This window comes from Ammospiza caudacuta, chromosome 3, assembly GCF_027887145.1.
Source record: "Ammospiza caudacuta isolate bAmmCau1 chromosome 3, bAmmCau1.pri, whole genome shotgun sequence".
NCBI lineage: Eukaryota > Metazoa > Chordata > Aves > Passeriformes > Passerellidae > Ammospiza > Ammospiza caudacuta.
The window spans coordinates 113,114,009-113,256,108 of NC_080595.1; the positions used below are offsets into that span (position 1 = coordinate 113,114,009).

The 142,100-nt window shown below is 43.3% G+C and overlaps 6 protein-coding genes across 11 annotated transcripts; 2 read left to right on the plus strand and 4 right to left on the minus strand.

The window, feature by feature from the left end:
• Positions 1-41,696: 41,696 nt before the first annotated feature.
• CDC5L (cell division cycle 5 like) lies at positions 41,697-73,583 on the minus strand. Its single transcript, XM_058801793.1, has 16 exons — positions 73,346-73,583; positions 70,364-70,467; positions 69,385-69,546; positions 68,441-68,568; positions 67,528-67,627; positions 67,226-67,444; positions 65,942-66,086; positions 65,630-65,818; positions 64,147-64,295; positions 62,316-62,478; positions 61,119-61,283; positions 59,433-59,513; positions 58,868-59,113; positions 55,906-56,103; positions 44,423-44,635; positions 41,697-42,334 (listed from the first exon to the last, which is right to left on the minus strand). The coding sequence occupies exons 1-16, from the start codon at positions 73,388-73,390 to the stop codon at positions 42,230-42,232; spliced, it is 2,412 nt and encodes an 803-aa protein (XP_058657776.1). The 5' UTR covers positions 73,391-73,583; the 3' UTR covers positions 41,697-42,229.
• Positions 73,584-75,149: 1,566 nt separating this feature from the next.
• Positions 75,150-81,432, minus strand: LOC131555786 (zinc finger protein 845-like). Its single transcript, XM_058802023.1, has 3 exons — positions 81,301-81,432; positions 80,473-81,075; positions 75,150-79,835 (listed from the first exon to the last, which is right to left on the minus strand). The coding sequence occupies exons 1-3, from the start codon at positions 81,365-81,367 to the stop codon at positions 77,194-77,196; spliced, it is 3,312 nt and encodes a 1,103-aa protein (XP_058658006.1). The 5' UTR covers positions 81,368-81,432; the 3' UTR covers positions 75,150-77,193.
• Positions 81,433-100,329: 18,897 nt separating this feature from the next.
• On the plus strand, positions 100,330-107,981 carry LOC131556276 (opsin-5-like). Its single transcript, XM_058802752.1, has 4 exons — positions 100,330-100,561; positions 104,322-104,615; positions 105,840-106,168; positions 107,634-107,981. Exons 1-4 carry the CDS (start codon positions 100,456-100,458, stop codon positions 107,979-107,981), a joined length of 1,077 nt encoding a protein of 358 aa, XP_058658735.1. The 5' UTR covers positions 100,330-100,455.
• A 2,407-nt stretch (positions 107,982-110,388) lies between these two features.
• Positions 110,389-125,698, minus strand: MMUT (methylmalonyl-CoA mutase). Of its 3 annotated transcripts, none has more exons than XM_058801145.1 (13): positions 125,683-125,698; positions 123,158-123,537; positions 121,890-122,257; positions 121,057-121,214; positions 120,666-120,837; positions 119,107-119,355; positions 118,672-118,783; positions 117,283-117,398; positions 116,653-116,768; positions 114,398-114,529; positions 112,712-112,859; positions 112,419-112,586; positions 110,389-110,803 (listed from the first exon to the last, which is right to left on the minus strand). In XM_058801145.1, the coding sequence occupies exons 2-13, from the start codon at positions 123,510-123,512 to the stop codon at positions 110,675-110,677; spliced, it is 2,223 nt and encodes a 740-aa protein (XP_058657128.1). In that variant the 5' UTR covers positions 123,513-123,537; positions 125,683-125,698; the 3' UTR covers positions 110,389-110,674. The 3 variants fall into 3 exon arrangements, with proteins under 3 accessions (XP_058657128.1, XP_058657127.1, XP_058657129.1); XM_058801144.1 differs by lacking the exon at positions 125,683-125,698 and adding an exon at positions 125,444-125,483; XM_058801146.1 differs by lacking the exon at positions 125,683-125,698 and adding an exon at positions 123,898-123,919.
• On the plus strand, positions 125,667-129,952 carry CENPQ (centromere protein Q). 4 transcript variants are annotated; one of them, XM_058801147.1, is made up of 9 exons: positions 125,667-125,845; positions 126,710-126,865; positions 127,146-127,203; positions 127,336-127,450; positions 127,606-127,674; positions 128,250-128,379; positions 128,597-128,716; positions 129,009-129,086; positions 129,676-129,952. In XM_058801147.1, exons 2-9 carry the CDS (start codon positions 126,713-126,715, stop codon positions 129,802-129,804), a joined length of 852 nt encoding a protein of 283 aa, XP_058657130.1. In that variant the 5' UTR covers positions 125,667-125,845; positions 126,710-126,712; the 3' UTR covers positions 129,805-129,952. The 4 variants fall into 4 exon arrangements, with proteins under 4 accessions (XP_058657130.1, XP_058657133.1, XP_058657132.1 ...); XM_058801150.1 differs by having other exon boundaries at positions 128,597-128,671; XM_058801149.1 differs by having other exon boundaries at positions 127,149-127,203.
• A 1,996-nt stretch (positions 129,953-131,948) lies between these two features.
• Positions 131,949-140,799, minus strand: LOC131555072 (cytochrome P450 2K6-like). Its single transcript, XM_058800753.1, has 9 exons — positions 140,399-140,799; positions 138,657-138,819; positions 137,375-137,524; positions 136,122-136,282; positions 135,309-135,482; positions 134,586-134,727; positions 133,708-133,892; positions 133,482-133,623; positions 131,949-132,184 (listed from the first exon to the last, which is right to left on the minus strand). The coding sequence occupies exons 1-9, from the start codon at positions 140,654-140,656 to the stop codon at positions 131,997-131,999; spliced, it is 1,563 nt and encodes a 520-aa protein (XP_058656736.1). The 5' UTR covers positions 140,657-140,799; the 3' UTR covers positions 131,949-131,996.
• Positions 140,800-142,100: the final 1,301 nt, after the last annotated feature.

The window sequence follows — 142,100 nt, forward strand, 5'->3', positions numbered from 1 at the left end:
TCCGACACAGCTTGGCACTGATTGGCCAATGAGTCAAAATAATTCACACCAGAAACCAAAAAAACAATCATCTGTGGTAAACAATCTCCAAACACATTCCACATGAGCAAAACAGAGGAGAAGCAAATGAGATAATTATTGTTTTCATTTTTCTCTGAGGCTTCTCAGCTTCCCAGGAGAAAAATCCTGGGTGAAGGGATTTTTCAGAGAATGTGAATGCCACACTGTTTAATAAACAGGTTTTGGTAAGATTATCTTGATCTGCAAAATTATGTTCTTGAAAATTACATCTGAGTCTTACTGCACTGTGCTATCAGAGTCCAAGTAGATTGTTCTCCAGTGGTGCTGAGGTATTTTATGCACATATTCTGATAAAAACCATCAAACAAGTCTCATTGTAAATTAACATTTCCAGTGTACCATACAGAATTCAGCCTTCTGGATTATTCCATTTTCCAGTGAAGTACAGATTGTAATACAGAATGTGTTCAGTTTTTAAAGCAATTATGCTTAAATATACTTGTTCTTCTGTTTAATTTTCCTTCTGAAAGCACAGCAGTCGTCTTCTATCAACAAATCCATTCCAGAATGTTTTGCTAGCAACTGTTACTAGGGCTTTTTCCATCCAATTGGAAGCTTGAGAGGGATATGATCAAATCTTGAGCATGGCTAGAGACGTTTGCCAGTAGCTAAAATACTGAGTGAGCAAAATATCTGTTCTTGGATGTTTTTAAAACAAGGAAAAGCCATCATAGCTTTAGGACATGAACTTCATCTGCTTGTCATCCTGGAAAAGCAGGAGCCATTCTAGTCTAGCAATGCTTTCAGACAGGAAGGAGCAGCTCTCTGGTCCAAGCAGTCAATGACCATAGGATAAGAATGACTGGAAGAAAACCTCACCATTGGCATTATGTGACAGAACCATGATGTGGACTCCATGTGGACTCCAAAAATGTAATTATAGAAGGTTTCTTCACAAAACAGAGGTCTACTCTTCTTGTCTTCTCCTGCATCCCACTGCTGCCCTGTCAGATATGACCTGGGGCCAGTTTGGCTGTGGGTGCCATGTAGCCCTGGCTCTGCACTCAGAAACAAAAGCAAACTGTGTAGGAAAATGGCAAAGCAGACACCTAGCCCCATGACTAGCCCCTAATGTTGAGGCAATGCACCATTTTGTTTTGATTTAATTGTTTTACCTTTAATTGTTTTACCAGTCACTGGAGAACTCTTGCTTTTTCCATTCTCTCTTTTGGTCCCCTTTTTATCCTCATCCCATTGCAGGGGGTCAAGCAGAGCAAACAAGCCTGTGCACAGCTGGTTGCCAAGATTTTGGGTTTGTCACCCAATCAGTGGATGACACACAAGTCCCTGTTTCTTAACTAGTTAAAACCAATAAGGATTGTTACTAAGTCAGCATTTTAGCATGGCCGATTCTCTCTGTGCACACATTTCTTGGTGATTCATGAGGTCTGGATTGCTTCTGAGGTCTGCTCCAAGAGCTGTTTCAGGTGGCTCTGATGTTATCAGGAGTAGCTGGAGAAACAAAGGCCTTTCTACAGAAAAATTGGCAGGTAAGGAAATAAGGAAATTATTTCCAACTCATTTGTTTTAAGGCATATTTATCACACTCAAATCTAAACATATTGATTTATATTATGGCTTTGGCATCATAAACATTTGATAGGATTATTTATTAACATTGAGCTGTTCTTTTTTGGCTTTCCAAAACAAACTTCTGAGGAAATATTTAAACACACACACACTGCACAATTGCCTGACTGCAGCTCACCTCCTCAGCACAACTGGATTGAATGAATATCCACATCTTCCATAAAGCATTCCAGCAGTCAGGGGTGCAGACAGATCACAGAAGCAGGCTTCTGAGCTAAAGCTAAAAAAGGACCTGAGTGCTACTTCCAGCTTGGTATTTTACAGGGATCCTCCAAATTCCTGTGGCCGAGGGCTATGAACATTCCCATTAGCGCTGGCAAAGCCCCGCGGGCCTCAAGTCTCCACCAGAGAAACTGCACCAGCCTTGAAGCTGTCGTCCTGCTGAGCCCCCTGTGCCACATCTGAGGCAAAGCAGAGCTCCTTCCTCGAGGACCTGTTCCTGGGAACGCTGTATTTGAGCACAGTTATTGTACTTCTCTGGGCACAGATGTTTTTCTTTGGCTTTTCCCCAAGCAGAAGGTGGTAATGGAACTTTCTGGTGCTGCCACATGTGCCCCACCATACCCCACAGGCCAGTAACTGAGCTGGACAGGTTTCCTACTCATTTGCCTACCCCAGTGAAGAGATGCTCAAAAAACTATCCCAAAAGTCAAGTTGGGTTTAAGTTCCTCAAAGAATGGCTGAGAAGACAACTCTCCACAGTCCTCTTTCACTGTTAAAAACCAGTTCATTGTCCTGATTTCCATAAAACTGGGCTAGGGTGACACATGTACCTAATCTAGAAAAAGATTCAGAGCTGCAAATCCCAGCTAAAGACTCCCAGACAGCCATAGAATCACAGAATCATTAAGGCTGGAAAAGACCTCCAATGTCAGCAAATCCAACCTTCAACCAAATCCCACCAGGACCACTAAACCATATTGCAAAATGCCACACCTAATTGTTTTTGGTTTTGTTTTTAAATTTTAATACTTAGCTTTTGAACACCATATCTTCCTTCATCAAGGACCAGGAATCTCAGAGCCCTGAATCTTGCCCATCTTTCTATTTTCTACCAGTTTCCCCAGGTAATTTTAAGCTCTTCTTTCTGTTTTGGGCTTATCCTATCCATTCATGTAATCTGCTCACAGAGATCCTGAGTGTCTGATGCCTGGGACAGCCTGAGTCTGCACACAGATCCAGTTTTAAGTGACTTTTCCAAGAGCAGGAAAAAAGTGAGTGCAAGAGCCAGGAATGGAAGCCAAGTTTCTTGTTTCATAAACTCCTGCGTTAACCACTTCTGCTCATAGGAATCAAACACAAAAGAACACAACAAAGGGGAGTGGGAAGGAAAGCTTTCAAAGCACCAAACCCAACATCACCCATTCAGATTTCTTGAATGTCTTGTGTTGCCAAACATTTATAGCTTTGAGCGCTGCTAGAATTCTCTAAGCTGGTGGATAATTTTCCCCACAAATTTTATTACTGTAGAATTTGATTTTGTTGCCATTATGCATCTTGGTCAGCCCCACTTTTAGCCCCCAAGGCTGAAAAGAGCCCTTAAGCTTTAAGGGGACAGAAGGCTGCCAAGTGCAGAAACTTTTATTTAGTTTCCTTTTCCTTGAAAATAAAAGGAAATGAGCAGATGAAATGCACATTACTCCCTCAGTTTTCTCTTTTTAATGAAATTTTCCTTCCCTTGTGATTCTCACTTTTCCCTGCTGTACTACCCAGGACAACACTGACTGTGAACCAGATCAAGTGAGAAATTCTCCCCTCAGATCGTTTTCCTGTAGAAAAGGCAGGTTTGCTCCTATCTGAATGGTTCCTGGGGGTCCTTTGGTTTTGGCAAATCTTGCAGGAGACCTAAACAAAAAGTTGCACTTGAAATTTGTATATTTTCTCTTGGCTCAGAAGGATGCTTCTGACTTTACAGCTACAGATTTAAGAAGGCTGGATGAGGACTGTGGTGCTCAGTGACCACAGTCTGTGGGTTTTTCAGAAAGGAAATCTGGTGGCAAATAGGACTGGGTCTATATTTGATGAGGTAAAAAAGGAAAATTAGAGGATACCAAGATGAGCTTTTTCCCCAATTTAATATGCATGAAAATAATTTCCACAGTTGCTACAATGATAGTCTACACATTTTTAAACAACTCTACTTCTTGGGGAAGGAAAAGTACCTAAATGAATAAACCCAACAGCAGTGAAGAAGTATACATCTAGCTTCTGATCAGAAAATGGAAAAAGAGATACATAAAAAAAGGTGGCTCCTGTAGAACATAGGGGAGAAGGAAACTCCAGTAAACAAGACAAAACAGACCTAATTGGAAACAGGCCCCCTCAGCAGCATTCTGGATTGGAAGGCAAGTGGAGAGAAGGGAAGAACTGCAGAGAAGATTGGAAGAACTGAAAAACTCAAAGAAAACCAAGGGGAATTGAATAAAAACAACAGTCTGCTTATAAAAGTAAACAGAGGGGGCAGGGAGAGCATGCAAAGGGAAAACAGATGCACAGTGAGATGGTGCTCAAGAGACAGAGAGACATGAAAGCTGTCTAAAACAAGAGGGGAACTCAGAGGGGAAAAAGAGGAACAACCAAACAATCCAGCAGAAATATTGGTAGCACTGCCTTGGTGACCTGCACACAGCAAGATGCCTCTGTTTGTACAGGCCCTGGGGAGGCTGGGGACATTTTATTGTCACAGAAGGGTTTACCATGAGGAGCACACTGAGGAACTGAAAATACAGTAATGTTGTCTTACTCAGGATTGGTTTTAAAGTCCTCTCCCTTCTTTGTCTCAGTCTTATAGATCTGAGATGGAACAGACAAGGAGAAACTCTGAAATTGGGTCAGGATACCCCTCTGAGGTCTGGCTTCCACCTAGAGGATCCAAAGAGGGTCCCATCCACCATCAGAAGCTGAGCATCCTCGTTCAGTGGGCTCTGGGTGCACAAAAATCCCATGGGCTTGAAGCCTACAAAATCACAATTTCCACACATAGGTTAGGTTATTTGTGGGAGTGTGTCCTTTCTGCTAAATAGATGCACAAAAATAACATCTCATGAAAAAATCTGCTCTCTGGCTTCTGTGGAACCTGTTGGAAACCCACAGTGGTTCTGAGTACTGCAAACAAGAGCAGAAGGTATTCTGATGTGAGAAGTTACTCTGAGCTTCAAATCAAAAGGATTAGAGTATTGTAAGCTTATTCTGGGAAGCTGTGCGAGGAAGTTTAAAATATTGCTCTTCCAGCTGTCTGTCCTTGTTCTCAGGCAGCTCATTTTGGTGAGTCAGTGCGAACTGACTCACTTTTACTCAGATTGTATAGGACATGGGGGAATGGCTTTAAAGTAAAAGAGGAGAGATTTAGATTAAATGTTAGGAAGAAATTGTTCCCTGTGAGGGTGGTGAGGCCCTGTTGCTGTTGAGTCAGGGATGGAAAGAAAGACTCCAATTTTCAGAAGGTGAGCAGGTGTTTAATGGAAAGTAGGGCATCTTTTATAACCTGACTCACTGAGGTGGGACATGGCTGGTCTTAAAGTGAAAACCTCTCACACTATGGGTGAACTATGAATAGCACACTCTGGAGAGCCACATCTATAAACAACAGGTGCAGAAAGAGAGATAATATTAGTTTTAATTCTTTTCTCTAAGTTTCCCAAGCTCAGCCTGGCAGAAATGATCTCTGTTCTTTCTTTGACTGAACTGAGAATATCCACCAGGACTTGGCACAGGCTGCCCAGAAAAGCTGTGGCTGCCCCATCCCTGGAAGTGTCCAAGGCCAGGTTGGACAGGGCTTGAAGCAACCTGGGATAGTGGAAGGTGTCCCTGACCATGGCAGGGGGTGGAATGAGATGATCTTTCAGGTCCCTTCCAGCTGAAGCCATTCCATGATTCTATGATTCCATGTCTCCATGATTCCATGGATCTGTGATTCCATGTCTCCATGATTCCATGGATCTGTGATTCCATGGCTCCATGATTCCATGATTCCATGGCTCTGTGATCATAACAAGACATAGTAGGCAGAAAGGGTCTCTTTTGCCAGACTCCGTGGCATGTGTTTAACTTGCTCCCTTTCAGAATTTAGGGATTTCCAGAGTTTTGGATGAGTCCCACTGACAGCATTGGCAAAAGAGAGCAAATGACTGAGTCTGGGAGCCAGAGGGAAAACTCAATATCTTGCTCAGAATTATGATTTTGGGTTAGTGCTATAGCATTAAGTGATGCTGCTGAATTATTCCCATGTAGTAAAAAAGCAGAGGATTTATAGATCAGACTTTTATCTTCTTCCAGCCTTCATCTCTCCAGTTTGTCTCATTGACCTCAAAGGTTATGTCTCTATCAATAAAACAAGCACTGCCAGGATTCATTCCTGTGCTTGGAAACTGACACTCTGGTTACCTCCACCCTATTAAACTCTGTCAGCTTTAAAACTGCATCCAGCCGTCTCTTGGAAGTGGCCCAGGAGTGTGCCTGTTCCTGCACCATCCTTGGGAGCAGTGGGAGAGACAGCAGCCTGGCAAGGGCCACTCTCACAGGGAACACCACCAGGGACACCTGCCCAAGGACCTGGCTGTCCCTGATGAGACCAAGACAAAGAGCAAACTGCCCTGTGACCGCTCATCTCTCTCCATTAGTCCTCACTCTGCTGATATCAAAACCAATAGGGAATGTCTGTACCTGTCAGAAATACACCCCAACCCTGGTACAATTTCCTTCATTAAATAAATAAATAAATAAATAAATAAATAAATACTTTTAAGACAAATCTCCAGAGACATATATAATTTCCTCACCTTGTAAAATTTCACTGGTTTGCCCTGAACTGTGATGTTTGCCCGGAGAATTTTGGAATAAAATGAGATCTCTGTCCAAAAAAGGGGTAAAATTCCAATTTCTCTTTTCTGTTTTGCTTAGAGAGAGTAATGAGATTTTTTTCTCAGAAACAAATTTCCTCAAATCCTGTCTCCTAGAAAAAAACTTTTTCATCACTTTTGTTAAAAGGAACAAACTTTACATCCAACAACTTTTGGATTTAGGACATAGGTGTGGGCCTATTAACAAGTTAGGAATGCACATGATGCTAGGTTGAAGATCCAGCCTTGCCCAAATGTTCAGGGAGTGATCAGATCTGTGGTTTTGGTTCAGCTCCATCCCTGGTTTGGAGGAGGGGAAGCAGTTTGGACTTGGCTGATAAAAGAAACTCGCACTTGCATCATTTTATATTGGTGATATGCTAAATACACCGCAGCAGATTCATAGGGCAAAGAAGCATTTCAAGCATTGCAGTGAGTTAACTGAAAGGAACCATAGGAAATATATACCAGAAGTTAATTTTTTCCAGTTCTTTTCCAGCTCTGCACCCTGCCTGCGTTAGTTCTTGTGCCGGCTGGCTTATTTTCACTCAGAGCTGGTTTGGAATCATTATAAAACACAACTGGTGTGCCACAAGGACGTGGGGAGTCTCTCGGCTTATACTTTGCAGATGTCCATGATTTAACTGGACCAGCAGGTGACCAAGATTCCAAAGCCACCTTATGATGGTGATCAGCTCATGAACATGGGCAGGTCACAGCAACACATCGAGCCCTGCCCTCGGCCGCTTGCCATCAAGCCTGCCATGCATATAAGATGTTCTCTGCCTGAAATCTGTCTCTTGAGGCTGAAGTTCAAAATATAATAGTGCCTCCTGGCCCTAAAAATATGTGTCAATCCATCTAGGCGGTGGTTTTGCTTAAAGGTAAAGCAATCCAGGGAGTTTTCAGGTCTGGATGGAACAATTGGCGATTATGGATTTATCTCGACATTTATTAGTTGTTAATGGCAGTGCTTCCAGAGAGCTAAGCACATTCCAGGCAGCCACACAGCATCCTTGGGCTGCACCAGCTGGTAGTTTAAGAACATGCAAATACCAAACAGCATCAATAAAAAGGTGCTTTTAGAGTTGGGGGTTTTCCCTTTGTCATTAAAGCACATTTGAGTCCTTGCTTGTCCAAGGGTGGCAGTTTCTCAGAGGTGGAAATATCCATAGGGAAGGGAGCTGCAGGATGACCTAGATGGGCATGGTGAGGTCAGTTGGGGCCTGGGCTTGACCCTTTGCAGGCTTAGGGAGTCCCATAACCAACAAGGATTTTTCTATAATCTGGGCAAAAACCCTACTGCTTGGACAAAGAGGCTTGGTGACAGTGACAGAAGTTGTGACCAAGAAGGACCAACATCAGTGCTGCTGGGACCATCTGTGATGGCTGATGATCCTGAAACCATGGGAATTCAGCAGCTTTTTCCCATTAGAATCCCAAATCCAGAAAGGCTGACATCCTTTTGGGCACTCCTGCCCATCAGGGTCTGGTGCTGTCCTGGAAGCAAGGTTTCGGATAGAGGAAGGGTTTGGATGTCCCTTGGCCCTGCGCAGTCTGATAAATCACAGAAACACAGAATCCTAAATGTCTTGGGCTGGAAGAGACCATAGAGATCATCTCATTCCAGACCCCTGGCCAGGGACACCTTCCACTAGACCAGATTCCTCAAGTTGCATCCAACCTGAATCCCAAATGACATCCTGAGACAAATGAGCATTACATGGCAAAGTCACTGAAACTCATTTTTGGCTTCTCCAGCATGGACTGAGTCATTTCTGAGCAGAGTTTTTCACTCACCAAGCTATTCTTTAGCCTATTTCCTTGGGGGCTGCCATGTGGCAGGACAAAGCTTTTTCTCATCTTCCAGAATAAAAGTTTCTTGCAGCAGATAAAATTCTCATTGCAGTGACTCTCTATGGCAGAGACACAGTGAGGTGGATGGCATGAGGTGGATCAGTCAGCTAAAAACATCACTTTAGTCTTTCAATACATACTTCTTGATTTGGGGGGATCCTCCTAAGTCCAGAACCTGAAATTCAGCTCTGAACTCTTATCTACCTGATTTGGGTGGGCCTTTTAACCTGTCAGGGCTTTTCCATTTGGAAAATATCAGTAACAATACCAGGTAGCTTCAGTAAATGCAGAGAATGCCTCCCTGAAGTAATGTGCAGATCAGAGAGAACAGCATATCGATGTCCAGAGATTGCAAAGGACTGTGCAGGAATGGTTTTAAATTATGATGCATTACTTTCTTGGGGTAATCCCATATTTCAGAGTTATCTCACACCACACCCTGTGTCTCTTCAGAATAAAGCAGTGACAACAAAACCCAGATCAGATCCTGATACACAGGTCTCTGCCATTTCCAATAAACTTTAAAAGTTATTTTAATTATTTATACACATTTATTTGCAATAAAGCAGACTGCTACCAGTGCACATTCTCTAACAGACCCCCAAACATAGACAAACTCCTCTTAAGGAAATTTATGATAACTACATAGGGCTAACCACCTGTGGCTGCTCTGAGTGCAGGTGTGCTGAAAGGGGCCCTGGATAAGCTCTTCTCCAAAGATGAACCTCTCTGCTTCCCTGGATGCAGGCACAGCCACTGCTGTCAGAACCACTGCTCCAGGCTGCTCCCAAGCTGCCAAAGGCATCGGTTATGTCTCTCTGTGCTCCTTCTGTTTGCAGCCATAAAGAGCAGGAGATAATCACAGCTGTGTCAGCCCGGATCCAACATCACCTTTTGGGTCCTAAATCCAGTCTGTTAAAAAGGCAGGGACCTAAAGAGGCTGCTGAGTCTGGGTTGGGGCACTCCCACTGAACAGCGCAGCAGCCCCAGAAGGGTGGAAATGGCTCAGCTTGAAAGCTTCACAAGTGCTTGGGAGGAATGAGGGCTTGTGAGAGCCAGACAAGATGCCTGGGAGCTTAAAAATGTTGAGTGTGGCTCCAAAAGCACTCCCTGTGGACAGCCCATCCTTTCAGCACAGCCAGAGGTTGCCCACACGTCCTCAGAGCCGTTGTTGCACTGAGCGTGCACAGCAGCTGAGAGCTGAACAAATACACAAATACACATCCAGCCACTGCTTTGCTGGATGGGGGAACATCCTGGTGCTCCTGTGGCATTCCTTGTCAAGTTTTCAGGCTCAAATGGATCCCACATGGAGGGAGTGCATGGGGCTCTGTTGGCAGGAGGGAGGTTTGGAGGCTGCAGCACTCCCCATCTCCTGCTCGTGGAAACAAAGCATCTTTTATGTCTCCTTGCAAACCAGGACAAGGGGCTGGAATAAATAATGAAGTGACCCAGCCACTCCCCTGCTATTATAGCAAGCAGCTGGAGGGCCACCAAACCGGGCACCGTGCTCGTCAAACAGGCGCTTTCCTGCCTGCCTTTTATTGGGATCCACTGGTGGCACTCTGGGGGTTTGTCGCTTCTTTCTTTGCCTCCTACTGTCCAGAGACACTACCAGTAAAACCCCAAGGCAATATTAAAAAGGGGAGGCTGGGCTGGCAGCCAGCTGTTGCTACCAGATGTGCCTGTGAGCATCGCAGAAAAAGCCAATTTAGCTGACACAGCCTCCTCGCAAAGTGGAGCCCATTGTTCCATGGGGCACAGCAAGCAACTGCAGGAGGTTAAATAAATCTCAGGGCACAACTGTTTCAGGCTGGGAAAAGCTTCCAGAAAGGTGCTTATTGCTGCAAAGAGAGGCTGGGGAGCTCTCCAAGCGAATAGTAGGTGCTCAAACACAGGCACTATGGCAACAAAAATAAACCTTTGTATTTTTAAGGTCACTTGGAAGATAATGGGAGTGAAAAGTGCATTTAAGGGTTCAAAGTGAAGTTGCCCATGTATCCAGGCTGGATGGAGTTGACAGAAAAATCATAGAGTCATAGAATGTTTTGGGTTGGACGGGACATTTAAAGATCATCTAGTCCAATCTCCTGCAATGAGCAGGGACATTTTCAATGAGATCAGGTTTCTCAGAGCCCCGTCCAACCTGGCCTTGAATGTTTCTGGGGATGGGGCAACTGCCCCCCCTCCAGTGCCAGGACTTACACAGCCTTGAAGATGAAGCAGGGTGGAGTCAAAGGTAGATGCCCAAGCCTTTTGCTGATGTTTCAAATCCCCTTCCCTCCATCCTTCCTTCATCTGGAGTCTGTGCTGCCCTCACAGAGGTGATGCCACTGCAGCCCACAGGGACTCTTCTGTCTCGAGCCACAGCCCCAAGGAACAGTGTCACAGACATCTTTTATGAAAAATCTCTTCTTTAGGATTTTTCCTCCTGAGAAGCTGAAAGGCCTCAGGAAAAAAATGTAAACATTGATTATCTGCTGCTGTGGAATGCAACAGGTGCATCTGTGATTGGCCCATGTTGGTTGTTTGTAATTAACGGCCAATCACAGTTAACTGGCTCGGACACAAGCCTTTCTTATGATTCTTTCTTTTTCTATTCTTAGCCAGCCTTCTGATGAAATACTTTCTTCTATTCTTTTAGTATAGTTTTAATATAATATATATAATAAAATAATAAATCAAGCCTTCTGAAACATGGAGTAAGATCCTCATCTCTTCCCTCATCCTCAGACCCCTGCGAACACGGTCACAGAGCAGCAAAGAGATGAATTTGGTGATGCCCTGTGACCCAGCTGCCTTTCTGGGCCTGCTGCCTCTTCTCCTGAAAAAGGAGAGGCACAGCTGGGGGGAGGAGGCTCCAGCTGGGAAGGTGGGGAGGGTGAGAGGAAAACCATGAGGGAAGTGCCTGAGCAATTTCACAGCAGAGGCAGCGTATGAAGTTGCCTCGGTTCGTGGTCTGCACTCTGGGGTCTGTCTGTGGGAAGCCTGCAGGGGTGTTGCAACCTGCCAGTGCCAATAAACATCACCACAAGACCAGAGGAGCTCAGGGCCTGCAATATGAAAGGCAAAGAGAGGAAAATTAGAAGCAAAAAATATGAAGTTAATAAAAACATTTTATCCAATCAGACTCCAAAGAGAGCACAGCCATAGGCTGGAAGGAGCAGCCGAGAGCTCCGAGCCCTCACTTTGCTTAATTACCTAATAGCTTGCAGAGCTGCTCCAGCTTTATGAGTTGCACATTTATGTGCAGCTGTCCTGCCTTGCAGGAGCCGGGGTAGCTGCTGGGGGGTGTCTCTGCCCGTGCCCCCTGCCTGCATGCAGGGCAATGGGGCTCCACGGCCCAGATGCTCCACATCTCAAGGTTTGAAATAGGTAAATCCCTTTAGGTAAATAATCTGTCTTATAAACTATATAATTTGCCTGCTAAGGGGGAGCAATTCCCCCTCCCTGCTGTGTGCACAGCAGTTCCTCTGGGCGGTTTATCTGAGCCCCTATTCCCAGGACACGGGGTTGATGATTTCATGAAGACCAGGAATTGTGCCTGTGGCTTGCTGGGGGCTGGCACAGGCCCTGCTTTGGTTTTCCTGCTGCAAGAAAGCCCCTTCCCAGCTCCTGGCTCCTGCTGGGAGCAGCTCCCAGAGCAGGAGTGAGTGGGATGCTGGCATGGGGCTCTGAGCAGCCTGGCCCAGCTGAACACATCCCCACTCACTGCAGGGGTTGGACTGGGTGACATTTAAAAGTCCCTTCCAACCCAAACCATTCTCTGGTTCTCTGATTTTATGTTGGAAAATTTTCTCCCAGTGAGGAGTGCACTTTGCAGGAGTGGAGGACAAGCACAAGTGGGAACAGATATTCCCAGGATGAGGGCAGCACCCTGGATCATGATAAATAATAGGTTTGGGCACAGTAACTGTTTTATTCAGTTCTAGGTGAGGCTGAGGCAGATCTGGTGAAGTTTTTCTCCAGGTTGGGCTACTGAGGACTGCTGAGGTGTGTTGTCTTCCCTGTGTTGTGGGACCCCTGCTGCCTCCTGGGCATTTTGTCTGCAGGCTCCATCCCAGCATCCCAGTCTTGCCAGAGCAATCCCCCTGTGTCCCCTGAGCTGCATTTCAGGACTCTTGTGCTGACAGCCTGGTGGCCAGGACAGCTCTGTGCAGCACTGAAAGCCAAGCTCTGCCTTCAGCAGATGGTGAGGAGAATTCCCTGTGCTGAGAAAGGACTGCTTGGTACCTGCTGTCTCTGCATTCCCAGGGATAAGCAGTGGATGAAGATGTCTCTGATCAACAAGAAATTCTTTGCCAGATGCCCATGACTGCAGCACCTGGGCTTTGGTTAACACCTCACTTAACAGGGCAAAACATAAAGGAACCACATGCAGCAGTGCTTGTCCAGAAGTCATTACCTCTGTTCCCGGGGCAGGATGTCTACCCAGGCTGCCATGGAAAACCCTGATGGCTTTTTCAGGGCTCTGAAACCCAGAGGCCAGAAGTTACATGCATGGTTGGCATGCAGGGATGAACACTGACCATCTAAAAGGAGCTGGGGTTTACTGCTGCAGGTGAGCACCATTAACCCCACCTGGCCATTAATCCCCAGGAAATTGAGTCATATCACAGACCTGGAGGATAAATGGGCTGAGGGGAGCTCGTGGGATCATCTCATCTGACCCTCTGCCATGTGGCAACACCAGAGAGTCTTTGTTCCAACACCTTCTGGTGTTGCAAGCTGAAAATGAGGAAGGAGAGGGAAAGGAGGAGAAAATATAAAGTGCTTAACAAGAGCTGCAGTGATACTGACTGAGTGCATGCCCAGCTGTTGTTCCCTCTCAGATGGCAGTCAGGTGAAGGAATAACACAAATGTGGGCCAGGAAAATGCTCCAAGGGTTGGAGTTTCTCTGCTCTGGAGACAGGCTGGGAGAGCCAGGGGAGAAAAGAAGGCTCTGGGAGACCTTAGAGCACCTTCAGTGCCTAAATGTGCTACAGACAAATGGAAAAGGAATTTTATCAAAGGCATGGGGTGGCAGGACAAGGGGAAAGGGTTTCAAACTAAATGAGAAGATATTTAGATTTGGTATTAGGGAGGGATTCTTCTCTGTGAGGGTGGTGAGACACTGACCCAGGTTTCCCAGAGAACCTGCAGATGCCCCATCCCTGGAAGTGTCCAAGGACAGGTTGGACAGGGCTTGGAGCAATCTGGGATAGTGGAAGGTGTCTCTGCCCATAGAAGGATGTGGAATGATCTTTTAGGCTCCTTCCAATGCAAATCATGCATTATTCATTCTGTGACATCTGAAGGGGGAATGTTTCTTATGGCACAAATCATCTCAGTGAAACATTTGTGTTGAACATCTAACTTATTCCTTAGAAAGATCTTTCTGCTTTCTTGTTCTACTTGAAAAAAATACAGCAAAAGTCCAAATCAATATTGTGCCTTTAGTGGGTGTGTGACAAAAGTTCACGCAGATGTGTCTTTTTCTGCATTTTGCAGCTCTGTTTTCCAAATCTGGCTTACTGAGAAATCATTTTATCACACCTGGAAAATATAAGTAAAATAAACATTTTTTTCATACTCACTGATATTTTTGAAATAGAACCTCAAAGGCTTCCATTAATTCCCAGTCAGTTTTAAAAGTAAAGTAGATAAGTAAAAAATAACATGTTCAGGATTCAGAAGAAAATTTCATATCTCTTGAGAATAAAATAAAATAAAATAAATTTTCCATTCTGTAAATATTAAACAGAGAGAAAAACTATCTTGTTTCTCCCAAACTCTGTGTAGGAAACAATGTCACGATGTCAGGGAAGAAAAGACTGTCCTTAGCTTTTTGTGTTGCAGAAGACGAAGATGGTAGATATTTCCTTAATTGAAAATATGAAAATATATTAATAATTTCTTCGTAGAAAGACTTTTTATTAAGTCCAAATGTAAAATCTCAGGCTGCAACTGATAAAGGATGTGTAAATCTGGATTTTCACACCCTAAGTTCATGTTTTGATTCTTATTCCCCTTTTCCAAAATATCTCAAAGTCCCACGCTGGGGTCTTCTGAAAATCTGCCCATTGTCTGAGTGGCCTCCCCTCAGCAACTGAGCTCTTTTGAAAGCAGAACTTCAGCTGGGAGAGCTGACCACATCTGTAAATCCAGAACAGCTTTTCAAAGAGAATTAGATGTCAAGTTTCAAAAACACTGGTAGGCATTTAAATACCAGGATAGAAACAAATATTTGTATATTTGACCTGTCTCAGTGGCTCATCAGCCTCTGAGTAAAGAATTTCTTCCTAATATCTAATCTAACCCTGCCCTCTGTCACTTTGAAACCTTTCACCGTTTTTCTGTCTCTCCATCCCTTGTCCCCAGTCCCTCTCCAATTCTCCTGGAGCTCCTTTGGGCACTGGAGAGGCTCCAAGGTCTCCCTGGATCATTCTCCTCTCCAGGCTGAACAATCCCAGCTCTCCCAGCCTGGCTCCACAGGAGAGGAGCTCCTCTCCTGATGAACTTAGCGGCCTCCTCTGGACTTGTTCCAACAGTTCCATTCCTTTCTGGATTTGGGGGCCCCAGACCTGGATGCAGAACTGCAGGGGGGGCTTAGAGGACATGGTTTAGTTGTGTTTGGCAGTTCTGGGTTAATGTTGAATTTGATGATCCTAAGTGTCTCTTCCCACTAAAATGCTTCTATAATTCCCTGGTTCTATAAACTGACTTTTGATCTTTCTCAGGGTCTTTCTGGGTCACTGCAACCCCAAGAATGTTAAAAGTCTCTTTTCCCAGCCCAGCACTTGAAGAATGAGTCGGAGCTCTTCATTTCTCAGTCTCAAGGTTGTTTATTGTATCTTATCTATAAAAAATTTTTTCTCCTGCCCTGCTGAGGTCCATCCAGCAGGACAGTTCCAGGCACTCTGCCTGCCCCCAGGGCAGTGTCATGTCTTTATACAAAAAACTATGTGTACAATATTTGTAATTACTTTCCAATACCTATCACCTGTGTTAGACAGTGAGCTTCTACTCTAAACCAACCTAAAAGTGCCAACATCACAGCAGAAGATGGAGGCCAAGAAGAAAAAAGAGAAAGGCTGGACATGCCCAGTTCCCTCCATCTTGCCTCCTGAACCCCCATATCAAAAACCACAAAATCTACTTTTCCACCCCAGTGATAACTTCACTGTTATTCTACCTAAACTGTTGTGGCTTGTTGGTCTTCCTATAAGGCTGGTAATTTGCTCCATGGGCCATAATCAAAACCACAGGTGTTTTGGGCTCCATGCCAGGGCTTCTGAGCCCCCTGGGTGGGGTCTTGGCCATCCTGGACAGCCAGAGGGATATTCTGGGTTCCCACAGATCCTAATTTGCCTTATTATCCTGTTTTTAAGGTTTTATTTCAGGCAATCAGGCAGCTGGTATAACCTGTGGTCACTGCTCAGAGTAAGCAAAACTTGCAAACTTGCAGAGTGAATTTGGTGTGAGCTTGGTGGTCACACAGTCTGAAACCAGCCTTAATACCAGATCTGATCCTCGTGGCTTCAGTGGAGATGCATGGACGAGCAACAGTATTGAATATTTGCTTATTTGCTCTTCCTGCATCTCAGCCCCTACACCCATCCTGCCAGCATGTGCTGCAGTGAGTGCTGGGTCTGGCTCCTCCATGAGCTCATCACACGTGAGGATTTCTGGAGACAGGGGGGATTTGTGAGCCCCAGACGCTCCTCGGTGGCTGCAGAGGGCTGCTCCATCTGCTGCCTGGTGTTCCCTTACGTGGAGCCAGAGGAGCTGGCTGCCAGCTCCCAGCAGACAGATCAAACCAGCATAAAAAGGGATTAGGATCTGAAGACCGGATGGAATTCCCTGACGTTTCCCCTTAAAAGTTTCAGGTGGGGGGATAAAGAAAAATCTTGTAACCCGAAACCTTCTGATGTCCAAATTGTTATGTTACATAGGAAATCTCCTTCTTTCTCACAGCCCCCGGTGGACTTTCACTGATGAGTGAGGGGGCCATCTGTTTAATTTCACCATTAACGTGTGTGTCGTGCACTTACAAACCCTCTCCTCCCAGTGCTGTCCTGCTGCCCATATCTGAATTGTGGCTGATCTTGGTCCAAAACCCACAGCAGGGCATGTAATTAATGAGGGTAAAGTTGTGATATGAGAAGTGCTGCAGTGTAGTGTGTGGTTGGGCCCATTGTTAACCCCAGAGCTGTTAATTTCAGAGCAATGGTTTAAGCTGATTTACATGGGACATAAGCAAATTCATCTGTATTACAGCAATTAAACTATTTAGCACTTATCCAGCTGGAGATCTTAAAGCAATTTGTAAACATTAATGAATTAGACTCCGTGTTAATCAAGCTTACAGTCCTACAGCCCCATTTCTAGAAAGAAATCCAGAAGAGTGGGAGTGAAATCCCCGTTTTACCAGCCCAAACTGAGAGGAACTGCCCCCAGTTTTTATTAGAAGTTATAAAAGGCCTATTGTGTGCCTCTGTCCTTACACCTGGGACAAAACTCCCTTTAACTTTGATGTCCATTCAATGCTAGGTTTCCCCTTACAGCTTAATAGTGAAATATCCCTTTACCAAGATGGTGTTCAAAACATACCACTGATAAATGAAGGAGGAGTGGGTGAGTTTTCCTGTGGTGTTCTGATCTATACTAGAAAAAAATGTCTTTTATGCCCTATCTGTGTATTCTCTGTCTCTACTCAAAAACAAAATAAGAAGGGTCTACATTTTTCAGCAGTCAGCTGGGGGCTGTTCCCAGCTCTGTGCAATCAGTTTAAAGAGTCCTCGTGCTTTGCAGTGCTCCAGCTCAGACCCTGAGGATAAATCCTCCTCTTTTTAGTTAAAGTCAGGTAGCTCTGCAGTAAGCTGGCCAAACTCACTGAGTGAGCTGAGGATGTTTTAGCTGCCCAACAAAAAAGCCCTCATTAATTAAACAGGACTTGTTTCCAGAGGTTTGCAGGATGCAGCTGTGCCCTGCGGGCATCATCCCGTGTGGGATGGGGAGTCCTGGGTAAGGCAGCTGAAATGGCTGCTGCAGGGGTTCACAGCAGGAATACAGGCTCGGCTGGATGTGATCCTGATTGCTTGTGCCAGGCATTTACTGCTCAGTTGAAAGAGTAAACAGAGACTTCAAAGCCTCATCAACCTGCAAATCAGATATTTCCACAGCTGGAGAGAGGCTGTGCACAGCAGAGGATGGGAGGAGATGGGCAACATCAACCTGAGCATGGGTCTGAGAAGGAGGAGGAGCTGGAAAGGGGCTGAGCCTGGAGAAAAGGAGGCTCAGGGGGGATATTCTGGCTCTGCACAGCTCCTGACAGGAGGGGACAGCCATGGGGGTTCAGGCTCTGCTCCCAGGGAACAGGGACAGGATGAAATGGCCTCAAGTTGTGCCAGGCAAGATTTAGACTGGATATCAGGAACAATTTCTTCACTGGAAGGCTGTTTAGGCATTGGTACAGACCCTCCAGGGAAGTGGTGGAATCCCCATCCCTGGAAACTTGGATGTGGCACCAGGGACATGATTTAATGGTGGGCTTGGCAGTGCTGGACTTGATGATCCTAAAGGTCTTTTCCGACCTTAATGATCCAATAATTCTGTGATTCTAAAAGAAGAGCTGTGAGCATCCCCCCTCTGCACATGGGTAAAGGGTCGGAGGAACATCCAGCCAGGTTTGCAATGAGCTCCACAGCCAGCACCAGGGGCACACACCCTTTAGGTGTTCCCATAAGTGGCCATGTTTTCTGAAGCCTTGGTGACCCGAGGTGACCATCAATGTCTCAGAATGGCCACAAGTGTCACAAAAAGATGATTCTCAGGTGCTCTGCCCACACTTACAAATCAGAGCAGGGTCATGGTCTCCATTTTGACTCAATGATCTTTGAGGTCTTTTCCAATTTTAATGATTCTGTGTTTTCACTCCTAGCAAGCTCTGAGGACAGGTCCTGCTGAGTGGGGCATCCTATTGTTGTTGTTTGAGATTCTTGTGGGCATCCCCAGCGATCTGCAGTGTTACAGTGAGATTTGCAGTTTTGTGTCAGAAAAAAAGTGTGAGATGCCTCCAGCTGCAGTTTTTAATTGCTGGTGTCACCAAAAAGAATGTCTTCTGGGTCTTTGTAAATTTTGTAAAGCCTAGGCAGAGACAGAGACCCACAGGGAAGAGGAAAGGTGCATTTATCTAGTTGGCATTCCCTGATGTATGAGCTGGGACACTCATCGTAAGCGCTTTGCTCACAGACAGAAAATAATCACTAACAGGAACTTTTCCCCTTCAGCTCATCTGAAAAAAAAAAAAAAAAAAAAAAAAGTGTGCCAAGAAAACTCCTATCCAGGGCCTCCTAGACACTTTCCAGTGCCAGAGGATGATCTTTGAACATCTGTTACAGCTCTGCACATGAAAGGCTCACAGGCACATTCATTTGCATGTCCAGCCATCCTATCTCCAAGGGGGATGCGCTCCTGGCTGACGGAGCTGCCTGCAGGATGGGATTGCTCATGCTGCACCCAGGTACTTGGCAAGCGAGGGGGGTGATGAAGTTCTTGGCATCACACCTGCCCCGTGTGCTGAGCCACGGATGGGCGGGATTTCCGCATCCCTGTCTCCCCTGCCCAGGATCACAGCTGGAGCTGGCCGAGCCCAGCAGCTCAGAAGGGAGGGTTTTTGTCTCTCCTTTCAAGGCAGAGCTGTGAAAAGAGTTGCACTTGATGGGTTTTTCCTCTTCAGCGAGACTGAAGGTGCTCAGTGAACTTGGTGCTCTTTGGTCTTTGCTACGGCTTCTGATGTTCTTTAGGTGAAGCATTCTTCTTCCCTTGGGGTGACTTGCAGGAAGTAACACAGCACCCTGACCCCTAAAATGCAGCTGGAGCTTTCCTGTTGGTTTCAGAGCAGCCCCAAAATCACCAAGGCACTGTCAGGAGCTGGCCCAGCTGTTCTCAGTTCCTGTTTGTTTGCTGTGACTACAAAACCCACCTTCACCAGAGCAGCATCCTCGCCTCCCTGTCTGCCAGCAGGACACCAGTTTAGATTGCTGTGAGTTTTACAACCCTGATTTTATGCCAAATTGGCTAGAAATCACCCCAGAAGGGTCAGCTGTCTGGAATGCTTTGTGCTCCTTGTGATTTTCCCAGCCAGAGCTGCTCAGTAAGCAATGCTCCCCAGGGCAGCTCTTCCAGGTGAGTCAGGCAGGGTCATGATGCTTTTGTCTCTGCTTTTCTCTCTTATCTCTTCTAAATATCTATTTCAAATAAAGTGTTTGGGCTGTTCTTAGGGCAAAGTTCAGTCCCCTGCTATATCTTAGAGTCACAGACTCATTAAGGTTGGAAAAGTCGGCAAGACCACTGAGTCCAAGCATTACCCCAGCACTGCCACTGTCCCCACTAAACCACGTCCTCAGGTGCCACATCCACATGTGTTTTGAACAATTCCAGGGACGGAGATTCCACCACTTCTCAGGGCAGCCTCCTCTGCAGTGCCTGAGCACCCTTTCAGTGAAGAAATTTTTCCTAATATCCAATCTTAACCTCCCCTGGTACAACTTGAGGCTGTTTCCTCTTTTCCTATCACTGGTTACCTGGAATGATCCAGCAGTGTATCCATCTTATACTTGGATTTAAGATTTTTTACATGGTGTAAGCAAGACAGAGAACAACACCTGGTTTCACACATGGCACCAGGCCAATGCCACACCAGTGACAGCTTTTGGTCACCAGTGGTAAGGGCTGGGGTTCCATCTCATTGCTGGGAGATAAAACATTTTTTCTTTGGCCAAATGCTGATCTGTGTGGTTGTGGGACTGCCTTCATCAGAACAAGGAAACACAGAGATGGGGCAAAACTTCATCCTAAGCAGAGGATGCAGAGCATCCTACCAGATCCTACCAGAACATCAGTCTCTCTCTCTCTCTTTTTCTCAGTCTCACCCCATTTAATTCAACTCTTACTTTCCAATTTGCAACAGTGTGTTATTTTTGTCTCTGCAGACACAAATCCAAATCCTGATCTTATTAATGTTTGTGGCAAAACTTCCAATAACTTCAACTGCACCAGGACTTGGCTCACTGTGAAGAAAATGTTGTTCTGAAGGCAACATGTACTGCCACAAGGCTTCAGGCACCTATAAATCCATCAGGCCAATGAGTATTTCCATCTGCCATCCAGCATTTGGAGTCGTGTGTGTTAACAATATGAGCTAGAGAGTGAAAGTTACCAGCAAATGCATTTCTGCAACCATTTCTCCCCCCCTTACTGATGAGGCTTTTGCATTTACTGGCAGAAGGATAAGGAACAGCTTCCAGAGCACAGTAGTTTCTGTGTAGGTTGGCTTTTGGATGGCAGTGTGATGGACACCTTGAAAATGTTGTAGTAAGACCTGAAAAGGTTGGTTTGGTTCTAAGAAAGCTGAGCTTATTTCTCAGCTCTGCCACCAACCTCCTGTGTGTCCCAGGGCAAAAAATTTGATCTCACTGTGCCTCAGTCCCTTTGCTACATCATTTCTAACTCCTGTCCTTTGCCTATGCAAAATTACAGGCAAGGCTGTAATACAAATACTACTACTACTACTACTACTACTACAATTAATAATAATAATAATAATAGTGATGATGATGATGATGATGATGATGATGATGATGATGAAAATCTGGTTTATACACTGCATCAAATCTCAGCCACCTGCACCAGGCCAGCTACATCCTGGCAGGACTCTCACAGCTGAGCAGCACACACGGGAATCCTTTAGCTGGGGAAAAAAAAAATCTTTCCCTTTCCTGGTGAATAATTTTAGGACTAGACTGGTAGCAAAGCCAGAGTGCAACCTGGAGGCAATTTCACTGGCATTCTGAAATGAGTTTTATTTAAGTCCATAAATGTTTTTGAAAAGTCTGTTTTAACAGAGGCCAAGGTGCCCTGGGGTGACTCTCTTTAAAGAGCTTTGTTTGGTTAATAATGGTTCATAAATGCTATCTGCTGGAAGTGGAAGTGCTGCTGCCACTGTCTTGGAGAAGCCTCTTCTGGGGAACACAGGTACCCTGTGTTTGCTGAGGTGTTTTCCTTGTGTTTGCTGAGGTGTTTGAGTGTTTTCCTTTCCAAAAACACCTGTCAGTGCCCAACCCTGTGTGGCCACAGTGGAACAATGCCCAGCTCAATGGCCATGGATGTGCTGCATCCACACACCCATTTCTTTGGTGGCCCGTGGGATGTCACCATGGGGAGCAGATGGCATTGCCCTGAGATTTGGGGAGCTGAACACCTTGGAGAACTCACTAGATTGTTTCTGAGCAAGGACAGGCCCTGGCAGATCCCTGCTGCAGCCTCAGCTTGATGTGCTATGGTGTGAATAAAGGATACATCCCACCTGCCAGGGGTGAAATTCAATTCATGGCACAGGGAGGGTCCTGCTGGGATGGTGAACAGCTGCCATGAGGATGCCCTGAACTAGCACAAATCCTGGCATTAACTGTTAGAGAAAGGAAAAAAATCAGTCATTTCAATCTCTTTATTTGTATTCAGTGGGAAGTAGGACTCTAAATGACCTTGAGAAATACTCAGAATTGTGCTTTCTGCTGCTACCTCTGCAAGCACGGATCGTGTGAAAACATGATGCCTGCTGCTCCTGCTAAAATCCCACAGTTTGGTTTCTCTGCAACCACTGTTTCAAGCCTCTGGGTCCTTCCAGAGGGCCCAGCCCCTTCTTGCAGGGATCAGCAGCACTATTTCCACCCCTCAAATCTACTCCATCAGCTTCAGTTTGGATAAAATTACAGCAGTGCTCGTGCTCCAGAGCCGACGCTAATCACCACAGAGGGGAAGGAAGCAATTTTCTTCACACTTTATTACTGTGCAGCTCCATACTTAACAGATCTCAGTGCTGCTCCTTATTTTGCATCCTTGAGGAGCATCCATCACCATCCAGTGACGGAAGGGCTGACAGAAAACCAGGCTGGACAGACCAGGCAGGATTCACCTGACCTAACTGTGGCTGCCTCTAAGCTTGGCTGATGCCAGATATCTTTTTCTACTTGGTGGAGAGAGTGGGAGAGGGTCGGGGGATGATTCATCCCATGCTAGGAGAGGTGTCTGAGGAAGCCAGGAGAAAGCACCCTTCAGAGGCCCAGTGGAGCCTATATGATTGACCCCTATGAGATCCCAAATTTCTTGATGGTTGTGGTGGACACAGGTGTTCCTCCTCTCTCCTGGCCATGAGTGCTGTATTCCTGACCCTCTGCAGAAGTTCTTCAGATGAATGAAATTCCAGAAGATTTGCTTTTGCTTAATACAAAATTGCCCCAAGCATGCTGCCTCTTAGCAGGTTCATGCAGGACACTAGGCCAATATGGATGTGCCATAATAATAATAATAACAAAGATTGCTGGTTTGAAAAAGGGAAATATAACTGAAACTCAGCAGAAGGGGCCAGTGAGAAGTCCTGTTCCAAAACGATTGTGCACTGAGATGATGTGGAAGAGGAGGGGAAGTTTTATTAATTATCGTACTTAAACCTGAGTGCAACGGCAAACACTGCTGCTTTTAAAACTTCCCAGCTGTTCCTTCCTTTGTTCTGGTGACTGCTTGGAAGTTTGAGCAGTGATAAAAGCAAGGGCTCTTAAAGCAGTTTGCAAACTTGTAGGAGACTTTAAACAGCTGGTATGATAAAACACCCACATTTCCCCTGACAAATGTAAGCTCCACCGGTAGCTTTTAGTACAGGGATCTGTAGCAGAGCCATAAAAGAAATCAAATGGTTAAGTGTGGAGGTGAGGTCCTGGGTTTTCCCAACTCAGTAAAGATATATCCAACCAGCCATTATCACACAGGTGCACATATATCATTCAACATCAGACATCAAGGAAAAATAATTGCCTGAAGCGAGAGAGTAAAGTTCAATGAAAGTTTGAAAGCGTTACACACCAGCACTCCTGGAAGGATAATCAGACACACACATACCATAAAAGAAAATTTAAAAAAATTACCCCCATGCTTTTGTTTGGTTGATGAGTTTGGGTTTTCTGGCGGCATCAAATGAGATCTGCAAATCTGTCTTCATTAGGCTTCTTCTAAAAACAATTGTACATTTCCTGGAAGCTCATTAACAGAGGAGCATTGCCAGGCTCTTATTCATAATGACTCTGATTCAACAAAGTAGTTGAACATGTGCTCTGGGACTGATGATTTATAATAGAAAGTATAAAAGGAACCCAGATTTCTTCTAAGTTGTAAAAAAACTGAGCCCAGATTTCATTTGCCTTTTAGTGGAAATTCTGGTCAATCCCTATTTTCTTTGATCTGATTTGTTTTAAATAATATGTCAAATATCTACCTATCTATTATTTCATCACTCAGCATAAATTCATGCTGAGCTCAAAATACTTGATGACTCCATCTCAGTATCTACTGATTCTTCCTTCTCTCTTCTGAAATACTTCAAATACTCCAGAGGCTGGGAGGGCAGCAGCTGTTACCTGTTGAGCACTAGGATACAGAATCATGAATTATTTGGGTTGAGATAGGCTGGAAGGTTCATCTATTCCAACCCCCTGCCATGGGCAGGGACAGCTTCCACTAGACCAGGTTGCTCCAAGCTTTGTCCGGCCTGGCTTTGAACAATTCCAAGGATAGGGTATCCACAGATTCTCTCGAAACCTGTGCCAGGGCCTGACCAGCCTCTGAGTAAAGAATTTCTTCCTAACAGCTAATCTAAATTACCCTTCTACATCTTAAAGCCATGTATGTAAAGGTCTTTCATGTAGGCTTAAATTTATTTTTTAATAGCTTAAATATTTTTTCCTATTGCAGTTTCCTCGCTAGAATAGATTCCCTGTTCCTGGCTGAACTTTGATCCAGCTTTGGTTCTTATTCCAACCACTTCCAAGGCATCAGCATCTGCTGCTTTGCCCAATTTATTGCTACTTCACCATTCCTGTTCCTGTAGGATGTTAGTCTCTGACTACATGTTTGTACAGAGCTTAGGATGTAGCAAGGGATTAATCACTGTTGGGGCTAACATCCCTCTGAGAAGCCTATAACCCAAATAGATGAAATAAATTAGAAGGTGAAGTGATTTGCCAGGAGGAAAAGCTGATTTTTGGATTTGCACCTGACGGCGCCAGGTCTCGGTGCCTGGTCATTAATCCCCCGTTCCCCAGGGAAGCACGAGTGTTACCTGCTGGAAGTCCTCAGCTGGAAAACCTTCCAGCCACAGTTTTCCTCTTGCAGTTCTGCTGGAGACAGATCACTCCTCGCTTGACACATGGAGTTGTACGAAGGCTCATTACAGAAAATGTTTTATGCTGTCGATCTTCCAAAGCGTCGTTGCTGCCAGCAGGGCACTGGCTTCAGAATGGGTGGATTGTGCTTCCAAAAGCTAATTAAAATCATTAGTGGCTCCCTCAGATCAGTTGCCAGAAGCTATCCTTCATGACAGCAACCTCACATTCCCCTTGTCTGCTTGGGTACATTTAAGAGTTATTCTGAAGTTTATTATCTACCTTTATAAAAATAATTCATGGTTATTTTGTGGTAAGAGGAGACATCTTAAAATGATTATGTATACCCAGATAAGCAATAAAAATCACAGAGGTCAAGAAAGAGAGGGCCTGTTTTGAATGTTACAAGTGTTCTGTATCTGCTGCTGGGTTCAAGGCCAGAACCTTTGCCAAATCCCCCGAAGTCAGATATTTTTCCACTCTCTGCCTGTTACAAATGGGAGCTACAAAGCCGTTCAATGGGAAGGGGATGGAAAGATGAAAGGGGAATTCTCAACCAGAAAATAGTCATGAGACAGTATCACCATTTAGGATTTCTTTTTCTTTGCCCTGAATTTTTATTTCCCTCATCCTCCACCATTCCCAGGTTTGTATCCTTTGGAAATGGAGAGAAACATGAATTTCATGCAAGCAAGTCTGTAACATGGATAGAAACTTTGACCAGCATTTATACTGCTTACCTGCATACCAAAGAGCAGAGCTGTATTAAGTGCCTGGACTGAGAAGGGTGGTTCAGTTCACTGAATACAGGCTGTGACCCTCAATAAATCAAAGTTACACTGCTCTGCTCTGAACCCTTTCTTGTCCTGTCTGTTTCAAGTATATTTTATTTTCCTTCCCCCATTGATACAGTGGATTCTCCATGTGCTGACACAAGGCATTTCAAGATTTGCAAGCCATGTTACACCTGCAAAGTGCCTGGTGACAGCTGTGAGAGGTGCATTTGTTCCAGCTCTGCTCAGAGCTGCTGGCTACAGCCTTTTTTATGGAATACCGTTTAGCTGTAGTTATACAGATTCAGACTTAGACTTTGGGAAGAAATTACTGTGAGGTTGTCAAGGCCCTGGCACAGGTTGTCCAGAGAAGCTGTGGCTGTCCCATCTCTGGAAGTGTCCAAGGCCTGGCTGGATGAGGCTTTAAGCAACCTGGTCTAGTGAAAGGTGTTCCTGCCCAGCACAGGCGATTGGAAATGGGCAATTTTGAAGTCCCTTCCAACCCAAATCATTCTATGATTTTGGCTGGGAAATTGAGTGTCTAAAACAAAGGATTTGAGGCTACTGGGAGCAGTTCTTTGTGTGGCAGATTGCTTTCATGGACATGGAAAATCATGCTGGAAACATGGTTTTAATAATTACATTCATTTGGATATTTTATGTAGAGTGTCAGTTTAGCTTTGTAATAATAAATTCCAGTTCTTCTTCTGTTTGCAGCAATTTAACTCTTACTGGAAGAATCACTTCTGTTCTACTTCTGCTTCCCACTCACAGATTAGCTCTAGTGCCAGGGATTTATCCCCCTCCATGGTTTTTAAAAAGCACAGGATCACCTGTAAGATGGGGCTGCCCATTGCATCTCTGCTCAGGGCTGCCAGTGATTCCAGCACAGCAAAGAGCATCTCTGAGTGGTTTTGTCCAAAAAAGAAGATGGAAAGAATGTTCTTTGTGCCTCCTACAGTGAGCATCTTCCATGGTGATGAAAGGTCCTGGTCCACTTCCTGCCTTTCCCACCTGGAAAGGCTACGTAACAAGAATAACATTCCCTGGCTTTAGCTGTGTTGCTGTTCACTAAGGATTTGCTAAAATTCACTGAAATAGCCATTGAAGCCCAAATATGAACAGAAGTTTCTGCAAGTCTGATTTCTGCCTTGCAGAAAGGCTGTACCTGTGGCAGCTGAGGCACCCTGCTCAGTGACAGCCACCTTTGCAGCCACCCTGCAGGGAAGCAGCAATCCCGCCACATTCATCAGTTCATAGGGAATGACCACAGTTGCTCTGTGCATCCCTCAACTAATGACAGGCTGCCTTCAAAAGTTTTACAGCTTTTTATTGCCTTTATTTTCTTTCTTTCTTTTTTTTTTTTGGTAGTAGGAAGCATCCTTCCAGTGAAAATAAGACCATTTGATGTTACAATAAACCATTCTGCTGGCTCAAATCAAAGATGAGGCACCGAGGTGTTGTAAAAATCTTTGAGTCAACGAAAGACAGCTGGTTGAATCATTTCCCAGATTTTCATATGACTCATAAATTTGTTACATAGTGAGGAAATTCCGTGAAAGCTTCTTGGCAGGCACCACCAGTCTGACCAGTAGCTAAGAAACACATAACCTTCCAGTTATAGGGAGGGAGCAGTGTGTGGAGGAAACAAAGAACACTCTGCCTTCAGGTTTGAGCCTGGGGTCACTTGGAAATGCATTTCTGCCACCAAAGCCACAATCCTTCTGCACAAGGGGACAGGACATTGAGGTGACAGCTCTGGGCTGTTATGACAATGTCCAGAAGAGTCTTGTCTCTTCCTCTTTGTCATTCCACTCCACTGCACTCAAGCACAGAAACACACATGGCCAGACTCCACAGGTGGTGCAGATACCTGAATCAGCCAAATACATAAAATTATACTTTATCCATGTTAACCAAGAGGCATAAATTCATAAATGGTTTAGGTTGGAAGGGACTTGAAATATCAACTCATTCCAACCCTCTTCCATGGGCAGAGACCCCTTCCACTATCCCAGGTTGCTCCAAGCCCCATCCAACCTGGCCTTGAACATTTCCAGGGATGTGGAAGCCATAGCCTCTCTGAGCAACCTGTGCCAGAGCCACACCATTCTTTGAGGGCAAGTGAAGCACTGGAGTAAGACAGGCAGCCCAAATCCTGTCTTATTTGGGCATCTAACTAATGACAAAATTTGAGATGCTTCTGCCACCATGATCCACATTTCTTTGGGAGTTAATGGTAAGCACCTTAGAGAGCCTCTAAAGGGAAAAGCCTGGCTACTGTGAGCAGGTAGGCTGGGTACCTGAGTTCCCCCAAAAACCTTCAAAGCTGTGTTTGGTTTTTCACTCTCACCACTGATTGTGTGTGGACAGAAAGGTCTTGCTTCAAGGGAACCAATTAATTAGACACCTATGGCACAAATTGAGGCATAGTGATGTGGACCCCAAATTAAGCTGTATGAACGAACACCAGTGACCATCTCATGCTTGTGCTGGCATAAGCATTGAGCCAAAATCTCACCTGGTACCTCAGAGACCATTTGAGCCTGGAGTTGTCTCCATTACCCCAGCAAAATGCAGCTTATTCATAAAACTTCTCCAGCTTCAGAGGCTGCTGGTGCAGACAACTGCATCTGAATTTCTCAGTGATCCCTTCTCTGTGTCCAGAGGAAAGGAAGAACAGATTCCTCTCATCTCAAGCTACTGAAGCTCCAAGTGACCTCAGGTATCATACAGATAATCTCACAATAATTTTCATTCATGTCCCTGTGATATATAGACAATAAACCCAGGACACACTCTTGAAAGCTGGGCTGAAGAATCATTGGCAGCTCTACGGTAAAACTCAACAACGCAGCTTTGATTGTTCTCTTGGGTCACTAAGCTCTGCACCTTGTTATCTTTTGAGGAACCCCCAAGGCATCTGCAGAGGCTCTGCACATCTCAGGTTGTAGCACAGAATCTGAGGTGCTTTGAGGTGTTGGCAGGCAAGTCAGCTCAGGGTTTTTCCCAGTCACTGGTACCAAAGCCACAAAGCCACAAAGCCACAAACCACAAGAAGTAATTGACTCCAACATGTTGGGTTGGGTGCTAGAAGTGAGACTGTCCGGGTTAAAGAGTGTGAAGGTGATGGGGACCACCTTGCAAAGACTTGGGGACCACCAGAGAGGTGTGGGCTCCTGCTTGGGGCCCACCAGTGCCAATATTTTAACCAGTGCTTAAGCTGAAGTTGTGTGACCTGGCAATTCGCCCCACAGAGTTTTCACACATTTAATTAATTCATCAGGTAATTCAACAGCCCTGGATGATCCCACATAGAAGTCCCACTGAAATCCCAGTGTGTGAGCACACACAGGCCCAGGCACATCCAATGGAACACAGCTCCCAGCTCCCCAAACCCCGCCGTGCTTAAAATGGCCAAAGGAAACACAAATGACATTTGGTTTCTTCCCCATGAAAAACACTTGCAAAACCCTGACCGGCAAGAATGGATTGCATTTCAGGGACTTGTTTATTCATCCGAAGCTCAAAAGATTTAAGAGTTTAAATAAAACTGAATGAGGTTCTGAGTATGTGAGGCTCTGAACTGCTCTTTTTAAGAGACAGACGCCTGACGCCTTGGAGCAGCTCCTCGGTGGCAGAGAGGGTTTAGCGGCTTCACTTGGCTGCAATTAAAGCTGATCAGGGCTTCGAGCTGGTTGACAACACAGAAAATCATGCCCAGTTCAGCCCTCCAAAATGCCTCCCCACGTCACATATTTGTCACAGCTTTAGCTTCAAACTGCAGCATGAAATACACAGCCCATCACCAGGTTAGGGGTGAAAATGTTCCTAGGAATTCAGAAACTTTACCAAACCGTTATTCTGACTGCTTTCCAGATTAAGCCTCTTTTTTTTTTTTTTTTTTTTCCTCTCCTTCTTTTGGTTGCTTTAATTTACTAGAGGAAGCAAAGGCAAATAGTTTAATCATAACCATCCCTAGGGGCAATTTAGAATCATTTTCTCATTAGTGCCTATAATATGCAGTATAAGTAATGTTCAATCAGATGGTGGCTACAAAGGCCTGTGCAGACAGTGAAATGAAATGCACTCCAAAGCCAGGAATAGATGAATGAGAATAATCTTGTCTTTTTGTATCTTGCCCCTTTGCTGGTGGATGAACAGGATTTTTTTCCCTCCTTTATTCTCTTTCTGGTTTAAGGGGGATAAATCAAACTTTCTCCTAAATAGTAAAATCAAGTTATAGAAGTGGAGAGATTCCAAGACTGTTAAGGCTCCAGGGAGTTCAGTCACAGACAGCCAAAGGCAGGAAGTATTTGAAGGGGGAGAAGAAAATAAAAACACAAGGGAGCAGGAAATACGTGCTCCATAAAGATGACTTAAGCAGGAGACATGTGTCACACATCCATAAGGAGGGTCCAACTGGAGTACCTGAGGATATTTTGGGAGAGACGGTAGCTTCAAAGGCTTCTTCTTCCCCAAAAGATTGTCAGCCTGAGATGCAATTACCCCCATCCCCAGTTTCATCATACCACCTCATGTGGGTCAGGATTGAAGTCAGATCATGGAAATGACTCCCATTAAAAAAGAAGGTCCAAAATGATGGGGGCAGGAAGTTCTTGCACCATCTGTCCTGCCAAAGCTGGCACACATGGGATTACTCCCCTGAGTGTAGCTGGGTGGATAAGCAGAAGTGAAATGGTCATTATTGGATGGCCACCAGCTCAGTGGTTGCCCTTTTGCTCCTGTCATGTGGGATGTGCTGCCCAGTGACAGCTACACCACTAAAATGGGATCTCATGGATCATCCTGACCATGATGGGGAGCCCAAAGAGCACTGCCTGTGATTCCAGCACAGGCTGGGAGCTGAGGAAGGTAAATTCTTTCCTGTTTCCAGGGAAAAAATCAGTAAGACTCTTAGTTGTGTTCCTGTCTGTATTTCTCGGGAAGCTCAGGGTGGTACCTACTGGCTTTGATGGACCTTGTCTGGGAGAAGGGCAATTTCTGGGATTTCCTGCTTTCCAGCTGGCCCAGGGTGATGACTGAGATTGGATATTGTCTCTTGAACAGCTCTACATTAAAACAAATGTAGTGGCTTCACTTGTCTGTCTTTTATAGGTTGGAAGAGACACTGGTGCTGCTCCCAGCATCCACAGAGATCAAAGGTATGAAATTGGACTCCATAGCAAGGGGTTTTGCAGATCATTTTTCAGGATCATTCAATGAGGGTTTGAACCTCCCAAGTTTCACTTAATTCTTCATAACTGAATAAAACCAAAAATTCAAAGTGAAACTCAACCCAGAAATCCACATTCAGCTTGGATTTGGATGGAAACCAAAGGAAATCATTTAATCCCAACATGGTTTCTACCAGAAGCTCTGCTTTGGTCTGGATTTGGTTGAAGCTCAGGTTTTGCTTCCCTTTGCTGAACAGTTCATGTAAACTATGGGATAAGAAGAAACAAATTCAGGAAATACTTGCGTATTTTCCTTTAACGGGTCGAAAATATCCCCTGAATTCTATCAAACACATCAGTACCATGAAACTCCAGAAAATACATCAGTCCAAACTCCCTGTAAATTAGAAAGAAGAGAAATTTGTCACTGTTTATCTTCAACACAAATACAGGTACTCCAGCACTGGAAGAACCTGGCTATGTAGCCTGTATTTTTTTCCAGTAGGTGAGGAAAAAAGACAACTTTAGAACAGATTATTTGATTTGAAAAACAAATACAAAAGGCTTAATTAATGCCATAAACAAGCTTTCCTCTCACTTTTACAAAGTCTGAAGGAAGTCTGAAGTATCTTTATTTGCTGCTACAAGAGACTTGGAGGATGTTTTCCCCAAGATCGCAAAAATGATGGTAATAATACAAATGTCCTGTTGGGCAACAGGCTTTGAGTGATTAAGGACAAGCCTAATTATTGTCTTGTTTAATGGATCACGGCAGTGAAAAATCTATTAAATAGGAGTCCAGATAGTGAAAAATGGGCATGGAAAATGGGCATTTCTTATTTTAGTATGTGTTTGTGTAAGTCTGTGTAAGGATTGTGTGCCTCATATCCTCTTGACCATGAGAACGTGGAGCTTCATAGGAAGGGACAAGAAACCATAATTTATCCTTATGGCATGAGCAGTTTTTTAGTTCAGCCAACAATTAGGGGCAGCCTGAACTCAGCAGATGAAGTTCTTGCTCCTTTGGGCTCACAGATTAATTGGGGTCTGTACATCTGGATTATTCAAGGGCAGGTTGGACAGGGCTTGGAGCAACTTGGGATAATGGAAGGTGTCCCTGCCCATGGCAGGGGTTGGAATAAGACATCTCTAAGGCCCCTTCCAGCTGAAACTATTCTGTGATTCTGTGATACTACTGTGAACTGGTATTCCCCCTTAGGCATACTGGGTGGTAAAAATACTTGTTTACAGAGTTTGGGGTATGATTTTTACTCCACAGGGAGTGCTGGGTATCTGCAAACTGTGCTTGGCAAACTCACACCCTGGAGATATTTCGTGGAAATTCCACTCACTGCTTTTTGGTTGTTTCTCCACAAATTCCTCGTTAATACATTCTCCACTAATAAATCTTTTCATTGCTCAACCAGCAGAAAACAAAAGTACTGTTGGGAGAATGTTTGATTGCAACATTTCTTTCTACAGAAATAATTATCATCCAATAAAGCTGGAAGGAGCTTGGCAAAGTAAATTCCTCCACTGGGACTGGATCCCCTTGAAAAGACTCAAATTAATTTTGCTGTTGCCATGATTTGATTAGATCTTGTTTCACATGTGGTTGAGCTTCAAAAGAGAGATTTATATCTGTGCAGGTAACGTGTGCAATAGCACTTGTAGCTCCTTTTAACTTTATTTAATACACTGAATGCAGTACATAAGCATATTTTAAAGCATATAAAAAAGCAAACTAAGGAAATTATTTAAAATACTGACTCACACACATGATGTTTTGTGCTTCTCTTCTTACACTGTCTGCAAAAACATCATGTGTTTTGGCCAGGCCATTGTCAGAACAGACAGAGATTAATTACTGCAGCCATTTGTTCTGTTACAGAAAAGATAAAAATAACTCATGAGTCACGACAACAGTGAACACTGTGGAGCCAAACCCTGCATCTTATTTGCCATTTTCTAGCCTCAGTGTAGATTTGATTTTGAGAAATGACCTGACGGTATCTTCAGTCCCTCTGTGGTGTTTGCCCAGCCAGGGAAGCCAGTGCCTGGCACTGCCTTTAGGGACACACAGACATGGCTCAGGGGAGTCTGTCCTGCTGTGGGCTGTGGAGTGAGCCCACACCTCAAATCCTGGGTCTAGTTTTGGGCCCCACATGACAAGATAGACATTGAGGGGCTGTAGCGTGTCCAGGCAAGGGAACAGAGCTGGGGAAGGCTCTGGAGCACAGGTCTGAGGAGGAGCAGCTGAGGGAGCTGGAAAGGGGCTCAGCCTGGAGAAAAGGAGGCTCAGCAGGGACCTTCTCTATCTCTATAACTCCCTGACAGGAGGGTGCAGCCAGGTGTCGGTCAGACTCTGCTCACAGGGAACAAGGACAGGCCAAGAGGAAATGGCCCCAAGTTGCACCTCAGGAGGTTTAGGTTAGACATTTGGAAAAATTTCTTCATGGAAAGGGTGGTCAGACACTGGATCAGCTCGCCCAGGGCAGTGGTGTAGCCACCATCCCTAGAAGTGTTCAGAAATTGTGTGGAAGTGGCACTGTGGGACATGGTTTTGTGGTGAACATGATTGTGGTGCTGGGTTGATGGTTGGACTTGATGATCTTAGAGGTCTTTTCCAACCTTCATGATTCTGTGATTCTATAAAAATCCACAGGATGTGCTATAATAAGGATGAAATACATAAACATGACACACATGTGTCACCAGTGTGCTGGAGCCAGGGTCTGTGTTGTGTGCTCCCTTTGCAGCATGGATTCCAGGCTTTCCTCAGATGTTAGCAGGGGCCAGGGCAAATTTCCGACATAGTTTTCATCCTGGGAGAATCAGTTTAATAAAGTCATGGGCATAATCCATACAAGAGACAGGGATAGGTGGGGCTTAGTTTCCTGGCACAGATCATAGAATTGTTGAATCAGAAAATTATAGAATTATAGAACATTCTGAGTTCAAATGGGCCCACAAGGATTACTGAGTCCAGCTTTTGTCCCTGCACATCCAACCATCCCATGCTGTGCCTGAGAGAATTGTCCAAATGCTCTTTGAGCTCTCTCAGGTTTGGTGCTGTGACCACACCCTAGGGAGCCTGTTCAGTGCCCAGCCATCCCCTGGCTGAAGAACTCTGTCCCAATGTCCAACCTCAACCTCCCCTAACTCAACTTTAGGCCATTCCCTCAGGTCCTGTCAATGATGACCACAGAGCAGAGATCAGTGCCTGCCCCTCCTCTTCCCCTCATGAGGAAGGTGTAACTGCAATGAGGTCTCTCCTCAGTCTCCTCTTCCCAGGGCTGAACAGACCAAGTGACCTCAGCAGCTCCAGATGTGGCCATGTCCTGCACAGAGCTCCCTGTGACCTCAGAGGGACAGCCAGCAAGCAGGGAGCAGCTCTGGACTCCACACCCAGGCCTGAGGACTGCTCAGATATTTTTCATTTAACAGTGACTGGATCTAATAAACAAAGGGAAATCTCACTGAAGTCTCCCAAGCTCTTCCTTGAAGTGCTCTTGTCTGTCTGGCCTGGGAAGAGGTGAAGAGAAATTGAGTGCTTGGTTGCTACAGTGCAAAATTGGGCAGCTCCTGGTCCAGGCACTGTTCAGCAGCAGAGAGTTATGATGATGATGATAATGATGATGATTCTCTTCCAGCTGTGCTTGTCCCTTCCCTTGTTTTTTACTGGGCCAAGTTCTCTGTTGAGGAGCTTGAGCCAGAGATGGCCAAAGACCAAATATGTCACCTGAGTCCCATCATCCCTGGGAGTGTGGTGATGCCAGACAGAAGGCATCTGAGGTCAGCCCTGCACGTGTTACATGAGCAGAGAAGTATCAGGACTCACTTTTTAGTATTTTTTTTAAATTTTGCTGGCACACATCTTGCGTGTCAGGTCGTTCCTTCACACATGCACATGTGTGCACTTCATTACAGCTTCTTGTCTCCCTCCCTTCCTCCGCCTTGCCCCACTCCCCTGCAGTATCCTCCTTCCACCCTGGGGCTTGGAAGCTGTGCTCAGCCTCTGCTGAGCAGGAAAACTGTTTCCAGCTGTGTGCTGTGACAGGCTCCCAGCCGCTGTGCAGCTGTTCCCGGGCTCCTGCTCCCCAAACCAAGGGGTGGGTGGGGAAAGGCTGATCTGTGCTGCTGCCTGACTCTGGGTTTGGAGCCCACCCTGTGCCTGAGAGCACTGTCCAAATGTTCCTTGAGTTCTGTCAGGTTGGGTGCTGTGACCATTTCCCTGGGGATCCTGTTCAGTGCTCAGCCATCCTCTGGGTGAGGAACCTTCTCCTAATGTCCAACCTAAACCTCCCCTGACACAACATCAGGCTATTCCCTTGGGTCCTGTCACTGGTCACCAGTGAGGAGATCAGTGCCTTCCCCTCCTCTTCCTCTCCTGAGGAATATGTAAACCACTGTCCTCATGGGTAGGAAGGTGCCTCCCACCCAGCTGACGTCCCTCAACCTCTCTTGGCCATGCCACTGTTTGTGGTCACTTTTTGCTCGGTGCTTCCAAGGCCATGTGTCTGCCTGGCCCAAGCTCCTCTGTGAACCCTTGTCCTTCTGGCTGATTCAGCAGTTTTTCCAATTATAGTCACAGCCACATGGGCTTGGCTGTGCTCCTGCCATGTCTTGTTCCTGCTGGAAGAAGGGGAGGCAGGCAGACGTTCGTGCATTCTCTGGTGATGCACAATCCCCGTCCTGTGGTCACCGGGTAGCTGTAAAATTAAATCAGATCCTTGCTGTTAACCAAAAGGCATCTGCAATGAAAGGAAGTTAAATGCAGAGCTGGAGGGGTTGTTCTGCTGCTAACAACACATTACAGGACCTGCTAGGAAATCAAATTCACTGTTCTATCCTCGCCCACATGATTAAGTTCACCCCCAGCTTAATGTGATTTAGGATTAGGTGGGATATTTTATATTGATTGTAGGTTCAAGGACCCCTTGTTTTTTCCCGGGACTTTGGTAACATTGCCATTATTAATGGCATGTAAAATGACCACAAGTTGCACCCCAGGGGAGGTTTAGAGTAGATATTTGGACAACTTTCTTCATAGCAAGGGTGGTCAGACACTGGAACAGGCTGCCCAGGGCAGTGGTGGAGTCACAATCCCTAGAAGTGTTCAGAAATTGTGTGGATGTAGCACTGTGGGACATGGTTTAGCGGTGAACATGATTGTGGTGCAGGTTGGACTTGATGATCTTAGAGGTTTTTTCCAACCTTAATGATTCTATGACTCTATAAAATCCACAGGATGTGCTATAGCAAACATTAAATACATAATTTTTTTTTCCTGCTGTATAATCCTTCCATGAGGTAGAAAGTGGCCAGATACTCCCATCTTCCTCTCTAGAGACCATGCAGGAAGCCAGAGACAAAAAATTTTGCCTTCACCAGAATTTGGATGTCTTCCAGGCAACACAGTGATGCTGGGGGGGTTGGGACTGGCAAAAGTGTGACCAAAGGTCCAGACCTTCCAATCCATGACAGGCTGAAAGTTTGGCATCTCTCCCAGAAAGGGGGGATGCATTTTGTCATAGCAAAATGACACAGTTGTGTGACTTAAATCTGCTGCAACAGGGACAGAAACTACTCAGGGCCCTCTAAAGCAATGACCAGCTACTTATTATGTGGGGTGAAAACACCTCATGGGTGCTCCCACCAAACTGCTGTTCCTGGTTTTGTCTTGTTTTCCTCTAAACTTGAAGCAAGATGGCCAGCACTGTCTCTTTGCAACTAAAGCACCAGGAAAATGGGGAACAAAAACCCTGGAGGTCACTGTTGGGCCTAAGGATGTAGAAGCAGCAGTCTGACGGGAGAATATCTTTGAATAAACCAGCTGGAACAGGGAGGTGAATTTCAGAGTTCAGGGTCTTGTAAATATCTGTGTTCTCCACCTTTCTAATGAAAGACCCTACCTCTGCCCAGACTCTTGGAAGCACTTGGCAGGAGCATAGATCAAGGAGGGAGAAGCCTGTTCTGTGCTAGAGATTGATTTGGTTGAGTCAGAATTAAGAAAAAAAGTGGGGGAACACAATCTAAGGAATAATTTAACTTTTATTTATAGTTGTTTTATGGTCTGCCATGGAGCCTAATTAATGTGGTCAGTAAACTCACTCTTTTTTTAAGACCCAGCTACAGTGATGGCCCTGCCCAAGGCCTAAGATAATTCATGAACAATTATAGATAAGAGAGAGACAGCTTTGAAATCAATGTTTTACACAAGAGCCAGATATTACAAAGATCAATGCAATAATTAGGTTTTTAAAAAAATAAATATATCATACAGTTGAATTACTCCAGGGGTGCCTTTGTGTCTGAGGTTCAACCAGTGGATTCTTTTAATCAGAATTAGTTCTGGAATAGATTTTGCTGGCTATGGAGCTAAAAACGTAATCCTGTCTGGCTCATTCAGCTTTATTAAGCATTCATGACTATTTTTCAAAAGAGGATCTCTTTCTTCTCCTCACAGAAAGGCTCATCAAATACAGACAGGAGAGGAGAGGAGAGCAAAGGAAAGGAAATCTCAGCTCCATTGAAGCTGAAGCCAAATCTCCCATTGAATTCACTGGGGCCACAGTCTCACCTAAGCTGTGTAACACACTTAAAAATGCTACTGGCCTGATAATTATACAAAATAGACCCCACATTTCTGTCCTGGGAGGGGAGAGGGAGAGGGAGGAGAAGAGGGGAACCTAACACACATCTGTCTGATCCTGTGAGGCATTTACCAGTAGCATGTACTTGGCAAAAGATGTGATGTATGAAGTGAATAAATAACAAACCAGTCTGTGTTTCCTTGTGTTGCAACTCCTAAATGCTTTTGATGCACATAAATGATCCTAAAAGATGAACTTGCACTTCCTTTGAGGAATCCTTGAGGAATCCAAACACATCAGCACCAGGGCTGGGACTTGGAAACCTGAAAGTCATTGAATGAGGCAGACCCTGTCTAATCTGATCTGTGAAAAACTTTTGACTTGAAAGCAAGACTTTTCTAACCCTGACACTATGCATCTCTCAATGAATCACAGTAAACCCAGATAACACCCCCAACAACTGGCAAACAATCAAACCCACGATGAGTAATCACACTAGCAGCAATGATGTAAAACTCTGCCATACCCACTTCTTTACCTTTTCACCTACTGTGTGCATCACAGTCACCCCTGAGGCAGCAGGAATTGGTTAAAGCCACTTCATTTAAATACATAAAAAGCTAATGAGGCTTGCTGAAGGGGAGATGACTCACCTAAAGGCCTGCATGCAACCAAAAAAGTTAAGCTCCTCTTTTGTTTTATCCACAGCTACTCCCCTTTGCTTCAACATTATTAAAGTCTCAAAAGTGCTTAGTGTGGAACTTTCAGAGGGTGAGACAATTGCATGTGTTTAGGGGAGATACAGGGCTGCATTGGCTTAGATATGTGTCAAATTGTCTTTTGAAGTCTTTTTCAGGGTCTGATCTCACTCCCAATGTCAGTGCAAGTCTTCAAGATCAGCAGAACCAGGTATTTTTTGTTGGTAAGGAAAGGTAGAAACTGGAGCCCTGGAAAGGCAGAGCACACAGGTCTGGAATCAGTTACAGGGACACTCTGCCTTGAGATGAGCATCTGGCTATTTTTCAATGTGCTTTTCACTCAGCTAGGAAAATGGGGGAAATGCTATTTGATACTCCACTTTTAAATCCTGCTTGAGAGACAGGTGTTGCTTTGAACCCACATTATGGAAGATAACTGCAAGCTGGATTCCAGAGATGAATGTGAGGCAGATTAAGTCCAGACCACAATAATCTCTCTTCTCCAGTAACATCACTGACCGAGGATACTGAAGGCAAGCCAAAGTTCACACACTGGTTTATGATACTGTTAGCAAGTCTGCAGCCAAAACAAAAGTTCAAACATGGGTTTTTATGCATTTTATTTAGAAATCTATGTTCAGGCCATGATGACAAAAAACAATGAATTTCCAGAGTTTTCATCAGGGGCACAGATCCAGCTGAGTCTGTCAGGGACCTAATTGTGGGTAGTTACCTCATGTCAGCTACTGGCCCTGGAGCACCCAGCCCATGTTTCACACTCACTTTAGGCAGACAATGAAGTGGGACATCCTCTGACAGAAGCAATCACAGAATCATTAAGGTCGGAAAAGACCTCTAAGATCATCAGGTACAAACATTAACCCAGCACTGCCAAGCCCAAAGCTAAACCAGGTCTCTAAGCACCACATGAACATGGTTTTTGATCACTTCCAGGAGTGACTGCTCTGCTTCCCTGTGCAGCCCATTCCAATGCCTGATTACCCTTTCAATGAAGAAATTTATTCCAATATCCAAGTTAGCCCTTCTTGGGGTAATTTGAGGCTATTTCCTCTTGCCCTATCACTGGTTACCAGGGAGAAGAGCCTGACCACCACCTGGCTGCCTCCTCTTGTCAGGGAGTTGTGCAGAGCCAGAAAGTCCTCTTTGAGCCTCCCTTTCTCCAGGCTGAGCCCCCACAGCTCTCTCAGCTGCTCCCCTGTGCTCCAGACCCTTCCCCAGCTCCATTGCCCCTCTTTGGACACTATTCTGCCCCACTTCCACCTTCACTTGCACTTCCTACCCGGAAATGTGGCCCAACTCACATCTGCCCTGTACAGGGGATTGGACAATCAAGCTGGATGAACATATTTTAACCCAAATGTGCTGCCCCAATGCTTGCTCAGCAAACAAGGGTGCAGAAGGCAAACAAGCAGCAACAGGCAAAGACAAGATGCTCCTGTTGGCACTGGAAGTGTCTTTTTAAGGCAGCCAGAGAGCTCTGGTGTGTCTTGGCCACCGCTGGCTGCCGTGACTAATTACAGTGTTACACAGAACTTTTTTCTCTGGAGATTTGCCAGGCTTGGAAGAGCTGGCTTAGCTCTGTTGGATTTCTCACAGGGAAGATCCCTTGCCTCTGAGGAGTCACCCCCTTACCCTGAGCTCAGGATCTCTGTTATCTGTTGGGTATGGATGAGACACCCAGCTGTTATAATTTAGCCCCCTTGGCTTTCCCAGGTACCAGAATCCAAATCAATTGAAGTAAATGACAGCCTTATCAACTCCACAGACTTTGAAGCAGGCTCCAGCTATGGGATTGATCCAATACATAAATGCCAAGTCTGATTCCAGGAAGGGAGAAAAATCATCAGCTGAAATTATTTAAAGGCTTGCAGATATATTTTGGCATGCTGAATGGAAATGGAGGAATTTCTCGGGGAGAATGTTAAATACTTCTCAAAATAATTGTTAACACACACAGCACAGCCCCCCATCCCACCTCTGTCACACAGGTTAGAGCTTCCCCACTGTAGTGAAATGTTCACAAGTTTGTATTTTTTATGGTTATACTTATTATTGTTCCTGGAAAGAAAGATCAAATCAGTGGCTGGCTTCAGAATTAAAAAAAAAAAAAATTGTTGTCAAGGTGTGCTGGTCACTCTTGTGTCCAGCAAACATCTGCATTTAGCTACAGAGCCATTTAGAAAGAGATTCAGGGAGTGCTGTTCAGGACATAAACTGGGCCAAAGCCCAAGAAATAGATCTGGCAAGCCTGAGCTCCATCATCACCTGCAGCTGGAAGCACTGGCATCTACCAGCATCCAAATTTGCTTGGACAGATTTCCTGAGCGGTCTAGTTTAAGATCCCACCCTGAATTATCTCAGGATGCTTTATCCAGGCTCTGCTGCTCCATTCACACCATTCTGGAACCAACAAATGCTCAGAGCATCCTGTATGAAGTTTCTGGGGTAATTTCAGCAGATCTATAGCTGTCCTAGAGCAGGCAGCTGAGGGCAGGTAAAAAGCTAAAGCAGGGCATAGCCAAGCTCTAAATAAGGAAAGAGACTTTGTTTTTTTTCATTACTGAGATAGAAACTGCAGGACAAAAACTCTGACTAAAGACAGGGAAAACTGAACTTGCTCATGTGTTGTGTGAACAAACTGTACTGCAGAAACACTGAGCAAACCTCCTGCAGGTACTTCTCAAATAGAATCACCTTGTGCCTGCTGCAATTAATGACTGGTTTACTGCATACGTTCCAAGAAAGAAAAGTCTTTTGTGATTGATCAGTCCTTCTGAATTTTTCATTTAAACAATTTAAGGCAGAGTTTGAATACCTGTCTAGCTCCAAAGCTGTCAAAAATACAGGGCACATCAAAGAGGCTCTGCTGCAGCCCTAAAAAGAAAAGAAACAATTGTAGTTGTGGTATTGGTAAACCTACAAGGGTTTCTCTGTTAATATCTCCAGCTACCACACAACCACAAGAACTGACATGATATGCCATGATTTTTCCTTTTGGGTATAACCATCTGAGCTAAAATACCCCATATGCTACAAGATTGATGCTTAATACTTCATTCCAGATGTGTTCTGGCTTAGTTAAATATTTAACACATTTCTAGAAGAATGTAGTCTATAATTTCATTAATACTTCAGAAGAATGATGTCCTGGTGAGTAAAGGGAAAGCTATTCCAAGGCTGGCTGTGTCCCTACTCCTGTCAGTGACAGCAGGACTCACCCAGGTTACATTTAAAAAAATCTGATAATCATTGATCTCCATGGATGGCATTCACAGAGCTACACAGGCACAGCCCTGACACTGCTCCACAGTAACATTTCCAAGGCCTAAGCAAAGTGACACTGCAATCTGGTAAAATTCCAGACAGCAAAATCCCCATCTAAATTTCAAATATATCCAAGCAAAATTGCATGATGGAGGTTACTGGATGTATTTAATTGCTGAATTTTGTGCTGTTAACAACAGTTTTGCCTTTTTTCCTGTGCCCTTCCACAAGCTATAGCTTAAAAACCCAAAGTGTAGGCACATTCCCACCTTTCCCTAATTCTATCCTTACCCTTCAAAACAAAGCAATGAGACACTTAAATCCTGTTGGGATGTGGTGAAAGGAGAAGAAAACCCACAGCTTCCTTCCTACCCCATACCATGGGCCACAAAGCAGCAGATGATTTACAAAAATTAATACTTCGAAAATTTAACAGTACATCTTCTACTGAAATCTATGGTTCCATTAGGCATTAGGCCATGCTGGGTGTCTTTACAAAATTTATCCCTGCATGCGTCCAGGATGGGGAGATTATGCCAGTGTGACCATTAGAGCACCTAGATAAAGCTGGGAGTGTTTATTCACAGGCACAGAGAAGAGTTGGAACATGGTATTTATTATCTGTACATCAACTATCCTGCACAGGTAATTCCTATTACAAATTATTCATGGAAAATAAAGGCAGCAGCAGGGGGAAGGGAAGACCAGAAAAACAAAGGAGGGCTGGGATAGGTGAAGATTCAATTTTAGTTAAAAGACAGACATTATTACTTCATTGTTTTTTTAACATTCCAGATTTATTCAACAGACATTATTCTGTAGGCATCTTACAGGTCTTAAGACTGGTAAAACACTAGGAATAACGTGATAACCCTAGCAAATGAAGACATGGCTGAAATCATACCAGAGTGATTTTTCTTTTCTTTCAATAAAATTTTGGACATTTCAATTCCATTTTTAACACTGGCCAGAGCTATTCATACCTAGAGCATTTGGAATAGTCCATTGAAGGAACAAAACTTGACAAGATGGAAACAGCAGACTACACTTGATTTCTGCAACTGCTGGCAAAAGCTGCTGGAGAAGTATCTGCATACTTTAGAAATGTTATATCAGTGACAGATGGAATTTTGTGCTTTAATACTTTGCTTGAAAAGTCTCTTTATCCAACATGAAGTCAGCAAATCTCTGCTGGAGTTCCTTTTCTCTCTCCTGCTGTCGCTGCACATCTTCCTTCAGACACTGTAAGGAAAACATCATTAAACAACCAGTCAGTTTTCCACCAGTCACACCCATGAGGATCATTACCAAAGGCTGTATTTTAGTTCTTCTAGAGGAAGAGCTCAGAATTAAGATGGAACATTGCTGAAATTACTTACTTCAAATATAAATGTATAACAGAGCAGTGGATGTAAAGTATCAAGAATCACAGTTATTTCAAATGTCAGGTAGCTCACTCTGTTTTTGACAGCAGCTAAGATCAAATGCTTCAAAAGGAGAGATTTCAAATTGGAACCTTGCCACTTACTAAAAACAGGTGCTATTAGCAGCTATCAAGTGATTTAATATGTTTTAACTGTTATCTTTCAGTAAATCAATTAATCACTTTGAGTTTGTAGACACATCTATCAGCATTATCTAAATTATCTTCACAAAATCAGTTTTAAGAACTGATGCATTTTAACTTTTTTTAGCAAGTGGTTGAGAATATCTATACCTCAATGGAAGCCTCTGTTCTGGAGGAAAAACCACATTACAATAAGAATTGTGCTCAGGTGAACAGTTATTCCTTGGTGCCGGTTCAAACCTACGACTGAGTCTTGATTAAGGGCTGTCTCATTAGCTGAATAAAAGGAGAATATCCTAGAGATCCTTAAACTAAGAAAAGTGGCTCCAAGGTAGTGATTTCAGGTATATACCAGCATTTAGTGTGCTGGCTTTTAAGGAAGAAGGAGGTTTTAGACAAGTTTTACATTTACCCAAAGCTCTAAGAGTAATTAAAACCAAAACAAACCAAATCAAGAGAGATAGAACTTGTGCTGATATGCATTGCAGAAGACTTATAAAATAAACCACACAAGGAAATAAAAAACCCCAAAGTTAAAGAACACACTGTCAGATTAGTCCCAGCCTCTAATATGTGTATCACAGAATCTTTGATACTGAAGTAAAAGACAGATGAATCTGGTAACAGCCAAAAGTGTAATTTTAAGAGAGCACTAAAAACTTGATACCAACTCAGGCTGTAAAGGTCAGTGTTGGGGAAGATGAAACAGGAATGCCTTATAAATATGATTGTCTGGCAAAAGATTTTGAGAATATGGAAACTATAAGCGAGATTGAAATGAAAGCAAGCTTTGAGATCCCTCAGTTACTGAACAATGGGAAAACAATGGTGTGGCTGGCTGAAGGTAATCCTCTTTTGTGACCATGTTCACAGGGGTCAGAGGATGAGGGAAGAGATGAGGATCTAACTCCATGTTTCAGAAGGCTGATTTATTATTTTATTATATATATTATATTAAAATTATACTAAAAGAATAGAAGAAAGGACTTCATCAGAAGGCTAGCTAAGAATAGAAAAAGAAGGAATGATAACAAAGGCTTGTGGCTTGGACAGAGAGTCTGAGCCAGTTCACTGCAATTGGCCATTAATTAGAAACAGCCACATGAGACCAATCACAGATGCACCTGTTGCATTCCACAGCAGCAGATAATCACTGTTTACATTTTGTTCCTGAGGCCTCTTAGCTTCTCAGGAGGAAAAATCCTAAGGAAAGGATTTTTCATAAAAGATGTCTGTGACAATCCCCTTTTGATGAAACAACACCCTCTGCTTGCAGACAGGACCAAGGGTCAGAGCAAACCCTACCAGCTTGGCAGAAGGGACCCAAAGAGTAGTTTTGAGGGTTTAAAATGTAACACTGTATGGTAATGTAATGGTTCTTATAGGCTGTATGTAAATGCTACAGGATTTGTATCTTGTACTAGATTGGCTAGTGAGAATTACAATATTCAGCACAGAAGATTTATTGTATTGTAACGGGAACCTCACTCTCTTACCCTCTTATCCTCTCTCTCTCTCATCCTCTTTACCACTGTCTTTACTTCTCTCAGTCCTGCTCTGAGCTGTGGCTGGCAGCTCCCAGCAGGGCCCTGCACCCAGGCCCTTTGCAATAAACCCCAAATTCCACAACCTGGCTTCATCTCCATCCATCCTGACCATCCTACCCCCCGATGCTCCTACAGGTCAGAGCTCCTGCCTTGTAAAAACATCTTTTCCACGAGGTGCCTGTGTGTGACCTCAGGTACTGGACTGTGGAATCTCACCTCCAGTCTCCGAGGGATGGCAGCATCCTCGTGCTTCTTCAGCTCCTCAAAGGTGCGCAGCTCCAGGTGGGCCTGCTCGATCTGGTCCCACAGATCGTTCAGCTGCTTGATGAGCCCCATTGCTCGAGACTGGTAACCCCCAAGGAGGATCTTCAGCTTCTTCTCCATCTTGGCAGCCCTCTTGGCTTCAGTGGTCATGTGGCCTCTGTTGATCTGCCAGAAGGAACACAAGAGTTGTTTTAGTTACACAGAATTCAAAAGAGAAAAAAAAGAATAAAAATATATCTGTGGAATGGTGTTGAGTTGATCAAGTTCTTTAATTTCTATTAAAATAATCATACTTCACGTTTTACAACAATCTAGGCATTTTGGATTAAAATCTTTATAATATACATAATACATCTCTAAAATTGTAATCCAGCCAAAATCCATAAACAGACAAGTGACACAAATTACAAAATTCTGTCACCTGGGACACAACACCAATAACTGAACATATTTGTGTTTATATGCTATAAATGTTGTATAAAGCGTTTATAAATAGAAAAGGTAATAGAAGTCTTTGTGTATTTTTCCATCTGGGGTAAAATTAAATGAGCAACTGAAAGAATGAAATAGCCATCAGAATTTTAAAGGCATCAATGAAATCTTTAACACTGAATCCCAATCACAAATGGCCTAAAGATGAAGATTAAATTATATTGAATATTTGGAAGAAATTGTTCCCTGTGAGGATGGGGAGACCCTGGCACAGGTTGCCCAGAGAAGCTGTGGCTGCCCCATCCCTGAAAGTGTTCAAGTTCATGTTGGACAGGCTTGGAGCAACCTGGGATAAGGAAGGTGTCCCTGCCATGGCAGGCAGTGGAATGAGATGATTTTTACAGTCTCTTCCAGCCCAGGCCATTCTATGATCCTATGAAACCAAGAAAGAACAAAGGCCTCCACCACTGAGCACAACTGTGAAGAGGTACAACAGCTCACATCTCTAAACACGGACATAAGGTTCCCTGTTGAAGCTTTTTTAATGGCTTTTAAAGGCTTTTTCCTTAAAAGAAAATAACCCAACAAAACAAATTTTTTTTTAGAAAGGACTGTGTGAAGAATGTCAAGCTCAAGAAAAAACTGAACTTCTCATATTTTAATTTTTGCCACATTTAATGATATATTAGTGCAGAACATGAAATATGATATGAAAGTTTCTCAAGTATTAAAATATAAAAGACTAATTCAGAACCAGTGTCTGAGTCACCAATCCTTGCCTCATTTCTTTAAAAATCAAAGCTTTGCTGGTGAATGTTCTTACATACAAAGAAATTACCAATCATCAACCAAAATGCAGCACCTTTTCATTGCTACAATTACTCAATACATAATTTATTTCCAATGAAACAGAACTCCTTTGAGGAGGAACTACTGAAGAGGGATCTGCCCTTCACAGTGATAACTACAGTCAGCCATCACAGTCTCACACACCAAGCTACTGCAAAGTGCATTTCATCAGCCTTCCAACTGTACTAAGTACCCTCTGTTACACAGCTGCAGGTTTCTGTAACGTGCCCTCCTACTCCTTAACAATTTATTCACTCATTTAGAACAGTTTTAGTTGGTGGTGCAGAGATAAACAAAGTGAATGGTCAAGGGAGCAAACGGTTAATGAGTGAGTGAAAGAGAAATTTGACTTTCTGAGCTGTCTAGTTTGCTCCTGGGGAGAGCCCTGCAGACTGCTACGCTTTTCAAACTCTGCTGGCAATGTAGGCTTAAGCTATGCCCAAGGTGCTTTAAGCATACAGAAAGGCGCCTCTTTTTCAATATTTATATAAATCTAGAGAAAATTAAATAAATAGATTAGGGATTTGTGAGGATACTCTCTGATGGAAAAGTATGAAAGCTTTAAATGTCTTCATTGGTAAATAATATGCTATTACTGCAACAACAAATACAGCTCTGCGGTCAATGAACTATTTTCCAATTACTGTTTCTTGGATGAAAAATGTATGCTGAGCACCACTGACATTTAGAGATCATGGAATAGATGGATGCACAGGCAAACAGAATTCTGTTTGTAACAGAGGCCTAATGTAACAAAGATCAACTGTGCATGTTGCTCCCAGCATTACAGACAATGCAGAGTATGGCTGGTATGAAATGAAACTCCCATCACTATGTCACTCTTCAGAGAAGACTAAAAAAGACCATTTAGAGAAGTTCCACTCTTCTGTCATCCTGAGTGAAGATCTCATTCTTTACTGTGAGGGTGGTGAGGCCCTGGCACAGGTTGCCCAGAGCTGTGGCTGTCCCATCCCTGAAGTGTCCAAGGCCAGGCTGGATGGAGCTCTGGGCAACCTGGGCTGGTGGAAGGTGTCCCTGCCCATGGCAGGGGGTTGGAATGAGCTGAGCTTGAAGATCTCTTCAAGCCAAACTATTCTGTGATTCCATGATCTCTCAACAACCTAATTTCCTAACAAAATGTTAAACACTGAGTACCTAAGGGCATAAATACAGTTAGCAGCACTATCCCCACCATACAGAAAAGAGACTGGATCAGGGCACTGTGGTAATAAGCCCTGAATTATCCCCATGCTCCAAGTACCACCAGCAGCAGTGGCAGTATTGGCTTGGTCTCACATTTTTACAGTCTTCAGTTGGGATTCACTTTGCTTGGCTTTAGACGTTAGCATCTGAGTTTGTCACAGGAGTTCTTTCTGTCATCAGGAGAGAAACTGGCAACTCCAGGGCATGGCTCATCTAATGCAGGGCTTTGGGACAGGATTAAACACCTCTGTGGAGGGCTCTTCACTGATGGTGATGGGAGCACAAACTGTTTGTTGAGACACTGTTATCCAAGACCAGGTAGATCAATCCCACCCCAAGTGTATACTATCTTAATGTGTATAATAAAGCATTTTTAAATTTAAAGCTTCTAACAAAGCCAGTGCAAGTCTAATACTTATTACAGTATCAGACGCTGATTATTTAAGCACTCTTGAAATTTTCAGATAATTTGACTTAATATTTCTGAGTTGGTCTGGCTATTGGACTCTAAACTACTAGAGCTCCTTAGGTTGTATGTTCCTATACTGCTTTCCCACTCAGTTCCTTATCCCATCTTGGATTATCACAGGCCTCACTGTTGTGAAAAGACAAAAACAAGAAAAGAAAAGAAAAAAGCCTCCCAAGTTTCTAAAACCAGAAATAACAGTTCTTTCTTCCTTCTCTGCTTAGGGAGAAATGTGAACACTCACTACCTTTTCCCTTCCCTCCCAACTAGAAAATTTTAGGACCTACTATGAGAAGGTCAAAAGGAGGTCTCAGCTTTTGTAACAAATACTATTTATTAAAAATTGCTGACTGCTGCATTAGTGCCAACAACTGCATATAATTTCAGTTCAAGCTTCATAAAATTTTAAGGGTCAGATACCAAGCTAAAAATTCCAAGCAGTTATGAAGAGGTGTGTTTAAACAGTAGTCTACATTAAAGCAAAGAAATAGATTTGAGTAAAATCTGACAACCATTTCCCCCTGAACCTAACAGAAAGAGTAAAGACATTTGAAAGATTTCTCCACTTATTTATTTTGTACTGTTCCTTGGCCAGCTTTGGTTCTGCTGACTTTTATACCAGCAACAACAAAATGAGAACAGCATGTACAGACATGGGGTAAGATGATATATGATGTTAAGGCAAGTGTGAGAGCCTCATCCCATCCCAAATCTCCAATGTAAAAGCTTCCCTCAGGACTCGTAAAGTGGTGTTCAGTTTTCAGTACTGCACCAGAGAACCAAGGAAGAGAAACCAAAACAAGCAGCAGACAAAAGAGCCAAAAGAGCAACAGACATAACTAGAGGTTTATAAAACATGATCTAGAAAAGGGAGACTGACTGGAAAACCAGGGTTTGTTTGATTTGTTTTTCCTCTGCTGAACAAAAAAAAAGAGAAAAAGAAGACACAACACTCTGCTTTAAATATCCCGAAGTTAATTGTGAAAAATTCATCTGTTCCTACTGCTACTGAGAAAGGAAGAGGGACTTAAATTTGGGAAGGAAATTTTAGATGTTAGTTGTAAGGTTTAACTAAGGACAACGAAGGACAGAGAAGGACTCCTTATGAGAACAAACATCCACTGGGAAAGATTTAAGAAAAATTGACCCTGAGGAAGGAAGAGCTCAATTGCCTTAAAAACTTCATTTTCAGAATTCTCATCTCACCAGGTCTACTGAGGACACCCCTCCTCAGTTCCAAGGGTTTTTTGCTGTACTGACTTGGTTTGTTTTCCTTCCCTTTAATGTGGAGCTTCTGGTAATCCCTGAACAGCATTAAGCTCTCTTGTCTTTTAATTGATCTTCCTAATCACGCTGGATGGATTAAACAAACATGGAAGAAAAACTGCTGCATGTCAGAGCAGAGGCACAGTCAAAGTAAACCAACCTGTTCCGTGACCTTGGAGAATCAACATCATCACAAAGCTGCCTCGCCTGAGCACAGAAATCCTGTGCCAGCTTCAGCCACGCCGGCTGAGCAAAGCACTCCTGGAACACACATAGGACTACTCTAAACCTTACTGCAACTTCCTTCCTCACCTCAGACCCACACACGGCCCTCCCAAATTCAGTTCTGCTGGCAGGAGATGCATTGACTTAATTGGAATGGCAGGTTTGTGAGCTTGGCTCGTGCTGGTTCAGCTGCAGTGTCTGCAGTGAGAGTGCTCAGCTCGACAGCAGCCTGTGCTCCAGGCCAGGCACCTCCAACCACTCCAGGGACAAGAACCTCCACACCACAGAATCCTCTGGCCATGCTGGGGTCATCTGCCTTTACAAGCTTATAGTGCACTCAACAAGAGCATGTTTAAAAAAAAAAGTCACTAATTTCCCTACTTCAAAATGTTTTTTCAGTTCCAAGCTCTTGGGCAGAATTCTCCATTTTTGGCTTGAAACATTGTTATCTCTGTCTAGAGTTTGACCAGGCAAAACTCTCTGTAGAGCCCTGCCTGAGTTACCCCCAGGTTAGTGAAAGATAAGTCAACTCTGCTGGAAACTGAGGCTTGGAGTTGGTATCAAACCAAAATTGCATGTCCAGTGTAGAACAATAAGGCCTCAATCTATTAAACAACATTAGCTCAGCTCATTGACCAAAACCACTTCATGGGCTTGACACAATTTCACATTTCTCCTGTGGCAGTAAAGATCACAGAATCAGAGAATGGGTTGGAAGTGACCTGAAGGATCAAATCACTCCAACCCTCCAGCCATGGGCAGGAACACCTTCCACTAGACCAGGCTGCTCCAAGCCCGAGTCCAAGCCCAAGCTGGCCTTGAACATCTCACCTCCAGTAAGGTGCTCTACTTAATGTACAAGGGAGAATGTGGATCGTGAAGTAAAGGGGCTGATCAGGATCAGAGCAGTCAAAGAGGAACTGAGCTTGTAGCTGGTAAGACATGAAAAAGAAGAAATTCATTCTAATTGACTGGGATCGCACTAAGTTTTTTATGAAAAGATTCACTTAAAAAAATCCTCAATTTAAGGCACTGCTGGTAAGTAACTACAGCTTCCCAACTGAAACTAGACCAGATGTTCAAAGCTTGCACAGCAATATAAAGCTGCCTTTTCCCAGTTTAACAGGGGAGCCCCAGATAAATTCCTGTATTGTACTTTGTCACGTAGATCATGTACCACTATGACTTACTGATATCTGCAGAACACTGCTCTCTCTACTCACAGCCAAATCTAATGACTCAGAAATTATAATGACTTGTCTTCAAACACCATGAGTCAGTGTGACTGCTGAGTAAAAACAATACAGGGTATATGAAAAGCAAGTGTTCCTACAGGGGCTCACAGCATCCAACCAGAACTAGAATAATCTAGGAAAGTTACTGTGCAAGTCAGTAGTCATTGCTGGTCTACAGCCATGACATTAAAGCCTACTTTGAAGATTTTTATTTGAGAACTGCTTCTAAGACCAGCAGTTTTATGAGTGATACCCATGTATGCTCCCTACAAAGAAAGGAGGTTGTACTGAGGTGGTGTCAGTCTCTTCTCCCAGGCAACAAATGACAGGATGAGAGGAAATGGCTTCTAATTGCATCAGGGGTGGTTTACACTGGATATTAAGGAAAAAAAAATTGTTATGGAAAGGGTTGCCAAGCATTAGAACAGGCTGAATAGGGGAGTGGGGAAGTCACCATCCCTGTAACTGTTCCAAAAATGTGTGGATATGGCACTTGAGGACATGGTTTAGAGGTGAACAAGATGTTGGTATAAGGCTGATGACTGGACTTGGTGATCTTAGGGGTCTTCCAAATTTAATGACTCAAGGATCCTATCTCAGTCACAGCAGAAACATGTCTAGAAAAGCATAGTTTATGATGAAAAACAATTTATTTTTACTAAACTTTTTTGAAAACTCTACCACTCATTGGGAAATAAAAACCTTGCATTAAGATCACAGACAGCAACACCCAGCAGAGGCCAAGAGCTTTGATTAACCACAAGCAAACATGGGTCACTGCAGTGTCTGGTGAGGTCACAGGGCAGTCAGCACAGTGTAGTCACCTCCAAACACCACTCCTGCACTACCAGAGTGCCTGCGCTGGCCTCTTCCAGGGGCTGACAAGGTTGTGGAAGCTCAATACAGCAGGAGCTCCGGGGAGATCCTGCAGCACACAGTTCTGGACAGTGAGGGTGTGCAAAGGCCTTTGCAATGACAGCTTGGTCAATGCTGACCTTTATTTCTAAGCACACACCAGATCCTGAACAATCTGACAGTGAAGACCCCTGACACCTCTCTGCTGTGATCCTCTGAAGTGTATTCCACGAGTGCAAGACATTAGCACAAAATAAAACATGTGACCATAAAAGCAATGCTACTCAGGATTTTCACCATATTTTAGTTTTGTGAGCAATTTCTCTGTTCCTAGTCCTATAAAATCTCTTATTTTCTACAGGTGCTTTCTGAGTACCAGCACACCTGAAAATGCAAAAGAAACTGCAAACTTTAGCACATAAACTAGACAGAAATTAAGAGAGAATCTCCAATAAACTAAAGTGATACACCCTGCAGCAGAGTGTACCAGCTATCCTATAAAACTCCACCTAAGCAAGTTGTTTTTAATCTGAATTAATTCAGAGGACTTGGGCTGCAATTAAAAGCAAACATCAACACTTTGATAAATCATCACCTTGATGTATCTTGGATACTGCAAAGAATAGTTAATTTACTAGATTTTGCACATACAGTGTGTCTTGAACTTTTCATAGGGTTCCAACAGCATTTATAATTTAGTAATCAACTGAAATGATAATATTAACTACAACAATTTTAATTAAAGTATTTGTATTCTGCAAGCCAACTTTATTACTGTCTTCAAAGGAAAGCAAAGATGGCAGGAAGTTTCTATGTTATGAACTACAAAGGGAAGCAACTAGCTTGTTAAAGAGATGCCTTTACTATCTCATTTCATCTTATAATGTTCCCAGTTTAACATATGTTAGTAGGAATGCTTTTCTTTACAAAGGTATTGTTTGGAAAAGAAGGGAGCAAAACGCATTTCAGAGAACTGAAGCCATTATCAACACAACTGCAAGCATCAGAAAACTCCAATTTCTGAAATCACTTGCTCTGCAGTGTAGCCCAGCCTTGGAAAAATATTCTGGATTTATAAAGTTAATGGTAAAATCAGAAAATTCCAGAAATCTAAGGTGTACCAGAGCCACATACTGAGGTCACAGGGATTCACCTGCATAGACCTAAACTCCCCATCTGTAATGCAAGAAAGCTCACAGACTAATCCTCCAACACTCTTAACCCACATTAATAACACATTCAAGAAGTCCAAAACCCTCAAAACAAAGCAATGAAAAGTATCACTAATACCCAGCAGTACACTCCAACATCAGAGCTACTGATGAGCTGTGCATCACTGATGATGCCTGGACAGGACACCCAGCCAAACAGAAGCTCTCACTTTGCCTCCTGAAGTTCATCAATAACAGCACAAATGTGTTTGTGATATCAGCATCCATTTGAGAAAGATAAATGTAATGTCAACATAGAATGCCACCACTAAACCACTCAGGCAGCGAGAACAGGACAATTAGAGGAAGATGAGTGTGTGTCCACACCATCAATCCAGCCAGGAATCTCTGAGTGATGAAGATAGACCCAGAAACAGCTTGGTTTTTCTGCACAGGATCTGCAGGGTGTCAGCAGCCCCATATGGAAGCATTAGACAGTGACTTCCCCATGTGTAGCTGTGCCAAATATCACTGCACCCTCGTAGTTTTTTCCCTCTAAAAATCTTAGTGCACATAAATGGGCAGAAGCAGCCCCCAAAACTGACCAACATCAGTTGCTGCTGCTGCTAAACTCTGTTTCACAGTTTCTACTCTTGTCACAAAGACAGCTAAGAGTACAAGCAAGTGTCTTGGGGTACCAAAAGCTGATCTAATATCCCTGCTTTTCATTAAGCTTGTCTGATACTTCCCATTAAAATATCTATTTCAACTGATATTGCTTTCAGACAATTTTAATTGGAAAAACATTAAAATGAAGGTGGGTTTTGTCATTGCTGAGAATGGAGTAGGAGAAAAAAATCTGTGCTTTTTTATTGCATATTCATTTGTTCATTAAACTGCTATGCTTTTTATTTATTGTTTAAGAAATGATTCAGCAGGTGAGCTATGCTTAAAAAACCAGTATATCTTCCTTTTAGGAAGGGCCTTTTAGGGTCAAGCCACAGAGCTGCACTAAACTGCATTTTGCACACACTTGGGAGAGATTTTCAGGTCAAATTTAACTTTGCACAGAGTCCACCTGCACTCAACAGCAGTGAGTTGAGAGAGGCAGCACAGGGCTCACTGCACCTGCAGGCACAGGGCTCTGCTGGCCCCACTGGGGTGGAATTTGGGAACACAGGAAAATGGAGAGCAGGATTGTGTGTGGAACTGCACTATGAGTCTCATCCAGCAGCACTCAGAGCTCCCAGGGGATGTAGCAACATTAGCCAGAGTCTCATGAATACAGTGACTGATAACAGACACAGAAGGGGTCAGGCTGGAAGGGACCACAGCGGCTCCTCTGCTCCCTCCTCCCTGCTCAAGCAGGGTCATCCCAGAGCACAGGGCATGGGATTGAGTCCAGGCAGTTCTGGAATATCCCCAGAGAGGGAGACTCCACAGCCTCTCTGGTCTCTGTTCAGTGCTTGGTCACTGCACAGGAAAGAAGTTCTGCCTCCTGTCCAGGTGGAACTTGCTGGGCTCAGTCCCTGCCCGTGGCTCTGGTGCCACTGCTGGGCCCTGGAGCAGAGCCTGGGCCCTGCTCTGCCCCTCCCTGCACACAGGGACACCCAGGGCTGAGGGCCCCTCTCAGCTGTGCCTCCTCTCCAGGCTGAACAGCCCCAGCTCCCTCAGCCTCTCCTCATCAGGGAGATGCTCCAGCCCCTCCATCATCTTTGCCACCCAGCACTGGACCCACTCCAGGAGCTCCATGTCTCTCTTGTCCTGAGGAGCCCAGAACTGGACACAGCATCCCAGATGTTCCTCAGCAGGCAGGGCAGAGAGGCAGGATCACTTTTCTAAGCTTGATGGTACACAGCTAACAGGATTTTGTTAAGTGTCTTTCACAGAGTCCTATGCAACGTTGACAGAAAATAAAACCTTTTCTTTTTTTTTTTGACGACTGTCCTGTGACTGCAGAGCAAAGACCATTTAGCACACACATACATGAGCTTGATAAATGATAACTTGACCTTACTTTGCTTCAGTATCCTTAATACACATTCCACCACCAACTACCCATTCAAATATTGGGAAGAGAAGGACAGAAATCAACAGCACAAGAAAGCCCACACAAAAGTAACCAATTTAGACTGCAGAAGCAGTGCACAGGATAAAGGCACAGGGCCACACACCAAACAATTAAGAGAAAACAAAATATTCAAGAGCTACTCATTAAGCAAGTACCATCCACCCTGTGCAGTAAATGAGCCTGTGGAAAAACTAGGCTGCAATCATGAAATTAAAGACTGTCTCAAAAAGCATAGGCACAGGCAAATTAAGGCTGTTCATGCATTCCCTAACTTGGACTGTTTGACTTTGCAACTTTAATAATACCCTTCTAACATCATTTTGGACCTAAGATATTTAAATTTCAAAAGGATTTGTACACAAATTAGGTGCAGCCCTCTGACTTCTGGCACGCTGCCTGCCAGGCCAGGCTGCTGCTGAGCTCCCTCACGGCTTTGGGAGAGCAGAGCAAGTGAGTGTGTCAGGCAGCGCTGGGCAGGGCAATGGCGCTCTCTGCTGGGTGAGCAGCAGCACGACAGCGGCTCTGGAGTCCATACTAAACCCCTACTACAGGGATACACGCAGGTGAACTGCTCCTGGCCCGGAGCTGAGTTAACAATTGCGGGAGCAATTGTTGGACAACGCCCTTGAGTGACAGACTTCACAAAACACACACTCAAGTTGCATTTTATATGCATGGATCAAGTGAGAATTCAGCCTTTCTGACTCTCTAGTTATTTCTGGGGAAGCAGCTGTCTGGGGAGGTTTACTTCTAGCAACAGTTGCTATGTTGATGTTAAATACAGAAAAACTGTTTTTGAAAAGTTTCCTTTTACCATAGGAAAAAAATAATCTGATTCTTGCATAATTTGGAGAGACTTTTAGGCTAAAGCAGTATTTAAGAAAACATTTATGACTTACTACAAGTCAGAACAAACATGTTCTGTGGGAAGAAACTGTTTCAGACCAGTTTACTTGTTATCATGAAGGTTGTCTATTTTTGGTTTTTTGTATGAAGTGTTTGAGTGAAAATCTAGAGAGAGGAATGGGCAAGGGAAATCAGTGTCAAAGGGTCTGACAGAGGTAAGTGAAATGGGATCACAGACATCTATTGTTCTCTTTTTTGGAGGGAATCTCTGGAACTGGAAAAAGATGCCAGTCTGGAAAGAATTCAAGACTATCTAATCTTCATGTATGTAGTAATCAGTCAGAAACCAAAATTAAGTTGGAAAGAGAACTTGAGAGGAACTTTGGCACAGAGATGGTTTTTTTTAAGCATCTTTCTCTGAGGTTTCTCCTCATCCTGGCCACAATCAAGTGCAAACTGAGGCAGATCTGATCGACTCACAGCAGAGATTAAGAAAACATCAAAAAAATCCACATGCAATTAACAGACAGCAGAATCTCACCTTCTCTCCAGTAGAGAATGGAGTGGATGAGCTGTGTCACAGCTAATAGTGCAGAGAGAAACTTTGTGTGGGAATACTCTGTGTGGGGATATTGTAAGGAGGAAGATGAGAGAAGGTAATTTATGCACCTCAAGAACATCTATAAACTCCCTAGGAAAATTCCTCAACAACCAACCTTTTCAAACGGATCCCTTTAAAAGACCTGATTGAACTCCTACAAGGGAAAAAAACCAAAAAAAACCACAAGAAAACTCAAAAAAATGAGGTGCAAAAGGTAGAAAAAAGTGACACTGACCTCAAGTCTCTTTTCAAGTGACTCTATCCTGTCCTTTTTGCTGGCCAGGTTAGCCCTTGTGTAGCGGCTCTGTCCAGGCAGGTACAACACTTGGCTGTAACATTCTTCCCACACCTGGTTATAAGCTTCACTTGACAGCTCTCCATGCCCCATTCCTTGCTTTACCACCTCCATCTCTTGTGCCAGTAGATCCTGTGCCTGTTGGAAAGGATGAGAGAAGCTGTAGTTACAATACACAGAATACAAGGAATTTTTTTTTTCTTTTCAAACCTTCAGTGTGCAATTCATGGGGGCAGCTTTTCCTTTCATACTCAAAGCTCACCATCAGGTTAAGCTAACTATGAAATCAAACACAGATGCTGTGGATTACAAATGAAACCCAGGCTAGAAGGCTCCTCACAGAACAACTATCCCTCATTTTATATAATTTGGCCAAACCTGACATCACTCTGGCGTGGCTAATGAAAGCTGTGGCACAGCGAGATACTTCATCTTGCTGCACAAGAACAGAGATAAAAGCAGGGACCTTGAGGGGAGGGAGAACTGTACAGACAGAAGCAGCTGTCCTATGAAACAAAAATCACTTTTCATTTCCTTTTGCTTGCCCTTCTCCACACAACCTGGAAAGTCAAGTCCGAACATTCCCGGGTGAGCTGTGTAAGTTCTGCTGCAGGAAACACAACTCTGACTGCAACTAACACGTTCTGTGGCTGAAGAACTGTGAGATATGAGCACTCTGCTGCTTCCACTTTAGTTTTCAAAGTTTAACAATTAATTGAAAATATTCCTGTTGGTCTCACAACTCTTAATATTTCTGACAAAGAGCCTGGCCTACAAAACTACACAGGCACCCAGGTCCTTCTAATTTTATTAATAACTAAAAAACTAAAGCATCTTTGCCAGTCTAGACCTCATTGTTATAAGAATATGTCCATGTCCATGTCCATGTCCATGTCCTGTCTTTCAACAGCATTTACAGGTGCAGCACAAATTTCCCTATCAGCAGTAGGTATCTTACTTCAAGCAGATGTTATGTTTTGTAACTGCACACTGACCAGGTAGAAATTCAGGTATCACCAGATTAGATGATTCCACAGATACTGGGGAAGAGAAAATTAATTACTTGTTCTTGATGATCAAGACAGATAAAATAGGAGTAACACAACCACACCTGACAAAGCTAAATGTTATAAATTTCAATTAGCCAAGATCAGTACACTGTGAGGAACTACTTGAGGGTATTTACTTGTAGCACCAGAAGTGTTTCCCAGCTCCAGGAGCTCAGCACACCCTGCCCAGCACCACTGCCAATCCTTCCCAAAACAGAACTGCACATCAGGAAAAGCCAGGAGTATTTTATGAAAGGGTTTTAGGATGAAGATGTTCTAAAAACAAATGAAGTAAAGCAAAATAAACAAGGTCCAGATGAGATCACAGAGATAGGAAAATTTTCTGGTTTGAACTGGATTTTAGACAAGGGGTAATATTGTGATGAATGTCAGAGAGCAAGCAGGAATGCAAAAATCTTCTGCCCATCAGTTAGAAGATGAAACTTCCAGGGACTTTGAAGAAAAAATTCCAGACAAAAACTACTGGACCATGTAATAGTCTCTAAGGGAAGTGATAGCAAACCTGATTCTTGCTGCACTTCAAAACAACCAGAGAAAGCACTTGGAGAACATTCCTAAGGGAACAATCTGACACTGGCAGGGCAGTGAAATTCTTCATGATCTAACTGTATTTTCCATCTTTAATGTCTCCTGGTAAGAGATCTTGAAGTATAATTTTTCATTTCACAGCAAATTGGAAGTACATACTGTTCAGTGTTTCTCCTTTCAGGATCTACATTCATTGGTCAGATATGGTGAAGGACATGGATTTAAAATCTGCTTGTGTATCTTTAGAGCCACCTTAAAGGAATAAGGGATTTAGGTGCAGAGATACAACAGGTATTGTCAGAGGACAAGTCTAAAGAGAGACAGACAACTTGGTGGCACGTGATTTTGCTCTTTTCATTCATTTTTATTCTTGTAGGCATTTGGTTAAAGGTTACTGGCACAGCTTCACAGGTGAAGCTCTTTGAAAGAGCTAAACCACAGAATTGCCTATCTGTCACTTGGCAGCAAAAGCCAACATCTGTAGCTGCTTAAATAAATGAACACCCTGAACTGGAACCCTGGTCCAGAGCTGCTGTTTAACTTGGGATTACAATGCAAAACAGGACACAGTGCCCAGGCCGCCCACTCACTGCAGCCGGCCAGGGCCCAATCTGCCTGCTCAGCACTTCTGGGCCAGGTATGGCTGCAAGGTCAGCTGCCACAGCCCAGCAGGCTCTGCAGCAGCACAGCTTGCCTGGATTGAGCCGGACAAGCACAATTAAGCAACTTGATTTGCTGCTCCAGGGTACAAGCTGACTACCATTGTCCTATTCGGTCTGCACTGTTTTGAAGAAAATGCTTTGTGATTCTGGATTAATAAAATGCAGAGGCAGCACAAGGTGGGTATCACCTGGTTAACGCCTCAATGATTTAGCAGCAATTTACAGAAATGGCAAAGTAGAATTTGGTAACTGTTGAGGTATCATTCCTCCTACCCTTATCTAAAATGATAAGCAACCACAACAATTCAAATTTGTATCTCATTGACAATGTCTATGGGCAAATACAGCATCCTCATCATTCTGCTGAAAACCCAGATTAACATCAGCTCACAGAAAGCAGAATGTGCACTTAAATCATGCTTACTTATTAACTTATCCTTACTTAATGCTTGGCAGTGCTGGGTTAACGATCAAACCTGATTATCTGAGAGGTCTTTACAAGCCCAACAACTCAATGATTACAGCCCTTCAGACAACTCTCTGGAGACCTCCCAACTCAATTCTTTCCAGGCTTTTTTCCCTAATATTACACAACTATGCCCTAAAGAGACTTTAGGTCTCCTCAGGCCACACAATTCTCACCTTCTTGAGATCCTCTTTGGAGAACTTCTCATAGGGATTTTGTTCCAGGTAAGCCATGTGCTCTGCATTGTTGCTTCCAAATCCTGGGCCTTTGCCTTTCTTACCAGTAAACTGTTCTCCAAATGGATGATGTAAAAGATCAAAATGAAGCATGGTAATCATCTCTTTCTTTATGAGTTCTTCACTTTTCTGCAAGTCTGTTAGAGGTGGTTCCACATTTAAGGGCCTCAGTATCGTTTCATTAACCTGTTCAGGAATAAAAAAAGTTTGTAAATATAATATACACCTAAGATATTAAATTCATGTATCTCCACTCAAGTATGAATTTTATCTACCAGCTAAACCTCATAGAGGATGTGCCAAAACACTTGTGACACATGCAGCAATCTCAACATCTGTGCAGACAAAATACCACATGACAACTCTGCTGGGGAAGCTTCATGAAAATCAGCATAGTCAAGATTTCACTCTCTCATTATTTCCTTTGACTGTATTTCCTCCTATAATGGTTAAAGCCTTTATTTTTAATTTTTGTTCCTTAACAGTGAATTTTGTTTCCACTTACTTCTGAGGGCCGTGGCAGATTCTTCTGCACAGCTTTGTGCATTCTCTTCAGCTCCTTGGCACGCTCTGCTTCTCGAAGAGCCTAAACAGAGAAGCCAAGTGTTACTGCAGCCACTGTAACTCATCAGATGCTGCGAGGAATGTATGTGATACAAAAACTAATTGATTATTGCAGCAAAGATTCCTTCTAGTATACAGACTTCATGTTACTAAGCCAGAGCTAAATAATGTGATGACAACATAATTCACTGCCTCTAAAGTGAGTGGGAAGAGCACAGCAGATTAACACCAACAGAAAAGAGATCTTCAAAAGTCATTTCCAGGCATCAAATCCTCCTTCAATCTCAACTGCAGCAAGATTTCGTTCTTTACACATTTCTCTGTGTGTGACAGCTGTTCTAAATTCTTCAGATATTAAGTCCACCAGGAAAAGAAAGACTTAAATTAGCAGCCATGACTCTGTTTCTCATCTTCAATGACTTAAAGTACATATTTCACTAAAACAATACTTGTAAAGTGGAAAAACAAGTGAGAATTCTCTTTACAATATACTCTCAAGCAATAAGTAACATGAAAAGCCAAGGTTGTCAGGAACTTCAGGAACAATGACCAACATCTTCCATGTTCTAATCCCAGCATGTCACATCTTCACTTGAAGGCAGGATGTTCTTCTCTTGTATGATGGTACAACTCAGATTCTTTATTCTACACACATACATTACTTGTATTTATTCAGACTTTTTATTAGGGTATGTATGCACAAGACATACAAATACCTGTATAAAACATGTTCCTCCCCAAACAGGACACATGAGGAATCAAATTCTGGGAAATGCTTTATCCTATTTAAAGACCAAAGCATAGGATTTTTTAAAATATTTTGTTCACTTGTCAAGGCACAGCCATTTTCAAAAAGTTCTCTGGACTCAAAAATCCCATTTATTTTTATGAAAAATGTATATTTATATAAGGCATATAATAGAAAGAGATTTGCAAAACAGAATTTAGGCTTAGCAATAAATAGAAAAGAAACTGTTTTTAGAAAGATTTAAAGTGTCTCTGGTTACTGGCCAGTACAGCCAATTAACTGGCAGAATTTAGGCTTGTACTTTATCCAGTGTTCCTTGATTCTAAACCAAAACACAACAAGGACTCATTCACAAATTGGCTGTCTGGGTAATACTCTGGTAGTGGCCAAGGGTGCCAATTCCCTGCATGGCAGATTTTTATCTGTGTGCTACCTGCCTGCCTGAGCTTGTATACATCTGTCTAAGCTTTCACAAACAGCAACTTTTAACTTTGAGAGAATAACTTGAAACTGAAAAAAAAGCACAGCTCTTATGTGCTTAAAATCAAGCAAGTGTCACTGTAGAAAAAGGCTTTTAATTAAATTTTTATATTCTGGGGGATAAACATAGCAGGTAGGACACAGGCACTCTTAGGGACTTCATCCTAGAAAATGATGTGATACATAACACTAAGAAATTAACAAAATTATTTAGAGAGAAAACCGATTTGGCCTCTGTGTGTGCATACTCTGTTAGGAGCAAAGAAAACAGGTAAATTTTACTTTGCTATCCTGTAGAAGCTGTACCTCTTCCATTGAACAGGTGTGAAACGATGGGAACCATACAGTGAACACATTTTATTTTATACAAAAAGCACCATCCACATCTCACACACTGACCTGCTTGCGGGCTTCTATATCAGCAGCATCTTCTACAAAGGTTTCATCTACTTCATGTTCTTCAAGTTCCTTCTCTGCATTTTCAGGCAGAACAATCTCAAAGTCATTCTTTGGAGCAGGGAGGGCCATGAGCCCCATGCGCAGGTGCTCCCGAGACTCCCTCTCCTGTGGGAAGAGCAGGGAGATGTGATTCTGGATTTATACCCTGAGTGCAGTGCAATGCCCTGAGAGCAACACAATCACACTCCACTCATCTGCATTAACACACTGATTATTCCACCTCAGTCTGCTGCAAAGCCAGCCAGCACCAGATCTGGATCTGGAGAGTCCACCAGGGATTTGAAGCCTCAGTTTCCCTTCTAGCAGTAAAAAGTCCTTTTACTATAAAAAGGCTAAGAGAGAACTAAAGTATAACTACATCAAATAAACCTCCTTCAAGCTAAGAGGAGCTCTGGAATTTTGAATTTGAAGAGTTATTTTTGTGACAACATGGCAAACACTTGGAGTGATATCTTAGCTAGGCCAAAAAGAAAACTGCCAATAGCTCAGGTGGGAGATATTCAAAGCTATAGCTGAGGCTGAAGAATCAGCCACAAAAAAGGAGTTCCCAAGGTGCTACCTATTAGGTGTATGCCCTTTTATGCCATGTCTAATTGGCAGGGCCCATCTGGCTAAATCTCCAAGGATGGAAACATCTGCTGCCAAAGGTAATGAAAAAGCCTGGATGGGACTCAGGTTTCTCAACATCTCAAACCCCAGTGCTCCAAACAGCAAAAATTAAACTCCTTTAGCTCAGTGTTGTCAACAGAGCAGACTGATGCAAAGGTCTTGTAGGTAAATCAGGAAGTCAAGATGATGAGGAATTTGAGGATTCTGTAGGATTGCAAGAAAAATGAATCGTTGCTCAAGATGCATTTCCTGCTCAGCTTCAAAGATAGAAATAGGATGGAAACTTAACTATGACTTCTCCAAAAAACAGTTTTAGTGTGTTTACTGAGCACACTGAAAGCCATTCTAAGAGGCAAGACTTCTGTTCTTTTAAATAAAGATTGTATTTTATTATGTGATGAGGACGGACCCCTAGACAGGTGAAAGCAATATACATTTTATTAGAAAATAAAAATATTTTCAGCATATGAGAACTAAAAACCTGAAAATAGATAGAGCACAGATTTCCACTTCTTAAGTACTACTCACCATTTGTTTTGCATAGGATGGGTCACTGTAATCTGCCATTCCCTCCTCTGGGTTGATGTTCAGTTTATCCCGCAGGGGAGTTCTCCCAGGAGTTGTGCCAAGGGCAGGTTTGGGAGTCAGCCCTCCCCGAGGAGTTAAACTCTCTGACCCCTGAGAGGGTGTTCTAGTGAAGTGCAATTAGTCGTTAGTTTTTTACTAAAGAACTCAACTTACAGAAGTCTGAAAAGTCACATACACACAGTCTATATATTCAATCTAGAGCTTTTCTTGGGAGGCAGTAAAATTGTAAAGTGCAATTACAAGAATACTAAAAATAAATCATTTAAGTCAAGGTGCAACCAAGGTCCTGTCAAACTGAAATCTAGGCACATCATCATTTCAAGAGAAGCTTCAGGAACTCCACCAACACAAACTCCCCCTGCTGCTTTTGAGAGAAGAGCTTATCCAGTCACCAGGCATTACTCTGGGATGCAGTAACCAGGGCTGAATTGCAAGCTCTGATTTCCCCAACACCTGGGCAAGTCAATTGCTCTGAAATCATCTGGCCCAACAGCCGTCCCACGCTGCAACTGAATGGATCATCCTAAAATGCCTCTTTGCTTTCACTGACTATTGAAGAAGTAATTACATTATAAGAATCACTACTAAGCATCTGTGGTTAGACAACATAGATTAAGTCTTAGATTTTGTTGGCCCCAATTGCTTCTCCTCTAGACTAGGAAGGAATATTGTTCTCTATCCCAATGACCTACTACATGAATGAGGGGCTACTTCATGGACTGACTAATTTGATGAATTTTTTGATTAATTGATTAATTGATTAATTTTTCCTTCTGCTCAAGGAATTTTACCACTAACAGAGCATTTCTACAAGCAAGCCAAGTTGATCCACAGGTAACATATTTACATCTGCAAATCTGAACTTCAGAAGCTAAAAAAACACCACAAAAAATTCCAAACAACAAAATTAGAGCATCTCTACCTTCTGAAATATAAAATAACGCAAATCAACAGCCAGATCACTCCAGGTCAAATTCTACATTCATTTTGCACCACACTGACACTAACAGATCTTCAAAAAAAGCACTCACTGCTGGAACTGCTCTTTTTAATTAAAAGATCAGGGTTTTTGCACACAGCTTCTAAACAAAATAAAGCTGCTTTGGAAAAGCTGCCATAAAGGTCCTTTTTATTTCATTCTCCACTTTTCCTACTAAACATGATACAAGTAAAATTAGAACCTAAGTGGAAAAATCTGACACACAAAATGTACCAATTGTAACCTGTTTTAGCTGCATGGTATTTGACATTTGTGGGATATGTATTTGCTCACTGTAAGAGTTAAACCAGCAATTCTGTACTATTTAGATTGGCAATATAAGAAATATTTTATTTTGGATATATATGGCTTACAAAATATTTACTCCAGCTTTTCAAAAATTCAGTGTGGGTTTGGCTGAGGGACCTCCCCCATCTTTGATTCCAAGGTAATACTTTGGAAAGGCCAGGATCCACATACAGAATGACACTCCAGCTTACTATTTATACTCCTGCATTACCCCAGAATAATTTCTACTGCTCCAGACCACAGAAGGCCACATTTTGGATCAAAACTCCAGTGAGCTGTGTGAATACAGATGAAGAGGACATGGCTGAGGCTTTCTAAAGACAGAGAAGGAGAAACTTGTACAACAAGGGCTTGAAATAAAAGTGAGTTTCTTTTGAAGCTCTGATCATGACAGTATTTTGCACATCAAAATCTGCTCTGTTCACCCACCTCCAAACAGACCCATGCCCACCCAGGCACCCATCACAAAAGGAGTCTGTTTACCTGAAAGGTGTGGAAAGCACAGTATTTGGAGTCTGAACAACCTGTTTCTGTGGTGTTACCCCCGAAAAGTCACTTTCATGCAAGGGAGTATTAAGACCTCCTTTCAGAGGAGTATCCACATTTGTGAGAGCCATCAGATTCTGGGCCTCCTGTGTAACAGACAACACAAGCAGGGCTTCACCAAGACATTCACAGTCATGTTTAAACAGATTCAGTAGCAGCAAGAATAACTGAAGAGTTATTTGAATATCAGTTTGTGGAAAATGTTTAAAACTTCTTAGCTTTAACACCCATACACTGGTATTTATAAACCCTACTGTTCCACTGAGAGACATTTGAACTTCATTTCCAGTAAAATATGTTTTAAACTGGAGTTGCAAAACTGGGTGTTTTATTGTTTCAGCTTCCTTCAGTTTGCCAGACTCCACAAATCTCCAAGATCTTGACTGAACTCTCAAATAATTCTAAGAATCCTTATTTTAAAAAGGAAGAGCACACTTGAACTCTGAAACCTGAATTCAATCAACTTTATCCAAACTGCACTTCAAAGGCAGTGTTCCAAAAGAGATGGTCACTATTCAGATTTTTGGTCCATGACTCAACTGAGGCTGTTATGAATAGCTCCCTTCTTTATTTCATTTTTCCTTATTACAGTGAAGAATTAAGTCTTCCTAAAAATGAACTAAATATACTACTGCAAATAGCAAATATATTCCCAGAAGACCACTAATCTACCTGTGTATATGCATAATGGTGTGGCATTTATAATAAACTCCATTTGAAGGTGAGCCTGAGCATTCCTGCAACCATTGTACAGACTTAGGTTATGATCTGCAGAGCCAGGAACTTTCTCTTTTCTCCTACCATGGAACTGCAGAAATATAGCTCATTGTCAACTCAGAGGGTTTTTTTGTTTTGGAGTGGGATATTTGGGGTCTTGTTGCACACTAGCTGCACTGATTTGATTTATCCATTTCCAAATACTCAACAAAATGTTACTCAACATAACCAGTTTTTGAAAAATCCAGGCAATCAGAGGTTGCAAAGGCAGGTTTTGGCTAACCTAAGTTTTAAGCCAATAAAGTGCTATGAAAACATGCTTGCATTGTTGCACTTAATTACTACTTGTTATTTGAAACAAAAGTTGGACAACATAAAATACACTGTTTTAAGGAGATGAACATCTTCAGCACTGAGAGACACACAAGGAAGGGAAAATTATGCAAAACTCCAAGAGAATGGTAAAAAGCTTCACACAATATATGACTGAAAGAAAAATAATCAGAATGCTTTGAAGCACAGTGACAATTGATTAAATATAAGCAGGTCTGCTTTATGTCCTCCAGTGTGTCCTGAAGATTGGGACTGCTTCAAATCCCAACACTGCACATAATGTAAGGAATGTTTCTTTGGCACTTACACATTCTACTCAGTTGACTCCTGCTCCAAAACTTAAAACCCATCCTGTACACTTGTACTGTACCTGCAGGATCCTGTCCTGGGCTGCTGGAGTTTTGGGAGTCCTCAGAGCTATGCTGTTGTTGGTTACATTATATTCAGACAGAAGAGTGCTGGAAGCTGAGTTTGTGATTCCAGATTCCTCAGCAGTCTGCCGTGCAATCTCACTTGCTTGGCCAACTTTTACAACTTCTTCAAGTTCTGTATCAGATATCTTTGAAAGAGAAAATCCCAAGGCACGGTAAGATGCAATGTAACTATGAGATCCATGCAATAAAACAAAAAGCTCTGTTTGGTATTGGCCTTACAAGTTGTTTATCATCAGTAAACACCTCACCTGAGGAGCTGGAAGCACCAGTTTACTCCTTTTCTTGGTAAATTCTGACACTCCACTGGTCTGCAGAATAGCTGAAGGCAAGTCTGACTCTTTTTTCCGTTTCATGTGCTGCTTGTCCTTTTTGCGCTCTCTTCCCTCCCTCTCACTGTCATTATGGAAAACAGAATCATTTCAGAACACACAGAGCAGCTACAAAGCAAAGCAAAGAAGCCAAGAGCAAAAAGGCTGTGCCCTTCTCAAACACTGGATATGCTGAAATAAAACACTGCAGGAAGAGTGGAGCACCTTGTGGGTGATTAGATGTGATCTGCAGATCTTGCAGCAGAACCTACTACAGGGCAGTGTAATGCTTTTAAATCATGGAATTAGCCAACAGATTCAGCTTTTAGGCTGAAAAACTACAATAAACAGGGTCACTGGATCAATAAAAAAATGTCAGGCCAAGAATTTAGATAGTAAAAATAAGGGAATGTGAAGAGTCCCTTTTTCTCCAGCAGAGAAAAGGAGAAAGGGAAAATGAGTATTTTCTTTTGTGGAAAGTGGGAACCAATTTCTGTTCAGTCTTTAATAAAAATGGCATTTCCTTCAAACAGCAATGGAGGCACTCAGTGAAATCATAACCTTTAGTCTGAAGCTCCTGCCTGACCCTCTGAACACAGAGCCGTGCAGAAAGACCTGTTAGTAATGCCACATGAGTTAATAAACCAAATTGTACATGGCACTGAACTCTCTCAGTAAAAAGCAGTTTTGGCAGTAATGGGAAATGCAACTGTACAATTAAGTATGTACCCAAGAGTGGCATTTAACTTCTCAACTACACTTTTGGGGATTTCTGGGGGGGATGGGGAGAAATTAGGCATTAAAGACATCAACTTAAGAACAACTCCACCAGAAGTAATACTACAAATCTACTCCTATAAGCAATCATTATAAGGTTATTATTTAAAGGACACTAAATACACAAGCAAATAAACTGCCAAAAAATACAATCTCAAAAAAAATAACATTTGAACTTAAAGAACAAGAAGATGTGTGAGAAACATTATTCTGATAAAAGGTGAACTAGAGGAAAGAAAAGAGGTGACCATAGACAATAGGTGAACTAGACCTTCTGGAAAGATAAACCACAGAAAACTGAAAAGGCAGAGGCCACCTGCACTTTTATCTGTCCCATGGAAAATACATTTCCCATCCACATTATGTTTCCAGGATTTAACACACAGACATATGGGTTGCTTTTTTTTTCAGATCCACTGTTCCCTCCTTATTCCAACACACACTTACGATCTTAATTCTCCATCCAGGTCTTGCTGACGCAGTCTCCTGAAATCTGCATCCAGGGACTGATAATTTTCTTCTGATGTATCATAAAAACCGGGGGCAGGCTTCTTTTCAAATGGAATTTCTGCATTGTAATCCACACCTCTCTTCTTTTTTCTTTTCTTCTGGATCTCAATTCCAGCAGCACGAAGTTCTCGTCTTTTCTGGAGAGCAGCAAGACGTCTGAAGAAACAGTAACAGCACACGATTTAAAGTGTAAATTAAAGAAAAGCAGTCCCAGGATATGAAACCAAATGTAAATTTACCGAGCTTCTTCCAGCTGCTTCTCCCTGGCTTTCCTCTTGGCCTTCTTTCCCTGTGTATTTGCCAGACGTGCTCGAGCCTCAGACAGCATTTCAAGCTCATCTACAATAGCACAGATAAATACAGCAGTGAATCTGCACTTAAAAGATGAGAGTCAGGAAAAAAGTGACATTAAAATCAGAAAACCATCTTTAAAAGCTGAATCAATCAATCATATGCATTCTGTGTCATCACTAATCTCCAAGTTGTACCAATGTATTTACTGAATCACTGGCCAGGTGAAATGAAGACGTTTAGAAAAAAAGCCTCGTGTTGAAAATAGTATCAGTAAGTATCAACACCAAATAAAAATATTTACATAAAGAGGCCAACTGACCACATTAATGAAAGTAAAACTTCATTTACATCTTTATCTGAGAGTATTTTCTTGAGAACTTGTTAATTGCATTTACTTCCAGAGCTGAGAGTGTTGATTTTGTGAACCTGTGACGGTTCAAAAACACCGACAGTCCATTAAGGGAATTTTAACAATGTGCATTTTTCAGTTTGTAACATTGCTTTGTGCAAGGGAAAAAAAAAAAGCAAGTCAGGCAGTCCTGTGCTTCAGCATGGATTCATGTGAGAGGCGTGAGCTGATGGAAAATGATGAAGATACAGAATGCAAATGAGCAGAGCAGTTGTCAAGTAAAGAACAGCCAGTCTTGGTAACAGATAAGGAGGCAAAAAAGGCACCAAGAAAAACTTTAAAAGTATAACTGACTGGCCAGATACAGAAATAAGACAAAATGTGCAAGTAAATTAATGACCAAGCAGTGGTGGAAAAAAAGGAAGAAACTAAGGTAAAGTGGCTGTGTAAACAGAAAAATCAAACAGATCAGATTTCTGTCAAAAATAGTAAACACAGTCCTAACTCACCTTCATCCATGTCAATGGGATCTGGCCTGGCAGGTTTGGTTTCTGGATTTGGATCAATTTCTCCAGGTTTCAGTTTCCGAGGATCATCAGCAGTTTCTTCCTCATTGTCCCTCTGAGCAGCTTTGTCCCTAAAATCACATTGTAGGTGGTTTGTTTTCCAGCTCTTTCTTTTCCCCCAGACTCATAACAACCACCACTTAAATGTCTCCAAAGACTGATGATAAAGCAATACCCTTGTGCTCTGTACAATACAGTTAATCTGTTCTACAATTCACAAACGTGGTACAGTTCCATAATCTTAAGCAAGACAAGAGAAAGAAACCAACACAGTATTACATTACAACAATAAAATATTATATAAAATACAACACTAATACAGCTAGTAAAGAAATCCCCTCAGGTAATCTTTAATAATAAAAACAAGAATTCCAGCAGTGTGACAAAATTAAAAAATCAAGTTTTATGTTATGTTTTTTCTACTCAACCAATTGCACCAGAATTAAGAATGCTCGCAAGGGAAAACAGCATGTTCTTTCTCTTTTTGTGGCCAAAAGAAATCCCTTGGTATCTGCACATTCAGCCACTTCAACAGATGTTTTATGTCTCTTTTCTTTCTCACAAACCCACTCCTGCTGATCAGCCAGTCAAAAAATGCCCAAAGACCCTAATAAAAGCATAAATCTTGATGACCCCTTAGCCAGAATGACCAGGAGAGGGAGAGATACACCTATCCCTATCCAAGCTGCTCTCCAGGTTCCAGGAGCTTCTTTCAAGCTAGACACAAGTGACTGAACACAATCTTTAAAGATTTGCTTACAAAAGGACTCAGTCAGCTTGAAACCACCCTAATTTACCATGGAAGAAGGGAATGACACACTGCTACAGCTCCTCAGATTTTCTGGGTATTCTTGGCTAGATTTTCCTCTAGGCAAGCAGAAACTCACAGCAGAAATTCATAGTGTTCCAAGCACTGTGCAGCAGTTCTGCCAATGATGGGGGCAATGGTTCTCCACTGGGTTGGCATCAGCTTGGCCAAGTGCAGCAGCTTCTCCTCCTCCTCCCGAGACCACTCTGTCTTTTTGATGCTGGGGTCCAGCCATTCGTACCTGTGGTAAGGGAAAAATGAAAGATGACAGATCCAAGTTATCCCTTGATTTGTCTTCAAGAGGGTTTTCATGACATATGTATTTGAGCTTTAAAATGTATTATTTATACAGCCCTTTTCACACAGATACTGCCTCTTCTTCCTTTTCCCATCTCTATTCTGGCACAGTAAAGAGTCACAGAATTAATCTTGAAAAAAGTAAAAATTGCAACTATCAAAGATAGAGAAATGGTAGAATTGTTTGGTCTGGAGACTTCAATAATTATCTTATTAATCCTCAACTGTGCCAGTACTGTTATCTCTACAAGAAGTATTCTTATTAAATATGTGTAGTTCAGTATGTGAAAAAGTCTGATTCTCAAATACATTTATGTTGCATCAGTATTTGCATCAGTTTAAAGCTCCTATTTTTCAAAAAACACTAAATTTCACAGTGCAATTTCTTAATGTTTACTCTCAAGCCAAACTCTCATTACATGAAATTACAAAATTATATGTAAGAGAAATTAGTATCCTACAATTTTACTTCCTTGGCAATATCCACTGATTAAAAATTGTTTAAATAAAGGGAAAAACTAATGTTGATATTTTAAACTGATCCTGCATTTGCTAACACAGCAGTCACTGGCAAACAGAAGATCTGGCTATTTTTTTTCAACTACTTTCAAGCAATAAGAATTTGAAGTTTCCATGATAAAATCAAACAGTGTTAAAACTGTTGTTGGTCTGTGGACATAAGTTAGCCTATGGTAACATTTTTTCCTACATTTCCACTAATTATGAAGGTCATATTCCCAGGCACAGCACCTCTCACTTACCATCTGGCTTTGCACTGCTTTGCTGATTTCCTGTGCAATAATGAGGCAATTCGAGACCACTGGTTCTTGCCATATTTCATAACAGCTGCTTTCAGAATTTCATCCTTGAAAAAACCATAAATAAATACCCTTATGGACTGCAAAACAGAAGGTCTGAGCTCAAGCAAAGGAGAACATGGTAAATTTCATGGGCTGTCCCAGAGGAAACAGCATAACACAGCATAACACTGCTACTTCTGTTCCATTTTATTCTCAAGAAAAATGAGGATCTGTATTTCAAAGGTCAATGAAATCCACAAAGATTAAATGAAATAGACACATGATTATTGTTCCAAACTTCAGATAGCCAACAGAACTTCCAAAACTATTATTTTCAATGCTCTCTAATGCACTAGTGTTCAAAGGCTCTGTATGTCTTCCCTGAAGGACAGCAAGAGAGGCAAGGAGGTGTTTGTCTGGTAATGACATCACAACTGGAAAAAAGTAGAACTGGCAGATATCCTTGGCTGCCCTGCTTTAAATAATACTATAAAGTTATCTATTTTTCACATTTTAATACAACTGGAATAAAAATGTGATAGATTCAGCTTGGGAGCCAGGTTGTTCACATACAATGAAGTGTGCACTGAGTTTGATCAAAAGCCAGAAGTGCTGTCAATTGTCTGTCAATCCATCCATCAATCCCCCTCTCCCATTCTCGACAGATGGGTTCAATATTTCTGGTTTATTCAGAAAAAGTGGAATTTTAAATGCATTAAAGGTATTCTTACAGCCCTGTCAACCACACACATCCCTCTCCTGTACCCAGTGAGAGTTCAGTGAGTCTGACACTGTCTCCAGTGACACCTCCCAAGGAACAACAGCTTTAACTGTGAGCTTACTGATCTGGCTTGAGCTGCTACAGGCAACAATTCATGTGATTACTGTTCTGAAATAAATAATAAATCCTCTCCTGTGTTTTTTCTAACTTACTTGGTGCTCTATGGCATACAGGAGCTGCACCAGTGACATGAACAGGCTTTTTCTGTGTGTAATGGATCATTTTATGAATGACCTGGTATCACCTGATTCCCCTTTCTCTGTCTTTAATGCTGTATGTGTAATCAAAATGTTAAAAACAAAATAAAAATCCAACACCTCTTTTATCTCTGGGACACAAAACCCAGTGAACCAGGGATCTCTTTGGCCACTGGAACAGGCTCCCCAGGGCAGTGGCCAAGCCCTAAGCCTGCCAGAGCTCAAGCAGCATTTGGACAATTTGGACAAGGCACAGGGTGGGATTTTTGGGGGTTCTGAGCAGCGGCTGGACTTGATGGACCTCGTGGGTCCATTCCCACCCAGGATATTCTGTGATTCCATTTAATGCACTGCTCTTTCTCTTCAACTGCCACCAAAATTTATCAAGTATGGAAGACCCTAAGAATGGGGTGAAGACAATGAGAGTTTTCCTGTCCTCTGCTGACCCCAAATTTAGCTGCCTCCTGGCACTGATACAGCACAAGTACTTAAAAGCACACACACGGCACATTTTATCTTCTATTACTTTTCCTCACTGTTTCCTGGAACCATGTACATGCCTGGTCTTCACAGTATGCAGTGACAGAGTTCTGTATTTCACAGTGCACATCCTTTTGCTTTAAACATACATCTGATTAAACTGATATCCTTGATTTTTCACATTATTTATTTTTTTCATGACCACTTGTGGTTCTGAAAGCTTGTGATAGCAAAACTGGAGGAGGATTGTTCTTTTTTGGAACAGCAATTTCTGTGTACAGGATTCTTGGGGCTGCAGATGAAGAGTCCACACACATTGACAAGAAACAGACTGAAGTTGCAGCAGGGGTTTAGATTAGTTATTAGGATTTTTTTTTTCCATGGAAAGGGTGGTAAAGCATTGGAACAGGCTGCTTAGGGTGGTACTAGAGTCATCATTCCTGGAAGTGATAAAAAAACCACATGGATGTGGCACTTAAGGATGGGTTAAATGGCGAACATGGTGGTGGTGGTGCTGGGTTGATGGCTGGACACTTGGTGATCTTAACTCTTTTCCAATCCTAAAAATTGTATGACTCTGCCTTTGTCATTTCCACATTTGGAAATATCTTTAAGGGCAAGAGATTCCTGCTGCCTCATTCCCCTAGAGCATGATAAATCTGTGCAGCACAAGTTACACTCTAGCCTGTGAAAGGGACATCTCCAAGCACAGCACAGCCCATGCTTCCACTGGGGCAGAAGGACACAACACACACACGGCTGCGCTTCCCAATCTGCAGCCCAAGCGAAAAACACCAATGTGACCTTGTGACCTTTGCCTACTGGAAGGAGGAAGGCACAGATTACTGGGGAATGCACCCAACACAGAGGCAAGGAATTAGAGAATCAGTAAGGTTGGAAAAAACCTCTCAGATCACTGAGTTTAATCTACATCTGATCACCACCATGCCAATGAGGCCATGGCACTCAGTGCCACATCCAGGCTTTCCTTAAACACCTTCAGGGACAGTGACTCCATCACCTCCCTGGGCAGCCCATTCCAATGTTTAATCATCTTTCCTGAGAAAAAATTGTTCCAAACGTCCAACCTAAACCTCTCCTGGTGCACCTTGAGGCCATGTCCTCGTGTTCCGGGAGCACAGCCAGACCCACACCTGGCTGCACCCTCCTGTCAGGGAATTGTGGAGAGCCAGAAAATCCCCCCAGGCTGAGCCCCTCCATCTCCCTCAGCTGTTCCTCATCACACCTGTGCTCCAGACCCTTCCCTGCCCTCTCTCCTGCAGTCCCCAACCCCTCCGATGTCCCGGCACAGCGGCTCCGGCAGCCCCGACCCTGCCCCGCGATACCCCAACCCCAGAGCCCCTGCGCAGGCGCACACGGCACCCGCCTCCTCCCGCGCCTGCGCACCAGTGAGGGTTCCCCCAGCTCCCCCACACCTGCCCGGCCCTGAGGGGGGACGGGGCCTCGAACCCCGCCGAGTCTTACCTCGGTGTTCCGCCACACGCCGCCTTTAATCATAATCCGCGGCATCTTGGCGGCGAAGGGAAGCGGGGACGAGCCCCTGGAGCGAGAGAATGGAAAGGGGGCGGGAGCGCCACGGGTGTCAGCGGGGCCGGCCGAGACGGCGCACGGTCGCCCTCAGGGGCGGCGGGTGCCGAGGGCGAGGGAAGCGGGGCCGGCTGCTCTGCTAGAAAAGCGGGAAGCGGGCCCGGCGGCTTTCCCAGGAAAGCGGGTCCGGCGGCTTTTCCAAGGGAAGTGAGGCCGCTGCTCCTGCGGGGAAGCGGGTCCGGCCGCTTTGCGCATGCGCAGCCCCCCCGCGTGTCCTGAGGCGGCGCTCGGCGCTAGCGCCCCCTGCCGGCCGGAGGAGCGCACGGCGGAGGGGCCCGGGCGGTAACGAAAGGAGGAACTGGGCGTTCATTAAACTCCTCAAATTCCCTCAAGGGACGCAAAAGGGACAGCGGAAAGAAATCACATCTCCCCAGTGTTCCCAAGGTATTTTTTTAATTTCAGGAAGAAGCCTCATGTGTTTATGTGTGGAATAAATTCTTGGCTGTGAGGGTGGCGAGGCCCTGGCACAGGGTGCCCAGAGAAGCTGCGGCTGCCCCTGGGTCCCTGGTGGTGTTCAAAGCCAGGCTGGACAGGGCTTGGAGCAGCCTGGGATGGTGGAAGGTGTCCCTGCCCATGGCAAGGGGTGGAACGAGATAATCTTTAAGGTGCCAATGCAAAACTATTCTGTGATTCTACAAGACAGCAACATTGATAGTGCATTTGCATTTTAACACACACACACCAAAGGAGCTACATAATTGAATTTGGGAACTTCTCATAGACAGGTACTCATGTCACTCTGAACAGGTGAAGGGTTGAGCCTCAGAGTGTGGGGATCTCAGCTCAGGACCTGTCACTGTCCCTCAGCTGTGGTGCCCCAGGCATCTCCAGCCTGGGAGCTCAGAGAGGCCCCACTCAGTGGGAAGTGCTGGTCTCAGCCTGCTGCAGTCTGGAGAGCTCGGAGGGCCTAAAATACCCCTGCTTAGAGAGTCACAACAGACTGGGCTTTGCCCATAGCAATTTTCCACCCTGGCTGCAAGTCAGGTTGGTAACTTTCTCTGAAAGTTCAAAAACAAAAAAGTTGTTCCACATGGGTGGTTATTCAGGTAAGAAAAACAAGTTCACAAAGGTTCTTAAAACCCAAGGGGCTCCTTAGCCAGCACAAGTTCCTGGGAGCAGACAGTGTTTTAGATAAGCTCAAGAGGAGCTCAGCTCAGCTTGTCAAGGCCAAGCCCTAACAAGCATTTGTGAGACCACAGTGTGGCCCAAACAGGAGAAGGCACCACCACATCACACAGGTCTGACTCCCCATTGTTCATTTATATCACCTCCAGTTTAATTTGTAATCATTTATTTAGCAGATGCACAGCAGGTGAGATGACAGCTTTTTGCTCAATTTGTCTTGTTACATTTCCCTGTTTTGTCCAAATTCAGGATATGTTCATGGAGAAAATTATGAAACTTCTTAGGTTTAATTAGGAAACTTCATATTATGATTTAGGAAAGGCTTTGATTTTTGTTTAAACTGCAGGAATAAAAAATATTACAGTTCTAGCTACCAAAAAAAAAAAAAATTTCAACAACAGCCCATGTCTTATTTGAAACTGAATATGCCTCAATCTTTAAATTTCACTGACTTAGACTGAGAATACCTTGGAAACCCCAAAAACCCAGTGCAGTGCATAAGGAACAGAAAGCAACATCAGGAGTCATTGAACTGCTTATTTTTATTAGAGGCAGTCGCTAGGAATAATTATTTTTATAAAATCAAGCTCTAACTGAAAGTACCTTCTTGTTCTTACTTAAAATTTGAAGAAACTTACATTTACAAACTCTTTCAAAAATTTATTGCAGATAATTTATCCCCCTAAACCAGGCTGTTTTCATCATTGTTGTACACCATGCTTTTAAACAAGTGCTCTATCAGATTTAGCCTTTCTAGTCTCACCTAATATAGAGGCTTACAAACCCTTCAGTATTTTTGTTTTCTCTTTGTACCATTTCTTTTCAAATCAATGACCAGAATTGTAATGTAACACAGGTAAAAACGCCTCCAAGCTTGAGTAACCATCAATATTTACCAGAAATGCTTTTCTTTCTTCATACAGGATAACATTCTTCTTCCTCACAACTGGATTAGGTGGCTCCAAGGTCTGAATCACTCATCTGTAACCACCATGGTTCAGGCACAGACACTGGTCTGACTTCACTGAAGCTGCAAAGAACTGGATCACTTGAATATCTCTGCTGATCTGGCCTTAAATACATTCATGTGTCCATGAGTTTCAACTCATTCTTGGAAAATTGTCCCCCAAATCACAGAATGGCTGCAGAGGGGTCTGGCAGACAAGCTCCTGCTCAGGCAGGGCCACCCAGAGCTGGTTGTCCAGGATTACATCCAGGTGGTTTTTAAATATCTGAAAAGAGGAGAACTCACTACCTCTCTGGGCAGCCCTTCCCAACCTGTGTCCAATGTTAGCAGAAAGTCTCTTATGTTACAAGACATCATCTGTATTTCTACAGAAGGACACACATCCAGAAGCAGAAGAAAAAAGTAGAGTTCCACATTTACATTCTCTAAATTAAACCACAGGTTTGTTCTGCTGCTCCATGGACTGAGCTGCAGCATTGGGACAGTTTGCACCAGGCCTTTGCTGTTGCCTTTCCTCACACAAGGGGATAACACAGTTATTAAAACCACTGACCACACTCAAAGAATTCCTAGCTCTGCATAACTCCAAAACAAACAAAGATTTGTCTAGATTTGAATATAAATTGGAAGCAGCATCCATCTGGGTTCACCATACCCTGCACCAACTGCTGCATAGTACAATGGTTCTTACACACAATATTTTAGACTAAAAGTAAAGTTCTTAAACTAATTTTAATTTCAGACACTGTGGAGGTCTTCAATGTAACTAAACAGCATTCACAATTATTATTAACAGAAGTTATTTGAAAAGTGTTTCATCTATTTTAACAAACAACACAGTAACTACCAACCTGAGTAAAGGTAAGGCATTTTGTACTACATTAACATTAGACATTCACATAAAATTGAAGATTTAAAGATTCCCAGTATAATAAAATAGATGTTTCTGGACATTACCATTTCTGTCAGACTACTCAAAAAATTATCAAAACTACAGACAAGGTAACAGATTAATGAACATCTTATATATACAGACACATGTTAAACATTTCAATGTCACAAGTACCCAGTGCTGACATGTGTATTTTGTTTCTGTAATTTGGTGAGATACCATTTTTTTTCCTCTTACAATTATTGCAAAAAGCACCTGGGAGTAAAGGAGGCAACTTTCAGCAGATGGGAGGTAGCATTTAGCCTCCAGATGCACTGGTAATTTTTATATGAAAAGTTATTACTACAGAATATAACATGCCCTTCCTTCCCTCCTGTTACACATTATTTCAATTAGAAAAGAGATTTTTTTTTTCTTATTAAATTTTTACAAGAAAATAAGTGGTGCAGAATAACTGTTTAAACACAGATGAACACTGGCCAAAATAACTGACCTCTACTGAAGCAGTTACTCAGGGATGAAAAAGTGTCACCAAGATCTTCAGCACAGCCTGTGCTAGAAGTGATGTTCCCAGAAACACCTGCAGCAAACCAGTACCCCAAGTGTCACTCTCCCAACCTAAATGCTGCATGCATCATTACCAACCATTGCTGTGAGCACAGCAAAGGAACATAAAGCCATGAAAAAACTCAGGACATGCAAACCTGCCCCAAACCAAGCACCAACTTCCAATTCTCAACCTCACATTCCAGCGTCGTGCTGCTGCTTATGCTTCTCCAGCAGTTTTTTGGTGGGCAGCACCACATTACACTTTGCACACCTGTGCTTCTTTTTGTGTGTTTTTATGTGCTTTTGGAAAGCTGCTTTATCCATGGTGGAGTACCTGCACCTCCTGCAGCGCAGCTTGAGGTGGGTCAGCCAGTGGCGCTTGAGGTGGCTGGAGGTGCGGAAGGCCAGCGAGCACTGCCCGCACTGGAACGGCTTCTCCCCCGTGTGGATCCTCAGGTGCAGCTTCAGGTTCCCGCTGTGGGTTGTGCAATAGCCACACTCCTCACACCTGTACGTCTTGACAGGCAGCTCCTCCTGCTCGTAGAAGCAGCCAGGAGAGGAGGTTCCCTCCCCGGTGTGAGAAGCCAGGTGCTGCTTCAAGGACAGCCATTTGTTGGTGGAGTAGTCACAGCTCATGCACTTGAAATGCCCCACGTTCAGATGTGTGAGTCTGTGTCTCTTGAGGTGACTGGAAGTGCGGAACTTCTTCTGACAGATGGGGCAGCTGTAGGGCCTCTCACCTGTGTGAGTTCTGATGTGGAGCTCCAGGTTGCTTAAAGTGGCAGTAGCATAGCTGCACTCTGAACACTGATATAGTAATGGCTGACTTTGTGCTTGCACATCATTTGCTGTGCCCCTCTGAACACCTTGCTGAACTCCCCAAACTTCTGACCCAAGCAAGAAGCTGTTTGAGCCTTTGCAGGAATCAAAATCCCTTTCTGGGTATGTGCCTCTCTGGATTTTACGATGCAATTCAAGTTTCTCTAAACACCTCTCTACAAAGAGGCAACTTCCCAACTCCTCTCCATTTTTCACATGAAGAAGGCTGTGTTTCTGCAAATGGTTTGATGTTTTAAATGTCTCATTGCACTCCTTACACGTGAATGGTCTCTCATCCGTATGTATCTTTAGGTGCAGCCTGAAGTTCTTAGGAACAGCAGTAGCATAACTGCAGTGCTGGCATCTGTATGTTTGGAATGTATTGAAATTAGAAGGATATGTATCCTCCAACTTTTCCACAAAGTTATGAAATGAAGCATTATCTTGCACTTGTGAATGAGAGGTCTCTGATTTGAAGAAAGACTCCTCTTTGTAAGTGACAGTGTCCATTTGGTAAGAGGTCTGAGGAACTTCTGATCTGTTTCCAGCAACAGCCAACCTGCTGCTTCCTTGGCTGTTTCCAAGGAATTTCTTTCCAGGACATATTTTCTTATTGTCCCACACATCACCTTCTTGCTCAAACTCCACTTCTGAAGCCAGGATTCCCCCAGCCAGACAATCATTTTCTCTACCAAAAAGAGAGTGAGAAACATGGCCCTGAGAATCACCATCAGCTTTGCCTACTGTGCTTGTACAGTATTTATTGCTCTGACTTGTGTAACCATTGGCCTTTAACTGTTCATGAAATTTCTTGTGAAAGCTGAGATGTCCTTTGGTGTAGAACACCAGGTTACATTCATCACATGTGTAATTCTTTGGAAGCTTTTCAGTTCTCTTTCTCCCACTCAGGCAGTTGGGTTGCTGTGCTTGGCACGTTTCTGTCTCTGCATGTGTCCTCCTGTGTCTCTCCAAGCCTGAGGTGCTGGTGAATGCTACCTGGCAGAGCTCACAGCAATATGCTTTATCCCCTGTGTGGACGTGGCTGTGCCTCACCATGCTTGCAAAATACAATGAGAAGAAGGTGCAGAACCTGCACTGGTAGAGCTTATAGCCAGCATGCCAGTACATGTGATTTAACAGGTAGGACAAGCTGCTGCAGGAGTAATCACACTGAGGGCACTGGTAAGGGGGTCTCTCCTTGTGTCCCTTCATGTGATGAATGAAACTCCTAGGACTGGATGAAACAAAGAAACAAATTCTGCAGGAAAAGCTAACTGGCACATCCAGAGGTGTAAAGTCCCTTTCAATTTTAATGAAAAATTTCTTGTATTTACTTTCTTTTTTCTTGGTCACAGATTTTCCTTCAGATACTTTCTGCCTCCCTTTTCTTGCACTTATTCTATTTTTTCTTGCCTTTTGCAACCTAGCAATCTTCTTATGAAATTTAAGGTGATTCTTAAGATTGAAAGAAAAGAAAAAAGTTTTTTTACAAAAGCAGCATTTATGTATTTTTTTATCTTTATGTGCTGAATAAATATGTTTCTTCAGGCGTGCACTGCATTTAAACACAGAACTACAAAACCTGCACTTGAAACTCGATCTTTCATTCTCCTTTGCAACACCAGATGTTTTAGGAAGAGGTGTGATGGTCACACCATCATTCAGCCACTTTAATCCTTCTTGCTGGCTCTGCAACTCTTCTGGGCTTGCCTGAGAAGAAACACCTTTTTGTTGCTGGTGTCTTTTCTTAGGGAATGGTGTTAACATCTTGTAAATATGCTCTTCAGTAGTATTTGGTTCAGCAGAAGCAGAAGCATTCATGTCAGGTTTCCCTACATCTTCTAGATTTTCCTTAAAAGTGGAACATTCATTAAGAAATGGATCAGGACAATTATAGGTAAATTTCTCTTCTTCTTTCAAGCCATGTTCCAAACGAGAACTCACAGCTTCATCTTCAAATTTGCTTATTTCCCTGTAATCAATTTCATCATCTCCATTCTTTGAGGAATCAGAATCTACAAGGAGATACAAAAAGTCACATTTCATACAATCACAAATATTCATTATTAATTCATAGTAATAATCCCAAATTGCCTAATGAGTTTCTTGTTCTTCATACCTTCTGTTTCCTTATTGTTTCCCTCTCTCCATTTTTTCCCTAATGCCTCTCTTCAAGCTCCCCTCTGCCCCCAACACTGAAATGTTGCTCCTTGTTAGAAGCCACCTTCTCTCCTACTTTATATTTTTACTCAAGACTCTGAATTTAAAAAGACAACACCACATCCAGAACATCTTCATGGCAGAATTCCTATCAAAGTACTAACACCAAGCTTTTCTAATGCTCCATTCTCACAAATACCAGGCTTTTTTGGCATTTTTATTTTGGGAACATTTCCCTGATGAAAGGACACCCTTGTTCTCATTGGAGGAGAATGACAAAATTTTGTCGTTTCACTGCTTTTCACAGGAGTGTGTGACAGAACTGAGCATACTCCAGGCAATATTCTCCTTCTGTTGCATTTATGAATCTAATTCAAAATGCTTACTCTAAAAGAAATTGGTTTCTTAGCTTTTCTATATAATTTTTTATTTCAAAAATTTGAGGTTTACCATATTTCTTAAATTCTTGCAACAATCTTATTAATATATTACCTTCCATTTTAACAATTATCTCAAATTCCTTGTGAAGTTCTGCTTGTGTCTCTGGACAGCCATCCAAAAGAGCATTTGTAATACTGACAGGCTCTTCTTCATCTTTGGGTACCACTTGCAATGTCTCCACAGTGTCAGCTCTGTCATTGTCAGCAGAGGAGAGGAGAGGAGGAATCTTCTGAAAGCCATCATTATCAGCACAATCTTCTCCATCACTGTATTTCACTATCTCTGGAAGCTCTGTTTTGCAAGGAGATGTAGGTAAGATGCAATCTGGACCACATTTATCCGAGTCTGCATCATGGACATCACTTAAAGATAATTTCGATGTGTTACACACACTCTCAGCAAGCCATTTCTCTTCAGAGTACTCAATACAATTATCTTCATTTGAAACAGTCTTGTTTGCATCCCAATTGCCTACACTGCTGCTGTCATTTGAAGGCTCCACTTCGTTTTTTAGACAAATGTTGTTGTTTAATTTAAACTCCTGCTCCACCTCGGGAATGGACGCTTCGTGGTCCTTATCATCATCCTCGAGAAAATCCTCATCGCTCAGCACCAAGATAGTGATTGGCAGCACAATCTCAAACACCTCGGGCTCTGCGAGGAGAAACAGACAAAAATATCGCAATTCCCAAAAAAACAAAACCCCGAAACACCCAACGGCACCGCGTCCACCATAATCCGCACGCATGCCCAATGCGCATGCCCCGGCGGGCCCGCCAGGTGCCCCCGTTCCCGCCGTCCCCACTTTCCGCGGTCCCTCGGGCACCGCTGCTGCCGCGGGAGCCGCGCTGGGTCCGTGCCCAAGCCAGCATCACCTACCGCTGTCCGCGGCCGGCGGCGGGATCCCCTCCGCGCCCGCCTCCGCCACTCCCGGCTCCGTCGGCATCTCCGGGCCGCAGCGTCGCGGGCCTCGAACCAGCGGCCGGGCGCGCCTGCGCAGGGGGCGGGGGCGGCGCTTCCCGGCTGCGGGGGGAGGCGGGGGCGCGGCCTCAGCAATGTGTGGGCTGGGACCCGGGACTTTGAAATACGCGTTAGAATTCAGTTTTCAACGTGCTCATAAGTGGTTTAAAAACTCCGTTTATTCACCCACCTGGGCCAGGGAGCCCCCAGCCCTGGGCAGAATTATTCGAATGCTCCGCGAAACCTATTCCCGGTTTAAGCGGTTTTGATGGGTTGTTACTTCTTTTCCTGTAAAATTAGATCTCAGCTAATACCGATCATACTCTTAAGATCGGAATTGTGCCAACAATAAGGTACTCCCTTGCTGGGTACAGAAAGAATCACAACATGATTGCAGACAGGGATCACAAAATTCATGGGAACATAAAAGAGCACCTTTACTTTCATCCTGTTCTCCTTGGCTGTTCGGGCTGAAAGTGGAGAATATATGAACCTGTGTGCAGATATATTTACATTATAGAGATGTAGGTCTTTATATACATCTATAAATTTATGTACATGCAGGGTGTCCCAGCCCATGACAGAGTGGCTGGAATGAGGTGGTCTGTGAGGTCCCTTCCAACAAAAAACTTTCTGTAATTCTGTGACTTGCGGCTGGAAGGGACCTTTGGAGATCATCCAGTCCAAACCCCCTGGCAAGGCAGGGTCACCTGGAGCAGCTGAACATAGGTGGGTTTGGAATATCTCCAGAGAAGGACAATTCACAAAATCCCAGGGCAGCCCACTCCAGTGCTCTGTCACCATTAACGTAAAGAAGCTCTTCCTCACGTCTAGGTGGAACTTGTGTTTAATTTTACAGCCACTTCTCCTTGTCCAATTGCTGGGCACAACTGTAAAGAGGCTGGCACCATTCCCGTGGCACCTGTCTTGGAGATACTTGCACAGATTGTTGAGATCCCCTCTCAATCTTCTCTCCACAGACTAACCAGCCCAGTTCCTGCAGTCTCTCCCCATGAGAGATGCTCCAGAGGCCTCATCATCTCTGTGGCCTCTCCAGTATCTCCTTGTCCTGCCATCCCAGAGATCCCCCCAGCTCCTAGCACCCCGTTCCTGACAGAATTTTATCCCCATCCCCAGCTGTGATCCCACATTCTGCACTGCTAGAGGATTCCCAGTTTCCATTTTCCAGACTCAGCACTCAGTAGTGGTGTCTCCAGAAGAGAGTGGAATGTTTTGCCACTCCAATGAGAGGAATTTTCCCTATTCCCTGTCTTCTTCCCCCAATAAAAATTGTGGAACCAATTATCTGCCTTAATTTCAGAGCCTTGCACTTCTTGTATATGGAGCAGCACCCATTTATAAGAACATTTGTTCAGTTTGTGAAATTTAGGTGGCATCTTTTTATCTTCAAATAGAACTGATGAAGCCTCAAGGGAGGAGGATTTCCAAAATCCTCCTAACTAGGAGTATTAAATTAGGAACAGATGAGAGGAATATTGGCTTCTGTGTTTCAGCTCTGAGGGAATTTGGGATTCTCTACAGAGTTGAGACTTGTTGATGCTCCAAGGTGAGTGAAACAGATGCTGGGGTGAGCAGCATGTCTTGTGTAGACTTTTTGCTGCCCGAGCAAGCCACAACATGTGAAAAAACCAAAGTAAAAAGGTCTCCTCCTGGCAGAACTGAGTCTCCCCCACAAGATGGCTCTGCAGCCACAGGCTCTGCAAGGGAAGAACCTGGAAATACTGGTTATTTTTCTCTTTTAAAAGCCCTAACTTTAAAATAATCTCCTTTGAAAGATATCCGCCTCACTAGAAAACCTGCAAAATTCTGTGAAAACTTTACAAATATGTCAATCCAAGCCTTTTTTTTTCAAAAGTGACTCTTTCTACTCTTTTTCTTAAAGGAGCAGACTATTTCTCTTAGCCTACTACTTCGTGATGCCATCATGCAATGAACAAAGTGACCATGAAATGGCTGAGGAATTAATCTGCTCAATCTGGGCTTCATCTTCTTCATTTCAAGCCCTTTGCACAAAACTATGTTTTGCAAATTCAACTTGCAATGGAGTGATCTGAACCTCCTTGCAACTGTGCTTATGCCCACACTCCTGCATGAAAAAAGTTTTAGAAAGTATCTTGTAAGGAATAGGATGGGGGGAAATGGCTTTAAGATGAAAGAGGGTGGATTTAGGATGGGTATTAGGGAAAAAAAATCTTCTCTCTAATGGTGGTGAGGCCCTGGCAGAGGTTTCCCAGAGAAGCTGTGGCTGCCCCTGAATCCCTGGAAGTTTTCCAGACCAGGCTGGACAGGATTTGGAGCAACCTGGGATAGTGGAAGGTGTCCCTGCCCATGGCAGGGACTGGAATGAGATAACACTTAAGGTTTCTTCCAACCCAAACCATTCTGTGATTTTGTGAAATATTAGATACTATGAGAAATTGAAGCAACCGAAATAAATTGTGATTATTTGAAGTGTGGATTTTTGCCATTTTTATGGCCAGAATGGTGGCACAGAGTTTTACCTCAACTAACATAAGATATTGACCTACAAAGTGTAACTTGAGAGTGTAGTCACTGCAAGTGGTTTTTATCCTCTTGCATTTAATCCTGTAGGTTGGAAAGGCCTGTGCCAGTAATTTTGTAAGGTCTTGCATCAGTGTCCTTCACTTTACAAGCCTGGGCACATAACAGAAAGTCAAGCAGGAAATATTAAACAAAAGGCCTGAAAGTTGAGGGCTAAAAGATAATGTCACTTTTAGACCAGGGAGAGTCAGAGAATTGTTCCTGGGAAACTTTCATTGTGTAGGTGCATAGTGTAAGTGCATTTGGTCTGGCAGTAAGAGAAGTGGTAGCTGAATACAAATCCATCTGGAAAAGCATAGAAAATGGTCTGGATAATTTGAAAATGAAGTTATTGATCAATATCAGCTAATATAAAGAGGGAAATATCTCCAGAAGGATTGCTCAGCCCAGATGTTGCAGTAACAAATCAAGGCTTAGTAACTAAATGGATTCTTTTACTGTAAAACCTGCTGGTTTGTTTTTCTCTTTCTCACACTGCCATTGACTCTTTTATTTTGTCCCTTTTTGAAAACAGCTCCACTGAAGTCTGCTCCAGAGGGAAGAGAAGAAAACACATTGGTGAGGACAAAGAGCTGAGCAGCACTTAGGCACAGAGCCTTCTCACACCAAATGTCCACAGAGAGAGGCAGCTGAGGATTGAGAGTCACACAAAATCCCAGCACACTCTTCTCTCCAATACCTTCTGCCCCAAGAAGATCTCCTTATCACTAAGTTCACCTTGAACTTGTGGAAACTGCAAGACTAGGAAAAAAATTCAGTCTTATGCTTAGGGCACAGGAGCCAGGAAGTTTGATTTCAATTCCTGTTTTTTCTGCAGGTTTGTGAAAATCCCTATTGTTTGCAGAGTGTTTCAAGGTCTTCACTTTGCTATAAGAGAACAGAGCAGTGCTCTTAGATGTTTTCAGCTCTCAGTGTTGGAAGCAGAGTTTGATTTATTGCCGTACGCAGCATTTCCCTTAATCTGGAGGCAAATATATCTGAGGTAGAACTCAGGAAAACCTGGGAATATAGAGTCTTTTCTCTGGCAAATTGAGCATGGTCCATTCTACTAATTTTGCTCTTTTTCTCTTCATAGAATCATGGAATAGTTTAAGATTGAAGCATCTTTTAGAGGTCATTGACTCCAACTCCACTGCCATGGACAGGGACACTTTCCACTAGACCAGGTTCCAAGTCCCCTCCATCCTGGCCTTGAACAATTCCAGGGATGGGGAAGTTCTCTTGTGCCTTTCTGATGTGAAAGACAGAGAACTTCTGAATCAAAAATGACTGGCTTTTATGAGGCCACACCAATCTGAACAAAGTTAGCCCAAAACTGAGTTCTGGAATCTGTTGCCATTTCAGAGAGAAACAAATGTGGCAAGAGAAATTTCAATTTGAAAGTTTCAGCATAGCAAGACCTCATTGTGGAAAGTGTGAAGAAATCTTAATAGAGGGTGTTAGTGCCTCTGCTTTCTGGAATAATTCGAAAACTAAACATTAAAATACTGACAGTAACAGAGGGTAATGATCCATTGCTTGTCAAAAATAATATGTAGGAAAAGGTCAGCTCTTTGGGGAAGCAAGTGCCTCTGGATTGACTAGGTTAATCATAAAAATAAGTGTATTGCTGCCAGATTGCCAGTTGCTGGGTAACCCACAGGTGCAGGGAAGGATGTTTGCTTAGTGGCAGGAATTTAATATTTCACCATCTGGGTGAGGTTTTCTTCACTGGAGCATGTAAGATTTTTATTCTGACAATGCAGTCTGCCTGCTCTATTTGACCAGCTAATGTGTCTCTATACTCCATTGATAATATTGGCTGCAAGCTTAATTCAGTTGTGTGAATGTGAGTAACAATAAAAGTTCTCTATTTAGTTTTTCTGTATCCCTAATGGACTTAAATTAACTTTAAAAACACATCCGCACCAGATAAGATAAAATAGCATCATTAGTTTGTGGAAAAGGTGCTTCCTTGGCTCAAGGTTTGAGATCAACCTGAAAACATGATAATTTTTATTTTTTTTTCAGAGCAAGGCAAAGGTGCCTCAGTCAAAACAGAGAATGTTCTATTTACTTTTAACTGGATGTTAATTGATTGTTTAGCTGTTTTTTCACATGGTTTTTAGCATTAAATTCTTCCCTCTGACAATGGTGAGGCCCAGGCACAGGTTGTCCAAAGAAGCTGTGGCTGCCACATCCCTGGAAGTGTTCAAGGCCAGGCTGGACAGGGCTTGGAGCAATCTGGGATAGTGGAAGGTTTCCCTGTCCATGGCAGGAGCTGAAACAAGATGAGCTTTCAAGTCCCTTCAACCCAAACCTTTTATGACTCAATGATTTTGTGTGGCAGGGCTTTTCTGCAGGTTGGAGGCCTATTGGTGTGATCTGGTCATGCCCTATTGTGAATTCCTGTTCCTCTCCCAAACTGAGTGATTAGGGACACCTTCCATAGCCAGGTGACTCTGACTTGGATCCAGGCAAACAAAATTTCCAGGTACAGTTTAGGAGTTAGCATGGGCCAGGGCTGATTTCCCAGAACAGAAATAAACAGAAGGAATGAGCAGAGAAGATTAATGCCTGTACAAAATCAGATGAGAACCTCTGGCACTCATGATGCCATCTAGAAAGATGTTTGCTATGTCATGCAAGTAACTTTTTGTTTGTGTGTTTCAAAAGATTTCTTAAAAAATCCTCCCCAAACTGAACTATATGGTGATCAGATGTAATTTATGGAATTATAGTCAGTGTGGTTACTTGTCTGCAGCTGGGAGGAGTCTTTCAGCTAAAAGCAAAATAGATGAATAGACTTCCAACTGATTTTCAACTTTGTTTTATATTCTGCAACTGCTTCTAAATCCCAGCAGAAATCAACAAGATTATTCATGCTGACAAGATTGAAAATGATGAAAAATTATGGGAAAGGAGAAGCCAAAGATTTTGTGTTTGCAACCTTTTCCTCAGCTAAACATGTCAGATCCCTCCTAGCTCATTTTTGTATTTTCCTTCCAGATTAGATTATTCCATTTTTAGGTACTTTTTGCACTTTTAGCATGCGCAAAACAATTTTTTCCCCCTGTAGTTTTGCCTTGCTTAAGTGGCATTTGCACAGCACATTGGAAGTGATTGAGACATTCACCAAGTGGTATGGATTTGTCATTAAAGTAGGATCAGTACCAGGGTGACTGAGCAGTCTAAAGAAATTATATTTTTATTTTCCTGGTGAGGGTGGTGAGGCCCTGGCACAGCTTGCCCAGAGAATCTGTGGCAGCCCCTTCCCTGGAAGTGTTCCAGGCCAGATTGGACAGTGCTTGGAGCAACATGGGATAGTGGCAGGTGTTTCTACCTTCAGAAATCTCATTCCTTGTCTGTATTCACTCCTTATCAGTATTTCTTTATAGAATATTTAAAAACCAGAAGTACAGATCTTCCCCAAACAGGTTGGCATTCCCTGACAGATGCTATGAATCCATATATCTCAGATATGTCTGTTAAGTTCACAAAATGCTCTGAGATTTCAAAATACAGCTATTATGGCAATAACCATTGTTATTCTTGTTTTTAATAGGTGCTGACAGTCAGAAATATTTTGAGGTAAGTGCTAAGTTAGAAGCTGTGATTCTGAATAGAGTTTTTCAAATACTCAAGGGGTCTGTTATGTTTGAGGTAATTTGTCTGGACTGTCATCCCAGAAACATCTGGTGGAAGGGGATCAGACTGGCACAACAAAGACTGGCAGTGGTGCTTACATGTCCTCTTGTGGAGCCTCTTTATGGGTTTGGTTGTGTTAAAGATTTTGAACACTTTGCTCAAGAACACTGAATTTTCTTGAGCTGTCTGAAACTCAACATTTCTATTTCATGGCAAATGTCAAAGTTTCAAAGTATGTTTTTATTCTCGGTGTGAACATACCCACAAGTATAAAACCTTTCCTGCCCAAATATATATAGAGAAACTTCACTTGAAAATTAAATTACTAGTTCAAAGCTTATTTTGTTTTGTTTCTAATCTTAGGATGAGGTGTTGGTGCATGTCTGAAGAAGGACAATAGAACTGGGGCAGGCTCTGGAGCACAGGTCTGATGAGGAGCAGCTGAGGCAGCTGGGAAAAGGGTTCAGGCTGGGGAAGAGGAGGCTCAGGGGGGACCTTCTCACTTTCTACAACTCCCTGACAGGAGGGGACAGCCAGGTGGAAGTTGGGCTCTACTCCCAAGGAAAAAGTGATAGCATAAGAGGAAATGGCATCAAGTTGCACTAGGGGAAGTTTAGATTAGATATTAGGAAAAAAATCTTTATTAAATGGGTTATCAGTTATTGGAACAGGCTGCCCAGGGCAGTGGTAGAGTCACCATCCCTGGAGGAATTTAAAAAACATGTAGCTATGGCACATGGGGACATAGTTTAGTGACAGTCTGGGCAGTGGTGGCTGAATTATTGCATTCAATGATCTTAGAGCTTTTTTCTACCCTAAACAATTCTGTGATTCAATTATTCTCTCCTGACACAGCAGTTCTGATGGCTCAGGACATGGCCCAGCTCATCACTCTGTATCCTGTCAGGATAAGAACCAGGTAAGGATGCTATTGCTGGGCTACCACATGGGCAGTTTCTAGTGGATTAAATTCATCAGCAATTACCTTATTTTAGGTGGCTTTTTTTGGGTCATGACTACACTGGAGCTTGGTGGCCAAGTTCCTGATTTGGAGAGGGACTTTCTACAGCCAAAAATGTGGAGTCCAAGTCAGTCTTAAATTAGATTCCTCTACTTAGACAAGTGATGTCCTGTCTCCACTGCCTGTATTGAGTCATTCTCCACTAAGCATAATGGGAGTCTGGACTGCTGTAGCCATGTCCATTTAGGTTGGAAGTTGTTGCTGAATTTCTCCCTGTTCTGTTCACCAGTGGGATGAGAGCTTTCTGGGAACTCATTAGTGGCAATAACTTGAAGCTTCTTGTCCATTTATTGTTATTATATTTATAAAATGCATAATACCATTTTGGGCCTGTGATCCAGAACATGTAACCAGAGCAGGGTACATCAAAGTCTTTCTTGTCACTGGAATATTTTTTAGTTGATAATATAAAATCCTATTGAGACAAAGCTCTGTAATTCATGCAAGACAACTCAAAACCAACTGGGTTCATCTGAACCTGTCTCCATTAGGATCTTGTGTTGACTTTGCTGTTGGATTTAGCAATCAGCTATAAAAGACAACACTTTCAAAGCCAGTCTAATGAAGATACTTAGACTGATATTCTTCCAACCACATGTTTGAATCTGAGAAAATTACTTCAGGTTTTATTCACTTTATTGTTGATGGGAAGAAGCAGGAATTTAGATGTGAGTCATCTGACCTATTTTAGATGTCCACTTAGGAGTGATGAGTTGCAGATGAAATGCTGATTTCCCCCCATTGAGTACTAGAGGCCAGAGGGGGATTAGGTGAGATGCAGGTGACGTGACTGATGGGATTGGAGAACTCATCCCCTCCTCACTTCAGGGTACAATGTTTGGCCTTTTCAGCAATAGGTTTATCACCCTGCAAAAGCCATGGCTGATATGGGGTCTCTCCCAGGATGAGTCTGCATGGAGATGAGACCAGACACTGGAGCTGGAGCTCCATTTCCACTTGGGAATGATTCACTGAAGTCAAAGGGAATCTTTCCACTGGCTTCAATGGGCTTTGCAAACCCCAGAGTTTCAGCATACATTAATTTAGCAGCTGGGTGCCACAATTTAAGATAACATCATTCTCCTGGGTTTTATTATCAATGTTTTGTCAAAGGTCAGCACTCACAGCAGAGCTGGCAGACCAAAGTTAGCCACAGACTAATACAGAAGTTCACTTGGTCATAAAGGCTGTGCCTGTGCTACTCCTAACAGAATATTCTTCCCTTGGTACCTGAGTCTCCTCTGCTTTGATGATCTACTCCATAGTCTTCATCATCATAGAAATCCATACTTAATCCCTTTGTCCATCTCCTCCAAGGCTGCCAGTGGTCTGTGGTTTACAAAGAACAGCTTCCCCATCCAATCCCCACTCCCTGACGTGTAATCTCTGTCCTTTCAGCCTCTGACCACCTTCAAGCTGCATCTCAGTAGCAAGTCTGGTGAATTAAACAAATCATCTCTGACAAAGAGGGGGCTGAAAGTACTTTTGATAAGAATTGAAGATAAACAAAAAAAATTGGGGTAAAAACTGGATGTTCTTCCTTTTTGCCAGGCAGGCAGAGATATTGCTTTTTTGAAGGAAAACTATTAAGAAAAAATTCAGTATTGAGTTGTATAACTGAAGCTTGAAACTTCATTAATTAATAATTAAATAACTTGAAAAGTTATTATAGTTTTTGGGGTAAGTGAAGACTTCGGAGAGAAAACGGAAGAGTTTAAGTATTTGTCTTATTTTTGTGGCATTGTTGGGTGCTTTTGCAATACTTATACTTTTACTCGCCCCACTGCCCCGACATCCTTTTCAGCATCTGGGAAAAATTATTCTTTTGGAGTCCACAGAGTGCTTCAGAGAACACACTACTGCCTTACAGAAAAGCCTTACAGGTACCTACAATTTTCTGCACCAAAAGAGGGGAAACTCATGTTCATGTGTTGTCTAGGTCAGTGTGATGTGACTTTCACAGCCAAACTCAGATCATCCAAATGCTAATAACATCATTGTTCTGGTCATGTTTCTACAGGAAGGAAATGGTAATTAAAAACCTTTGGGAAAATAATATTAAAGTTGGACAGCTAAAATACTTTGTTTTGTTTTAAATAGCAAGCCAGCTTCATAACCACTGCATGCTCTGAGGAGTTTCAGTTTTGGCAGTAATGGAAACAAGGGGAATGTAACACAGTTGAAAGCCTTAACTCAAGATTTGAGACCATATGTTCCAGTTCATTCTTTATTACAGGTTTCTTGTATTTCTTAGAATGTCTGTCAGGGTAGGATTAAAATCAACCAAATTTAGCCTCCTCAAATTAGGTGGTTTATTTAAGTCGCCTCTCTGGGCTCTCTGTAATCCCAGAAAGGTTTGGGTTGGATGGGACCATAAAGATCATCTTGTGCCACCCCTACCATGGGGAGACACCTTCCAATATCCTAGGCTGCTCTAGCCTGGCCTTGAGCACTTCCAGGGATCCAGGGACAGCCACAGATTTTCTGGGAAACTGTTCCAGGGCCTCACCACCCTCACAGTGAATAATGATGGTATTCTTTTTATTATTATTATCATTGTTATTGCTATTATTGCTATTAAATTTAATGTCAGTAGGCACTTCCGAATAACAACTGATCTCATCCAGAGAAGGTATTGGTATTTCTCCACCAAGAGTGTCTTTCACTTCAGTGATCTTTCACTATTGACTCCAGGGGAAGTTTGGATGACCAGTTTCAACCAGATCTGTAACTTTTGCATGGTTTTATTTAGCTGAAATACATTCTCTGGTGAAGTTAGGGCTATAAAATCTATTTAAGTACATGTGACAGATTTTAATATAATCAGTTACAAGCCAATAAATGTTTGCTTCAAATGTTCGGGTTATAAAAACCATTTCAACATCTGTGACAGAAAAATATTTTAAAATATTCAGTTACAGGCAAAAAAAAATTGGTATTACTCTGTGAACTCTCCGCTTTATAATGGTCACAAGTCAATATGACAGCAATGATGAGAGAAAAAAGGGTCATAATTATGGTTCTTTATTTACCTCATGGTTTTTGTACCTATTGTCAGAGTTTTTCTGAATAACCATAATGGATAGAGATGGCCTAGAATTTGCCCTTCTGAATGAACATAGTTTCTCTCTTGATGAGGATACAGAGTCTACAAACAAACAAGCAAACAAACAAACAAACAATGTTTGCAATGCAGACTGAATGGAAAATGCAGCTCCTCTTCCAGATAAGCCCAAGTGAGCCATGGGCACCTTTCTTCCCCATGTCCTGATCCAGGTTCAGTAAGCTCCCAGCACCAAACCTCATGAAATTCAATGAGGCCAAGTGCAAGATGCTGCACCTGGGTTAGGAAAACCCCTGGTATCAACCCAGAGAGTGGATTGAGAGCAGCCCTGCCGAGGAGGACTTGGGGTTGGTGCTCAATGAAAAGGTGGGTAGGACTCAGCAATGACTGGTCACTTCTTGCACTTTCAGCCCAAAAAGCCAACTGTGACCTGGGCTGCATCAAAACCAGCCTGGGCAGTGGGTCAAGGGAGCTGATTTTCTCTCTCTCTCTCTCTGCTTTGTTCTTGGGATATTTCACCTGGAGTGCTGCATCCAGCTCTGGGGGCACCAACACAGAAAAGACAGGGACATGTTGGAGCAGGTCCATAGGAGGACACAAAGATGGTCCAAGAGCTGGAGCCAGGCTGGGAGATCTGGGGATGTCCACCTGGAGAAGAGAAGGCTCTGGAAGACCTCAGAGCCCCTTCCAGTGCCTAAAGGGAGCTTCCAAGAAAGCCAAAAAGGGGTTTTTTTTAGAAGGGTATTTAGTGACAGGACAGGAAACAATAGCTTCAGATTGTCAGGGTTTATATTTGGGTTAAGTTTCAGGAAGAAATTCTTCCCTGTCAGGCCCTGGCACAGGGTGCCCAGAGAAGCTGTGGCTGCCCCATCCCTGGAAGCGTCCAAAGCCAGGTTGGATGGGACTTGGAGCAACCTGGGATAGTGGAAGGTGTTCCTGTCCATGACAGGGGCTGAAATGAGATGAGCTTCAAGGTTCCATCCAACTCAAACCATTCTGTTCCCATGAATGTGTGACAGTGATTTAGAGGATATCAAGAAGAAAGCTTTTATTTGCATCCATAGTTCATTTCTGGGGCATTAAAGCACAGAATGATTTAATCCCTGGCCAAAAAGCAGTGACAGGAAGACTGTGGCAAGGCAAAGATCTGAACTCAGAATGCTCCAGGGCCCTCACCACAAGCCTTTTTTTTCTGAGGGTACGTTCATCTCCATTTTTTCAGTGTAATTGAGTGCAGGAAGTATTCACAGTCACTGCTGCTGTTTTTGAGTGCAGTCTATTAGAGAATAATCTGAACCAGCCTCTAGAAACAAAACAATACTTTTCTGATGTACAAAAGATAACATGAGCAGCAAAGGAATTGATGTCATCCCTACCTGAGATGAAGGAGGCTGCAGTGATGCTTTTCTGAGGCCCTTCCTTGTCTTAGGAGTTTTTCACTGTAAAGTGGCCCTGGGAAGGCAAGCAGAGGGATAATTCAGTATTAGCAACACAAACTGGGCACTGGGTAAACATGGGGGAAAGGGATGGAAGTTTTTCTTTGTGAATGTAGGGAATGTCCACTAAATATGTAACTTACTCCCACTTTTGTTTCCTGTCAGGTATCAAGAGCAATGAGCAGAGGACCTGGCTGCAAGTCAATGACACTTGTGGGATTAATTTTTGCAAGTTTAATGATCTCTTATATCCTTGCAAAGGGCATTTCACACCACTTCAAAGGAATGAAGTGCAAAGAAGTAAAACCTAAAGCACTTTAGAAGGTGTGGAAAATGCTCTATGAAAGCAATGTGTTGCTGCAGTTCAGTTAACCGTGAAAACTCAAGCAATTAAGATGCTAGTGACTAAGAAATAATAATTTTGGGAAAGTAGTTTTTCTTCTTTCCCTCACAGTCCTGCTCTATGACATATTTACAGCCATCTTGAGTTGGCAGTTTTGTACAGGGGGAATTAATCTCTTCTTGGCTTAAAGGGTCAAAAGACCTCAGAAAGGAAATCAGGACAGAACAGCTATGACCTCTCTCACTCATATGATTATAATCTGAAGGCTGGAAAAGAGACCTGAACATTATTTGATGAAGAAACTGACAGAGGGTCGACATGAGGCTTCTGGTGCTCTCCCTGCTGCTGGGGACCCTTAAATTCCAAGCAATATCTTTCACTGGAAGTTAAAATCCAAAGAAGTTGCCTTAGCAGTAGGTTGCTGTGATGGTTGTCAGTCAGGCAGCTGTGCTCAATGCTGTCCTCAGCAGGGTCATTGTCAAAGAGCTGCTGATGCCACCACAGTTTATTGCAGAGCAGAAGCTTTGTCTTCCCCATTCTGCCTAATAAGAGATTTGTTATCATCAAGCCTCTGTTTTGCCCTTGTTTCCCAATCTTTTTTATTTCTCCATTAAACTCTGTGTTCTAGCTTGAACAAGCAAACCTGCTCTTTTCCATCCAAGAGAAGCATCTTCATGAATTTCCACTCTTATCTGCCTCTATTTTTTACAGGATTCAGTCTCAGCTATTTTTCTTTTCTCTAAATAATAAGTTGTAACCCTGGCATTTTTGAATTCCCAGCATGAGTCCATTTAGAAATTAGTAAGAGTGATTCTAATATGAAAGAAAATTGGCCTTTTAAAACTATTGTTGTGTCACAATGGTGCTGAGAGGCACAAACCAACAACAGCGCTGCTTTGTTACCAGGCACTGGGCAGAAATGGCTGGAGATCAGTCAGACCTTGGGAAATGTACAATTTCAGAGGGTCAATCAGAGGCAGCAAGAGGAAGGAAGTGACTTGAGGAGTGTCACACAGTAGGCAGCAGCAGAGCCAGGGCAGTGACACTGAGTTCATCTGTAGTGCCAGAAGATTGCACCCTTGAACATCCCCACTGTCTGTGTGGGATACACAGCCATGCCTGCACTGGGATCACATCCCTGGGCTGCTCTATGCCTGCCTTGGCAGGGAAACTGGAACAGGGAATAGAGCTGGGTGCACCCAAACAGTGTTCAGAGAGCCCATGGTGTCAACACAACGGGGTTACACCATTTGGGTAAAGATTATCAGTATATAGTCAGCTCTGTCCCCAGAGGTTGTATAAATACCCTGATCTTGTCTTCCACTCTGGTAACCTCTGACTACCTTTAAATAAATATCAAAATTTTCCCTCAAAACCAATCCCCTTTCTCCTCTTCAGTGAAGCAAGGAACAACACCACCAGGTGCAATCAGTGAGCTCTTTTAGAGGCAGCACTGGGAGGATTTCAGTGTCCTCATGCCAGTGTCCAGGAGGGCCCTGCAGTGTTTGCTGTCCCATGTCACCCTGCATCCCAAACATCCCTTTCAGCTTGCTTTGTCCTGTCTCCATTCTGCCAGATCCTAGTCCTGCTATCAAAGTAAGGAACAAAGAGAAGAACCACTTTCATCTGTGCTCCTGGAGTGGTTCTCAGCATGGTTCTGGATTTCCTACAAAAAGGAGAGGATTGAGTTTTGTTATTCAAAAGAGGAAGGAGTGAGCCCAAATCAGCACTAGGTCAAATGAAAAAGATACAAAGGAGCAGAGCTGGGATTAGTCCTGGAGATTGGCAGACTCTTGCAGAGCTGGCCTTGCTGCTCCAGTGCTGCTGGAGGAATCTGGGCAGGTTTGGTCCCAACCCCACACACTATGATCCCTTGTGTCTGTGTCCTGTTTGCTGTTTTGCTGCTTCCAGAACACCTCTGATCTTAGGATCACAGACAAGCACATCCTTGTTGCCATCATGCTACAGTAACACAAAACTGGAGAATCTTAAATGATCCAATCTGTTGAATCTGGCTTTTTAGAGGGTAGAGTGTGCTCCATTCTACAGATAGTGTTTGTTTTTTTTTTTTCCATTGTTTGAATGACACAAATGAATCTTGAATAAATGGAGTGCAGGACCAAAATGCAAAGGAAAAGCCAGTGGAGCTTGCTACCAAAACATACAGGTCAATAAATGGTTGGGAAGAAACTGTAAGAGAGTGTCCCTGTGTGATTAGTTGTGCAATATCCAGCATGTTCTGATAAACAGGGCATGGTTTTGTCTTTGAGCCCTTGAAAATGAGAGTATTGCTGTTCATACCAATGTTAAACTGCGGTCTGGGAAAATGGTCATCATATTAAATATGAGCAGTTGGCAATGTCAAATTCCATACCATGAGTGATACATTTTATTCTTCTCTTTTCTTAACACAATAGTAGCTTTCACTTTATTTTAGCACCTGTGGTGCCATTTCCTTTCCACTCTTAGTGCATTAATGTCTGTCTTCTCACACCCCTGAAACAGCTGTAGTGTGCTTTGTACTTTAATATTGAATTAACCTCCAATCTCTCCCTTCCCACCTCCTGCTGTGTTTCTCCTTTGCCTTGTTTACTCAAATTAGAACCTTTCATTACAAATTTGAGATGCTGGGGAGGAAAAAAATTGTCCCTGAGAGGGCAGCCTATTGCCCAGGTGAAAAGACCTGGTTTGTCACATCAGGGACATCTTTACTCCACGTGTGACTTCCCTCACTGCATACCTGGTATTTTTTTCACCAGTGCAGCATGAATATCACGGTTACAAGAAATAATGACTTTGTTTAATAAATGTGAGCTTCTGGCTTCAGTTCCACAAGCTTTCCCCTGCTCCATTGCTCTTCCCTAGACACACTCCAGCCTCTCAATGTCTTTTTTGTCCTGAGGGGACTAAAATTGAGCACAGCAATTGAGTTGTAGCCTCAGCAGTGCCCAGCACAGGGGGACAATCCCTGCCCTGGCCCTGTTCCCACACCATGGCCGGGGCAGCCCAGGTGCCTTTGGCCTTCTTGCCCACCTGGGCACACCTGGCTCATGTTCAGCTGCTGTCCCCAGCACCCCCGGGTCCTTTTCCAGCTTTCCAGCCACTCTTCTCACAGCCTGCAGCACTGCAGGTGGTGTTGTGACCCAAGTTACTCACTTGGACTGGATTTACCAACACCCAAGTTTTATGTATTAAACTGGTTGTAGTAAAAGAGCAAAATGTATTGATCAAAGTAGATTCTTCAGGTCCTGCCAAGGGAAGTTAGGGAGTTTAGTGTCCCTAGACTGAATTTAGACTTTATAAATAACCCCTCAGGCAATGACATGCAAGTCAGCATGGGCAGCCAGAAGAAAACAATTTAAAAATTACTATGCTTGAGGTTGCAAATGCCAGCTTAAACACGATTTAGTTGTTGAAAATGACATGCAAGTCAGCATGGGCAGCCAGAAGAAAACAATTTAAAAATTACTATGCTTGAGGTTGCAAATGCCAGCTTAAACACGATTTAGTTGTTGAAAACATACAACTTCATCAGGAGACTGAGAATTCCACTTAAATGGTGTTCTGATTTTCATAAATAGAGGTGAAAGCTAGAGAAGCTCAGCTAAAGTTCCCAGCTCAAAGATGAGCTTCAGAAGTAAAACTGCAGAAATAAACAAATGTTTAAAAGGAAAGAAGTTGTAGGAAGTCCTGGAGAATGAGATGAACTTGTCCTCTCCAAGGAGTTTGGAAAAAGTGGCATTTTTTAATCAAAAAGCCTGAGCTGTGCACCATGGCAGATGTGCTGTGCAGCAAGGAGAGGGCACTCAAAAGGGCCTGTCCCCACAGACTGCACACTTTCTGCTCACTTGAGAGCTCAGAGTCTTTGCAAAGACAAGATCTGGACACAGCAGCCAGAGATAAACAGGAATAACAAAGTCATGTCCTCCTCTGAATGATGCATGGCTATTTTTGATAGACATTTCTGATAAGGACCCATATTCATAGCCCTCCCCACATATCAGGAAATATCAGTGATTTTGGTATATGGTACCAAACACAACCCAGTATTCATGTCCCAAACAGCTCCACACATTGAGACATTTTATCTTTCAAAATGAACCCCTACACAGTGGCAAACTGATAATTCAGAGCAATTCCCTTGTTCCTACAGATTCAGAATATTCTTTATGTTTTTCCCTGTGGAAAGTAAAAATAAACTCATAGGACATTCTCACTTGGAAGCATCAAGTAATTCCTCAACTCATACCCTGTTTTATGCCAACAATGGGAACTTATTTTAATATGTATGTCCATATTTACATCAAGGATGTATAATAGTTTCATGGTGAGTTCATTTTTTTGCTTAAAGTTTCACATAACCTGTCAGAAATGAGTAGGTATCAACTTCATCCTTCATCTGCCTCATTTCATGACTGCTTTATTAAATCAAAAGTAAGTTTCACAAAACAATTCTAAAATATGATCCCCCCCCCCCCCCAAATCTGGGTCTGTCAAGATGTATTGACTTGGGCTGCTGTGAACAGATCATACGGCTTGATCTGATGTGCAGGAAGATGGTGATGAGCACAACTTGCTATTGTTAAAGTACACATGAATAATGCACTGGGTTTGGGACCCGTCAGCTCTTCTGGTTTTAATCATTCATTTTCTTTTCTTCCATTTTGTAACTGGGCTGTTGATGTAATCCTACCCCATATGAATGCTGAGCTGAGGGTTTCACAATAAATGAAATGCCATCTAAACCAGCGTGAAAGAGTCACACAGTGTAATCTAAGGTGCCCACAAGAGCTGGCAGAGGACTGGGCTCCTGATGTAGCCATTGGAGCCTCCAGTAATTAAATGATAATTAGCAATTAAATTATCAGCAGAATGTTTTAATCTTGCCCTTGGTCTCCTTGCTCGCCTGAAGAAAAGCAATGTTTTATTTCAATAGAGAGAGGATGGACCATGAAACAAGTGGGAAAGCAGAAGATCTGGCTGGGACTGGGTGACATCAGGCTCCTTGAACTCAGCTCTCTGCCATGGTTTCACCAAAAAGAAACATTAGGTGAGATGACTGCATAGGCCAGGAATTTTATCAAGAAAGGGTCTTATCAGAATTAAAAGCTCTATTTGAGAACTTTGAAACAGTCAGTCCTCATCCAATGGCTGCACTTTGACAATCTAAATGTTGACACTTAGGGTAAGAGCAAAACCCAAAGGCAAGATCAGTGCCAGGGAACGAAACACTTTGTTTTCAAAGCGGATGATGTTACTGCTTGTGGGGAGCAATCCTGGGCTCATTTTAGCCAACTTGTGCCTGGGAAGGACAGGACAGTGCCAGCTCCCCAGCCCAAATCAGTGCCAGGAGCTGTTCTGTGAATGTAGCAAGGTGAGCAGTCAGATTCCAGCCTCTTTGTGGTGATCTGGCATTGTTTAATTTACCAATGCCATGGGTTTGTGTACTGGATTATGGGACAGAATGTGGCAATCTGCTTTCTGCCACAGGATTTGCATCTTTTGCTACACTAGCAGACATTTCTCCCTGTCCTGGTTCTGCCCAGCTGCTATGGAATCACCTCCAGGTCCTGGCCATGCCCCTCCTGGCCCCTGTGAAATTCACCCTGTCCTGGTCAGAACCAGGACACTCCCTCAAAATGCTGTCAAATGCCAACCTCTCTTCCTTGCACAGACTGCACTGAATTGACCAAGCTACTTGAAACTCTCCATATTGGCCATGTTTTTGAGACATCACCTTTTCCCTTTCTTATTCCTTTCTGATAGAAGAACTTCCTGCTATGATTAACACTGTGAATATCCTACTTTCCTGTGCTAAATTGAGTCTTGCTTGTACACCCATGGCTCAAGAGCATTGCAACCACCCACATTCTTACAGCTGAATTTCCTCTGCTGAGGAATGTTCAGTGAAGGACACCTGCACTGAGCAGCTCATGAGCAGCTGCTGGATTTCATGAGCTGGGTGCTCTCTTTGTTCCTGAACTGAGTGAGACTTGGAGCAAAAAGACACTGGAACAACTGTTGTGGAGTCTCCATTTTCAGAGATATACAAACCCTGCTGAAACTGAAGGCTTTTAAAGTCTCCCAGATTCCTAAGTTTAGGCTGTTACTGCCACACTTGAACACCTAAATTCCACCTAAGTCACACCTAAGATGCCTCAATGCTCTTGTGAATTTTAGAATTCCTTATCACAGAATCACAGAATGGTTTGGGCTGGAAGGAACCTTAAAGACCATCCAGTTCCAGCCCCCTGCCATGGGCAGAGATGCCACCACTAAACCAGGTTGCTCATTATGGTGATCTTAGGCTCAGATATTATAAGGAGAAGGAAAACACAGAGGTGAGGTGTTCCTGTGGCTGCTGGCCAAGTCAGAACTCTGGAGTGTCACAGGGTGACCTCAGAGGTTGCTTCTCTTCTGTTAGACTACACTGGACAGAGCATCCTCTAGTTCTGCACTGGGGCAGCTCAGACATTCCTGCCTCCAGCAGACTTTGAGCCTGCTGAGCCCCTGTAGCAAACACCTTTCCTCTAACACTTCAACTCAGGCACTCCTGCCCCAACCTCGTGCCTCCCACACTCAGCCATAAAGCTGGAAAACAAAACTTCCTTCCAACCTTCCTTCCCTTGCCTGCCTTCTCAGCCTGGCTTTATTTCCCAGGGCTGCTGATGGTTGAAGAACAATTGGTTTTTGCTCATCTGAGGGGATTTGCATTGTGAATCTTCCCGACAAGCCAAGGAGCACAAGGGTGGGAGGGGAGACGCTCTGCCAGCCAGGCAGGCGGGGTCGCGCTGGCAGCAGCTCTGCCTGGCTCTCACTCTGCCTCCCAGGGGAAAGCCCTTCCTGTCACTGCAGGCTGCTGCCCTGACACACCACAGGCAGCACAAGGAGGCAGCAGAAGGGTCCCTGCCCTGCCCTGCCAGCACCCAGCAGCAGCCCTCACCTGCAGCAGGCAAACCATGAGGACGAGCTCTTTGCTCCTGCAGCGTCTTCACCTTTGATGGAAAACCTTCAGCCACCTCCCCAAGGGACCATGGAGGAGCAGTACATTTCCAAACTCCACCCAGTAGTGGATTATGGAGCTGGGGTCTTTCTTCTCATCATAGGTGAGTGAGTTCTCAGCCTGCTGGTTTGCTTGGAGCCAGGGAACAGGATGCAGGGAATTCCCTGTCTGTGCCATGGTCAGGCAGCAGAACCTGGAGGGAAATGGCAGCAAATATTTCCCCACAGGTTCTCCTGGAGTTGGTTGGCAGCCAGGATTAATCTCCACTCTTGGATTTGGAATCTTGTTTTGATGCTGAAGAATGGCCAGCACAAATTAGCGTCTGTGGCATCGCAAGTATTTGAAATAAGTTGTGTGTCACTTTCTGTGGCATCTGAGCCCTGAGAACTGAGCCAGGGCAGCTCAGTCCATGGGACTGGTCAGGAGAAGCAGCTGTGGGCTGGCCCTGGGTGGGAGAGGAGTCATTCTGCTGTGTCTGGGCAGGAAGACTGTACAGAACAGCAAAGGATGTCCAAATAGCAGTTCTGGGCTTTGCAGCAGCCTGTTTGTCCTGCTGCAGGCAGATTGAAAATGAAATAAAAGTGGGGATAGCTACCACCCTATGGCTTCAGTTAAGTGTGTTCTTCTTTGTCTGCTTCTTGCATGTACATAGACATTTGTTTTCTCCTCGTACATTTGGAGAAGAGTGGAGCTTGTTTAGGCATGCCTTCCACCTGAATTTTTCCTAAGATTCCTTCCTTCAGCTCTCTTGAAAAATCTAGCTGACATAAGAAAGACAAGCCTATATTTTCATGTGCTTTAAAACTGAGGCTCTGGGCAGAAGTGCTGGACTTTAATACTTCTTATTTCCTCTTTTTCTGCACAGCAGAACACAACTCAGGGTGAGAATTAATGAATTCAATTACAAAATTACAAATACAATTAATTAAGGGCTTTTTTTTCAAGTCAGGATGTCAACTCTCATCTCTCAGAAATGCAAATACATAGATGCAATTAAGGCACAATGGGAAGGGGCAGCAAAAGAGGGCTGGGGGCTGGAGCTCCCCATGTTTGTGTTCCACCACGCTGCAGTCCCACACCTCTCCTAAAGGACTCTGAGGCACTGAAACTCCAGGCACAGCTTCCAGCAGGGATCCAGAGCCCTGTGAGGCAGCCAGGTTCACTTCATCCTGCAGGGACTCAGAAATAAAGCAGTGAGCTGAGCTGGAATCAGGTGCTGTATTTATCCATAGCTTTGCCACTCACTGGGGCTGCAGGTTTGTGCCCTGAAGTGATGTTTTTTATTAGGAACAAGCGCAGGGCATGGGTGGCAGCATTCACCACCAGCTGTGTGGTTACTGTCCCACAGTTATGGGTCTGTCCTGTGCCAGCCAGGCTGTGGGATGGAGGGGAAGAAATTCTGTCAAGGGGAAGGAGAGGCTGGGCCTGGGGCTCAGGGGGGACCTTGTGGCTCTGCACAGCTCCTGACAGGAGGGGACAGCCAGGGGGCTTCAGGCTCTGCTCACAGGGAACAAGTAACAGGAAGAAATTGCCTGGAGTTGCACCAGGGCAGCTTTAGTTTGGATTTTAGGAGTAATTTCTTCATGGAAAGGACTGTGAAGCATAGGAACAGGCTGCCTGGGGCAGTGGTGGAGTCACTATCCCTGGGAGGATTTAAAAGCTGAGTGGATGTGGCATTTGGGAACGTGCTTTAGAGGTGGCCTGGTCAGTGCTGGGGAATGGCTGGACCCGATGATCTTAGAGGTGTTTTCCAATCCAAAGGATTCAATGATTCCATGTTTCCATGTCCCAGCCTGTGGAGAGAGCTCTGCCCTCTGAGCCTCAGGTTGCTCTGCCAGCCAAGCCCCCATGGGCATCATCCTGTGTGTGCAGACACAGAGATCTGAGAGCTCAGGAGCCCTTCAAGGGCATCCAGAGGTGGCAAGTGAAGGTGTGGGGTCAGAAAGGGAATGAAGGGACACAGGGCCTCAGATTTGTGTCCCCATTTCAGTTTAGCCTTCTTCTTGACACCTCTGAGGATTTTGTACTTATGCCAATAGATTTATTCCATTTTATTGCATGTGCCTCTATTAAGTCCTCTGTGGGCACTTTAAGTGGTACCTGTGAGCAAATGCAGCCTTCCTGCACTCACAGCCACAGGACAGAATCTTTTCCTGTCTCCCTCTTCACATCTGACTTTAGAGGACACCTTCTCAGGAAAACCTTTTTTTCATCAAAATGTTGCTACAGCACCATGTTCACTAGAAAGAAGAGGGAAAATGAGTTGTTTGGTGCGTGTACTTCTGACACTGCTGTCACCAGCACTTTGAGGCCCTGTGGCACACCTGAATTATGTATGTGTGACAGCTCCTTTTGCAAAGCAAGCTCTGGGTCTGTTGCACGCCCCTGGCTAAACAACTCCCATGGTGCCACTTGTTGGAGCGTTGGGGGTGGGATAGTTGGGACAGACGGAGATGAGAGATCTCTGAAGCCAGGTCAGGAACTTGGGGTTTATTGCAAAGGGCCTGGGTGCAGGGGCCTGCTGGGAGCTGCCAGCCACAGCTCAGAGCAGGCCCGAGAGAAGAGAGGGGCAGAGAGGATGAGAGGGTGAGAGAGTGAAAGGGTAAGAGCGTAAGGAGTAAAAAAGGTAAAAGAGTAAAAAGGGTAAAGGCATAAAAGGGTAAGACAGCGAGGTTCCTGTTACAATACCATAAATCTTCTTCTGTGCTGAATATTCTGATTCTCACTAGCCAATCTAGTACAATATACAAATCCTGTAGCATTTACATACAGCCTATAAGAATCATTACATTACCATACAGTGTTACATTTTAAACCTTAAAAACTCCTCTTTGGACCCCTTCTGCCAAGCTGGCAGGGTCTGCTCAGACCCTTGGACCTGTCTGCAAGCAGAGGGTGTTGTTTCATCAAAAGGGAATTACCTTCAGCTGGCCACACCATTGTTTTCCTGTTGTTCGGTAAGTGAGGGATCTCAAAGCTTGCTTTCATTTCAATCTCGCTTATAGTTTCCATATTCTCAAAATCTTTTGCCAGGCAATCATATTTAGAAGGCTTTCCTGTTTCATCTCCCCCAACACCACTGCTCTCAGAGACCCCCAGAACAGCCATGCTAACTCTCAGGGACCAGCAAGGACTCTGAGCTGCTCATGTGCACCAGCCAGGCAGCTCAGAGCCCAGTGCTGGGGCTCCATTGGAGGTGAGGGAGGTCACACACAGGGAAGGCTTTGGGAAGCGCAGGGGTCAGGTGGCCAGGATGGCTGGAGTGCTTCAGCAGGAAGGAGAAGGGAGGAGATTCTTTCCCAGTGCAAGAAATATGTGGGCCTGCTAGAGTTGGTCCAGAGGAGGCCACAAAGATGCCCTGAGGGCTGGAGCACCTTTGCTCTGGAGACAGGCTGTGAGAGCTGGGGGGGTTCTCTCTGGAAAAGGCTACACTGAGACCTCATTGTGGACTTCCAGCACTTAAAGGGGGCTTAAAAAAGACAGAAAGTGACTTTTCACATGGGCAGGCAGTGACAGGACATTCCAAACCCTGCCATGGGCAGGGACACCTTCCACTATCCCAGATTGCTCCAACCCCCATCCAACCTGGCCTTGGACACTTCCAGGGATCCAGGGGCAGCCACAGCTTCTCTGGGCAGCCTGTGCCAGGGCCTTCCCACCCTCACAGGGCAGAACACCAAATATCAAATCTAAGCCTGCTCTCTTTCTGTTTAAAGCCATTCCCCCTTATCACTACATAATCTTGTAAGAGGTCCCTCTCAGCTCTGTTGCAGCCCTTCTCAGGCACTTCATATATTTCCAGTGGATTTCCCAGGTGTGTTAACCATGTGATATTCCTGTCTGTGTTGATCCTTCCCTTTCAGCCATCCTGACAATCCTTGGGAATTCAGCCGTCCTTGCCACGGCTGTGAGACGCTCGTCGCTGCTGAAGCCACCGGAGCTGCTCACAGTGAACCTGGCGGTAGCAGACATTGGCATGGCCCTCAGCATGTACCCCCTGGCCATTGCCTCTGCCTGGAGCCACGCCTGGCTGGGTGGAGACACCTCCTGTGTCTACTATGCCCTGATGGGTTTCCTCTTCGGGGTCTGCAGCATGATGACCTTGTGTGCCATGGCCGTGATTCGATTCCTCGTCACCAACTCATCCAAATCCAGCAGTGAGTAAATCACCTGTTGTCCTGGTTTAGGGCAAATTTGGTAGAGAATCTCCAAAATGGGGCCCCTCCAGAAAGCAAACCCACTCGGCCCCTCCCTTCAATGGGTTCAGGAAGGATTCCTGGAAGAGAAGTGGAAAGAACCTGTTTATCTAACATGCACAGCACCCCCAGCACACAAAATGAACAATACCAGATGACACCATTCTGTCACCACTCTGAAAAGATGACAAATTCAGAAAGTCTCTCTTGGGAGCGGTCACTCTGTTCTCAGTCCCTCCTGTGCTGGGGCAGCTGCTGCAGCCACAGGGTGCAAACGCTCGGTGTTCCCAGGTCCCAGTCTAGAGCAGGTTCGAGTAGGACCAAAAAAAAGAAAGGAGAAACACTCCAGGAAGAAATTTGGACTGTTTAGCTAAAGTAGCTTATTATCAGAAGCAAAAGCAAGCAGAAGCAAAGCAGAAGCAAAAGAGCAAAGTGAAAAGCAAAAGCAGCACTGTGTACTGCCCTGTCTGTGTGTTCCGCCAGACTAAACAAAACTTTCACTCTTCAGAGCCAGTCTTAAAGGCACAGAACATAATATCCAGCATAAGCAGAACACATGAATGGGGATACAAGCATCATAACGTCACCCTAGGACACCTATATTGTCACCTGGTGCTGCTGTATTCGGGCTGGGCTGCTCTGGGAGGTGCTTTGTGCAATGTGGTGTGGGTTATCAGGTCAGTAACAGCAGAATAAACCTCAGCTTTTAGTGTAGTATCAAATCCTGGTGTTCCCAGAAGGATCTGATTAAATTCTGTATGAAACAGTGAGGTTTTTCACCTCTCAGTTTTTCTAAGTGAAACTACCTGGAAATGGAGAGCACAAATGTTTTCCTGGACCAGACTGCCTTCCCTTCCTATTTGTATCCAAGCAAATACACTGGAATTTAAAAGGAAGGAATATTCTTCTGGCATTCCTGGGCTGAGCCCACAGCACATTTAAGGTGAAATTGATCGTGTAATGCTCCCTGCCTTACAAAGCTCCACATGAGCACTGAGGGCTGTGTTCAGGTCTCACCCAATCCTCTGACAATGTTTCTCTAGCAGCCCCAAGGTTAGGGACCTGCAGCAGCAGCCCAGGTGTGTCTGGAGCCACCATCCTTCTGTCAAATAGAATTATGGTGAAATAACTTCCCTTGTGGCTGGGATGGGATCCATCCAGGCTTGCTCTTCCTCTTTCTTGCAGGTAACAAAATCACCAAGAGCACTGTCTGCATCCTGATTGCTTTTATCTGGCTCTACTCCTTGCTCTGGGCCATCCTGCCCTTGGTGGGCTGGGGCTACTACGGCCCTGAGCCCTTTGGCATCTCCTGTACCATAGCCTGGAGCAAATTCCACAACTCCAATGGTTTCTCCTTCATCCTGAGCATGTTCCTCCTGTGCACGGTGCTGCCTGCGCTGACCATCGTGGCCTGTTATTTGGGGATTGCCTGGAAGGTTCATAAGGCATACCAAGAGATCCAGAATATTGACAGGATCCCAAATGCAGCCAAACTGGAGAAGAAGCTGACCCTGGTGAGTTATCCCTGTGATGGGAAGAGTGTGCAGTAATCAGGAGCTGGCAGAGAGCTGGCTTTGCTCATGCACAGCTCACAGAACCATGGAATTAGAGACCTATGCAGAAATTCTGTGTGGAAACAGGATTTAAACCTATTAATATTAATATATTATTTCTTTTCCAAATATGGACTTTGAAATGAAGTTGTTAATTTCTTGTGGAAAAGCAGAATTGATCCAAGCTTTCTAGAGGCCAGTCATAGAATCACTGAATCATTAAGGTTGGAAAAGGTCTCTAAGGTCTCATCAGGTCCAACCATTAATTCAGCACTGACAGGTCCACCATTAAGCATGCCCCTAATCACCAGAGCAACACATTTTTTTTTTAGTATTGTTAATGAGAGTGACTCCATCACTGCACTGGCAGTCTGTCCCAATGACTGACAACTCCTCTTGTGAAGAAATGCTTCCTAATATCCAATCTAAACATCCCATGGTGCAACCTGAGGGCATTTCCTCTTGTCCTTTCATTTTTTGCCTGGAAGCACAGCCTGACTCCCACCTAGCTCTAGCATCCAGGGAGTTGTAAGGAGTGATAAGGTCCTCCTGAGTCTCCTTTTCTCCAGGCTGAGCTCCCCCAGTGTAGGAGCATCAGGGCTAGGACAGTTGGGATGGACGGAGATGAGAGATCTCTGAAGCCAGGTGGTGGAACTTGGGGTTTATTGCAAACGGCCTGGGAGCAGGGCCCTGCTGGGAGCTGCCACAGCTCAGAGCAGGCCTGAGAGAAGAGAGGGGTAAAGAGGATGAGAGGGTAAGAGAGTGAGAGGGTAAGACAGCAAAAGGATAAGAGAGCAAAAGGGTAAGAGAGCGAGCTCATTACAATACAATAAATCTTCTGTGTTGAATATTCTAATTCTCACTAACCAATCTAGTACAAGATACAAATCCTATAGCATTTACATACAGCCTATAAGAATCATTATATTACCATACTGTGCTACATTTTAAACCCTAAAATCTCCTCTTTGGACCCCCTCTGCTAAGCTCTAGGGTCTGCTCTGACCCTTGGACCTGTCTGCAAGCAGAGGATGTTGATTCATCAAAAGGGGATTACCTTCAGCCAGCCATGCCATTGTTTTCCTGTTGTTCAGTAACTGAGGGATCTCAAAGCTTGCTTTCATTTCAATCTCGCTTATAGTTTCTATATTCTCAAAATCCTTTGCCAGGCAATCATATTTATAAGGCTTTCCTGTTTCATCTTCCCCAACATCCCAGCTGCTCCTCATCAGACCTGTGCTCCAGACCCTTTCCCAGCTCAGTTCCCTTCTCTGGACACACTCCAGCCCCTCAATGTCTGTCTTGTCACAAGGGCCCAGCAAGCACAGCTTTGGCTGTTGCAGTTCAGGTGTGTCCCACACACACCTCAAGTGCCAGGGCATCCAGCCCTGTCTGTCCAGCTGCCATCAGCTCTGTTCCCTTGCAGATGGCCGTGCTCATCTCCGTGGGATTCCTGAGCTCCTGGACTCCCTATGCAGCCACCAGCTTCTGGTCCATCTTTAACTCCAGTGACTCCCTGCAGCCCGTGGTGGCGCTGCTGCCCTGCCTGTTTGCCAAGTCCTCCACGGCCTACAACCCCTTCATCTACTACGTCTTCAGCAAGACCTTCCGCTGCGAGGTGAGGAAGCTGCAGTGCTGCTGTGCCTGGAGGGTTCCCTACTTCAGCTCTGACAATTCCATGGAGAATGCCGTGTCCACCATGTGGAGCGGGAGGGACAACGTCCGTCTGTCTGCGGCACCGAGGGCGCAGAACCCGGCGGCTGCAGCTCCCTGAAGTGCAGCTGTGGGGTCAGCCTGGCCTCACCCCCAGGGATGCAGCAAATGAGGTTGTCACTGCCTATCTCATGTCAATGCAGAGGTTTAAGTATATATTTTTAAGCAGCTCTCAAATATTGTCTGTAAGCCTCTTAGAAAAAAAAATTTAAAAATCTATTTTTTCCCCAAGAAATTCCATTTTAGGGGAAATAGATTTATGTACCAAACATAAAATCATGTAAATTAAACTTATTTTCAGGTAAAAAGAGAATTATTATTTTTTTTTATTTTTTTCCTATAGTTTTGCTTTTTTAATGCAATCTATCTGCCAACTGTTGGCCCTAGCAATAAAACAGCCATCAGAGAAAACCACAGGTTGCACACAGTGTTACCAAATAAACACAGCTGAGTGTGTGGTTTTCCAGTAATTCAGACTGAAAACCATATGGGGAGCAAGAAATGTTCACTGCCAGGAAAAGGTGAGAGTGTGGCTGCTCCCAAAATGATATGGAGAGCTCAGATTCCATAGAGATCTCAGGTTCCTTGTTCTCTCAGAGGTGCAGGTCCAGCTCCTCCAAGCACATGTCCAAGGAGCTGAGCAGCCTTGGTTGGATGAGGTTTGATGGGAAGGTGGCAGTGAGTGAAGGATGTGTGTCCCAAATGGGGAAGGGAAGGGAAGGGAAGGGAAGGGAAGGGAAGGGAAGGGAAGGGAAGGGAAGGGAAGGGAAGGGAAGGGAAGGGAAGGGAAGGGAAGGGAAGGGAAGGGAAGGGAAGGGAAGCTTTCAGCAAGAGGAACTGTGTTCTTTAGCTCTTGCTGGCTGAGGTACCACAGCTCTTCTGCCACAGAAGCTGTTGGAGCACTTCAGGATTGGAATTGTTAAAGTTGGAAAAGACCTTTTAAATCATGTCCAACCACCAACTCATCTCCACCGAGTTCAGCACTAAACCATGTCCTCCAGTGCCACATCCATGTATTTTGGGAACACTTCCATGGATGGTGAGCCTGTCACTTCCCTGGGCTGCCTGTTCCAGTGCTTCACCACCCTTGCTCTGCAGCTGCTCTCTGTACAGGATGACACAGGGCACTCCCCAGGTGACCTTCCTAGCAGGGACACCCTGCAGATGCAGTCCTGGCTCTCATGGCTTCCATGGGAGCTCCTGAGATCCCAAATTCCCCCCTGGCTAGAGCACTGACATGACTGCAACTGAGTTGCAGAGTTTGCTGATTCAGTACAACCATAACACCAGGTCTGTTTGGTTGTTGTTTTGTTTTGAGAAGGTAATTTATGATCACATTACCATTCCATGGTTATTTCCTACCCAGGCCTGGACTGTGCTGTCTTTTCAGGATGCAAGCACTGAATTCAGGACTGAGTCTGGGCACCTCATGTTTGCAATCAGCAGTGCAACCACCTCAATATAAACAGAAATTTGATCTCAAAACCCCAACAGATCAGACCTCTCACACATTAGGAGTTATCTCACCACTCTTAGGAGGTTTACAATGCAGACACTCAACCTGAGCCAGTCACCTTTGGCTTCTCTCTTTCCACTGAAGATAAATGGAGCTCCCTAGTTAGATGATGACATAAAGTTAGATAATACAACTAAAACTCTGATTTGTATTAAAATAAATTCAATTTCCATGCCTTACTTTGAAAAACTTCTAGGCAGCCTTTGGCTATTGAGGCATAGGAATAACTTACAGATTTTTTATAGAAAATTTCTGTTAATGGTCAATTTTCCATCTGTAAAATTAAATGTGACTCACTTCAAAACAATTATTTGAGAGAGATCATTATTCCAGAAGTCAGAGCACAAAGATAACACTGCAAAGGCTTGGATTCCACCCCATTGGTTTGCCAGTAACACTGTGCAACTTAAACTTTGTCTTGAGTTCTTCTCTCATCCACATAACAGATACAGTTTTGCTGCTCATGAATGTAAAATACAAACTGTTTAATGAACAACTTCATAAAATCACAGAAACACAGAATCAGAGAGTGGTTTGGGCTGGAAGGGATCTGAAAAACCATCTGGTTCCAACTGCCTTCCACAATCCCAGGTTGCTCCAAGCCCCATCCAACCTGGCCTTGAACACTTCCAGAGATGGGGCAGCCATAATATAACTCTCTTTATAAAGCTATAGGTAGATAAACCATCATTTTTGAATTTCATGGCTGAGTAAGATACAAATGGTGTAGATGGCAGTAGCCTGTATAGGAGCACTGTGCACTGTGCCCTGTTCCCATCACTGCCCTTCCCTGAGAAGCCACCATTTCCCAAACCAAAGTGCTGCTGGGGTCAATCCCATCTCTGCTGAATGAGTGATCCTGCCTGAAGACTTCTAGATGTACTATAACTGCCAAAAAAATTCAAAACAAGTTCTCTGCATGCAAAAGAGATCAGGCAAAAGAGACCATCCAAAGAGCTGCAGCAGTTATTTTATTTATCAGTATATCTGGAAAAAAACCCAAACACACTTATTTGAATTCCCTTCACTACCTGATATAATAGTTTTAGAGATAATTTTTTTTTTATATTATACCTATATAAATAATCCTCAAATAGAACAAGCAGAGAGTTTAGAACTTTCTTAGAAAGCACAAAACACGAGGCCAGGGGACAGTGGGAGCAGAGGTTTGTGGTTGGCCATCCCTTGCTGACAATCAAGTGGTCAGTGTAAGGCTGCTGAGTTGTGACATTTCAGAGTCACATGGATTGCTGCCTCTTCTCCAGGCACTTCTCAATGTCATCCAACACCTGCACTGCTGCTTTTGGAATGCGAGTGCCTGGACCAAACACATTGGCAACACCAGCTTCGTACAGGAAGTCATAATCCTGTTGGAAAAGAGATTTAATTAATTTAAATCTATAGTTTTAATTAATTTAAATCTATAGTTAATAGTGAAACAGAAAATTGGTAATTGATTTATAACTGGTGCATACTCTGTCCTCTGTGCTGGCCCTGAGAAAGCAACAAGTCCCAGACAGAGGCAGCACAGCTTCAAGGAAATGGGATATGGGTGGAAGTGAGAAGATAGGAAAAAATTACTAATATCCATAGGAAAGGGTTTATTTCTTTAGAGTCAGACTAATGGCAGTCCTTGGAAAGTACTCAAAAGTCAACTGTATATGAGTCTGAGTAACCTAACCTAAATTTGATCTAACTTCTAATTTTGAAAATACTACTTTAAACAAGGGCATGGAGCAGATGACTAACAGCGGTCTCTTGCAATCTAGAGTAAATTGAATTTTATGACTGTCCTGAAATTTCAAAAAGACTTGGGAAGCAGCTCTGTATTCTCTCTTTCTTCTACATAGGATATATTACACCTTTACCAACCACAGGGCATTCCACTGAGAGATAATGGACAGAACACAGTCTCCTAGAAAAATACTGTGAGTTTTGTTTGTTCAGTTTAGAATTCTGTCATTCCTGAATAGTTACTTGACTGCCTAGAAAAGAGAGAGGTGTGGAAAAAGGGAATACCAGGAGATATATGCAAAATCAGTTTGGATCACTATAGACAGCGGATGGCTGTAAGGTGATGGAGACAGGGAGATTGTGCATGAACTAAGGAAAATTTAAAGATGAAAGCACAGATCCGACTGCCAGGGAATTTAACAAACTGCTCAACAGTTTAGGAGAAAGAGAGGGATGAGAGGCAACACCTGCCTAATGATGGGGAAGGTGAGGAGAGGCTGAAAAGTGAGTGAGATGTGCAGCCTAGGGGTGATGGGACGTGCCAGGGGCCTTAGTCACTGGCTATGGCTCTTCACAACCATTGTTGGAAGTCAAAAGGTCTCTTAAGACAGAATCCAGCCTGGTGGCCAGCAAGGACTGATGATGTGAAACAACAGAGCATAAAGAACATTTCCCTGAAGCTCATCTTTTCACAACACAGCTCCATATTCCATCCCACAAACATTCTAAGTTAAACCAGGGCATAGTGTACAGAAAATCAGATCAGGGGGATCCCACCTTACAGAGCTGTGCTGGCCATGGTGACTGTACACAGGAGCCTTCAGTGCTCTGACATTACAGAACACAGGAAAGAGCTCAGCAGCTCAGACAGAGATAAATCAGTCTCTTAGCTTGATGGAAATGTGTGGAGACCCTGAGGGGGCATTCCCTCTAGGGGGACACAAGAAGCTTCCCTCAAAAAGTTGTTAGACCCCATTGGCTCCTTCCTCTGCTCCTATGTCTGCTCCTATGTCTGCTCCTATGTCCCTGAGCCTCTCTTCCCTATTCCCTGATTGTCCCTCAGCTTTGTACTGCCCCGAGACCAGGGTCAGCCCCTAGGGTCCGGTAGAGAGAAAGTGTGGGTGTAGAGAGGGGGCTGAGACCTGATCATCTCACTGTGGTTGAATCAAACACCTGTGGATATTATGCAAAGATCCTTTTTGCTTCCTCACCCTGGACTATACCAGCAGCAATGAGATGCTGCCATACCTGAGGGGGGATGACTCCTCCACACATGACCAGGATGTCAGGCCGGCCCAGGGCATTGAGCTCCTTGATGAGTTCGGGCACCAGGGTTTTGTGTCCCGCGGCGAGGGTGCTCACCCCGACACAGTGCACGTCTGCGTCCACGGCCTGCTGCGCCACCTCCCGCGGGGTCTGTGAGTGACAGGGGAGGGACAGGGCATGGGACACAGACATGGGGGCTGAGCACGCCCCCAGGGAGAAGGGATGCAAAGGGAAGGAATGAATGAATGAATGCTCTGGGTGCTGCTCAGCCCTACCTGGAAGAGGGGCCCGATGTCCACGTCGAAGCCGATGTCGGCGAATCCCGTAGCGATGACTTTGGCCCCTCTGTCGTGGCCATCCTGGCCCATCTTGGCAACGAGGATACGAGGCCTGCGGCCCTCGCGGTCCATGAACTTGTCAACTCTGGTGGGAAACACATTCTGTCAGTGCAAGTCACTGAGAATCCTTGGAAGTATTTCCACACATAAAAAAAAAAAAAAACATTTGCTGCAAGTGTAGTGTAATTTCATCAAATAAAAAGATTTTCTAAGTCATGGTTTGGCTGTGCAGCCTGCACACTATGTTAATATTCATGTTATTGCTATTACTAACTCACTTCTTGTACTTAGCAACCTCAAAAATAAAATGCTCTTTATTTAAAAAATCTTCCACTATTCTTTTGCTTTCTGACAGGTAAAATACTGAATTCTCTGAGTTTACAACTCACCAAAACACATCTTTAAGTTTTTAAGAATAAGTATGACCTATTATTTCAAAAGTACTTGCACAGAGATGGGTCCTGGACATCACATTGTGCATTATCATTCCACTGGGTAAAAATATGTCAATGGAAGATTATTGTATCTCATATTCTGTGCATTCATTCCAATGCCTCTTTTTTTGGATACTGGCAGTTCATATTTCTGTTGTATTGATGCTACTGTGAATCACAGCCTCACATATTAACCTGCTCATTATTCAAATTCCACCAGGATCTGTTTGTGGTTACAGGCTGGACTCACTGATCTTAAAGTCTTTTCCAACCTAAATGATTCCATGACTCTATGTAAGAAAGGGAGCTACATCTTGATTTTCAAGGGGTTAGTTCAGTTCTCTTTCACATAAAAGCATAACTAAAAATAGTTAAATTTAAATAGCTAAAAGAAAAAAACAGTGGTGACATTTCCTAGCACAACTAATTTCAAGACAGTCTAATCATCACCACTGCAAAGCCACCAGTAATTCCCTTTCAGGGGAGCCCGAACTCTTAAATGGTAAACCCCAAGACAGCAGGGACTGATTTGTGCTGCATCATCTCCCACAGCAGCAATTTAGGCTCTGTACCCCTGAGGGCAGCAGTAAAGGCAGAAGCTGAGAAAAGACCCCAAAGGCAACTGTTTTCACACATATCAACATCTTGGGATGCCTTCTCCACTGGGGTATGAGTAATACCCAATGACTGGAGGCTGTATGTGGATATCCAGACAGATTTTAGCAAGTTTTAGCAACAGTAAGAGTGAAATTTCAGGAAGAATTTATGGGTAGATCAAAACAACGTTTTGTAGTATGAACTGCTGGAATTATTTTAAAGATGACTATTACACAGCCTTTAAAAGAAGCAACCCAATGTACAGGGATTTCAGGCAATGTTTCTCAGCTCCTTAATCCTGTGACTTAGGCTACTTGAACAAAACCCTCAAATCATAACTTCACCTCCATGAATTTTGTTTGCAAGCAAATACAATTTCAAAATTAACAAAATTTTGACTTTGTCTTATTGTACTTAATCCTTGTCATTCCACTTTCCTGCTTACGAGAGTGCTTTTGCAGGTCACTGTTTTTCCCCAGGAACGTAACCCAGGTTTGGGAAATGTTTTTTTAGGGCACAGTCAGTAGCACATGTACCTCCTGGGTTAAATGTGAGGCTAGTACATGTTTGGCTACCTGGGAAGAGTTCTCACCTCTTGATGGCATGAAGGATTTCATCACTCTCCCCGAACTCCTGGCGATAAGCCCCGCTCACCATGCGGTCGCTGGCTTTGTGCTCCCCGAACACTTTCTTCATGGCATCTGTTATCTCCCCCACCGTGCACCTGAGCAGACAAAAACCATCCTGTTATCAGCAGGCTGACATGAAAACAGGACACAGACATTGCTGGCACTGGCCCAGCCATTTGCCTTGCTGCTGGACAAATTTACTTCCATTGGTTTCCCTTTCAGTGTTGCAACTCTGAAAATCCAGCTCACCCCACTGCCACCCACTGACAGAAGGTGTGTCACAGACATTCTTTTGTGAAAAATCCTTTCTTCAGGATTTTTCCCCTTTCTGAGAAGCTGTGGCCTCAGCAACAAAATGTAAACAATGGTTATCTGCTGCTGTGGAATGCAACAGGTGGATCTGTGATTGGTCTCGGGTGGATGTTTGGATTTACTGACCACACATGGCAGAGCTGTTCTTGCTTTCTGCCTGGACACAGAACTTTGTTATTCATTCCTTTTCTATTCTTAGCAAGCTTCTGAGAATTTTTCTCTCTATTCCTATTTGCATAGTAATAATGTAATATATAGCATAAAATAATAAATCAAGCCTTCTGAACATGAGGTCAACATTCTCGCCTCTCTCTTCACCCTGAAAAACCCTTGCAAAGTCAGTAACAAATGTACACAGACATTTTTAAGAAAATACTTCATTGCTCATGTGAGAATTGATTTACAATTGGCAAGGCAATGGGGAATAACAAAATGCTTCAGAAAATTAAATAATATTTTCTGAATGGGGATTTTTTTGGGAGGAGGCAGGGGGGCTCAGACGGAAAGGTCCTGCATTGGGATTCATGCCAAAATACAAAATATAAATCAAGAGGGGACAAAAAAGGGAAGAATACACAGAAGAGACTGAAACCTAACATTTTAACATCTATTTGCCTTTCCCTTGATGCCTTTATTTTAGTGTTTATTCTTCTCCTCTACTCCTGACACAGCTTCTTTACTGACTAGATGCAGAAGGATCTGGGAAGTTTATTTATGTCCAAGTTACAAGTTTTGTTTGTTACTGTTTATTGCTTCTGAAGGGTGAATGTATTAAGTTTGAAACCTTTTCCCATGTTGCCCCCAGCAGGAGGGCTCCCTGTAGATGTTCCCAGAGCTCACAATCCTCCTTCAAACACTCTCTATCAGATGCCACAACAGTTTCTTTCTGTGCTCACATCCCATATATAATTTTGGGACAGAATTAAGTTCTGTGTTTGGAACTTACAAAGTGAATCTTCAGTCTATTAATGTTTTTACAATTAACAAAAATGAGGTGACCAAGGAGAGAAACTAGGAGTTAACTGGTGAATTTTGCTACAGAAGATATGAATCCCTTGTAAATCCAACACTGCCCTCCTGTGACCTCCCCAGTTCCAAGACAGATGCAGACATACTGCTGGAGATTCCTGACAGGCTGTGGCTAAATGAATTTAAAATACAGTTATTAAGTATTCTAAGAATGGGAATGAAGGAATTTGAGGTGTGACAGTAAAACAGAGCAGCACCCCAATAAGGAGGGAATTTGGTTTGCTCATATTTGGGCCATTTAGTTAATTAAGGAACAGACAGGATCTATTCTAGAGACTGATGCTGACCTTGAAACAGGAAAGAAAACAGCCTCAAAAGCACTTTGGCTGAAAAAAGGAACTGCTCCACTGGACTCTAAGGATGTCTCACACTGCTCAAGAACATTTCTTACAACTTTGCCTGACTAAGCAAACTGATTTCTCCCTCAGCCAAAAAATGTTTTCACACCAATCTGTGGTGCAAGGAGAGAGGAAGCAACAGAGCATGATAAGACTGTGAATATCCATTTTCACATCTCAGACACTTCTTAAACTCCTTCACCCATGAAACAGCTGAGTGACAGAGAAACTCAATTATGTCCTGGAACTGGTAAGAATATGAGTTGTAAACAGCAGAATGTGTACAAACAGCCTCATTTCATATCGGATTCTTTATATCAGTAATGTTCCTTGTGAGAAATCAAAGCATTGCCTTAAGAAGCTGTAATATAATAATAGTGTGTCTTACCATGTGAAACTGCAGCCATTATTTACTTCTACTTCTAAAAAAAACCCCAAAACTCCAATCTTGCTGACACCACACCCAAGGAAAATTAAAAGGTGAAAATGAACCATCAATTTTTAAATAAGAATTAGCTGTTCAACCCCACCCCCAGTACCTGGCACGTGCTGCTTCCACTGCCAGAGCAAGTAAGTTGCCTTCCCCAGTGGCAGCACATTGTGTGAGAGCAGCCAGGGACTGCTGGGCTGCTGCTTGGTCTCTGCTGGCTTTCACCTAAGGTGCAGGAGAGAGACATTCAGCTCAAGGAAACCACAAAGTGAAATGGTAAGTCAAGTGGGGAAGACTAATTTCAAATATTTTATTCTGGATGTGGAATTGTCAATATCCACTTCCTATTTCAATGAGATTAGAAGTCAAAAGGCAGCTCAGACCTTAAAATGTGTACAAGTCCATAACATAACAAACCAGTTTTATCTGTAAAAGTGGAGGTTGATTTCTGGTTCTGTAACCCTCAGCAGCACTGGACAAGAAGCCCCTAGCAGTGAGTGATTAACCAATGTCACAGGCTTCTAGAGCAAAACATTGCACAGATGGTTTCTATCTTATTTTCAGAACATGTAAAGCTCTCCATTTTTAAAGGTTGGACATACAGATATATATGCCAGTTTCTCCACTGATGACCAGAGTGGACTCTCAGAAATTGGAAGGTAAACTTCTTGAAAGCTGCCTTTTCTCAGTCTCTGTCTGCAGTTACAATAAGAATAATTTTTTAAAAGATTGTTCTCACCTTGTTGATTTTCTCAATCTGCTTGGCACGGACTACAGAGTTATCAATGGCCAGAACTTCCACTGTCTCCTCTTTCTCTAGCTGGTGCTTGTTCACTCCAACAATCACTTCAGACCCTATTTCCAGTGGAAACACCAGAAACTCAGAACACATTTGCAAACTACTGTGAAAAGACACAATGTTAACAGGACAAGAAGATTTTGAGCATTATTATGCATTGCTTTGCTTATATAACCACATAGATTTCAAATATGTAAAATCTGCTCTTATAGAATGGATTTAAGTCTGTATTTTCCAGATTTTATGATGGAAGATTAAATGCATAAAGATTCAACTCAGTGAATACTGCAGCAGAAAAAAAAATGAAATAGAACACTATTTATCTTGCAAAAATTTAGCAATGAGTCCCTAAAACAGATTGTCTATTTTTCTCTTTTTAAGCTTACATAAGTGTGTCTGACAGAACTAAGCAGAAGTGCTGGTCTCCTGCTCTGCACTTACTTTTCTGATTTAACAGATCAGAAAGTGAAGTTCCTACCTAAAACTACTCCATGTGCATAAAAGTTAATTTATCATGTTGGAAAATTATATTTTAGGTTTGAATCGTTATGGACTTATCAGATATTCTTATTTGCAGTGCCTAATAACATTAATACACTCTTTGTAGCAACATTAAGTAATTTACCTTATGAGAAAAAACCACAGAACTTTACTGATTACTCTTTATTGGTCTTAATTAAGATCTCCTTCAAATTTATCCTCCATAGAAAGAAGTCCATATAACTTCTTTGGTGTTTGAGTTATCCCTAATTTCTGTTCCTGGATTACTACTGGAATGCAGATTACAAAAAGTGGAATAGAGTTTTAAGCACACATGTATAAACATCTCCACAAATACTTACTCTATGAGAACATACACATATGTACAGCAAACAAGGAGCTGTATCATCCTCTGCTATGATCTGACCATTCCGGAACAACGGGCAGCTCTCCAGAAAGCCCAGGAATTTGGCCAGCTAGGGTGAGTATCGCCATCTGGTGGCATTTCTGCTTTTAAACTCAGGAATCGCAGCTTAAAGCTCCTATCAGAAATCAAGCCATTCACTACTGAAGGCTCCAAATACTCTTTAAAATGCTGTTTCTAGTGCTTTGTCTAATCGAATCTTGAACGTGTCAAGCAAGACTTTTCACACTGGTACTGTATTTTGTACACTCTGTCTCTTTCCAGAGCTTTCAGTGACATAAAACCATCACCATTTATTCTAGCACTCACAATCTGCTACTCCTAAACAGAGAAATAAAAAAACCACAATGAACATGTGTGTAAAAAGCCTTTATACTGAAGTATTGTACTGGAAATTTTCCCTTCTATCATCCCCCTGCTCTTACCAGAGTCAATCCTGGCTTGTCTCCGGGCTGCACACTCTTCAATACGAAGTTTGGGGATCCCCTCAGCAACAGCTTTGGCCATTCCACCCATTTCTTCTATCTCCTCAATAAGCTGAGAAATGAAGAGAATTGAGACAGTGAGTAGTAGCAAGGTTTAAAAATTTAGCTTTGTACCTGTGCTACCACCCACATTTTCATTAAACTTTTTTTATACAGTTTTGGGCTCTAAACTGTGTTTTGTAAAATTTATTTACAAAGACATTGCTGAAGTTTAAAATAATTCCTTGATAAGAAGTTACTAACTTATCAAACAAAGAAGACATTAGAAGTCTTTCCTTTAGAAAGACATTTCTCAAAACTCCTATCCCTAAAAGACAGACATGTCTCAAGACTCCTATCCCTACAATTTTCCCAGAGAAGGTTTTGCAAACTGACCTTTAAAGCAGCATCATAGACTTCATTGGTGAGGCACTCCATGAGGTAAGATCCCCCCCAGGGATCTGCCACTTTGGGAATCCCTGATTCCTCCTGGATTATGATCTGTGTGTTGCGGGCAATGCGAGCACTCTTCACCGTGGGCAGCCCCAAGGCCTCATCGTAGGAGTTGGTGTGCAGGGACTGCGTCCCCCCGAACACCGCGGCCATGGCCTCGATGGTGGTGCGGATCACGTTGTTGAAGGGATCCTGCAAGGAAAAGGCGAGCTCTGAGCCTCAGTGGTTCTGCCACGGGGCTGAGGCAGGTTAGTCATTACTGCAAAGAAACAAAAATCCCCACTGAAATACTGTAATCAGAACAAAAGCTAAAAAAAACCCAAATCAAACTGATTTATCACTTGTCGGTATCTTAACAAAGAGATTAATCCATAAAGAAAGCTGCTCACAGTAACAAATCAAAGCCTAATTTATATTTAGTGGTGTTTCAAAGAACTTAGTGAGCCCAAATTAGAGAGGATGGAACAGTAGGCATGATGTCTTCCATCCTTCAAATTCTTGGAGCAGTGATCAGTACGTGTGTCAGACAAATTACTAGTCAAGATGTGTTTTGGAATTAAATGTGCTTAAATATTTTCACTGATGACAGCATCATATAAGGTAATTATAGAAAACTGTGATTTGGATAGGTAAGAATGTAAAACATAATTTATGAGTAGATACCTATCTAAAGGAATGTTAAGCATATTTGCCCTCTGAAACCTACTGCACACTGAGAAGTTATACAAAGATAAACCTTTATGTTTAGGCAAAGAGTTATGATCTAGCCAGAAGTATATTTACACTGAACACTGGAAGACAATTGAATATAGTTTTGGTAATAACAGCATTTTTGCACTCCCACAATACTTTTAATTGGAGGACCCACAAAAATCACTGTTCAGAAAATTCCATTGTTTTAGTTTTACTGTGGTGTTGTAATGTAAGTAAATACTACATTTACTTCAAAAAAAAACAATAAAAAACCAAGGCACAGAAGTCAACAATGCTTACAATCACAACCTAAAAATAACTCCTATTACATGACTTGGATTGAGCAGCAGGCCTTGAGATCACACTGGAACCCAGCTCTGACCTCACTTGGGAAACTGTATGCACTCCACTGATTTATCTCCTTGCTGCAAGGTAAATCAGCAGGAGGAACAGAGTGCACCCAGTTTCAAAGGATCAGATGAGCTGTAACCATTACACTGAGTGTCAGGGGTGTGAAAAACTCCCTGGGCTGCTGAAATGAATTCTCAAGCCAGTGATCCTGAGAAAAAAATGCCTCTACTTGCTGACTGCACTGCATTTTGGAAGGATAACTCACAGGACAAACCCTAAGAGAGCTTCACCCTCTGAGTCCTGAATTGACATGAAGGTGTATCCAGTGCCAGTGTGTGCATTTGTCAGTGACAGGACAGCTGCTGCACCTTTGTGAGTAGCACCAGCAGCTCCCTTTAAGATACACACCACAAGAACAGCCTTTAAGTAAGGAGGATGATGAGAGTCCAATTTCTAACCTGCTCAGTGAGTGACCAGCCCGAAGTCTGACAATGAGCTCTCAGCAGAAGAGATTTGGAATTCTTGGGCTTAAACATTTTCTCAATCAAGTGAGCCCACAGCCTCCTCCCAGCTCTCATCTTCGCTATTTCCATATAGAAGTTCATGCCAATTCCCCAGAAGAAAGAGAGCCTGTAATAGGAGAACATGAATAGAATGTAACATTGAATCATTCAGATAACTCTGGATCAGTAATGGAGAAGTCTGACAGCAAGGTTTCTGATTAAGGTACTTTCACAGATGAGGTACTTTCCTACTTGCTTATATGTATAAAAATACTCAATTTGATATTAAACTCTATAGAAGTTTTACCAAGAGTGAGTTTTATATTAGCAAATTTCTTGAGCTCACCTAGGTGCAAATTCATCAATAGTGAGGCCAGCTTTAAGGCCAGTTCTGCAGTACTCCAAGCCATCTGCTATGGTATAAGCTAATTCCAGGATGGCATCAGCTCCTGCCTCTTGCATGTGGTACCCACTGATGGAAATGGAATTAAATTTTGGCATATACTGGAAAAAAAAAAAAAAATAGAGATGCAACAGGATATAACAGCAGAAGAGAGGATCAAATACTTGTTCTATCACATTAACACAGAATCACAGAATGGTTTGAGCTGCAAGGGAGTTAAAGGTCATCTGGTTTCAACACCCCCTGCCATGGGCAGGGACACCTTCCACTATCCCAGGTTGCTCCAAGCCCCTCCAACCTGGCCTTGGACACTTCAGGGATGGGGCAGCCACAGCTTCTCTGGGCACCCTGTGCCAGGGCCTCCCCACCCTCATAGGGAAGAAAGTTGTCACTATTGGTGTAAAAGTTTGCTCTCAATCTATTTTATAAACCCCCCTTAGGTACTGAAATGCTGCAATGAGGTTTTCCTGGAGCCTTCTCTGGGCTGAACACCCCCAGCTCTCTCAGCCTGCCTCCAGCCCATTCTCTGACTTCCTTGTTGACTGCAAATACAACCTGTCTCTACAAAGATGTGTTTGAGTCGTGGTGCTTGAAATTTGAAGTTTGACTCAAACTTCAAATTTATATTTTAAATTATGTAAGATCTTAACTTTTACTGGGCCTTTCCACAACCATATTACTCTTCTCTATGACATGTCTTCCCATCTTTTCTTTGTTCTCCAAAGTGCCTCATAAACACTCTAATAATAGAAGTTATACATTTTAACAATGAATACCTTTGAGGTGTACTGGAAGATGTCAGCAATGATCCTCATGGATGGTTCTGGGGGGAAAATGTAGGTATTTCTGACCATGAACTCCTTCAGGATGTCATTTTGGATTGTCCCTGTCAGCTTGGCCTGAGGCACTCCCTGCTCTTCCCCAGTCACAATGAATGTAGCCAGCACAGGAATGACTGCTCCGTTCATCGTCATGGAAACTGACATTTTCTCCAAAGGAATTCCATCAAAAAGGATTTTGGTGTCTTCCACTGTGTCGATGGCAACTCCAGCCATTCCAACGTCTCCTCGAACTCGGGGATTGTCTGAATCATAACCACGGTGGGTGGCTAAATCAAAAGCAACTGATAATCCCTGCTGGCCAGCTACATGAAAAAGAAAGGAAAAAACCCAAAAAACAACAAAGAGGGATAGTTAGAGGTGTTGAACGGACTTGTATTAGGATGGGATTTAAATTTATTAACTCTATCATACCTGATTCAGGCTTGAATGGCAAACTAAATTTTGATGTTAAACATTGTTCCCTCCCCAAACCCGTTAAGTAGTTTAGGTTTAGTAGTCTTAAACTTCAAATGAAGAAGTTTTTCTTGGGAACTGAAAAAGACCACCCAAAAAAGGTAGACCTTACTGTGATTTAAAAATTGCTAAATAACAGCTCACATACAAGTTATAAATGCACCTAGATAGGCAGTATAAGAGCTTATACACATAAATCAGCTTGGCTTAGCTGGGAGCAGAAGTGTCATAAACTCTGTCACATAACCTTCTCTTTATCACAAACTAAACACCACAGACTGTTCCCTGGCTCTACTGACACATGTTGTTATTTGCAAAGCTGCAGTAAGAGAAAATGATTCATATAAAGCAGGGAACAGGACAGCCAGACCTCCTGTTGCTGCAACCCGAAAGCAGAACCCAAAACTCTGCTGTCCCCAGGCATTCTCCCCTCTGACCAGAGACTGAGCTGTGCTACCAGCTCACCCAGATTACCACTTCTGCTTCAGCTCCATGATATCAGCTGCTTGATGTGTTAAGGTGCAATAACTAACACCAGCATTTAACACACTCATTCTCCAAAATGAGACAAAGACACTTCCAGAAATGATCCAATTTCCCAGTAAGAAAGAAAGACAGTGCCACTGGGAACACCTTATCAGAAATCCAAACTCACGGTGCAGAATAATCACATTTGCCATGTAACTGCCTGAATTCACGTCCCCCATTGCCTCACAAGGCAGTGTTGTTTCCCAGACCAGCTGCCCCACCTTTGATGTTGTCCTTGTAGAACTTGTTGCTCTCCTCCACTGTACTGAACCCGGCGTACTGGCGGATGGTCCACGGCCTGTACGTGTACATGGTGGGGTAGGGCCCTCGAGTGAAAGGCTTCATCCCTGGCAGCTCCTCGGGGAAGTCCTCTGTGTCCCTTCTGGAGTATAAAGGCTTGATGTCGATCCCCTCTGGGGTGTGCCAGATTAAATCCTGTGGGTTCTTGCCTTTCAGCTGCTTCTGGGCCAGGGCAGCCCACTCGGGGTGCAGGGGCTGCCTGTGCAGGGCGCGCCGGGCCAGGAGCGCGCAGCGGCGCGGCCGCAGCCGCAGGACGGCGTCCCCGGCCCTCAGCATGGCTCTGCCCACGGGCTGGGACAAACTGGACAAAACAAAAACGTGCACTTTGCATTATCATATGCAATTAACAGCAGATGTGAGGATGGAGAGGTCATGCAGTTTGCTAAATCCCAAACAATCCCTCGAGAAAAGTGAAATGTGTTATTCATGCACTGATTTGACAGACAGCCCTTCCTTTAGCCTTTCAACCAGGAAGAAAAAAAATCCTACATTCAGGAAAAATCCTACATTTTCATCTAACCAAGGAAAACATTCCCTCAACTTCTCTACGTCCACATCTGAGATGTGTAACTTATCTCAGTCCCTCAGCATCATCATCATTAATCAGGCACTGAAAAGCCAGTCTGAGGCATGAAGATGGCATGGCCAGCTACCCCCTCACCTTCACATCCCGCTCATCTAGGAATTCCTTCATGTCAAAGAGTGATGCTTTTCCAGGGATGGGGCAGCTACAGCTTCTCTGAGCAACCTGTGCCAGTGTCTCACTACCCTCACAGAATTTCTTCCCAGTATCCAACATCAAGGAGGCACTGCAGGAAGTGAGCTGTCAGAAAATTGCTGATATAATCATACACTTTGGAAAAGATGGCTTGGGCTGGATGGAAACTAGAGATAGGTTGAAAAAGAAAGGAGAAGAAAAAATGTAGTATGTGAGAACACAGGGACAATACAAGCTGCAGAGCTTGGCCCACCATGCATAAGACTGATGGGGCAACAATGTGAACAATTCCCTGTGAGGGTGGTGAGGCCCTGGCTTAGGGTGCCCAGAGACACTGTGGCTGCCCCATCCCAGGAAGAGTCCAAGGACAGATTAGATGGGGTTTGGAGCACCCTGTGATAATGGAAGATGTCCCTGCCCATGGCAGGGGTTGGAATGAGATGATCTTTCAGGTCCTTTCCAACTCAAACCAGTCTGTGAGTTCAGTAACTCCTAAAAGCTGTAAACACCTTTGCTTCTGCTCTCCATTCCCTATCCTTGCACTTACAGAAACAAAACCTTTACAGCTTAGCTCCAAGGGTCAGTCACTTCCCCACTCTCTCATCTCTTTCACAACTCCCAAGAAATACAAACTTCCCTGACAGCTTTATGAGAAACCCTTTACAAGATACAGGAAAGCACCTCTATCGCTGCAGCAACACCCTCCAAACCTTTGCTTTAATAATATATATGCTGAGTGTGGTATAACCCGAGGGGCACAGAGGAGCTCCCGAGGAGCACTCATGCCCTGCAGGGATGTGATGCTGCAGCCAGGATGGAAGGCAATCTGTGCCCACACCCCTGCATGGGTCACAGGATGGGTCAGGTTGGAAGGAACCACAGTGGCTCATCTGATCCAACCTCCCTGCTCAGGGTCATCCCAGAGCACAGGGCACAGGATTGTGTCCAGACAATTCTGGAATACCCCCAGAGAGGGAGACTCCACAGTCTCTCTGATCTGTTCAGTGCTCGGTCACTGCACAGGGAAGAAGTTCTGCCTCCTGTCCAGGTGGAACTTGCTGGGCTCAGCCCCTGCCCGTGGCTCTGGTGCCATTGCTTGGCCCTGGAGCAGAGCCTGGGCCCTGCTCTGCCCCTCCCTGCACACAGGGACACCCAGGGCTGAGGGCCCCTCTCAGCTGTGCCTCCTCTCCAGGCTGAACAGCCCCAGCTCCCTCAGCCTTTCCCTGTCAGGGAGATGCTCTAGTCCCTCCATTCCAGGAGCTCCATGTGCCTCTTGTCCTGAGGAGCCCAGAACTGCACACAGCACCCCAGATGTGCCTCAGCAGGGCGGAGCAGATGGGCAAGACCCCCTTCCTCCTTGCAATGCTCTTCCTAACGCCCGCCGGGATTATTCCTTTCCCTGAGCCGGAAAGGAATTTACCCGCGTTTAGTTTCAGACAATTCCTCTCTGCCCATCTCCCATGCCCGCCCTGTCAGCCCCTCTCCACACCTCTCTCTCCTCAGCACCCACAGCCGGACACGAACGCTCCGCTCTCCGCCCCGGGACAGCACCCGCCGCCACCGCCCGCCCCCAACACGCCCCTCAGGCGGCCAATGGGGACCGAGGGCCGGGCCGGGAGCTGGGACAGGGGATAAGGACAAAGACAGGGGCAGGGCTGGGGGCTGCGGACACGGACGGGTCCATGGAAAGGGATCGGGATCAGGACAGGGATGGGATACCCCCGTTACCTGCCACCGGCCCCTCCGTCGGCGCGCAGCCTCCGCGCATGCGCGGTGGGCGGGAGCGGCGTTGCGCGTGCGCCGCGGGAAGCGCGGGTTTGTTTGGTAACGTCCCGGCGGGCTGAGCTGGGGCCGGCGGCAGCGCTGAGGCGGGGGAGGCTGAGCCGGGAAGGTGAGGCTCGGGGCGACGTGAGCCGGGAGGAGCGGAAGGGGTTTGTGGAGATGTTGTCCATGATGCTATCCGGCAGCACCGGGGAGCGAGCATTGGGGATGTAAGGGTGTATGGGTGAGGACTACAACTCCCAGCATGCATCGCGATGGAGGAGAAGCTCCTAGGCTGCGGTGGGGAGCGATGCATGCTGGGAGCTGTAGTCCATACCTTACTTGCGGTCTGCTGTGAAAGCTGTCTCGCAACATGGGCAGTTATGGAGGAAGAGACGTGCAGGGCTTATTTGCTTGTTTTAGGGCTTATTTAGCTGGTGTGGAGTTTGTTTACCTGGCATGTGGTTTATTTACCTGTTTTAGGCCTCAGTAACCCTGCCGGACGAGAAGGTTGGTGGCCTTTGTGGCTACTGCCTTCCTTGTGACAGCTTTTTCCTCTTTCTCTATAGTAAGAAAAACTGTAAATTTAAACTGCATCAGAGACCACTAGTACTTAAGTGCTAAGGTAAAAAGTTCTGCTAATTGGATGCCTGCGTTGAAAATTAGAAAAATGAATCACAGAATAGTTCGGGTTGGAAGAGACCTTAAAGATCATCTATTTCCAACTGCCTGCCATGGGCAGAGACATCTTCCAAATGGGGATGCTTTTTTAGTGGTTCTACATTTCTACATTTTGGTAAATTTACAGGATTTTGGCTCTAGGTTTGTAAATATGCAAACATTTTTTTCTCATTTAGGCTCATTTGGGGCTTATTGGGTTGAGCCCAATTTTCTTTTTTTTTTTTTTTTTTTTAAGTATGGTTTGCACTGTATGGGTTATAATTGCTGGACTTTAATTTTGTCTTTGTTTCCTCCTTTTCCCATTGGTTTACAGACAATGAAACCCTGCCATACACCTTACAATAAAATGGGGAAGACAGCTGGTGGGAGATCAGCAAAAAATCCTTCTAAATCACAAAATCAACAAGGGCCTTCTAGCAAAAAAAAGGGATCAGATGAACAAGGAAAAAAACAAGGTCAAAAAAGACAGGTATTAATTTTTTTGGAAGGGGAAGGGGAACGAGGTATTTTCTCCCATTTTTTAAATTAGAATTTATAGAGAATACTTCATTAGCTAAGAATAGTCCTCTTGAGGAAATGCCCAGTGTGAAGAGCTCTTTTGAGCAGTCTTCAATAAAGCTTTTTGGGGCTTTTTGTGCTCAAAGACTTTTGTCAGACACTGGCATAGTGAGTTCACAGGAATAGATGAATGATTGCACAGCAGAGGATGTCTCAAAATTGCCACATTTACTGTAAATTTTTCCCTTCAGCAGGTCCCTCAGAAAGGCAAAAGGGGAGTTAAGCAACTGAAGGATTCTTCCCCTGCAGGTAGGGTTCTGTTCTTTGCTGTTAAATCTGAGCTGTTTTACGCCTTTGACTCCAGTGTGACTGAATTGAGTCACAAAGCTCTCTGTCCAGGTTTGACAAGTCTTATTTCCCTTTTTTCTTTTGTGATAACAGGAGAAAATGGTTCTTCAAAAAAAATGAAGCTGTCCAGTAGTGCAATAAGATCTTGGCGACCTCTCTCAGAGAACAGTAGGCTCTTCCTGGAAAATATAGTGGATTCAGTAGTACTGTAAGTGCCAAATACCCTGGTGGTTCTTCTTTATTTCCCCAAGGAACAAAGTAAAAATCATAGTATTACTTGAACTGAAAGTCAATGTGGTTTTTGATGTGTTCTTTGCGCTTGCACACTTTGTGATGGAAATTCTGCCTGTGTTTTCTTTCCAGATCTGTTTTGTCCCAACAGAGGGAGGGAAAAGATGATGTTCAGAAGCACCTCAATGTACTAAAAAACAGGTAAGAAATTATAAATTGAAAGAAAAGAGGGAGAGAAAAGATTTCTTCTACCCAGCTGTTTTGTACCATACTTTGAGGGTGAACGAAAACTCTCCTCTGACATATATATATTTAAATATTTAGATATATGGAGAAAGATATATATCATGTTTCATAAAAGCATTTCCAGGTTTTGCTAAAATGATCATCATTTGGAAGCAGTTAAAAATCCTTCTCTTAGAACTTAATTTGAAAAGCAGAAGGGTCAGAACTGGGAAAATATTAGGAAAATATTAATTAATGTCAGTTTATAGTCAGGGAGTGTAGAGCCCAGTGGAATATAAACCACACAAGGTCAGTGCAATAGCAAACATGAGAATTTTGGGATTGCTTGTTCCTGGTTCTTTCCTTGGACACCTACTCCACATGATTTTAAAAAACAATTCAAGGCAGTTTTTCTTTCCCTCTGCTGTCATTTACTTCAGTGGCAGCACTTAAGTTTAAAACTATAGTGAGATTAGTTTTTCCCCATATTTTGCTTTTTGCTTTGCAAAGAACTCCAAACAAGTCATACTTTCCTCTTTCTGTAATTAAAGGGTGCTGAAAAGTTTCAAGACTTTAAATGTGCCTCCAGGGAAGCTGGGCAACCTGAAGAATATCCTGGGCCTTCAAATGGCAGAGAAACAAATGCTTGAGACAAATGAGGAGTCTTTGGTACAACTGCAGGTATGAAAAACAAGGAAGGGAAGAAATTACCTCACCGCACTGCTGATCAGGCCTGTGCTGTTGTGAAGGAGTGTCTAAGTGTTCATCATTGTCAGCCACCTTTGCTGCACAGCTCTGCCTCGTGTTGGATGTTTTTTCAGTGACTCAGTGTGTTCTGTGGGAAAGATTTCACCATTTCTAAAGCAAATTTTCTTCTGGTTTTGTCTTGTCTTTCTAGGAAGAAATAAATGAAGCAGAGAGATCAGCAGAGCGCATTGAGGAAAATATACAGCAGCTGAAATACAAAATCCAGGTGCTCAAAAACCAGTTAGAGAAAGATGAAAAAGAGGCCAGGAAGGTATAAAATAATAAATAAATAAAAATAAATATATAAAATAATTACTTGTGTACTCCTATAACTTAGAGGAATGGGCTGACTTGAGAGCTTTTTCAAACAAGCTGTTTCTCAGGCAGTGCCATTTAAGGAAGGCCTCGTGTGCTTTTGGGAATGGATCTTCTTAATCTTTCCAACTTGAGTTGCAGAATTAAGTTTGGTTTCAGAAGTTGGATAATGACAGTTTATTTTCATACTTGTGTGCCTGATATTTGGAGATTTGGATTGTTTGTTCATTCTCTTCTTCTTTTTCTAGGTATTCCAGGAAAATGGCAGTGGAGCACTCCAGCTTCCAGAACTCCCCAAGCGCAGTTTTCAGGCACCCACTTTGCAGGTGAGTGTGGAATAAATATTTGTCTTTTCAGAGGCACTTTGGTTATGAGGAGGAAGGCAACAGAATGTGCTTTTGTCCCTTAACCTCTGCCAGAGGGGGCAATTCTGAAAATTCAGAAAATTTGAATAGATTTTAATTTTCTGTGTTATATTTTTGTTCTTTTCATTGACAACTAAATACTTCTGATTTAAAACCAGGACAAAACTCTAAAAACCCTCCTGATCCCTGGAAGTGTTCATGGCCAGGGTGGATGGGGCTCTGAGCAGCCTGGGATAGTGGAACCTTGTGGGAGGTGGCCCTGCCCATGCAGGGGCTTGGAACAAGCTGATCTTTAAGGTCCCTTCCAACCCAAACAATTCTGTGATCTTATGATTTAAAACATCACCTGTCTTTTCCTAGAAACTCTATGGCCCTAGGGAACTTGCAATTTGTGAAATATATCTATAATGGCTGGAGGGAAGACTCATTCTGTGACTTTGAATCATTTTTTGTTTAAGCTGTAGCTGGGCTGCATGAAGGTGAAATTCCTGTTGGGCTAGAGAAAAGCTGGTTTTTTTTATTTGTTATCTATGATTCTTTCCTTCTTTAGGAGGAAATTCTGAAGGTAAAGAATCAGAAGGACCTTTTAAGGGATATGAATGCTATTCAGCAGTCAGCTGACTTGAAGAACTTGTTAACCCTTGCTGAAAAGGCCTATGAGAAGGTGGATTTGCTTTGAGAAATCAAAACATGTGGAATCTCCATGCTGAGTTTGGATGGAATCGGCTTTCTTCCTCATGGCCTTCCTCTTGTGACTGCTGCATTTCTGTTAAAACATTTTCTATTAACATTGGTATATAAATTTGTAGATACATTTTGGGACTTAAGTCATCTCTCGAGATTTTTTGGGATTTTTTTGACCTGTGATGACTTCTAATGATGATATATCCTGTCATAGGAAAATGGAAGGAAATGGATCCTGGGTTATTTGGGTGTTTTTACAGAATAAGGGAACTATTTCATTCTATTTGCACTTCTTTAGCTGTAAATCATTGAAGGCTGTGTCTTCTACCAAAGTAGTTTTTATTTGAGAGTTTAAACCTGAAACAGGTAGTAAAAATAAGCTTATCTAATACTCACTTATAAGTCCCCCGTTCAACTTTCTTACTATTTTTTAGCAAAAATCCTCAATTGAAGAAAATGGAATAATTTTAATCAAATTAAATTTTTTGTTTTACATTTTCATTACTCAATACAAAAACCAACATCAAACAACATGAAATACCTTCTCTGGTAAATTACCTGGTGAAAGATAGCAGCATGAACTCTTGTTCTGCTGTTTACAAGCTGCTGCTACTCTTAGTGAGACAAAAGCTAATTATCTCTCTTCTGTGAGGGTTTGAAAGCCTCTCTGGAGTTAGAATCATGGAATATCTCAAGTTGGAATGAACCTGTAAGGACCTCTGAGTCCAGCTTTCTACTCCTCACAGGATTACCTAAACCATGTAGGATCAGGAAAACCAGACTAAGTATTTGCTTTATACTGAACCATAGGAAAAGGAATATAATTATTTAGAAGTATTTCTCAAATTTGTGATCACTTGGCAAGGAGAGCATTTGCTGATATAACCATTACCCCAAAATTATTTAATCCAGAGCATGGGTTAAAGATTTTCTTGCATGCTAGGAAAAGGTTAAGTAAAGATATATTCCTTTGCTTTCATTAAGGGTGATTTACTGTGTGGGTTTTGAGCTTCCTGAACCACATAGAGACCTTTGCCTTTTTGAAAGCTTTTTATTTTTAAAAGAAAGTGTGGAGAAGGGCAGTGAGTAGGAGTCAAATTCAGCTTACACATAAGGAAGTTGAAATAATAACTGAAGAATGAGCTGCTGCATTACAGTGCTGGATAGATACAGAGGCAAGCCATAATTAATTTAATTTTTTTCCCCAACACTGGGTGATTTAAGATAGACTGGCTGTGGGTGTTGTTACTTTGGGGTTGTCATGCACACATAAACAGGGTAACATGAACCAGGGAACATAAATCCAGACATTTAGGAGATGGTCTTAGCTCTACTTGACGGTGGATGCTCTTGGACAGAGCTGCAGAATGATCAGAAGGTTTGTTTTGATGAGATTTGAGGCCTCTTCCAGAAGGTTCACTGTTGATCTGTATGTGTGGAGCTGTGGCCACAGTTGTGTGATTTGACCTGGGAGCTCCTGAGACTTCAATTTCACAAACCTTGGCTTTAATAGGTAAGACATTTCCCTCTGTGTATGTTTTATGTACTGAGTTTATCCATTTAAGGAATGCTCAGAGAAAATCTTAAAGACCTGGATTCATGTCAGCTTGGCTTAAGGTTTTTCCTCAGAAGTGATCTACAAGTACAGAACTGTGATTTCTTTGCACATGGAACTGAGGTAGGGAGAAGAGCCAAGGGAAGAAGCTGCACTGAGGCACTGGGGGACATCAGGATATCCAGTCCAGCTTCAAACCCAGCTTCCTGCCAAGGTCAAACAGCCCTTCTGTTCTGACAGCCTCAAACTCTGAACATCCTGCATTTATCTCCTTGTACAACCTAAGCACAGCTTCATAGCCCATATGTCTTTGAGGAAAACCTGGACTTGGGAGCATTTTTTGAGATATGCTTTCAACAAACAGTGAACATAGCAGCAAGAATAGGAAAGCTGAAGACCTGTATTATTTAACCAAGATTAGGTGATCTAAGAGATTAATCCATGAGCCATCATTTACTTCACACTTCTGGTCCATTTCTGCCCTCTCCCAAAAAATAAAAGAACACCACTTTCGTTTAGAAGTACTGGAAACCTTAATTGAAATATGGATTATTATTTTGGTAAAAGAATTAAGAAGACAGATGCCATGGAAAAGTGATTTAAACATTTTAGCAGCACAGTAGATTAGAGCTCTAGGAGCGTGCTACAGCACACATTTTATAGGGTTTGGGGATGACATTAAATGAAATGGCAGGACTGAGGTCCAGGTCTGAGTTGGAAACTCCAGGTGGAGGGAGGAAGTTGAACCTCTGCAGGAGACTGGTGAAGAAGAGGAAGAGCTCCATTTTGGCAAGAGTCTCCCCAGCACAGATCCTCCTCCCTGGAACAAAAAGCAAAAGGACCACAAGAGAATCAGTGAGCTGCTTCTTTAGTATTGGAAGGAAAAAAACCCTTTTATCAGCTCTTGACCTGAAAAAGGTCAGTGGGAATCCAGAACATTTGAATGTTATGTCCTAGGTATGAATAAAGAACACATTTTAAAACTCTTTTGGGTACAAGTTAACAAAGAGGAATTTTGATCTTCAGAAGTACCATACCAAAGCCAGCTGATGATGGGTATTTATTTTCCTTTGTCTGAATGCTTGCATTTGGAGAGAAATGTATGGAAATGTAGTCTGAATTCCTTAACTCCAGTTTTCAATAAAATCTGAATTTTTACTTCATTTTCACAATTTTCTTCTACTTGGCTGAATTTTTGCATTCCAAACCAACTGGTTTAGCCTAGACTTTAGGTCTATTAGTCAACTCATAGGCAATTTTTTGTACGAAAATTTGTCAGCAAATTCCTTGAAGATTCACAAATGCTGGCCAGAGTGGGGTGAGGAGCCAGGTGGAGGAGATATTCTATGAATATTCAAAAGTGCTGTAAATATAAGTCCTGTCAAATCCAGTAGCTAGTAAGCTGCCTTATTCATAGCATGATGATTCAAGGCCAGAACTAACAAAAAGCTGAACTAAAATTTGGTTTTAACACGCTTGTGTGACTGAAAATGGCTGTGATATGAAATAAACTCTCCAGGGAATGCCCAGACCTGACATTCCCTGGATGTGCTTCAGCTGGGATGTCTAGGCTTAAGTCTGGAAAAGAAGACCTGGGAACTGGAAGTATCATAAGTTCTTCTAAAAAGAAAGAAGAAAAAGAAAGAAAAAAATACAATGTACTGGATGGTGAGTGTGACAAGAAAAAATCTTATTCAAAGATCATACAGAGTTGAAAATATACAAATAGGGTTGATTAAAAAAAATGGAGAGTGTTGTGGATATGACAGATAAATTAGCCAGAGACTGATGTATGGGAACTTGAAAAGAGCAATTACAGAGCCAGCAAAGCAGGAGAAATGCCAGAGAAGGAGCAGGATTGGAATCTCCCATGATTTGGGAAATGGTGTAGGTGTGTAAATTCAGGTGAATGTCACACTGGGGAAGCCTCAAAGGGCAAGCCCCTTCTGTCCTTTGATTTTACACAGAATTTTGGGATTTTTTGTTGTCACACTTTATGAAAACTTGACCCAGTTGACATTTTTTATGACTTTTTAAAAGGAACATGGAAAAAGGAAGCAGGAATGCACAGAAGCATCTTTGCTGTGTGTTCTGTATACATGTAAAAGAGAAAGCACCTGCTGAGAAAGGTATGAAAGCATCTTTCTTCACAAATTTCCCATTGGCATCAAGGAAGTGCTCAGGGTAGAACATGTCTGGTTTCTCCCACTGCGACTCGTCTTTCAGGACTGAGGTCAGTAAAGGGATGATGTAGGTTCCCTGCAAAATAGGACAGTGGAATGAATTCGTGGACAAATTCAGAAAGAAGAGATGTTAAAAGAAGCAATCCTGTAGGCATCTCACCTTGGGGATGAAGTAGCCTTGGAGGGTGACATCTGCAGCAGTCTCATGAGGCAAATCCAGTGGCAGGATATTGGCAAACCTCTGAATTTCATGGATGACAGCATCTGTGTATGGCATCTGAGCTCGGTGCTCGATCCGCGGGGGGTTGGATCCTATCACTTGCTCTATCTCGTCTTGGACCTTTTCTGAAGAAAGAATCAACTCTTAAGATGCAAGGACTCATTCACCCCTGAGACACTGTGCTTTACTGATGTAAAGTATAATAGATCTGGAGTAAAAATCATAAATTCTCCAAAAATCTTTTTTTCCTTTCAAAAATAATGGGAGGTGAACAGGACAACAGTGTTTGATTGATTCTTTATCAACAAGAAACCTAAAGACTTTTTTTCTCTTCTGTCTAAAAATCTATTTTCTTCTGTCGTCTCTTCTGTCTAAAGATCTATTGTCTGCCCAAGGGTTGTCTCAAAAACCCCATTTGACTTCAAACAACCCTGTGCCATCAGCTGGAATGGAGCTGCCAGACAAAGGCAATTCCCTGAATCTTCTCAGGCCCCTAAAGCCTTAGTACAGTTCATTTAACATCTGCACAGACCTTTGGTTTATTGACAGATCCTGAGGGAAACTTGGAATAGAATCATTGACCAACACAGGACAGCTCTTTACTTACTAATTAATGAGATTTCCCTAAGCAGAGGGCCTGGCCTGTATGAACTCTGCCCCACTGGGTCTGAACCAGAGGGCACAGAGACAATAATTGGCTAGAAATCTCAGCTTTTTGTAACTTGGCCTGTTAGGTTGTGCTGATGTGTTGATCCTCCAGGTTCCTGTTTGGTCACTTATTCCCTGTGTGTAACAGTATCTATCATTAAACCACTTACTCTGGATTTCAGGGTACTTTAGCATCAGCAGAAAGCCCCAGTTTAGTGTGGTGGAAATGGTCTCAACACCAGCAGTAAACAAATTGCTCACCAAGCTTAGCAAGTTGCCATTATGGAAATACCCATTGGTAGTGGATTTCTCCTGAAAAAAGTTGTTGAGATAAAAGGTTGAAAACTCAAAGCTTTCCCACGTAAAAATGCAGTTTATGTAGATAAGTACTTGCCAAGATATAAATCCTGTATTTTAAAGAAGTGTGAAAGACAAGGAAGAGCTTTGGGCTTGTGCCTGGAGAAGAGTGCTGACCTATCTTTGTATTTACTGGGACCATCTGCAAAGGGAGCTGCCTTTGGGGAAGGTGACCCAACCATATTTAGAGACCCCAAATAAGTCCCAGTAAAGCCCAGGTAGTGATTCCATTCTGTAAAGTGTTATGTATTCAAAAGACCCAGAAGAACTTGGACAGCAGAGAGAGCAGATAAAAAGATGCAGCCTTGGTAAATATATTTATACAGTCTGAAGAAAATAAATAAGGATAAATGTTCACTGATTAAGAGGTTGGAATTTCAACAGCATGAAGTATCTGTTCAACTCTACCACTTTGTCATATGTATTTTCTCAAAGACAGCTTCCCTAAAGAAATTCAGCTGTAAGGACTGAAAGAAAATTCCAAATGTCTTCATAGAATCATAAGAGATGGAATCAACAAGAAAATACTCAGTTACCTCCTGCTGTTTAACCAGGAAGGCATCAATAAAACTTCTTTGGTCATTTTTGTCCAGGTTTTTGAGGTACTCTACAAAAGTAACTCGTACAAAATCATGAAATTCATCTCTGTTTCGAAGGAGAGGCTTGTTTGCCCTTAGGAGGAATCCAAGGTATGGAAAGATATTGTACATCTGTGGGAGTGGAAGTTGTTAGAGAGAGTTTATCAGCCAGAGCTCTGAAAACACTACAGAAACAAATTAACAATGTTTGGCCATCCTTGCAGATACAAAGTCAAAAACTTAAGATATTTTGTTCTTAGGAACTTGAAAAACTGGGTGGATGAATTGTAGAAAACTCATCAAGAACAACCAAATAGATGTAATAATCTTGTAAAATTACTATTTTTCTGGAATAGTGTAGATATCAGGCTCAAACAGCTTCAAGCTGCCACCAGGCAGATGGAAATGTTGGCCAGCAATTTTTTTTATTGCTTTGGCCAGCTCTTCCACTAACATTTTTTTTCTTTTTCAAAACCTAGATAAACATAAATCAATCCAGGGTGTGGCAGCATTGCATGCAAACATACAAAGGTATTTTTCACTCACTAGGACTCTTCAAACTCTATCTTGAATATGTTTTTGAGAGACTGGGGGCTTGATTGTTGACTTCATGATTCCCATACTGTCTCTCAACGGTTTTTTGTCTAAGAATTGCTTTGTAAACCAATTATCTCTCAAAGTCTCAGATTTTCCTGTTTAATAGAAGAAACTAATCACTAGTATTGCTATTGGCATGCAGTGGAACAGCAACATAAACATGTGAATCATTACCGTAACCAAAGGTTTCCCAGCAAGCCTCATGTTTTCATTGGTCATAGCTACAAGTCTCACAAATCTGGGGTCTTTGTAGTCAAATCGTTTTCCAAGCAGTATTGACACAATTATATTAGCAACTGCTGCATTAATTATTTTGCTGGCATCAATGGGATTTCCTAGACAAGGAACAAGAGAATTTGTTACATTGTAATAAAGAGATGTAATTTGTAAATATAAATTTATTATTAAATATAGCTATTTGTTTATGATTGATTGCTAACACTGATTATTATCCAATGTCAGAATGCCATAGCAGGACACAAAAATGCCAGAGGAGCCAAATTCATCAAACTGGTGTACATTTCCTAAAAAGATCTGAACTTGAGAAGGCTCAAAAAGCCTTTGCATACTTGGACAAAACCTTAGAGGTAGTGATGCCCTGGCACAGGCTGCCCAGAGAAGCTGTGGCTGCCCCGCTCCTGGAGGTGTTCCAGGCCAGGCTGGACAGGGCTGGGAGCAGCCTGGGTAAGGGAAGGTGTCCCTGCCCATGAAGGGGCTGGATGAGCTTTAAGGTCCCTTTAAACCCAAATCATTCTGTGATGCCATGGGTTTGCAGAAGGAACAGCCCACCTGTCGGAACCCAGGAAATTCCTCTGGCTGCCCTGGAGGACTCGAGCCCCTGCCCGGGGGGCTCGGAGACCTTGGCAAAAAGCCCAGGACCCCTGTGCCTTTGATCTGGACCCATGGAAAAACAATTACCAACCTTTATATGAAGAATTACAAGACAAGAAAGTTTAAGTAGAATAATAAAGTTTCTCACGGGGTGAAAAATAGATTTTTGGGGTTTTTAGAATGGGACTTCAGAAGCCAAGAGGGAGGAATCTGGGCGTGTCCAGCCTTTCTCCTTCTTCTTCTTGGCCTCCATCTTCTGCTGTGATGTTGGCACTTCTGGGTTGGTTTAAGGTAGAAACTCACTGTCTAATATAGGTGATAGGGATTGGGAAGTTATGGTAAATAATGTACATGTAGTTTTTTATAAAAAATGTTAACACTGTCCCAAGGCAATCAGTGTGCCTTAACCCAACCTGCCAGACAGACCTCAGCGGGTCAGAGAAAGAATGTTATAGATAAAAATAAAAAATAATAAACAACCTTGAGAACAAGAACAAAAGAATCCTGACTCCTCCTTTGACAGCCAGGCTGGGAAAGAGAAGCTTGTGCATATCTCAGAGTCACTGTGGCCAGCAGAGGTGCTGAGAGCCACCCACCTTCCTGGGAGGCGATGGACTCTGCCAGGTGCCCGTACTCCTCCACAATCCGATCCTCAATGGCCTTTTTGCCCATCCCAAAGTCTCGCAGGGCTGTGAGGGTAAACCTTCTCATCACCTTCCAGTTTTCACCATGGGCAAAAACAACCCCTGAGACCAAGAGAACATTTCAATGGGGCACAAGATTTTAAATAATTTTGTAAGCATAGAATGGAGATGTTTAGTAGAGTAACTTTTAAAACAAGTTAAACTGCATCCAGATGAGGAAAACCACACAACTGTGCCTTAAGTATTTTAAATCCTCAGCAATAAGTTCATTACACAAGCAAAGAATAAATATTTAAGGTTTATTTAATCAATCTTAAGAAGAATATATATCCTCAAAGACACTTGTCACTGAAAGAAAGCGGACATTGGAAATTCAAGTTCAAACTGCTGATCATCATAGTTTGGAAGAGGAATTGAACTAACATCTCTGATGATTGCAGGAAAAAAATTAAGTAGGAAAATATGTCTTAGAAAATTAGGTAATGTCTTAAAACCTCCACCATCCATTTTTTTCACTGTATTTTTTTTCACACAATTTCTTTTCATTTAACTGATGATCTCAACTTTTTTTTTTTTCCCCAAATTAATAAAAAAAGTAAAAAGCAAGCTTCTATGCAATAATATGATCAAAAGATGCAGTTGTTAAAATGTTCACAGAATTATTCCTGAATTTTTCCAAGGATCTTTGGAGACATAAATATGAAATTCTTATGCTAAATTAGAATCAAGTTTGGGTGTGAAATTCTTATTTTTAAACTCATCTCATTAGAGAGTATTTCCCTTTTTAAAATAAATCCACAGTTCTCTATGTGCTACATGCTATCTATTGTCACATTCTGAATTTAAAAGCACTATTTACCACTGAAATGATGAGCAACAGTAGAATATTAGTTTCAGAAAAGGTTGTTCTATGATAAGCCCAAAACCCCACAAGTTCAGAGCCATATCATGAGAGTTAGAAATGCTTTTCTGGCAAGTATGCTCTATTCTAGACCCTGGAAGTGTGTCACTATCCATTTTATGTTGCTGTAGTTATTTTTAAGGTTATGGTTGTTTTGTTGCCACTGTCAACACTAAGTGTGCTAAAGTCAATGAAATTTCTCCCTATTTCCAATGCCTTTTGTGATCTCTGATCCAAAATCAGATCTCTGATCTGTTGTTCCAGCTCCTGCTTTTTCTATAGGGGGAAAAAAAGAGTAGGTCAAGCTGATTAGGAAGAATAAGACCAGCTTACCATTTCCTTTAGTCAAATCTTCAAAGATTGGGATTTTAGGTCTCTCTGCAAATGCATCTGCTTGGTTTACAAGAGCTTCTTTCACTGTCTCATAGCCAGAAATCACCACAACTTTCCTGTGCCCCATCTGAACGCTGAAGACTGGACCATATTTTTTGGACAGCTGTCAGGAGAAGAGAACAGTGATTTACAACTTTTACAGGCTACAGAGAAATTCATAATCTGTTCCAGTGCTGCTTATTTTCCAGTCCTGCCTCTGTGTTACTCACATGGTGGATATTTTCCTGACTACAGGGAAAGGCAGATTTAGCATTAGATTTAAATGATGGGAACATGCCAGACATTGTGGTGGATAATGACTAAATGGGAGAAGAGTTCCATTGTGCTGAACTGAGCAGAAGTATCAACAGCTGAAACCCCAAGTCAGCAAAGGATTGCACTCAGAGTTCTGTCTGCCCTCAGAAACCCTTGTAAATTCAATTTTTGACTCATGTTTTCACACTTAGCTCCATGCTATTGTGTTTCTTTTGTGCATAGGCTATGCTGAACAACCTGTTCAAGTGTTTGGTACCATTATTTTATTAAAAATAAATCAGTTTGTTTCTGGGCCAGGATTTAGCATTAGATACATTCAAGCTTTTTATGCGTGATTACATGCACCATGAATCTGTCTCAGAGACAAAGTGGCAGTCTTTTAGCTGATACAGGTAGATTTATTTTTATGTAACTCGGTGTTCCTGATTCTTCTGACTACTGGAGAGGGCTTTCCTGACTGCACTCATTTTCTAATGGGTTTGCAGAGAGAAACAGAAGGCATCTATTTAGCATCAAGATGCAAAATGTTCAGCAAGTGTTGAGCAAGTACAGCCAGCTGAAACAGCAGGAGCAGTGACACATATCTGAATTGTGCTCAAGTCAGAGAGCCAGTATCCAGCACCAGAAAGGAATCACTGAATTACAGCAGATACATGTTGGTTCTGCTGGCCTGAAAACAGATGGAACTTGCTTTTGTCAACATGACTGGACTGTGTGGGAGAGCTGCAGTGATATTTCAGATATTGCATCTAAGCAGTCTTTTGATTTGTGGGTACAACATCCATATAGGTTTGTTGGTGCAAATATGCCTTTCAAAATCATCAGCAGGGAAGATGTGTAATTTTAATGTCTAAATATAAAAAAACTCTAAGAAAAGGAGCAGGTTCATAGACCTCTTCTAACTCAAAGTCAGCAAAGCTCTGCAATAAGCTAGGTAAAGAAAGCACTAGAAGAAAACTGAAAGATTTAATATTTTGGCAAAGGTTGGCCCTGAATATTAAGAGTACATAGTTATATGGTCAACTTTTGGGGAAGAAAAGAGGAAAGGGAGATGAGAATGTTGATAAATCAGTGAAGTCAAGATGCTGCAGTCACAGCTCCAGGTACATCAATCAGCTGAAGGCAGAGAGGGTTACACCACATATCAAAATCATTCCTTATTCTGTTATCTTTTTCTCAAAATTACCACCAAAATAAGGTGGATGCTTGCTATTAATTTGAAAGTTGTTGAAGGCTGGCACCTGGATAAAATATTACAGTCAAGAAACCATGCTGCATTCAACATTTTCTGCTCAAATAACCATCTCTGGGTCCCTTGCTAAAGGCTCATGCATGGATGAAATACATTGGGTGCAATAGGAGAAACTCTCTGACATCTTAGACTATGAGGCTTGGTTGATAGGACCAACAGAAAAGAAAATGAGTACCTCTAGGTAAGTTCTGTAGGGTCTCTTCAAGTCAAACAAAAGAAGGTTTCCAATTATAGGTAATGGTCTTGGACCTGGAGGAAAGTTCTGTCTTCGGTCATTGTTCCAGAAACCTGCTGTTTTCAGAATGGAGAGAAAAGCCACGATCAACACTAAAACAGTGGAAGTGCTGCTGTTCCAGAAACCTGCTGTTTTCAAAATGGAGAGAAAAGCCAGGATGAACACAAAACTAATGGAAGTGCTGCTGTTCCAGCCCATCTCTATTCAGCCAAGTATTTGCCACAGAAAAGAGAAAATGTGGACTCTGGATCTCTGTCCTCCTGAAATAATTGTGCTTGAGAGGCTCTTGTGTTAGTCCATAAAACTTTTTCTCTAGAAGGATGTGTTTTATTCTTGTTCTCTTCCCATGTGCTTCCTAATGAACCCTCTGAAGGCCACAGGAGCATATATATGTTTGCTAACCAATGTAACTGGGTGAGTATGGGTCACTGGGCAAGTGTGAAAGTCCAAGAACAGGGATAACTTCAGGTCATCAACCTGACATTTGCCATAAAAGCCATAAATTCTGCACGCTGTCCAGGTTACTGATTAATCATGTTTTTGCCTTTAGCACAGATATCCTTGATCCCCCTGAGGAATCAAAATTCCACTGCCCAGGGGTGTAGTGCAAAGAGATTAATTTTTTTTTAAAGTGTGTGATGTATGAATGTGAGACTCACAAGCTGAGAGCAGATGCATCTGTTTTTAGACAGGTAAAACAGTTAGTGTGAGAATCTCTATACAGTTCTTCACACATAACCCAGTTGCAGGCCTCTAATAAACCCATCAGCCTGACAGTCTGTTATTTTTCTCAAGGTTTGAGGAAACAGGACACCTTTCCTGTTTTCAGATTGTGCAATTGCTTTCTCCCATGCTTCCCAGGCCTTTTCACAGAACTGTTTATGGGTAGCATAACTTTGATTCCGTTGAATTCATTGGGAATTTGAAATCACAGAATCACAGATTTATTGAGGTTGGAGGGGACTCTGGAATTTGTCTGGTCCAGTCCCCCTTTCAAGCTGGGTCACCAAGAGCCACTTGCCCCAGCCAATGTCCAGACAGGTTTTGAACATCTCCAAGGACCTATAAAATTATATGACCCTAAGAAGGGAGACTCCACATCTCCTGGGTGGCCTGTGCCAGTGCTTAGTCACTCTCATAATATAAAAGTGTTTCCTGATGTTCAGAGCTGAACCTCCTGAAAATTCCTGAAACCTCCTGTGTTTCAGTGTGTGCCCATGGCCTCTGGTCCTGGCACTGGGCACACACTGAGGAGAGTCTGGCTCTCATTTATTTGATCCTCCCCACAGGTGTTTATACTGATAAAATCCTGCTGAGCCTTCTCTCCTCTAGGCTGAACTCCCACCTCTCTGTGTTTCCTCATGTGAGCAATGTTGCAATCACTCCAGCACCTTTGTGGCCCTTTGCTGGACTCTCTCCAGTCTGTCCATTTCTCTTTGGCACTGGGAATCCCAGAACTGGACACAGCACTGGGAAAAGATGTCTTCTGTTGGCTGAGGAAAGGGGGCTGAGGTAGAGCCTAACTTGGATGTATAGGAGAGTGAACAGCAGAGCAGGAAGTGTTGAAAGAGCAAGACAAGGGCAAGACAGGATGGAAAAATTGAGTCACAGCCCACAGAACAATGTTTGGAAGAGTTTTCCA

Coding starts and splice junctions, on each gene's coding strand:
- CDC5L (XM_058801793.1), bottom strand. CDS start 73,390: ATGCCGCGGATTATGATTAAAGGCGGCGTGTGGCGGAACACCGAG. Junction 69,547..70,363: donor AAGCAGTGCAAAGCCAGATG/GTAAGTGAGAGG, acceptor CCCTTACCACAG/GTACGAATGGCTGGACCCCA. Junction 44,636..55,905: donor CACTTGAAAAGAGACTTGAG/GTCAGTGTCACT, acceptor TCCTTCTGGCAG/ATCAACAGAGGCCACATGAC.
- LOC131555786 (XM_058802023.1), bottom strand. CDS start 81,367: ATGCCGACGGAGCCGGGAGTGGCGGAGGCGGGCGCGGAGGGGATCCCG. Junction 81,076..81,300: donor GCCGCCGGCCGCGGACAGCG/GTAGGTGATGCT, acceptor TTCTCCTCGCAG/AGCCCGAGGTGTTTGAGATT. Junction 79,836..80,472: donor GATAATTGTTAAAATGGAAG/GTAATATATTAA, acceptor ATCTCCTTGTAG/ATTCTGATTCCTCAAAGAAT.
- LOC131556276 (XM_058802752.1), top strand. CDS start 100,456: ATGGAAAACCTTCAGCCACCTCCCCAAGGGACCATGGAGGAGCAGTAC. Junction 104,616..105,839: donor CAACTCATCCAAATCCAGCA/GTGAGTAAATCA, acceptor TCTTTCTTGCAG/GTAACAAAATCACCAAGAGC. Junction 106,169..107,633: donor TGGAGAAGAAGCTGACCCTG/GTGAGTTATCCC, acceptor GTTCCCTTGCAG/ATGGCCGTGCTCATCTCCGT.
- MMUT (XM_058801145.1), bottom strand. CDS start 123,512: ATGCTGAGGGCCGGGGACGCCGTCCTGCGGCTGCGGCCGCGCCGCTGC. Junction 120,838..121,056: donor ATTGATGAATTTGCACCTAG/GTGAGCTCAAGA, acceptor CTCCTATTACAG/GCTCTCTTTCTTCTGGGGAA. Junction 112,587..112,711: donor ACATCGGGCCCCTCTTCCAG/GTAGGGCTGAGC, acceptor TGTCACTCACAG/ACCCCGCGGGAGGTGGCGCA.
- CENPQ (XM_058801147.1), top strand. CDS start 126,713: ATGAAACCCTGCCATACACCTTACAATAAAATGGGGAAGACAGCTGGT. Junction 127,204..127,335: donor GAAGGATTCTTCCCCTGCAG/GTAGGGTTCTGT, acceptor TTGTGATAACAG/GAGAAAATGGTTCTTCAAAA. Junction 128,380..128,596: donor AGTCTTTGGTACAACTGCAG/GTATGAAAAACA, acceptor TTGTCTTTCTAG/GAAGAAATAAATGAAGCAGA.
- LOC131555072 (XM_058800753.1), bottom strand. CDS start 140,656: ATGGGCTGGAACAGCAGCACTTCCATTAGTTTTGTGTTCATCCTGGCT. Junction 137,525..138,656: donor AGATTTGACTAAAGGAAATG/GTAAGCTGGTCT, acceptor TCTTGGTCTCAG/GGGTTGTTTTTGCCCATGGT. Junction 135,483..136,121: donor CTGGGAAACCTTTGGTTACG/GTAATGATTCAC, acceptor CCACTCCCACAG/ATGTACAATATCTTTCCATA.